The sequence below is a fragment of the Zootoca vivipara genome, chromosome 5, assembly GCF_963506605.1.
Source record: "Zootoca vivipara chromosome 5, rZooViv1.1, whole genome shotgun sequence".
Classification (NCBI taxonomy): domain Eukaryota; kingdom Metazoa; phylum Chordata; class Lepidosauria; order Squamata; family Lacertidae; genus Zootoca; species Zootoca vivipara.
This window is the reverse complement of record NC_083280.1, coordinates 32,313,921-32,458,099: the sequence shown is the minus strand read 5'-3', so window position 1 is coordinate 32,458,099 and position 144,179 is coordinate 32,313,921. Positions and strand designations below refer to the sequence as shown.

At 41.7% G+C, this 144,179-nt stretch overlaps 1 protein-coding gene across 2 annotated transcripts; it reads left to right on the top strand.

Annotated features, from left to right (window-relative positions):
* The first annotated feature begins 43,529 nt into the window (after positions 1 to 43,529).
* PXYLP1 (2-phosphoxylose phosphatase 1) lies at positions 43,530 to 106,934 on the top strand. Of its 2 annotated transcripts, none has more exons than XM_035133174.2 (6): positions 43,530 to 43,679; positions 71,163 to 71,294; positions 88,438 to 88,599; positions 90,092 to 90,218; positions 103,193 to 103,332; positions 104,522 to 106,934. In XM_035133174.2, the coding sequence occupies exons 2-6, from the start codon at positions 71,216 to 71,218 to the stop codon at positions 105,451 to 105,453; spliced, it is 1,440 nt and encodes a 479-aa protein (XP_034989065.2). In that variant the 5' UTR covers positions 43,530 to 43,679; positions 71,163 to 71,215; the 3' UTR covers positions 105,454 to 106,934. The 2 variants fall into 2 exon arrangements, with proteins under 2 accessions (XP_034989065.2, XP_060130543.1); XM_060274560.1 differs by lacking the exon at positions 43,530 to 43,679 and adding an exon at positions 86,258 to 86,610 and having other exon boundaries at positions 71,256 to 71,294.
* Positions 106,935 to 144,179: the final 37,245 nt, after the last annotated feature.

Genomic DNA, 144,179 nt, shown 5'->3' with positions numbered 1-144,179 from the left:
CTCTTCCACGCCCCATTCCACATTCCCGCCCAGGGAAAGGCAAGGGCCGGGTAACCTCTGCGCACACCCTGGGCAAAAACCATGTTGCGTGCGGGCTATAGCTGTGGAAAAGCCACGTGGAGCGCAGCTCTACATGCCAAGCTCCGCAGCCCATACCAGCCCAGCCCGGGGCCGCATGGCAGGGCTCCTAACGTTTCTCCTTCCTCTCTGGCTGCAGTGGGTCGAGGTTGGTCATGCTGGGGGCGGCGTGGGGCCTTCTCCGGCGTGCCCAGTGCACATAAGACAGTGGCGGCGGTGGAGCCCCAGTACCTGCTTGGCTGTGCCAGGCGGGCAGGGTGTTGCAAAGGTGGAGCGAGGCGAGGCGCCTCTGGGCCCCGCGGCTGAGCAGCCTGGGGAAGGCACCGGGGAAGGGAGAGGCCTTGCACTGCCTTCTCCGTGAGATCCGGCCAACGCAAATTTGGAATGGTGCCAGAGCTCCAGCAGGCAGGAGGCTCCAGTTACGGCACAGCATGGTGGAGGTGGAGGTGGGCGAGGGCTGCGCTGCTGGCGGGGCTAGAGGGTGGCTCCTCCAGCAGGAGACGCCGTGGAGGAGCCAGACTCGGTAGCCGTTGGAGCTCTTTCCGCAGCACACCCCGGCCTCGCCTCCACGTGGGCGGCGAGGGGCGCTTGCTCTGCGCAGCTCCCCCAGTCGCTGGGGCGCCCCTCAGAGGCCGGTCAGAGGCAAAGCGCCAGTCAGCCCAATAGGAAAGACGGCTCTGCAACTAAATATTTGTGCTAGTGGGAGCCACTGCAACAAATCCCGCTAGCGCAACAGGGCATTCTTTAGTAGTTGAGATTCCTGCATTGCAAGGGATTGGACTGGATGGCTCTTGATCCCTTCCAACTCTATAGTTCCATGGTTATATTTTTCCTTCCCTCACATCTACTCATTGCTGCCAGATGGATGTAACTCTGTGGTTTTGTGAGGGCTCCTCAAGCCAGTTTATTTATTGAATATTCATCCTCATTTGCTTGCACAAAGCTTACACAGAGGTGTGATGATATCTGATCTTTAACGAGCATTCAGTCTGAGTGGTTTGCAGGGAGGTTATCTGGCAATGAGCATCCACCCTGATTTGCTTGCAATATATCTATGTGTCTTCTTGTTGATCATTCAATAATTCCACACTTTTCAATGCATTTTCCTGTCACTTTCCAAACTGCAAAAAGTCTGAATCCAAACTCTCTTATCCCAGAGGATCTTGGGTTTGGATTACAGAAGTACAGTCATACCTCATGTTATGTCCGCTTCAGGATGCGTCTTTTCGGGATACGGACACGCCAAACCTGGAAGTCCCGGAACAGGTTACTTCCTGGTTCAGTGTATCTGTGACCTGCATGCATGCGCAGAAGTGCTAAATCGCACTTTGCGCATGTGCAGAAGTGACAAATTACATTATGTACCTGCGCATTTTCAGGTTGTGAACGGGCCTCCGGAATGGATCCTGTTAACAACAAGAGGTACCACTGTACAAAAAACGATAAACAAAAACCTTGAGGGAGATGGCTCAAAAAAGCAGTCTAATGGTGACTTTGGGGTGTCAATAGTGAAAGGGAAAATGGGTGGCGGTGGGGAACAGAATGGGCTGTTTTGAGGAAATGATTGGCTGGATCCCTGAATAGGAACAAGCCTATCAGGAGGGAGGATACAGTGAACATCTTCTTATAGTTCCCACGATAATTTGAAATACCAAGAGTTATTGAGAAAGGCAGAGGCTAGAAACATTTTGTTAAATATCCTATGCTTATCTCTGTTCCACCACTTGATTTTTTTAAAAAAAGTATATTTATGTGAACTATATTTGCATAAAGTATCACTGGGAGAGATCCCAAGTTAAGTTATTAGCATGAATCCCAAGATAAGGTAACTTCTCTAAGTTCCCATCTGCTTTCCCTCCATCAGGAGTGCCGGCTTGGCCCTGCGACCGTGAGTGCCCGGGGTTGCGGGTGCCATGCAGTGTGCATGGCCCTGGCACCAAAATTTGTAGGTGCCCTGGCCCCTTCATGGAGAATTTTGCTTGGGCACCCAGGGCCCCAGAGAGTTGGCACCTATGCCCTCCATATGGGCACCTAAAGCCCTCTTTAAAGCCTCTCCAGGGAGTTATGAGGTCCCGCTGAACAATGTACATTGCAGAGAGCTTGGGGGGGGGAGGCAATGAATGTGGAACTTTCATTCTGTAAGTTAACTTATCTTCAGATCCAGGCCCAATTTGTGGCACATTTTCCCTTCTCCAGCAGCTGTAGATGGGACTCCAGTGGCTCAGATGGGTAATGGTAGACTCTGGACTTATTGGTCTGATTGGGGCTGGATGGGGAAGAATAGACAGCAATCAATTCCTTAGATATTATTGACTTATTTCCAAATGTGTTGAGCCTACCCTGTTGAATCTGGGGATCCGCCTGCTCATTCTGAGCCAAGCCCTGACTTTCTGGTCCCAAAATCTTGTCCTAATGGCATCACTGATGGACTCAAGCACCAGCTGATAGCAAACATGCCAATGCCAGCAGCCACCTTTTTATTAGGAGTGCTTGTCCACAATACATTCCTATGTGGTTGCGGAAGCACGCTATGAGAATTAATAGTTTCTTCTGGAATACTGATACAGTCACTAGGTTGTTATTTTGGGTGAGATATTTCTGATGGATTCACTGCTATTTTTATTTTTATTTAACTGCTGAAATAGTAATGGTATTGAGTCATAGTTATTTGCAGTCTTGGTCTTACATAGCTATTTCAAGTCTAGACTGGATCAGAAGCCACACAAAAAAGTGCTTCTGTTTTAAGGCAAAATAGGCCTCTCTTAGCGTGCCACTCATATACCCGAGTTTATATTTATCAGTTAATCAAGACTTAAATTTGAAGGTGTTTCTCTGCAGTTGCCTTATTCATTAGTAGCAAGTAGTTTGAGTCAACGTTTTGGGAATTTGATTTCCTAGACCATTTTTAACGGGAAGTTTATTTACTCATCTTGCACAATTCAGCAAAGTTTTCATATCTGAAATTGAGATCCTTGTATCAGAGGTGCATATGGCTTGCAATGAATCAACTGTTTATTAGTTCACACCTCACAGAGACACCCACTGGAGTCATCCAAGAAAGCTGAAGGTTGTGAGATTCAGGACAGATAAAAGGGAGTCTTTATTTACAAATCACATTGTTAATCTATGGCATTTACTCCCACAAGGGGCAGTAATGGCCACCAACTTGGATGGCTATCAAAGCAGGTTAGGCATATTCATGGAGCATAAAGCTAAGTTCTACCTCTGCTATCAGAGGTAGAATGTCCATTGTGAATGTCCATTGCTGGGAATCACACTGCCATTCTTATGCTTTTGCTCCTTAGATAGAAATGAAGAGCAAAAGAGGGATAAATATCCCATTCGTAGATAAGCTTAGTGCCACCAGATCACCCCTTACCAGACAGAGTGCAAGGGGACCGACCACTGGTACTGCTGTGGCCCAGGCATGTTTCATATGTTGCCTTGGCAATGTAACAATTACAGGGGGGAGGGAGAGATTCTTCTTGGTTGAAGTTCATTTGCTAACATATCCCAGAAGTGCAAACATGTGCAAGCATCCATTTCATAAGGTTACAACCCCCACAGCATCAGGGCTAGTCCTAAAGCCACTGCCATAAGATGTAAACATGTGACCTGGACAGGCTATCACCCACCTATCACCTGGTGGTCATAATGATGTCAAGTGACAGACACCTGTCCCTTGCCCCAGTAACTCAGGAAGCTGACCATCCAAGCTGTCCATCCAACTCAGTATTGTCTATACTGGGGGCATCACTCCTGGGTTTTCAGAAAGGAACATCTTCCCTCCTACTTGGAGATGCCAGGGATAGAACCAAGTACCCTATGTATGCAAAGCTTGGTTTGCTTTCAGGGTATTGCTTTCAGGGAACCAGGCAGAGGGCCTTCTCGGTAGTGGCACCCGCCCTGTGGAACGCCCTCCCACCAGATGTCAAAAAGAAAACCAACTACCAGACTTTTAGAGGACATCTGAAGGCAGCCCTGTTTAGGGAAGGTTTTAATCTTTAAGAAATTAGTGTATTTTAATATTTCTGTTGGAAGCCACCCAGAGTGGCTGGGGAAACCCAGCCAGATGGGCAGGGTATAAATAATAAATTATTTTTATTCTTATTCTTATTCTTATTCTTATTCTTATTCTTATTCTTATCTTTTTATTCATCATTCATCCCTCCCATGCTTTTCAGTGCATTTCTCTGTTGCTCTCCTAATTGCAAAAAAGTCTTTTGCTTTTTAAAAAGTGGCTTTGTTAAAGCGGCTACAGAGCGCTTTAATCCTATTTAATTGTGTGAGCCTAAATTTCTGGCATCACTTGAATTCCTCCCCCAAAATAGTGACAGCCTGGAGGCCCCCAAATATTGCATGTAGCCTTAGTTGTCTCCACCCAAAGACAACTTTGCAGCATCCTGAACAGCCTCTTGAGATTTCAAGGTAGGAAAGGGGTCTCCGTCAGTACACTTCTTTGCTGCCAGAGGGAGCCTGTGTTCCTTCAGTAAATGTGTGACTTAATGAATACACATTCATATCTGCTCCTTTCTGTTTTGGAAACGAGAAAGAGAGAACGAAAAGTGCTGCTTGTGAATCCGTCAAAAACAAACCAGTCCTTTGCATTAGCATCTACATCAGTTAATGAAACTAGTTTCCCTAGGATTGCCTGAAACCGATCTTCAGCTTCTAAGTCTTGGTTACTCCTGCCCCAAAGTGGATCAGTCCAGTATCATGGACATCTGTGCCTTTTGGGTTTGTTTTGGTTTTTTTAAAAGGAGAGAGAGAGAAAAGAAGTCAGAAGAAATGGGCAGGAGGGGAGGCATCGCCATAGGGAGGGAGGGAATATTTAACATAAGGTTTGAGAGCAGAGATGGATAAATTTGCTTCCATTTGCATTTTAATGTAAACCTATCTAATTTGCATTTGCAGAGCTGAATGACAAGGGATTTGCCTTTTAGCCACCCCAAATCATTGCCACCCAAGTGGCAAAGGGTGAAGGTATAGGATCCTTGGACAGTTAAGTCCAGTCAAAGGCGACTATGGGGTTGCGGCGCTCATCTCGCTTTCAGGCCAAGGGAGCTGAAGTTTGTCCACAGACGTGGTCAGCATGACTAAACCGCTTTTGGTGCAACAGAACACCATGACAGAAACCAGAGCGCATGGAATTGCTGTTTACCTTCCCGCTGCAGCGGTACCTATTTATCTACTCGCACTGGTGTGCTTTCAAACTGCTAGGTTGGCAGAAGCTGGGAGAGAGCAACGGGAGCTCACCCTGTCACGGGGATTCAAACCGCCAACCTTCTGATCAGCAAGCCCAAGTGGCTCAGTGGTTTAGACCACAGAGCCACCTGTGTCCCTACCACCAAATGACCAGGATGTGAGAAGGTACACCTGGTCAAACGAGACTGGCAAGAGGCATTCCCACTGCATACCATGGCTACCCAGCTCTGAACCAATATGCAGCAACTGAGCCCCAGCTGGGTTATGTGAGCAGTAAGAAATGGCAAAAAATATCCATCTGAGCCTCTCAGCCGATCTAATGTACAGTCATACCTCGGTTTAAGTACGCCTCGGTTTGAGTATTTAAGTACTCCACGGACCCGTCTGGAGCGGATTAATCCACTTTCCATTACTTTCAATGGGAAAGTTTGCTTCAGGTTAAGTACGCTTCAGGTTAAGTACGGACGTCTGGAACCAATTGTGTTTGTAAACCGAGGTACCACTGTGTGTGTATATATATACCCCATGTTCAACACATTTCTTCCGTGAAAAAAGATGTCTTGCTTATCTTCAAATCTGGATTACCCCATAAAGCTAATTCAGCATGAGCATATGGATCAAAATGTAACTGAAGAGCCAATATACACTATTTCTGTGTAGTTGCTAAAACTGAAGTACCATGGGAGCCATCTATGCAGGGCAGTGGGGGGGACGCTGCCCCTCCAATGTTCTATGTTTCCCGTGGAAAGTATGGCTGCAAATTTTCCCTGATTTAATTGCTTTATCTTTCTGCAAGCCACTTTGAGGGGTGTTGTTTTTTTTTTAACAGCCAAGCGATATATAAATTTTATGAAATAAATAAAATAAAGTATTTCCTGAATTTTCTTGCCAATCAGTTTCATGCAAAAAACAACAAACAAACAAACAAAAACACCTAAGAGACATACCGGTATAATAATCTAAATACATTGTTATGCTTCCTCCCACATCCCCGAGTAGTGAAAAGTTTCTTTAAAAGACCCCTCCACACACACACACACTTTTAAGAGATGCTATTGCAATTTTCAGAAACGCAGATAGCATTAGAAGTATTTAAATACTCTGCTCTGCTCAGGAAGCCTTGTAAAACAAATATTCTCTTCCAGGAAACTATAAAAAGGATAAATCAGCCAGCTGTAGACCATTTAGTACACTAACAGCTATCTTCAGATGGAAATCACAGTTTATCAACAACATGGATGCTCATTACATTTTAGAATATCCAGGTTTTTTTTCCCTAGTAGTTCTCCTGTGCCTTTTAACAGCTGCATGAGAAGGAACAAATAAGCAGGTAAAGGTGATGGAATAAGCAGGAAAGTGTTATCACTGAGTGAATTTTTTTCCAGCTCTGCAGATGTTCAAAGCATAGGAGTGTTGCCAGGGAAAGAAGACTAATATTTTAATATGGCATAATAACATTTTCTGTCTATGCTACATCCACAAGGCTGCAGAAATCTTAAGACATGCTAAACCAGGCACCCCCAAACTTCGGCCCTCCAGATGTTTTGGACTTCAATTCCCATCTTCCCCGACCACTGGTCTTGTTAGCTAGGGATCATGGGAGTTGTAGGCCAAAACATCTGGAGGGCCGCAGTTTGGGGATGCCTGTGCTAAACTAAGGCTGCCATGTTGGAACAGGCCCACAGGCAAGAATCAAGGCAATCCAGAGCAATCCTAGGTTAATAACAGCAGCAAATAAAAATTAGTTAGCTGGTCATAGGCAGGTGGGATTCAGAATGCTGACAGCCTAGGTCTAATGCTGCAATGGTGTGGGAACTGCTGCAACAATGGGGCTCCTATATCACTCCACAATGCAGGACACTCTTAGCAGACTCTGTAAGGCTGGAGGAGCCAGGGCAAGAAGGCTTATGGTGTTGTGGGAGGGTAAAGCAACTAGACTGGATCCAAAAAGTGAGTTTCCCTGGTTTGGATCCAGCCTGCTCAGGTGTCCAAGATACCTGCCTGACATTTAGCAGTTCCTATCTCCATCTGAAGAGACCACATTCACACACAAACAAAAGGCATATGAGACAAAATTGTTGTTGTTGTTTGTTTAAAATGTAAATAAAGAAGGTCTTAGGATGTGCTGCACTATGAACCATATCCAAGAACCTAAAGTGAGCTCAGATTGGAAAGATGTTTGACCTCTGAGTGCACTGATTCAGCACATCCAGCCCCGAGGTGAGCTCTGGGCTGATCATCACCAATCTTCCTAACAGAATGGAGGCTAGTCAGCATCTGCACAGGTGGCAAGTTCAAAAACAAGGGACTGCTTACTGTTGGGCAAAGCTCTTGCAGCTTTATATTGTTTAGTTCCTCCCTTGAGTAAATAGGCTATCCCTGTTCATTTTCTGCTTTCAATGTGTTGAAGTCTCAGAAAGTAAGGCAGCTTTGGAGAAGCAATTAGAAAGCTGGCAAGCAGCCAAATTGGCTGGACTACGTGACTAAAGTTTGCCCAGCAACTGAGAGGCCTAGCAACAGGCTGTGATTGGATGAAAGTTTCCTGATAAGCAGCATGACACTGCAAGGCCCTTGTTGGGGAGTTTTGAGAGAGTCTGGAGATAGTTGGTGTGTGTTAGATGAGAGAGCTGTGTATGGTAACTTGTAAATGCTTTGCTTTTGGTTTTGCTCTGCTGTATATAATAAAAGCAACTGGAACGCAAGTTACTGTTCCCGAAGTTCTGTTCCTGAACCAGTGCACTGGGCTGCACAGTCTTGCAGGGTGTCCGCTGCGGGAGGATCGGCGTAAGATCCACCAATACAATGATCAATTTTTATTTTTTTTTAGCTCAGGAGATGCACTGAAAGTGCTGACAAGCAATTCTGCTTATTACATCAGACTTTGAACCTAGAATGTCTATCTCTGGACATTTGGAATGTTGATCATCATGTCACTGAGGATCTTTATACACAATGGCAGGAATGTGGGGTTAACTTACACTAAATAAGACCGCAGTGACATCTAGCTTAGTATTATGTAATATAGTTAATAGAATGGCAGTGGCTCTGTAGAATCTCAGGCAGGGTTCCCCCCCCCCACATGCACTCTGATATCCTTTAACTAGAATGCCAGACACTGAACTAGGGGCTTTCTGCATGTACTGAGCTATTAATTACCTTCTTTGACTAATATCTGGCTAGCAGATTTGATTTGATACTACTGTAGAAGTAGCATTCTTATTTTCCCATAACAACCTTTCTGGATCCCTTGAATACTGCAATCTTATGTACACTTGTTTGGGAGTAAGCTGGGACATGGGTGGCACTGTGGTCTAAACCACTGAGCCTAGGGCTTGCCAATCAGAAGGTCAGCGGTTCGAATCCCCGTGATGGGGTGAGCTCCCATTGCTCGGTCCCTGTTCCTGCCAATCTAGCAATTCGAAAGCATGTCAAATTGCAAGTAGATAAATAGGTACCGCTCCAAGCGGGAAGGTAAACGGCGTTTCCGTGTGCTGCTCTGGTTCGCCAGAAGTGGCTTAGTCTTGCTGGCCACATGACCTGGAAGCTGTACGCCGGCTCCCTCAGCCAGTAAAGCGAGATAGGCGCCGAAACTCCAGAGTTGTCCACGACTGGGCCTAACAGTCAGGGGTCCCTTTACCTTTACCTTTACCTTTTTAAGTTCCTTCAGGATTTACTTTGGAGTAAAGCTACATAGGATCAAGCAGTGCATCTTAGCAAATGGGTGACAGTGAACAGAATAGGTGGATCTTTGATTACTTTCATTTTTTTAATTAAAATAATCTTTATTAAGATGAAAACATAAAATACATGCAAATTATTACAACACTATATACACAAATTTGACAAAATCATAATAAACCATTACCATCTTATGATACAATAGTGTCTTTAAAAATAAAGGTTCTTATCTTTAAACTAAATCAAATCACTAATACATCTCTCCTTTTTGCTACTTCCACTTATCTACACCTTTGATTACTTTCAGAAACAATTAGCATCAGATGTCTCCAGTTCTACTCTGATCCTTTGAATGTTAGCATGTAATCACAGTGGAACAGAACATATTTTGCAACTGTTTGTCAGAAGAGGATAACCTTGTTTTCTGATCTCTGCAGAAGATGCAGTAGAACTTGCTTCATCCTGCTACCGGTTGCCAGATGGCAATTCTCCCTAAAGGAACAGGCTATGCAAATCATAGGTTTCTGCATATTTTCTCTGATATATACAGTATAAGAAGAATGTTTCTCACAGGCAGGCATGAATGTTGGAGCCAAGAATTTCCTGTAACAGTTTCCTCTTCAGAAAATGATTTCATTCTCCAGTTGAATGAAATCTGGAACTTGTTTAAATCCCTTTCTTTTAGATCTTGTTCAGGTAAAAATGGTGAAGTGTGAGGTATTTAGCGACTTATCTTTTCGCTGTTCCTCTGTGCCCCCACCCAAACCTACAAAAGGGATTATAGGGGTGCACATACATTTTACACCAGAAGGGTAGGTGTTGAATAAATTTGTGCTAATCCCTTCTCATTCTTTGAGCTGCTGATGGGGCAAGGGGAATGAGGCTGGGAGCCAAGCAGAGAACAGAATTTCGGCAATGGGTGCTGTTTCAGCAATAGAGAATCCCAGTTAGTTAGCAGACCAACTTCAAGGTTTTACTCTTTGTATATAAATAAAGCATTTTAACAGTTTGGGACCAATTTACTTAAGGATCACCTTGCCTGAAACAGGCCTATTCAACCACTTTGATCTGTGGAACTTGAAGTTTTATATCATGCTTGTTCTGCAACTGCGAGGAGTTGATCTTTTAGTGTGATAGCAACTTTGTTTGGGAACTCCCATCCTACTGGCATTAGGCAAGTGTTTGCATTGTTTTAGATGCCTGCCAAATTTATTTTACTTTATTTCACCAAGCATTTTAACGATAATTATTTCATGTTTTTGATTTGTTTGTGGGTTTTATTTGTGCTGTTGTTTATTTACTGCTTGGAGAGCTCTGTGATTAAGTGATATACACCTTTTTTCTTCTTTAAAAAATTGAAACAAATTGTTAAGGGGTCACTGTCATTGAGGCTGAAGTGTGTGGTAGGGGTGCCATTTTTCTACTATGAGGATCCCCACTGGAGATTAAGATTTCCATTGGATTCCTCTTAGAGGGACTGTGTCACACAGTATTATGAGTACATAGCTGCCAAGTTTTCCCTTTTCTCGCGAGGAAGCCTATTCAGCATAAGGGAAAATCCCTTTAAAAAAGGGATAACTTGGCAGCTATGTATGAGTAGGTTCTGCATTATGAGTAGGTTCTGCTTTTAATGTTTAATAGATTATTGTGTTTTATTCTTCTGTTGGAAGCCGCCCAGAGTGGCTGGGGAGACCCGGCCAGATGGGCGGGGTATAAATAATAAATTATTATTATTATTATTATTATTTTATTACTTACAGTTCCTAAATGCACCCGTTTATTTTGCTGCTTTAGGAGTCAATAGCGGCTTTGCACTAGCATGGGAGAAAGTAAAGGGATGTTCTAAGGAACAAAAAGCTGCTGGTGTGGAGAAATTTGGGGGATAAACTTGGTTTCATTGCATTTTAACGAGGAACTACCTAATTCACACCTTCCAAGCCAATATGTGAATTGAAAAACAGCTATTCTTTGAAATCCATGTCTCTCCAGATTTCACAGTGCACTTCTCCAACCAACTAGTGTACTGCATATTCAAATGCTTTCTTCTTCTTCTTGGGCAATCACTCATAGACGAGTAAGATTGTCTTCCATAAACACGGTTTTAACAATGAGTCCACAGTGGGGACACTGGTTTCCGGGCGGGAGTTGATCACAGTGTGAATTTGCCAAGTGTGCCTTCCTCTTAGCATGTTTCATCCTTTTGTCCTGAGTTCAAGTGTCTTCAAAGTCCATGACACCTTTGGTAAAGGCTGTTCTCCAACTGGAGCACTCGCAGGCAAGTGTTTCCCAGTTGTTGGTGTTTATATTACATTTTTAAAAATTTGTCTTGCGACAGTCTTTAAACCTCTTTTGTTTACCACCAGCATTACGCTTTCCATTTTTAATTTTGGAATAGAGTAGTTGCTTTGGAAAACAATCATCAGGCATCTGTACAACATGGCCAGTCCAACAAAGCTGATGTTGAAGAATCATTGCTTCGACACTGGTGATCTTTGCTTCTTCCAGTACACTGGTATTAGTTCACCTGTCTTCCCAAGTGATGTGTACATTTTTTCAGAGACACCATTGTGGAATCTTTTGAGGAGTTGGAGATGGTGTTTATAAGCGGTTCATGTTTCACAAGCATATAGTAGGGGAAAGGATACATAAAAATGCATGCTCTCGTGAAAACAGCATATACTGTTTTAGGGGAAATTGCTTGCAAAAAATGTGAAAGGTAGTCAAAACCTGCACATAAATATGTGCACCTTAGGAGAAATTTGCCTAATAATTCTGATGAATTTTCATGAGGTTTCCCCCCCCCCACTTTAATTGCAAATTGCTGCTGATATTATGATTGGAGAAAATGAGAAATGGAGAGAAACCTAAATTGCCAGATTCATCCATCCCATGCTATACCTCTAAGCTTTTATCTGCACCTCTTTTCTGTATTTTATGGCTTTGCAAGGCTGTACTTTTAATTGTTCCCACAGTGCTTGGAACTGGCCATATGCAAGCAGAGGCTGCTCTCTCTGGATCCTTCCTGCTTTCTGGATGCTTCAAGGGAGCTGTGTAGCCTCGCTATTCCACCAACCAGCTTCTCTACATCATCCAGTCTGATTTCTCACTGCCTTTTCCTTGCAAGACCTGATGACCAAGAAAACCGTCAGCTCTTCCTTGTAATTGCTGCTTATGTTTCTCATTTTCCCAAGTGTATCTTGACCTGCTAGCCTGAAGGGATCATTAAACTTTGCCCAGAACTCTTACTGTAAAACTGTTGAATAATGCCCTTGGGAAATGAGCATGGTTTTGCATTGTTTTGCTTGTGAAATGAATTCCAGTTAGCAGAGTCTCTCCTACCACCTTCTTCATTGATCTACATCCTGCCACCCTACATTTTCTTCTTCTTCCTTTTAGTAAATCTCACTTACTGTGCCCATCACATACAGTAGTAAATAGGGCAGTATTCCAGTGAAGTATTGTATTGTGTTTTGAGAAATATGCTTTTTTAAAACAGCCTTGCTCTTGTATTCCTCTTGAAGACTTGGAGAGCATTTAGGCTTCCATGCATGTCCATTAACTGGCAAAATGTGGGAGCAAATTAGGAGCCATTTTCTGGTGCGGATTCTGTGAGAAGTAGCTAGCCATCCCCAAGAATTATTTGCGCTGAAGCAGGTTAGCAATTTTTTTCTGAAAGAATTCATCACAATACCTATGAAAAATCCCTTGAAGGAGAGTGTTTGCAGATTGCTGCATTAGCCCCCATCTAAGGACTCAGGCTCAGGAGAATTTGCTCTCATGATGTCCTAGTTAAATACACTGCAAGTACAGTATTTCAGTTTTTTGCCATTTGCTGCAAGCAAGCATGAGAATCTGCAGTGCACTTCCCAGCCACCATTGGCAAGTGATGGTAGTGATGGAGAGAAAGCTGGTTCTCAGTCATCACACACTGGGCAATGGTGGGGACCAGGATTCAGGCTAAAGGTACTGTGCCTGTACAAAGAAGCCTATAGCAATGTAGGGTGATGACATGACATGCTGATTGGGTGTGCCCAATATACCTGAAGGAGTGTCTCCACCCCGATCGTTCAGCCTGGACACTGAGGTCCAGCTCCGAGGGCCTTCTGGCGGTTCCCTCCCTGTGGGAAATGAAGCTACAGGGAACCAGGCAGAGGGCCTTCTCGGTAGTGGCACCTGCCCTGTGGAATGCCCTCCCATCAGATGCCAAGGAAATAAACAACTATCTGACTTTTAGAAGACATCTGAAGGCAGCCCTGTTTAGGGAAGTTTTAATGTTTGATGTTTTGTCGCATTATTATTATTATTATTATTATTATTATTATTATTATTATGCTGGGAGCCTAATAATAATAATAATAATAATAATAATGATAATGATAATGATAATAATAATAATAATAATAGACCTTTGCAGAGGCATATAGCTTTGGAACAAATGGAGCCACCATTTGTCAGTAGTTGCTTAGCAGCCTCAGTTCTTATTAGATGGCTAATTTCTTCCAGAATGCTGGAAAACTATACATATGGAACCTGGAGGTTCAAGATGCCCCTTCATAATGATAAATGAAGATCTGCTCACTTCATGTGCTGTATGCCTACCAAAAATGTCCCATCTTTCTTTCCTAAATGCTTGAAGATAGCCAACATATTCTCAGACTTCACACTGGCCTAACTCAGTATTGCTAAGTGGCTGGCAATACTGAGTGGCTGGCAATATTTCTAGGGTCATGAATGTACAATCCAAAAAAACGTTCTGTAAGATCCCTTGCAATGTCACCCCTCTGTTACCGTAGTAATCTTTACATTGAGTTATCACATAGCAGGTGTTCACAGCATTGTAGTCGGTTGCACAGGAAGGACAAAAGAAAATACTCTTTTGCTTTACTGTAAAACCCTATTCTGTAATGCGCCTTGCCACAAAATAAAGGAGAAACAGTGAAGTTCCAATAATTAGTTGCTTGGGTAAGTCATGGTATGTATGTTCACCAAAAGTACTTCCTAATAAGGATAGCCCAGCTACATCAGACCAACTAGTTGTCTCTAGGAAGCCACAGTATGTGTGGCAATCACTGTATCTGGATTATTATGAGCTGAACTACATTGCCGCCGCTGTGAACATGTGCATTTGACCTTTAGATTCCTTCTCCCCTAAAGGTTTTGTCCCATTAAAAATCATTATTGTGCCTAGAATATATTCAGATTGTATGCATTCTAGTGGATAAGAAGTGAAGAATGGAGCAAAACGAGGAAAAGAAACCAGAGACTGACTTTCATTCTGTAGTTATTCTGCTATATTGCTGTACAGAGTCCTTCAGAATTGAAAGTGTATATTTTTTCAGATATGTGCACTTCCATAAATAACAAATTTCCCCTTAAGACCTATATTTGTTCTTGTGCCATTATAAAGCTTAGTAGATAGGTGGTTTTCTGCACTGGAATGTCCTTGAACAATCCTCTCCTATATACTTAGAAGCTCTCCTTTCCTACAAGAGTTTTCCTTGATTATACATTACCCAAACTTTGCTTGCCTGCTGCCATTGAACTATATTACTGAATAGCAGCTCCTTTTGAATTAGGCTCTTCTCCTGTATTTTTCTGACCCCCTTAGAGAAAACTGTGCTGGGCTGTGAATGGCTAGCATGAGTTATCTTTTATTCATTAGGATGCTAAATGTTATTGAAATATATGCTTAATTATTCCCTGCTGAAAACAGTGGTGTTCATGAACAAGTCTTTTGCATTTCACTATGTCCTGCTGCTAGCATAGTTAATAATGCATGTAATAAAAATCAGAAACTATTATTGCAGAAATAATAGAACTTATTAACATGATTCAATTTAGGAAATTGCTACTTCTGTCTTTCAGGAGCCATGAGCAGCCGTCTCTGAATAATGCAGGTGGCTAATCGTTGTATAGAACTTTAGAGCTGAAATGCCAACATTTCCTGTTTGCTTGGAAAGAAAATCACTGCATACTGTGCTACGAGTGTCTTCATCTTGGCATAGTAGTTCAAGAATTCCAGTGCCACCCCAATGATTCTATCCTGGGAAATAAGCTTGCCACCTCCCCACCCCCCTTATGGGCAGAAATTTAATGGGGGAAGCTTTCCTCACTACTGCATTTCCATGGTGGCAAGAGTTGAATTTTTGCCTATCGTTCAAGTTGTTGAATGCACAAAGCCTCTGCAGTTGAGGGTATATGAGATATATATTTTTCAATCTCATGGGGAACACATGCAAAAATGAGCAGAGCAGTGGATGAGGTAGTAGCCTGCATTCCACTCACACACAAGTCAAGGGTATCCCTAGTACACATAGCCCTCTGTCTGCATCCAGGCAAGCCAGAGACACCTTCAAAGGATGCATTCCAGCTGAGCAAAAGCCTTTGAGGAAGTTGTAGAACAGGGGCACTGAGGGGCAAGGGCAGTAAGGGAAAGAGTCCTGTGAATCAGGTGGAGAGGACTGTGGGCCATATGCAGCTTTGAGGTTCACCTGAGGCCTGTGTAAACCTTATAAATGTTCATGGGTCCTGGTCATAGAAAATACCTTATGCTGCAGACATAGGGAACTTGTGGCCTTCAAGATGCTGTTGAATTCTAGCTCCAAACATCACTGACCACCAGATCATGCTGGCTGGGTCTGAGGGGAGTTTGAAGATGCAGTCCAACCTCAACCCCTTTGTGCTGGGCTGTGAGGGGTTTGGATTCCTTTTGCTTACTTCTGCTGGCTGCTGAACATGCAAGTAGGTGGAAGGCCTGCTAGCAGCAAGCTCCCAAATGGGGTATTCCAAGAGTGGGGTGGGGATGATCTAGCTCGGATCTGCTAGATTCTGAGCCATTCTCACTGCCAGTCCTGGCTGGCATCTGGCTCAATCGGATTTAAATTGCTGCCCACCCAAATCAACCCACCCTGTAAAACAGAATGAATGAAGCAAGCAGGAACTTTTCACTATGATAGAAGAGAGCAGGAACATTCCTCAAGCAACCTAAACTTGTTTCCAATAACTAAGATTAAACATAAACCTGCACATTATGCTTTTTCACAAATGTGCCTAGATATGCTATTGCAATAATTCTCCATCTTTCTCCAGAAGCTGATTATCACCTGCCTGGCTTTGTACCTCCATAGCCCTCTTTCCAACAATTTTCAATCACCAGTGATTGCTAGGCTCCCACTGAGACCTTTCACAAGATATAGTTAATTTCTTCTTTCAGAGTCTTCTGTTGCAGTCTGGTCCAATAAGTTCCCCATCATTCAAACACACATCCATGGTTGTCCCTGACAACCAGTAGAGCCCAGGATCTGAATTCCTACCTAGATCCTGCTGTATTTTAAACACCTGGAGGCCAGGAAACCAATAACCATCTAGTGATTTCACAGCTACATCCAAAATGGTGAAGAGAAGCTTTAAGGAAGGTAAAGGAACAGCAATTGGCTGGGAGCCACACACTCAGATTATGCCTTTTGCCTCCTCCAGTTGCAAAATCTTTAGGGCAGTGATGGCGAGCCTGTGGCCCTCCAGATGTTGTTGACCATCAGGTCTCACCAGTCCCAGTCAGCATAGCCAATGGTCAGGGATGACAGGAGTTGTAGTCCAACTACATCTGGAAGCCCAATTTTTCCTGATCCTGCTTTAGAGCTGTGATTGGGTGATTGGTGGATTTCGAACTGCTAAGTTGGTAGATCTGAGCTGCTCTTCCTCCCAAAATTATGTCTGGCAGCACAGAAGATTAGTCCCAGAGAGTAAGGCTTAAAGGCTCACAGTCTAGCATCCTGTTCTCATAGTGACCAATGAGTTGCCTATGGGAAGCCTGTAAGCCGCAGGCTTACTCCTAATTGAAGTGCAGAGTGTTTGAGGACTGGGATGTTCACAGGGAAACCAAAAATGTTTGTTCACAAAGCTACTGTACTACCAACATGGACCACTTATAAACGCCATCTCCAACTCCTCAAAAGATTCCATCAATGGTTCCTCTGAAAATTTGTATACATCACTTGGGAAGACAGGCAAGCTAATGCCAATGTACTGGAAGAAGCAAAAAATCACCAGTGTCAAAGCAATGATTCTTCAACATCAACTTTGTTGGTCATGTTATTCAAATGCTTGATTATCGTCTTCCAAAGTACTCTACTCTATTCTGAACTTAAAAATGGAAAGCATAATGCTGGTGGTCAACAAAAGAGGTTTAAAGACTCTCTCAAGGCAAATCTTAAAAAATGTAGCATAAACACCGACAACTGGGAAACACTGGCCTGCGAACGCTCCAATTGGAGAACAGCCTTTACCAAAGGTGTCATGGACTTTGAAGACACTCAAACTCAGGACAAAGGGAAGAAATGTGCTAAGAGGAAGGAACTTTTGGCAAACCCTCTCCATGATCAACTCCCACCCGGAAACCAATGTCCCCACTGTGGAAGGACTTGTGGATCCAGAATTGGCCTCCACAGTCACTTACAGACTCACTGTTAAGATCGTGTTCATGGAAAGCAATCTTACTTGGCTACGAGTGATCACCAAAGAATAAGAATCCATGATTTTGTCTAATCTCCCTTTAAAACCACTTAGGTTGGTGGACATCACCACATCTTGAGGTAGCAAATTCCATAGTTTAACAGCAAATAAGTGCTTCCTTTTGTCTGTCTTGCATCTTCCAATAGTCAGGCACATTGGATGACCATAGGTTCCATCATTTATTTACGTATACCACATCCATCCAAGGAAGCCAATGTAGTATACATAGTTCTCTTCCTCCGTTTTATTCTCACAACAGATCTTTATTTATCACTGAGAGCTACAGTGACTGGCCCAAGGCCATCCAGGGATCTTCATGACTAAGTGGGGATTTGAACCCTGGGCTTGCACGCCCAAGTCTGACACTCTAACCACTACACCATCCAGGTAGGGGGGTGGGCGAGGAAGTCTCGCTAGCCACTATTTCCATACCATGCATCATTTTAATGCATCTCTCTTGTATACACCTCATCTTTTTTCTAAACTAAAAAAGCCCCATACATTGTAACCATTCTCCTCCCAAAGCAGCTTACAATCAGAAGGTTCTCAACAAAAGTTACAAGAACACAACATTACTTTGTAGTCTTTCTGTATCGTGTTAATTTTTGTTGCACTTCTGATTTAATGTCTCTTCTTTTTCTATTTCTATTTCCTACTGGGTTGTCATTTTAACTTCCTAACGAAGGCTTGGATTTTTGTTTTTTAAGCTGATCACTAAAAATCACACGTTACCTAGAAAGTTGGAAAGTGCTAAATCCTTAAAAATCTAAACACCTTAAAGTAAAAACAGAGTAGCATTATAACACTGCATAAAAAATGGTAAGAGGCAGCCAGTTTGCTGGAGTGTCATATACAACAAGAACATGGGAACCGGGGGAGGAAGAGGAAACACTAGCTTTTATTGAAAGTTGGGAAAGCCTCTGTAGACTTCAGAAATGTTGCCTTATGGAAAAAACAAGATAACAGAAAAATCATTATGCAAAAACATTGCCTTAGAGAGATTTATGCCCCCAAGGAAGAGCTTTTGACAGCATCTAAATATTTACTTTTTACCAGAGTTTGGGGACTTCGTGAGTACAATAGTCTTAATCTACAAAAGGTTTTTATTGTGCCAATTTTTTTAAAAAAAAACCTGAAGAATGATTTTAGGGGCTTGCAGCAAAAAGGAAGCATTTAAAACCCAGTTATTCTACAAAGCATCATTAAAGAGCTCATTATTTTGAAAGGAAGACAAAAAGACGTTGAAAGTGCCCCTTTGATTCCCCCTTTGAAGTGTCAAGAGGGATTTTGAGATTCACTTGGCATATTTGAAGCTTCTTGGTGTTTGTTTTTTCTTCTGTTTGCAACCAAACCTGAAATTTAAAAAACATCTCCCTGATATTCCCATCTTCTATCTACTTGTAAATATCCTACCTCAAGAAGTCTGAAAGAAACAATTGTTCCAAGGTTCTGCACACACACAAACATTATTTTTAGACAAACTGTTAACTATAATTACTTAATTGACACTGAAATGGGGAATGCCTGAATGTGTACTACTGAAGGCTTTAACATGAGGGATTTTCACTGGAGTAAACAGCCTCAGTCCTACCGGTATATACCTGAAGGAGCATCTCCACCCCCATTGTTCAGCCCGGACACTGAGATCCAGTGCCGAGGGCCTTCTGGCAGTTCCCTCACTGCGAGAAGCAAAGCTACAGGGAACCAGGCAGAGGGCCTTCTCGGTAGTGGCGCCCATAGCTGCCAAGTTTTCCCTTTTCTCATGAGGAAGCCTATTCAGCATAAGGGAAAATCCCTTTAAAAAAGGGATAACTTGGCAGCTATGGTGGCGCCCGCCCTGTGGAATGGCCTTCCATCGGAGGTCAAGGAGATAAACAACTACCTGACATTTAGAAAACACCTAAAGGCAGCCCTGTTTAGGGAAGTTTTTAATCTGTGATATTTTAATGTATTTTTGTATTTGTTGGAAGTTGCCCAGAGTGGCGGGGGAAACCCAGCCAGATGGGTGGGGTATAAATAAAATAATAATAATAATAATAAGTGGTCTCTAAGCTCCTAGATGGATTGATAATTAAGTATTGTTGTTTTCTGCTAGCTAACGTGAGTGTTTAACCTTAGATCAGGTGAAAAGGGCATTTAGTTGCAAATTCTCTATCTTGGAAGGTGAGTCTTTGTTACCAGGCCCTGTGGGAGTAAAATTTCTCTCCAGGAGCTGAACAACCATAGGGGCTAGAATGCAAACAAATGGAGCCTGACGAAGATGAACCTGTGCTGGACTTGTACAATATATTGTATGGAATTATTTGGATGTATCTTTGATGTTTCGGTCCTGCTTTAAAGAAAATTATGCAAGTAAAGCTTTGAATAATATCTAATTGGTCTGGACAATGCTTCATTCCAGAAGAAGTCAGTTTTTGTGCATCCTGTCACTTCAAGCTGCAGAATATTAATATCTGCAATATAAACACTGATTGATGCAAAATTATTATTATTATTATTAAAAAGAAGTGATTAAAAATATCAAGGAAACAGAGACTTTGAGGGTAGGCAGACGCTTTCTGAGTGGCTCCCTGTCAAAAGCTCGTGTCTGGACATACAGACCAATCTGCTTGACTAAATCACTTCCACCTCATTATGATGTTAAGTAATGAATGCCTTTTGTGTCTGCATAGTATTGACTAGGGGGTCTGATCACAGTGTTTAAGCTGGCATGCCATATGGACTGCTAGAATAACAAGAGCTGCGTTGTGTGCCCATGCTGAACAGTTTGGCTCTTTTGCAATCAGGGGAATAAACTTAATTGTGATTTTCTGTAGGATAGGTTTTGCAGAACGGTTCCAAGTGTGTAATGTAAATCTTCCTGTGACCCTTATCCTAATAGTTCTGCACTGCTAGCAGCTGAACAAATCTTGTGGGCGACGAGATTAAACAGACAGTGCTGTGAGGCTCCACTTCACTCTCTGGAAATTCTGTGGAGATCCTTGTTATGAAGTGGTTCTGTACCATTTGATCTTAGTTTCTTTTTCTTATTGGTATTAGAAAGAAAAAAATCCTCTTTTATGTATGTACAATAAAATGTCTGTGCAATGTTCAGTTACTGGTGTGTTTATTTTATCTACTTGCCATGCTTTTCAGCTTTTGATAAAAAAAACATCTATTCTTTCTATTATTTCTGTTCTTGAGATTGTTTATATCTGTTAAGAAAGTAAGGCTTAAATTATTGATTTTTTAATTTTTTAAAAATTGCATCATTTCCTTCACAGTTGGACAAACTTGTTGTAGAATTGAGTAACAGTAAACTATACCTAGCGACCTGCGAGTAAGCCCAGCTGAACTCAGTGAGACTTACTTCTAAGTAATAGCACTGTCAATTATGTCACTACGTACTGGAAAAGATGTATCTTCATTTTTAAATTTTGCTGATGTTCTGTTTGATCATAACACTTTAAATGCAATTTATGTTCTATACGTTTGCCAGTAGTGTATCCTGAGGCAAAATTCACAAAGAGAACGAGTCGACAGGATGTGGAACTGATTCAAACTCTACAGAATCTGATAGAAATATAAAAAAAGCTTTGATCTAGTCTTAAGAATCAATGAAAATACTGCAAAAAGAGGAAACATGAGCTAATAGAGAATGAAAAATAAAGGGAATAAAAGATACTCAGGCATAAATTTCTGTAAAGAACAAAATCACACACTCCATCTTATATTTGAACTATCTGTATGCATTTGACAACATGGGGAAATTCTACTGAAGTATTCTAAGTGGTATCTGAGCTCCTTGTTGGGTTGATAATTAACTATTGTTGTTTTCTGCTAGCTAACACATGAGTGTTTAACCTTAGATCAGGTGACAAAGGCATTTGGTTGCAAATCTCCATTTTGAAAGGGAGTTGCCTGAAGTCTTTGTTCCCAGGCTCCAGGGACTCAGCAGTCTAATGGAGCCTGTGTGAGAGAGAGCCATCTTTGTCAACGCTGATTATAAGGACTTTTACTTTTAAGAAGATGAACCTGTGCTGGACTTGCACAAGATATTGTATGGAATTATTTGGATGCATTTTTGATACTTTATTACTCTGCAAGTAAAGTTTTGAACAATCTAATAGGTCTGGTCAATGCTTTATTCCAAAATGAGTCAGTTTTTATGCATCCAGTCACTTCAAACTGCCCAATATTAACACCTGCAATATTAACTGTGCTGATAAGCATCTAAAAGAACGAGAGCTGCAGAGACGTGGGTCTCATCCACACTTTCTTTTATGCCATGTTTTTAGGCACAGGTTCGAGATTTGCAGGTCAGTGTCTGAGCACATTGGGTTTTTTGTCCCAGTGATTTCCCCAGGGAAAGTCTGTGTTTTATCTCTGAATCAGAGGAAATGACAATTGGGTTTTCCAGTGACACGCTTTGCTCTGTACTGTGACTAACAGAAAACCAATATCTTTGGGGGCTGATAATGCTGTGAGCCCCTCCATCCTATGCTCAGGGTTTTTTTAAAGTGTGTAAATAAATCCATATATCCTAAAGACACAGCAGTCTCTATTGACCTTTATTCTGAGGAAAACGAACCCTGGGTAAGCGCTCAGATATTGGGGTAGTATGTAACAATATGAATACATCCTCTGTCTTTATAGAAATGCCTTATTCCTTGGCCTTACTTTGGAATTGTAACCTTATTATCATATCATTTGATTCATTGCTGAAGCGCTGGGTTCCATGATGTGTTGTTAATACTCTCCCCCCCCTTTTAAAATGCTATTGTTATATTTTATTTGTGCATTTTATCTTCATAGCTGCCAAGTTTTCCCTTTTCTCACGAGGAAGCCTATTCAGCATAAGGGAAAATCCCTTAAAATAAGGGATAACTTGGCAGCTATGTTTATCTTGCTTTTATAAACTGCCCTGGGAGCTCTGCAGAAGACTGGACTGTTGATCTTTCAAACAAATAAGAGGATATGAAGACTGAGAAACAAGTTTTTTAAAAAATGCTGATTCGTAAAAAGTGGAAAGTTAATGCGTGACAAAAACAATCAAGGCGGTCACCCTGCTGTATGCTTTCAATTTTTGGGCGATAACATTGGGGCAGGGGGGGAGTTGAATTGTGATGGCAGAGTGAGAGCAGCTGAATAAAAGGCTTGATCTTTTTTCTCATTTTTTTAAAAGTTCTCTTTAAAATTGACAAAAATAGCTGGCTTCTTTCCTGGAGTTGTGTCTTCTCCCTTTAATGAATGTCAATGAAGCAGAGGCAAATAGCTCCATTTTCCTCACGCCGGGGCAGCTGCTCTCAACATGTAGTAATGTTTGGTGCTAGGATACAGATCTAAATTTAATCTTTCCTTGGGACAGAAGCGCAGGGGGAGATTGCAAATTAACTTGAATGTGTTTGACAGCCCTGTGAACTCGTGAATAACACATGTGGGATGGTGGGTAAACATCTCTTGACTCTTCCACCCATTTGTTATGCCAGGGGCTCTGTGCATTCTGGATGGTTCCCATGTGTGCAGAAGGAAGAAAGAGACCCTTCTGTGGATCCCTGCAAAGAGGCGAGTTTCTCTCTGGGCTAATGTGCACCCAAATCCCACACCAATTAAGGGGAACTCTGCAGCATCCCATTTAACACAGAGAGATAATTCCTCTTTTAATCATTGCGTTAGATGGAGCCGCAGCCTTCGTTTTGGAGCTGGGCTCTTCTACGCAGCTAGGAACTAGGGCTGAGCTTATGGAGAGGTGTGTTTCACAAACATTTCATTGCCTTCCAAATGGTATCTGCCCTTCTTAGCCATGTTGTGGGAGGCTGTTAAAGCAGGGGAAGTGGAAACTGAATCCCCACTGCTAAATGATCACCTGGTCTTCTGCCTATGACAAACTGAATCATGCAGACATCATGCTAGGGATGTGAAAATCCGTTTCAGTTTCACATTTTTCCAACCGTAAGCATGGTTCTCCACATTTCTACATCAGTTTGTGATTTTTTATTTTTTTTAAAGTCCTCATGGCATTTTAATTTTGTAGGCACTTTTGTCTCACAGAGACATTTTTGCAAAGCAATTTCCCCGAACACAATGCATTTGGGTATGTTATTTTCACCAAGCTATCCTATTATCTGCATTTTTTGTACATGTTACTGGGCTGGAGAACTGCATTGCAAACTTGAAAGGATGTCTTTCAATTCTCATATTGTAGGTTCATATTTAAATGCAAACCTAATAATAATAATAATAATAATAATAATAATAATAATAATAATAAATAATTTATTATTTATACCCCGCCCATCTGGCCAGGCTTCCCCAGCCACTCTGTGCGGCTTCCAACAGAAAAATGAAATAAAATAATCTATTAAACATTAAAAGCCTCCCTAAACAGGGCTGCCTTCAGATGTTTTCTAAAAATCTGGTAGCTGTTTTTCTCTTTGACATCTGATGGGAGGGCGTTCCACAGGGCGGGCGCCACTACTGAGAAGGCCCTCTGCCTGGTTCCCTGCAACTTGGCTTCTCGCAATGAGGGAACCGCCAGAAGGCCCTTGGTACTGGACCTCAGTGTCCGGGCAGAATGATGGGGGTGGAGACACTCCTTCAGGTATACTGGACCGAGGCCATTTAGGGCTTTAAAGGTCAGCACCAACACTCATTAGTACGCTGCCCATCTGACTGTGTTGCCCCAGCTGCTTGAATCCGCCACCCCGCCCCCCAATTTCTAGCTAAGTCCCAACACATTTCATTCTCAAATCTGGACATCGTCAAATATCTCAAGAGCTGTCTCATGGAAGGATGTTTTCTCCTGCTCTGGAGGGTAGGACTCAAACCAATTGCTTAAAGTTACAAGAAAGGGGATTCTGACTAAACATCAGGAAGACCCTCTGACCATAAGAGCTTTTCAACATTGGAACAGTCTCCCTTGGGAGGTTGTGGACTCACCTTCCTTGGAGGTTTATAAGCAGAGGTTTAATAGCCATCCACCATGGATGCTTTAGCTGAGATTCCTGCATTGCAGGGGGTTGGACTAGATGACCCTTGCCGTCCCTTCCAGCTCTACGATTCTATTAATGCAATTGGAATGCTTTGGCACCCAAAGCATGGCGGGAAAATGTTCAAAGTTTTTTTGTTTCAGATTGATGTTGTGCTGAAGGAAGCCTAGTAAAAAGCTGTGAAGTGACTGCTCTGTACTGTTAGATGAGTGTAAAAAAGGTTAGGGAATGTGGGGTTTTGGAAATCATCTCTTTTCCCACTGCCTTCAACATGTGTAGCTGTTAAAGCTGAAGAGCAAAGTGACAAGGTAATTCGAAGCTGTCATGGGAAGCAGCAAAAGTGAGTCACAGGGATACATATACCTTCATTATTCAGGTAAGAGACAGCCAGGGGACAGGGACACAGACTCTCTCTCTCTTCTCTCTTCTCTCTTCTCTCTCTCTCTCTCCCCCCCCCCTCTCTCTCTCTCTCAAATCAATTCACATATCTAGGTCAAGTAAAGTCAGCCTACCAAGGTTCAGGAGAAAACAGTCATGGTGTCAGCTTCTCCAAGTAAATAAGCCTTATTTATTTATTTATGAGTTAAAACACATTCATTCACACACACTACTGTATTTGGGATTAAAAGAGCAGGTTCCTGAGCAGCCTTCACCAGAAGCAAATTACAAGGTAGGCATGGCTAGTCCAGTATACCTGAAGGAGCGTCTCCACCTCCATTGCTCTGCCCGGACATTGAGGTCCAGTGCCGAGGGCCTTCTGGCGGTTCCCTCGCTGCGAGAAGCCAAATTACAGGGAACCAGGCAGAGGGCCTTCTCGGTGGTGGCGCCTGCCCTGTGGAACGTCCTCCCAACAGATGTCAAAGAGGAAAACAACTACCAGACTTTTAGAGGACATCTGAAGGCAGCCCTGTTTAGGGAAGCTTTTAATCTTTAAGAAATTAGTGTATTTTAATATTTCTGTTGGAAGCCGCCCAGAGTGGCTGGGGAAACCCAGCCAGATGGGCGGGGTATAAATAATATACTGTATTATTATTATTATTATTATTATTATTGAAAACACAGTGCCTACCAATGGATATAATGTACCGTATTTATTTCTTAAATTGTTAAGCAGCTTTAAGGTTGCATGCATAGTTCTTCAACTCCTCATTTTACCTTCACGATATTTTACCTTTCCTCAGCCTTTTTAGTTTTTTTTAAAAACTAGTATCCAGTATCTAGTTTTTTAAACTAGGGTTGTTGTTTTTTTATTTAAAAAATTGTATCTTGGATTTATCTGTTTAGCTTGTTTAGTGCTTCTGTGCCCTGGTGTTTTTTTTATAATTGGAGTGATAGCCAAATACTGCATACTCAGACCCATTCGAGGGACAGGCCACACAGCAACCATTCGAGGGACAGGCCACAGCCACACCTAGTCCCCTCCACCACACATTAACCAATGCCTAACCGCAAACCCTACAAAGTTGTGACGATTTGCTACATGGTAGGGAAAACCCAAATGACACCAGCCAATCGGCCAAGTGGGAAAAATTCCAGCCGGGCCCCCGCCCCAAGAGCAGATGACCTACAATGGTATAGCAAGGTCAATCAAACCCTAAATATAGGGAAGGGTGGGCAGGTGATCTGGTGCACGAAGTGAAAGAGAGGAAGCTCAACGTGATCGTGCAGCGGTATATAAAAGTCCCTCAGATGCAAATTTAAGCACCCATTGGTCAGAAGCAGTCCCATGCCTCTGAGGGACCAAACAGGTAGTTGTGGCTATCCAAACATACCCACCGCAACACGTGCTCTCTCTGAGAAGAACCCGATTTACAAGAAGAGCGAACCCTGGCCCAATGTAGGGATTCTGCATGTGAAGCCCTGGGTTTGAATGTCACCTCTGCTCCTCAACTCAAGAAAATGCCTTGGGTGAGTGGGAAACGTTTTTCCCTTCAGTTCCCCTCCTTCTTCACTGCCTCACATATTTTTAAATAACATTTGTTGTTTTTTAGTTTTCTCATACTTTTTATGTATTCCATATATTAAGTGGTATAAAAGGTAAAGGTAAAGGGACCCCTGACCATTAGGTCCAGTCGTGACCGACTCTGGGGTTGCGCGCTCATCTCGCATTATTGGCCAAGGGAGCCGGCGTATAGCTTCCAGGTCATGTGGCCAGCATGACAAAGCCGCTTCTGGCAAACCAGAGCAGCACATGGAAACGCCGTTTACCTTCCCGCTGTAGCGGTTCCTATTTATCTACTTGCATTTTGACGTGCTTTCGAACTGCTAGGTTGGCAGGAGCTGGGACCGAGCAACAGGAGCTCACCCCGTCACAGGGATTCGAACCGCTGACCTTCTGATCAGCAAGCCCTAGGCTCAGTGGTTTAACCCACAGCGCCACCTGGGTCCCATTAAGTGGTATAGGAATGGTCTAAATAAACAAACAGAATAATAAAAGGTATCAGCCAGAAATAATATACTGCTGGGAAAAGTTGAAGAATGAACTTTTCTCTGTATCCGACTGTCATTGATGCAAATGAGAGCCCGTGGCTGGTAGGGGTGTAGATGAATTCCAGATATGCAATTAATAGGCGTGCAACAGGTATGAGTGTCTCCCCTGCCCCGGGGCATTCTTACTTGTCTCCAAGCAAAGCCACAGCTCATGCATATTTTTGGAGAACAAGCACTTCTTAGGCACTTCATAGATCAAAGAATGAAACTGCCATTTCTGGGTCCCAACTGTGCTAAAAAAAGAAATATTATCTTGTTAAAAATGGGAAAACACAGAAACATCAATGCTGCCGTGGCTGGTTGGGAGAGTGAGTAAAAGCCATGAGGTGACAGCATTTCATCTCCATGCACTGAAATCCTTCCAGAGTACCCAGAAGCAACTCTGTAGTGCCAGCTAGTTTGTCTTTCATTTGCTCATATCATTTTCAAATCTTGGCCTGGATAAATATCTTATTGACTGAGGTACAGAATTGGGTTAATGATTCTTTGTGCCTTATTGCATCAATGACTTTGAACAAGGCAACATTCCTCCATGGCGAACGCACCAATCCATTGCTAGGTTCCGATGCTGGCATGAAACTATGCTTTGTGCTAACAGAACCAACACCATTGTTTGGGCTTTCAGGCACATAACAGACAACCCATGGTGTCTACTTTTTGTTTCCCATCTACTCACAGTACTTGGCCTCGTAAGCTCATAAATGTACTCCTGCTTCCATGGTGCAGTAGTCTTTTGAGGCTGAGCAATGGCACAAACTGTAGTTCTAGATCCTGGTTTTTCAGCCTCAACCAACCATAGTTTGTGTGAAGCTCAAGCTGTTTGAACCATAACTTATATCTGAACTTATCACACCTATCCAGAATGCGGCAGCTAGACTAGTGACTGGGAGTGGCCAATGAGACCATATAACACTAGCCTTGATAGACCTACATTGGCTCCCAGTACGTTGGTGCTGACCTTTAAAGCCCTAAATGTCCTTGGCCCATTATACCTGAAGGAGCGTCTCCCCCAGCATTCTGCCCAGACACTGAGGTCCATTTGCTGCTTTTACATTTAAGATGTTGGGTGTACACTTAAGGTCCTGCTTATGGGCTTTCCATAGTCATCTGGTTGGCCGCTGCAAGAGCAGGATACTAGATAGGACTTTGGCTTGAACCGGTAGGCTTCTTCTTAATATGTTAAGTTAGGCATACATCTATGTTGTATAATATATGATGTGTGTGAACAGCCCAAATAACCTAGTTAATGGTTGTGTATATTTCCTAGTGTTGTATTGGTTAGTAAATCTTGTGGTGGCAGCAATGTTGACATCTGACCTTCATGCTCAGTGTTTGCAAGGATGTACAACATGTACAGTACTATTGCATAATAAATCCCAGCTCACACGTGTTTGGAATCATGAAATCCTGGACACCTGGTCTCTTGATAAATGCCAGAAGGTGGGGCAGCGCTGTCCTTCTCACTTTTGCTTAGACTCCAGGAGATCCTGTGTTTCTCCTTAAGCACTTAATTGCTTACAATTAAGTAGTAAATCCTACTTACAATTAAGTACTGTTACAAAGGTACTGCCAGAATGGTTCTTGTCAGGGGGATACATACGATGTGCATACAGAATAAGTACCAAACTTAGGATCATAGAATTGTAGAGTTGGAAGGGGCCATGGGAATAATCTAGTCCAATGCAGAAATCATTTGCCCAGTGTGCAGCTGGAACCCATGACTCTGCGATTAAGAGTCTTGCGCTCTACTCACTAAGCCGTCACAGAAGGCAATTAAATGACAAGGCTGTTAAATGTGCCTTTTCTTTTAATGGCTATTTTTTTAAAGGCAAATTGCATCAGCTGGTGCGGTGGGGTGAAGACCACAACTAGAATCAAAGCCAGCATGGAGGGATATTTAACCCTTTCCTTCCTTGTTGTGGTCCTGAAGCAAAGCCCAGCTTTTAAAGGTGCTCTGCTTTGGAAGAAAATCGTCCACTGGTGCCAACAGGAGATTTCCCTCCACTCCCTGCGCCAAAGCAAATTCCATCATCTGCAAAGAAGATTGTTTAATTTTGTCTGGACTGGGTATCTGTCATCCGAGTCTTTGAATGAAAATGCATTTTCTTCTTTTAAGTATTTTTGGTTGCAGCCTGGGCTAGGCAGGCAAGCTGATGTAATTCCCATAAATATACTCCATATGTCACTTTCTCTGGTGCTTATTCCAGGTTATAAAACCTTGGAAAAATCTGAATAATAATATGTAGAGAGCGGTTGGGTTGGCGAGAAGCATGTTGGCAAAATGTTACCAAATTAAGACATTCACCCTCTCTTTCCCTACCTTATTTATTTAGTCATGAACAGAAGGGAGAATTGTAGTGTCACTTTTGCTGCAAATCCCTTGAAGTGAAATGGGCACAGGGGACTGTCAGGCCAGATAAAGATAATTTACTTGGATACAGACTTTCTTGAGTGACAGGGAAGCAATAGCAATGAAACTTACAATGGAATGCAATGGTCTGACGTGCTTAAATATTAAGGCACCTGCATTTGAATCAGTCATGTGTAATTATTAGTCTCTTGACTCATCACCAGCCTTCAAAACAAGATAAAGGCAGCTATGATAATTTCTTTATACTTTATTAAATGGGACACAGTCAGCGTAGCCACATAAATCATTCAATATTAAGCTGCGAATAGCAGTGCTTTATTAAGAACCCCTACTCAAGCCAGAGGAAACACAAGGAATAACGTTTCGCTACCTCCCAGTGAATGGTGAGCATGGCTTTGCAAGTACAAAGGACGATGGGAAATTCAATCAAGAAACAAATTCTCCTCTCTGTGAGGTCAGGCAATGGTATTATGCACAGATGTGGTTTAGAGACAGCCGAATTGGAAGGTTTTTTTTTATTTATTTCCCTGTTCCATAGCTGGCATTTCCCTCAGCAAGCAGGTGTGCAAGATGCTCGTTTTGCATGTTGTTGTTTAGTCGTTTAGTCGTGTCCGACTCTTCGTGACCCCATGGACCATAGCACGCCAGGCACTCCTGTCTTGCACTGCCTCCCGCAGTTTGGTCAAACTCATGTTGGTAGCTTCGAGAACACTGTCCAACCATCTCGTCCTCTGTCGTCCCCTTCTCCTAGTGCCCTCCATCTTTCCCAACATCAGGGTCTTTTCCAAGGATTCTTCTCTTCTCATGAGGTGGCCAAAGTATTGGAGCCTCAGCTTCACGATCTGTCCTTCCAGGGAGCACTCAGGGCTGATTTCCTTAAGAATGGATAGGTTTGATCTTCTTGCAGTCCATGGGACTCTCAAGAGTCTCCTCCAGCACCATAATTCAAAAGCATCAATTCTTCGGCGATCAGCCTTCTTTATGGTCCAGCTCTCACTTCCATACATCACTACTGGGAAAACCATAGCTTTAACTATACGGACCTTTGTCGGCAAGGTGATGTCTCTGCTTTTTAAGATGCTGTCTAGGTTTGTCATTGCTTTTCTCCCAAGAAGCAGGCGTCTTTTAATTTCGTGACTGCTGTCACCATCTGCAGTGATCAAGGAGCCCAAGAAGGTAAAATCTCTCACTGCCTCCATTTCTTCCCCTTCTATTTGCCAGGAGGTGATTGGACCAGTGGCCATGATCTTGGTTTTTTTGATGTTGAGCTTCAGACCATAATTTGCGCTCTCCTCTTTCACCCTCATTAAAAGGGTCTTTAATTCCTCCTCGCTTTCTGCCATCAAGGTTGTGTCATCTGCATATCTGAGGTTGTTGATATTTCTTCCGGCAATCTTAATTCCGGCTTGGGATTCATCTAGTCCAGGCTTTCGCATGATGAATTCTGCATATAAGTTAAATAAGCAGGGAGACAATATACAACCTTGTCGTACTCCTTTCCCAATTTTGAACCACTCAGTTGTTCCATATCCAGTTCTAACTGTAGCTTCTTGTCCCACATAGAGATTTCTCAGGAGACAGATGAGGTGATCAGGCACTCCCATTTCTTTAAGAACTTGCCATAGTTTGCTGTGGTCGACACAGTCAAAGGCTTTTGCATAGTCAATGAAGCAGAAGTAGACGTTTTTCTGGAACTCTCTAGCTTTCTCCATAATCCAGCACATGTTTGCTATTTGGTCTCTGGTTCCTCTGCCCTTTCGAAATCCAGCTTGCACTTCTGGGAGTTCTCGGTCCACATACTGCCTAAGCCTGCCTTGTAGAATTTTAAGCATAACCTTGCTAGCGTGTGAAATGAGCGCAATTGTGCGGTAGTTGGAGCATTCTTTGGCACTGCCCTTCTTTGGAATTGGGATGTAGACTGATCTTCTCCAATCCTCTGGCCATTGCTGAGTTTTCCAAACTTGCTGGCATATTGGGTGTAGCACCTTAACAGCATCATCTTTTAAAATTTTAAATAGTTCAGCTGGAATATCATCACTTCCACTGGCCTTGTTATTAGCAGTGCTTTCTAAGGCCCATTTGACTTCACTCTCCAAGATGTCTGGCTCAAGGTCAGCAACCACACTACCTGGGGTGTACGAAACCTCCATGTCTTTCTGGTATAATTCCTCTGTGTATTCTTGCCACCTCTTCTTGATGTCTTCTGCTTCTGTTAGGTCCTTACCACTTTTGTCCTTGATTATGGTAATCTTTGTACGAAATGTTCCTTTCATATCTCCAATTTTCTTGAACAGATCTCTGGTTTTCCCCATTCTATTGTTTTCCTCTATTTCTTTGCATTGCTCATTTAAGAAGACCCTCTTGTCTCTCCTTGCTGTTTTTTGGAAATCTGCATTCAGTTTCCTGTATCTTTCCCTATCTCCCTTGCATTTTGCTTGCCTCCTCTCCTCCGCTATTTGTAAGGCCTCGTTGGACAGCCATTTTGCTTTCTTGCATTTCCTTTTCCTTGGGATGGTTTTCGTTGCTGCCTCCTGTATAATGTTACGAGCCTCCATCCATAGTTCTTCAGGCACTCTGTCCACCAAATCTAAATCCTTAAACCTGTTCCTCACTTCCACTGTGTATTCATAAGGGATTTGATTCAGATTGTATCTTACTGGCCCAGTGGTTTTTCCTACTTTCTTCAGTTTAAGCTGGAATTTTGCTATAAGAAGCTGATGATCTGAGTTACAGTCAGCTCCAGGTCTTGTTTTTGCTGATTGTATAGAGCTTCTCCATCTTTGGCTGCAGAGAATATAATCAATCTGATTTCGATGCTGCCCATTTGGTGATATCCATGTGTAGAGTCGTCTCTTGTGTTGTTGGGAGAGAGTGTTTGTGATGACCAGCTTGTTCTCTTGACAGAACTCTATTAGCCTTTGCCCTGCTTCATTTTGAACTCCAAGGCCAAACTTGCCAGTTGTTCCTTTTATCTCTTGATTCCCTACTTTAGCATTCCAATCCCCTGTAATGAGAAGAACATCCTTCTTTGGTGTCATTTCTAGAAGGTGTTGTAGGTCTTCATAGAATTGGTCAATTTCACTTTCTTCAGCTCCGGTAGTTGGTGCATAAACTTGGATTACTGTGATGTTAAAAGGTCTGCCTTGGATTCGTATCGAGATCATTCTGTCATTTTTGAGATTGCATCCCATTACAGCTTTTGCCACTCTTTTGTTGACTATGAGGGCCACTCCATTTCTACTACAGGATTCTTGCCCACAGTAGTAGATACGATAGTCACCCGAACTGAATTCGCCCATTCCCTTCCATTTTAGTTCACTGATGCCCAGGATGTCTATATTTATTCTTGTCATCTCATTTTTGACCACATCCAGCTTACCTCCACTCATGGTTCTTACATTCCAGGTTCCTATGCAATATTTTTCTTTACAGCATCGGACTTTCCTTTCGCTTCCTTTTCCTTTCGTTTTGCATAGTATAAAGCATATTTAAGGTCCTCCCACCGTCATTTGAAGCACTGCGGGCCATTAATTATATTTTTGTGGCGGCATACAAAAACACCTTTTGTAGCCAGGCAGTACATAAGCACGTTTCGAAAAGCCCTGGGCACAAAGAGCTTGCAAGGTAAGCAACAGATAAGAGACAACAGGTGAATGTAAGCTAAGGATGAATCCACGTGAAAAGAGAGGGCTCAGCTCAGCAGCTGAAATATCCTTAGATGTATTTAATAAATGGGACCATTTCCTACAAAACAGCCTATTTGTATTCCTACACTTTTTATAAGGCTCTTTTGTGTTCTTATGAAGGCTTCCTGGGGAAGGTAAATGTGTTATTGGCTGCAAGATGTCAGGGATTAAAAGCAGGTATTCAAATGCCATAGGTTAGTGGAATGAGTTATAGGCATTATTTAAAGCTCCAATAAGCACATGGATACCTTGGGGGGGGGCAGGGCTCCTTTCTTCTGCATGTCAGAAACATTGTGCACTATATTTGCATACAGGGAGTAGGAATGGAGAAGAAATCTGATTCAGGTCACATTAAAAGCAAACATACATAATTCACTCTTTCCAAAATAATGGAGTACCAAAACACAGTCACCTTGGAAATCTGTATTGTACTCTGACTTTTGAAACGCAGTTCTCCAACCAAGTAAGGAGTACGTACAGAAATCCATGTAACATTAAAAAGGCATTATTTTAGGGGGAAATGCTTTGCAAAATTGTGTATGTTGAACAAAACAGTGTACAAACATGTGCATTTGCACTAAAATGCTAATGAATCTCCTAGAGGATAAAAATAAATAAATCACAGTCTCATGTGGGGAATTAAACTTAAGATTGGAAAAAATCGAAATGGAGAGAAAATGAAATGGACAGATTTGCTGATCCCTAACATGGAGCAATCCCTACTTTGCTTTATTGTTCTCTTGGTCCACTTACCTGTCGGAGCTGTTGGTTTGTGGTATAGGTTTTAATACATGGATCAGGAGTGCTCTCACTATACAATTGCATGTCTGTTGATGTTTGAATTATTGAACTCCACAGGCCATAGCTTGGAGGCAGCTCCCATCCTTTGTACACAGGTACAGTTCCCAGCATCTCCAAGTAGGGTTGGGAGGATGCCTGCCTGTGATGAAGTAAAGCTGCTGCCAGTCAGTGCCAACAATGCTGAGCTAGATAGGCCAATAGTCTGACTCAGTATAAGGCAGTTATCTATGTTCCTCATCCCACTGGCTCCTCTCCTCTCAATTTTAGCAAAATTGTGCTCTTCTGCAGCCTTCTCAGAAGAGTTGTTTAGGTGGGTCAACTCAAAATGGAATAGATCCCTTCTGGGCCCTTGTAATCCATAGAATCATAGCTTCTGAGTTGGAAAGGACCACAAGGGTCATCTAGTCCAACCCTTGCAATGCAGGAATCTTTTTGCCCAATGTGGGGCTCGAACCCATGGCCCTGAAATTAAGAGTCTCCCATGCCTTAAAGCCCTATACTGTACCACAAAGAACAGGCACATGAAACCATTTTCCAACAGCCTTATTGTGCACCTGAAGAAGTTAGATGCTTAATGAGAAATGACACTGTCAGGATTAAAATAAAGCAACGTCTAAAATAGCTTGTGAAACAAGTAATGGAACACATGATTATATTATGAGAGTAAATTACAGTAAATCTGGTTCCTTGATTATTGCTGAGCTTGATGAGGCTAATCTTATAAGAGCATTTTGAGAAAGTTAATGCTGGTGGACAAGGAAAGACAATGCAGCATTTGGGAGATATGCAGACTTTTTTTGGCTATGTACTTACTGGACTGTAACAACAGATAAACTGGTATGGAATCCAGCTTTAATATCTAGCAATAGGCTTGAGCAGGGCTCCTGCAAAATCTCTCTCTCTCTCTCTCTCTCTCTCTCTCTCTCTCTCTGTGTGTGTGTGTGTGTGTGTGTGTGTGTGTGAGAGAGAGAGAGAGAGAGAGAGAGAGAAACAGAGAAACAGAGAAACAGAGAAACAGAGAAACAGAGAAACAGAGCTTACACTTAATGGTGTGATGAATTGCTTGGGTGAGTCAGGATAACTGCCGAGTCCCATCCAAAGTGGAATAGCAACAGTCCAACAACATAAAACATTATATCTGCCCAACATCAATCTACAAATGGCTGTCATTGAATCTGCTCCCCCAAGGAATAGCCCCACTGATCCTCTGCAACCAGTTCCAGTCAGGCTGGCAGACAGCAGTCCTGAATACCCTTCAGAAACTAGGTTTTGCCCCTCAAGCCCCTGTAAGTCTGGGGTTGAGCCAAGCAAAAGCTATGGTTAGGCAAAGAATCATCCATACCGAGAGACAACAGGATCGCTCAAGGTGCCCTGACTATAAAATTGGAGAACTCAAGAGATATATAGCTGCACTGGCAGCATATCTCTACTTTCTAGTATCCAAAAATGCAAGAAGGGCCTTTACTCTCGCCCTCGCCGGTCCTGGAAGGATCCTTTTAAAAAGTCCCATATGTTCAGAGAATCAGTGCCTGTTCATTGGGGGAGATAGGAAACTCAGAGCACTTACTCTTTAGATGTCCCTTTTATGAAGAAGCATGTAGTGAGATCATTGATCCCCTGCTGGTGAGGCTCTCCGACCTCCCAGAAAAGCAAAAATTTGATCTTCTCCTGTTAGGCAAAGATCAAAAGACAACCCGGATGGTCGCCAGATTCTGCGTTCAGATCTGTAGGTGCAGACCGCCCCCACCCCCCACCCGATCCAAACTAGTTTGTCAAGAAAATCCCCAAACTCGGTCCCTCGGGTGACTCTGGGTCATTTCTCTGCAGTAGCTTATCTCAAAGTTTTTAGTATCTATACCAGGCATCCCCAAACTTCGGCCCTGCAGATGTTTTGGACTACAATTCCTATCATCCCTGACCACTGGTCCTGTTATCTAGGGATCATGGGAGGAGTTGTAGGCCAAAACATCTGGAGGGCCGCAGTTTGGGGGTGCCTGATCTATACGCTTATCGCATTTATAAATTTTAAATTTATTGTTCAATGTTTTAAATGTTTGTGTTCCTTCTGGGATTGTACCCCCAAGTGTGTTTTATATGCTGGTTTCCGACCGTAATAAACTATCTATGATGTGAAGTTTTAGTACAGGTGTTCCCTTGTTGCAATGATGTTGATGTGTGGCCAAGGTTGGATGGAGAAAAAGATGTGATGGAGGGCAGCAGCCAGACATGCTACCCATCATTCCACAACTAAATTAAACAATGTTTTATGCTCTGTAGGGACTTTAGAGCTTCTCAGGTTTGGGGAGAATGTGCAATGAATCCCTGGACCTGTTTCAAATGAAAGGTCCCCTTCATGTACACAGTGTTCAAGCACAACATCAAAGCGGAGGTGGATAGTCTTTATCAGGACTGAAGGGAAAAAGGTTTGAGTATTATTTTGTAAGCAGATGGTTTGCCTTCTTCCCACACCATATGGTATACACAACAGATGCATCACATTTCCTTCCGATTATAATGGATGGTTAACATTAGCTACATGCCTGTACTTGTATTAGATGTGCAAGAAAAAAGTACTGTATGCAAATATAGGAAAGTACAGGTAGGTTCAGTCTAGCAGCTAGAATGTGAGCATTTGAGTGGGTTTTCAGCATCTGATACCTCAGCTACTGTATGGACTCATTGTGAGAGGGCATGAATCTGTTCAAGTAAAAAGAAAAAAAGCCTAATAAAACTGAAATGAAGCATAAGCGACTGTCTTCACTTAAGGATTGCAAAAAGAGAACTGGAGGACCAGGCATGGTAGGCAATAAGTATTCTAGGAGGATGCCGGGGAAGGGGGGGGTGATGAAAAATGTGTGTTTCCATTTGTGAACGTTTTTAGCATGCACAAAACCTTTAACAACTTGGACCCATTAACCTGTCAAGCTGCCTATTATGGAGCATTTCCACGCCCCCCATTTGATATCTGAGGAATGCAGTTTTTTAATCACACACATACACACTTTCTTCATACATGGCCTCAGGGCTTTTTTTCAGCCAGAATTCGTCAGAACTCACTTCCGGCACCTTTCAGGTGGACGCCGTTGCCATTCTAAGAGAATGAGGGAGGTGTTCATGGTGAGTTCCAGCACATCTTTTCCTAGAAAAATAGCACTTCATGGCCCAGAACTGTGAATGGGCATCATTCTTGCAACTGCAAGATAGGCTCAATTAACATTACAGTACTTCCTGTTCTCTCTAATGCTCAGTCAATGAAGATTCAGGGATACAGGTGAAACTCAGAAAATTAGAGTATCATCAAAAAGTGCATTTATTTCAGTAATGCAACTGATTCTTTTTAATTTTTCCTTTAATTTTTACAAATTCTTTCTTTTGGAAATTCCACAGTAATAAAACAAATCATAGCTGCCAAGTTTTCCCCTTTCTTGCGAGGAAGCCTATTCAGCATAAGGGAATTTCCCTTAAAAAAAGGGATAACTTGGCAGCTATGAAACAAATAGTTACAATAATACAAAAATAAACAAAAATAAGCATTGCTATTACATTTCATTAATTACATTCCATTTATAATTGACCCGCCTAACGACAAATAATTACAATTAGAACAAATAAAGGCTTGACATATCTTGCTTTGCATGTCATGCATCTATCTCATATATTGGTTTCACCTTTTGAATTGTGTTACTGAAATAAATGCACTTTTCGGCGATATTCTAATTTTCCGATTTTCACCTGTATGGCTATATACTTCCTGGGCAATGGCAGTGCTTCCGTAATTCCACTGTAAAATGACACTCACTAGAAAGAAGGCTATGATACAGATTAATTAAACCAAAGGCAGACAGAACTAATTCAAGTAAAGCTTTGACCAGATGTCTTTCATGGCACTGGATATTCTGTAATAACATGCAGAACTTTTGTATCTGCAAACAAAGGAAGCAAGGCAGAATGTTCCCCATGCCTACATTACATTCCATGCACATTGGCATAAAATGACACAGACTGTTCTGATTATGAAGGGACATTATTCTTTTCAGATTGTAGATTGGTTCTTTAAGTACTCGGATGTGTTGAAAGAGAGAGAAAATGACAAGGCATTCAAGTCTGTAATTAGCAAACTTAAAGCAGCGTTTGCTAGAAATGAGATACTATCAGAAATGGTTAGTGACCTCTTGTTGGAGGAGGACTGAGGGTTTTACAAAGCATTTGGGGAAGCTGTTCAAAGCATTTGAGCACAAATGCAATTTGAACCTTAAAATTATGATGCAAAAGAAGAAGAAGAACAAAAACCACAGGCTCTTTCTCAGATTTCAGAGAGTTTTCCAAATGGCATGCTAAATTTCTCTTCTTAATATTGCACATAGCCATAACTTGCCATTCATTCTACACCCATTTCAGATTTAGCAAAAGAACAGTCCAGTTACTGCATTGGCAACTTGAGTCAGCAAGACAAACAGCCCCCAATCTGCATCATTGCATCACCACCAGGCTCTGAAAAGCCACACCAAACAAATAACAGAATGCCTATGCTATTGAGAAGGGAATTTCAGTAGCTCGCCATCCAGGAGTAAGAAATTCTGTCAAAATGACCTATTCGGCACAACCATTAGAGATACTGGGGACCCCCTTGGCCTTTGTGTGTAGGCATTCTAGCAATATTCCAGCATTTGACCCTAATCTTGCAAAGTTCAGCACAGGTTGTAAAATCACACCCAAAGAGGTTACAGTTCATGGCACATTGGGAGATTCAAGTGTCAGCACTGATAGGAGATAATAGATCTGAAGACAGCAATGAGGCAGGGAGCAAACAGGGATGTAAGGCAGTGCAAGAGAGGTTAAACAGCAGTTTTATGTGACAGTCTGGGAACAAGAGGCAAAAACAGAGCATAGAGAAGAAATATATTTTGGGGTTGGGAGCACATAGGATGGTATCAGAGAAGCATGAACTATTAAATATTTTTGCATGGGTGCATATATAGCATATATATTTTTCCACGGCCTATTTATCAGGCAGTTATAGAATACTACTTTTAGAAGGCAGCCTATATTGCTGCCGACATTTTAATGTTTTTTGGTTCAGCACACAGTGGTCCAGACCAAGTGACAGTCACATATACTAAGGCAGGGATGGGGATCCTGTAGCCCTCCAAATTTTGTTGGGCTAAAACTCTCAACACCCCTGAACATTGGGTTTGCTGGCTGAGGCAAAAGGAAGTTATAGTCCAACAACATCTGGAGTGACCCAGGTTCCCCATCACAGTACTAAGGCTTATTATTAGAAGTGTAGTGACCCTACATAACAGGTGGGCATGTATAGTTGTGAAGTGGATATGAAGGTGCATTCCCATCCACACTATCAATTCTTATGGAAATTAAATTTAATAGATTATATCTGTGAAAGCACATCTAAATCATTTGATGTTCACTTAGTTTTTCATGCAGGCCATGAGTCACTAAAAAGGCTCCCAAAAGGATCTAGTTCTTGGTCCTTGCTGCTTTTAGGCCTGAAATCAATCTATCTGTCATATCTATCTATCTATCTATCTATCTATCTATCTATCTATCTATCTATCTATCTATCTATCTATCTCTATCTACAGTACACACATACATATACGTATACATATATATATATATATATAAAGACTAATTGTTGCTGTGGTGGTGGCATGTATGTTTCTGATTTTCCTGAAGTTTACAGCCAGGAAGGGAAATTTAACTCTCCAAAAAGATCATGATCTTGCTGGTGATTTGCAAGGTGGGGAGAGCAAGTGCGCATGCACATGGCCCTGTGATACATGTGTAAGTTGTAGTGTGTGCAGGATGCTCACAGTTTCTCTGGTTGGAAACATGCCCAGAGAATCCCCAAAAGCTTATAATGCCTGCTCCAGGGGCATGAGTTACATAAGGATCTTTGATTATAGGATGAAGGCATCCAACCAGAAGAAGCTGGTGTATTGTTGAATTGACATGTCCTGACCCAGTCCATGTCTTGATACAGATTTTCTCTGCTATTGGAATGAGATGACTGTCAGGAACACATTTAGTATTCATACAGATTTTAGCAGGACTCCAAACAACTATCACTGCACTAGTACATTTGCCAATTTTAAAAATTGATTGATGTTTGCTGTCCATCAAATCATTTGGCAAATTTGCAAAAAAAACAAGGTCTGTAGTAATGCCACAGTATGTTTCCCTCTTTTTTCCTTTCGTGATACAAAAAGGGTTGTTCAGAATGCATGGGGTTTTCTTTGCATTATTACCTTCAAAAATTAGATTGTTCAATCGTTATGCAAATTATATGAAATGTACTGAAAGTATGGATTCAGACTCTGATATTTTACATTTTTATATGAAATTGATCTTACATTTCTCATTACATGACCATTGGTTATCCTCATGTCTTAAAGAGCAACCCAATACTGCTGGCTGAATGGGGCAGAGTATTTGATAAATGTCCTGATAACTTGAGATATGCTGCTAGTACATAAAATATGTGGAACTGCCATGCTCCAGGGATTGTAGAAAGAAATGAGCAAAGTCCCCTAGTAAGTGCTCAGCCACGATGGAATTACAGGCTCAATTCCAATTGGTCCACATCTGCCATGCCATGCCTCTCTGTCCACCTGGCTCTTGTCTGAATGCTGCCTGGGGTCTGAACACAGGTGAGCCACAGTTGGAATATCAGGCAGATAAATTAGCCCTACAGTCTTGGCAGAAGTCCACTTTTTCATGCTTCTCCCAGCATTGGAGCTAGGCCACAGTGAACTCAGGTTCCTTCATCCTGGCCTAGACCCTCTCCCAAGTCTCTGTGTTGTGGGCCGTGGAGCTACCTATTGGGAAGCTTGCTCAAAGAGAATGTGGCTCCTTGGAAAAAATGTTCCCCACCCTGGTACATAGGATGGTTCAGTTAATGGCTTGAATGTATGCTATATGTCACAGAGTGCCATGTAGGCAGCAATTCTGTTTCTCCTAGGTCACCCGAATGTCCTGGGTGTTTCACAGAAAATAGGAGATTGCACTGAGGAAAATCTTTTCATACACTTCTTATGCTGCAAATGGAGATCCTCAGTGAGCTCTAGTTATCCAAGAAAATTAATGTGGCTTGGGTAAGCTACAAATGCACTAGTATATTTCATCAGAACAAAGGAATTCTGTTAATGAAATTGAACTGACTTAATTGGGATGGAACAGATTGGGAATTTCACAGTGTCAGTTCCATAAACATAGTCTATTTTTTTAAAAAAAATTTAAATGATAACACAAACCTTAACCCAAGAGAAGCAAACAGATGTCATCTTGTATGGAATGCAACTTCAAGTAGTATTCTAGTAAAAATGTTTCAAATACATTGACAGTGAGCCTATGGCCCACCCACACTTCCATTTCTGCTGTGCCTAGAAGGCATGGGCATGATTCCCCCCCTTACCCTGCTCCTTTCCAAGGGAAAAAAAACTGCTCCTTAGCAATAGATCAGAACAAATGAAAATTTGGGGGGGGGAACCAAATTGCTGTTTGCTCTGATGGAGTGCCAAATAGTAGTTTTCCCCAGGGGAAAGCAGTGGGTAAAGTGGAAGCATGAGCCCTTAACCACTTCTTGGCAGGTGACTGGGCATCAACCAATGAAGCTGAATACTGAAGATTCAGGATTCAGGAAAGACAAAAACTTCATACAATGCACCATAGCTGCCAAGTTTTCCCTTTTCTCGCGAGGAAGCCTATTCAGCATAAGGGAAAATCCCTTTAAAAAAGGGATAACTTGGCAGCTATGCAATGCACAGTTAAACTGGAATTCTGGGAGCAGCTTGTCCACTGGGGTGGAAGGACCTGCAACAAGCAATGGCCTCCACTCTAGGCAGGAGTCTCGCTGGTTCTGCAACTCTAAAGCTGTCGCTTTTGCCGCCTCGCATGGAGCTCCTGGCTGCCGCGCTCAGCGCTGCCTGCGCCCTGGACCATGAAGGCTCCGCGGAGAGCGTGGCCAGAGCCCGCCCACCCGGCAGGTGAGCCAAAGAGGAGGAGAGCCGTTCGCCCTCCAGAGCAGGGGGCTCCCCCTTCGACGTCAACCTCGGCTTGCTGCTGGGCTCTAAAGACTCAGGAGCGGGAAGTTCGCTGGTCTTTGGGCCAAACCGCGTGACTGCCCGCCCCCTGTAGGGAATATGGGGCAAGCTCCTCTCTGGACTCCCCCTTCCTAAAAAAGGTCAACAACTCTGGGTCTGGGAAATGGAGGGGTGTGTGTGCCAGAGGGATCTTCGCACCACGGGGCCGGATATGCTTAAGACGGCCCTGGCTACTACAGCAGCGAGAATTCCGATAGCACAAAAGTGGAAGACCAGAGAAATGCCAACTAAAGAACAATGGCAAGAGAAATTGATGAACTATGCAGAACTGGCAAAATTGATGAACAGACTTCGAGAAAAAGACAACAGTGACTTTGAAAAAGAGTAGGAGCCATTTATAATATATTTGCAGATACGAAAGAAGACTATTGACTCGATGGCAGGATTTAAATGAACACTCACATCTTTATTAACAAAGAACATTTAAAACGATAAAGAAATGATATAGTGGAGTTTTAAGAAACAGCAGTATGAAATAAGGGGAAACAAATGAGAAGTGGAAGTTGGGGGAAGCCCAGGAGGGGAGGGAAGAGGTGTTGTAATATAAATATTATTGATATGAGATGTATGTAATGATAGAAAAAGAAAAGTGAATAAAAATTTAATAAGAATATTAATAATAGTAATAGTAATAATAAAAACCAATGGGAAAGATTGCTCTAAAGATGTAGTGATGTTCGCCAGCTTGGGTGGTTTAAGAGAGTTTCAGTTTAGACATTCTCATGGGCATAGCTGTCAAGTTCTCCCTTTTTAAAAAAATGGAAATTCCCTTATGCTGAATTGGCTTCCTCACCAGAAAAGGGAAAACTCGACAGCTATGCTCATGGGGGATGAGGATATCAGTGGCCACTAGCCATGGTGGCTATATTTTACCTCCAATGTTGGTATTCTGTAAGCCAACTTGAGTCCGGCCAGGGCAGATGGTGGAGTGTACCAACCAACCAATTTATAATTCACCTCTTCTTCACTGGAGGTTTGTTTTTAGCGGAGGTTGGCTAGCCACCAGTCAGGGTGGTACTGGATATTCCTGCACTGCAGGGGGTTGGACTAGATGACCCCCGGGGGTCCCTTCCACCTCTACGATTCTACCATAGCTGTCAAGTTCTCCCTTTTTTAAAAGGGAAATTCCCTTATGCTGAATAGGCTTCTTCGCGAGAAAAGAGGAAACTTGACAGCCATGGATTCTACCACGGCTCCGCTTCGTCAGCGCGAAGACTGCGGGGCAGCCAAGCAAGTCTTTGAGAAGAAAACCCGCCTCTCTTAGGGCGACGCGCCCTTACTCCAGGAACCTTAGCTTAGGGACCTGTGTGCCCGAGCGGAGCAGTCACCGCGTAACACCCGACCGCCAGCCAGAGGTTTTTTTCTTCTCTCGCTCCCAGGAGCGGGCCGGGATGAAAAGGAGGGAGAAAGAGAAAGCCGGACGGGAGAGCGGCAAGGGGGGGCGGGGGCGGGGGCGGGGGCGGGGGAGGAGGATGTGTTCTCACAGCGCAGGCGCGCGCGCCGTCCTCGCAGTTGCGCCGGGCGGGCGGCAGGTGGCGCTGCCGGGGAAGCCTTCCCGGGCGGCCAATGGATGAAAGGAGGGAGGCGGAGCTCCGGCGCGGAGGGAGAGCGAGCGAGAAAGCGAGAGAGAAAGCGAGCTAGTGAGCCGGAGCCACGGTCGGCTCAAGTTGGTTCGCGCGCCGCGACGGCGGCAGCAGAGAGCGAGGAAGGGGCGAAGGAGCGGCTGGGCTGAGAGAGAGAGACGGTTGCGCCGGCTGGGCTGGCTGGGCAGGTAGGAGCTGGAGCCGCTGCTGCTGCTGCATGTTCTCTCCATTCCCACCCCTTGGAGCCCTTTTCGCTCCTCGCAGAGAAAGAAAGGGGAGGGGGTCTTGTCAGTCACCTCCTCCCAATTTCTCCTCCCCAAGGTCTCTTCTGCGCCTCCCCCCCCAGCAGCCCAGAGGCGGAACGGCGCTTCTCCCAGCACCCCCCCCCCAAAACAACCCACCCCACCCGCGTCCACGCGCACCGTCGCTGCTCCTCTTCGGCTCCGGCGTGGCGGCAGCGCCTCCTCCTCTCGCTCATGAAGCTCGGAGTTCTCGCTGGCTGCTCAGGCTGCTTCCAAACTGATTTACAACCCCCTCCCCAATCCCTCCCCGTCGCTTTCTAGGCAGGGACTCCCGTCCCTGTCTCCCCCCCCGGCCACTTCTCAGGATCCTTTGCTCTCCAAATCTCTCCTGCTCCGTTCCCCTTTAGGATCCTTTCCTACAGGTTGTGGGGCGGGGAGAGAGAGAGAGAGATGGGGGCTACGGCGGCGTTTCTCCGTCGCCTAGCCCCACCAGTTGAAGCCCGTTGCCTGCCCCATGCTGCCCTAACCTTTCCTTAACGCTGCGTGGCGAGATTCCCATGCCTGTCCAAAGTCTCTGCTTCCCCCCCCCCCCTCTCGCCTCCTCCTCTCCAGTTTTAAACTCTCCCGCAGCCTCCCCGTTGATACTTTCGGTCCTCCTTTTAGCCAACGTGTCCTTTAAAGATGCTCGCTATGAATTGGCTCGGGAGGGTGCTTTCGTTTTCAGTTCATTGTTCGCTTTCCAGTAGTGGGACGATTGTGTTTGGTTTCTTGGCACGGCATCAGTTTGCAGAAGGTGGGCTTCAAACCCGGGGGACCAGTATTTGGCAAGCCTCCTTTGCATCCTTTTATCTTTCTCTCACACACCTTCCTTAGCTCAGCTGAGCTCTGCAGCGCTTTTGTCCCTTTAAAAAAAACCAAAAAACACCCCGGACGATTTGCTTCTTACACCTGGGTTTTGCAGCTCCCTGTTCTCCTGAGCCAGCAGTGTAGTTAGTGAGCAGTTTTTAGGACCATCTGCTGCACATCTTTTGCTGTGTATAGAAAGAAGGAAGCGACTTCATGTAGAGAGCTGGGTGAGGGTTGCTATTGCCCATACCCTTTTGTCAGTTTGATATATAATACGATAATTCAAACGAGTGTATTGTGGTAACTTGGTGATTTAATGCCTCTTTCCCTTCCCTGGGGAAACAGCAAATACAGAACTCAAGTTTCCCCTCTTCCTTTATAAACAACAAATACATCTGAGCCTAACATAATTTTCCTTTGCCAGGGGGTGCTGTACCTATCAATTAAAGCTCCCGCTATTTCATATTTTAATTGTCCCAAGAGCCACTTATGCCATGGCACGGCACTAAAACTGCTAGCACATTTGCAAAGCTAAGCAGGGTCTGGTAATGGTTTCAAATTGGATGGGAGGTTGGACTAGATGACCCTCAGGGTCTCAACTCCACAATTCTTTAATTCTATGAGTGCATCACGTTGACTTGCAAAAGCTTCTGTAAGTGTTAATTTAAGTTCTTCTATAGTTCATTTGAAATGAAGTTATGCAGTACAGCTGTCTTGATCTCTTTTAGGGAAAAAAACTACACAGAGACTGCATGTGCTTTTATCTAACCAGACACCTACTTTAGTTTAAAACTTTGCTTCACCTTTGAAAATACATATTTGTCTTCTGTGGAAGAAATCGATGGACTAAGTGGATGTAGTAATGAAGGACTTTTAAAAAATGAATTAGATATTCATAAAGAATATTGTGCTGGACCCAGGTGGCGCTGTGGTTAAACCACTGAGCCTAGGGCTTGCTGATCAGAAGGTCGGTGGTTCGAATCCCTGTGATGGGGTGAGCTCCCGTTGCTTGGTCCCAGCTCCTGCCAACCTAGCAGTTCGAAAGCACGTCAAAATGCAAGTAGATAAATAGGTACCGCTACAGCGGGAAGGTAAACGGCGTTTCCATGTGCTGCTCTGGTTTGCCAGAAGCGGCTTTGTCATGCTGGCCACATGACCTGGAAGCTATACGCCGGCTCCCTTGGCCAATAATGCGAGATGAGCGCGCAACCCCAGAGTCGGTCACGGGGTTGGTCAGGGGTCCCTTTACCTTTAATATGAGTAGAATACAGTACAGCCAAGAATACTGTACAGCCAAGTGGTGCTTCTGAGAGCCATTCTACACATAGACAGGGACTATGGAGGTAGAATTCTAGAATGTACCACTTCAGACTACATGGGTTTGTGTGTGCATGCTATTTTGAGTATGCGCCATATAAAAAGGTCTTTGAATATAGGGTGCTTGCACCAAGGATTAATGAGAAATTAGATTCAGTTTGCATTTAAAGGCAGAACTATCAAATTGCTCTTTCCAAAACAATATATTAACCAAAACACAGTAATCCCTTGAAATGCATGCTTCTACAAATTTTGCAATGCTGTTAATTCTCCAGCTAAGCAATTGTACAAAAGTGCACCTACTTGGATAAAGTGTGTATAAAAAGGCCTATAAAGGTGAAAATACAAACTGGCATTATATTGGGAGGTGGAATGCTTTGCCAAAATCTGTACACTTCATGACAATGAGTTTAGGAGAACGTTACACTAAAATGCTGATAAATTTTCATGAGGATTTTTTTAAATCTGCAAATTGCTGCAGAAATGTGTAGAACTGAATTTAAGATTGGAAAAATGAAATAACCAAGAAAGCTGAAATTGGGAGATCAGTCTCTAGCTATTACATTGGGGAGAGGGATAAAATTTTCCCATTATATGTTGGATTCCTATGTTCAAAGAGTTCTTAATTTGGGTTGCATTCAACTGTACAGCAGAATGAAGTACTAGAATGGCTGTCCTGCTTGAAAGTTCACTGTACAGTAATACCTCCGCAAATTTCTGCCTCATCTAATGTCCATTCCGGTGAACGTCCACGGCAAACCTGGAAGTACCGGAACGGGTTACTTCTGGGTTTGCAGCATGCGCAGAAGCACAAACTGCACCGCGCGCACAGACGCAACACTTTGCCCTGTGTATTTTTCAGCTAGCGGCTGGGGCTCCGGAACGGATCCCGGTCGCAAAACAAGGTATGACCGTAGATACAAATCTAAGAGGGTAGGAAATGGTCTAGGTTTGAACTTTTCTGCCTGATGGGCTAATTTAGTTTGTGTGGAACTTTAACCATCTTGATCAGCTTTTTATGCTCTTGTTTACCCAGGCATTTAGCTCTAAATTGATGCTGTACATTATGATGATACCCTAGCATGTTCGGAAGGTTATCTTTTAGCAGAGTGGGGTAGTATTTGTCCTTCTTAGGTTATTGCAGGTCAAACATCTTTAGTCAGTGCCTTTATATCTTTTTGATGTTGGCGGCATCTGTCTGTCTTGGGAGACAGTAGAGGAGTGCACCTTAAGGAGTATAGTCAAATTATTGGAGAGTTATAGTGCCTATTGTGGCTGTAGAGACCGATACGGGAGAGACATGTTTTATTTCAGCTGAGGCAGATGAAGGTGTCCAGTTTTGCTGCTACCATGGTGTTTCTTCCCTCTCTGATCTTCCTTTTTGATGTATACTCAGTATTTTATGTATCCTCTGATGTAAGGCACCTTGAGGTATTTCATGTAGTAAGTGACAAATAATTGCAATTAATACTACTACTGCTAAAAATAGCATCACCTAATTTCTCGTCATTCTGCTGCATGTGTTGACACAGACTCAAAAGCAGCTGTAAAACTGATGTCCTGTTTTGACATTTATGAAAGGAGGATTAGAGGAGACAGAATTTGTAGTGGGAGGATGCGAGTAGGATGTCAAGTAAAATCTTGTTAAATTAAATCTTTCAAGCAGGTGGCTGAAACGACTAGCACAGAGCATCAGATCACGTGTATCTTTTATCTAAATGGTCTTTTACAGTAATTATATTGGGTATATTGTGATACTAATTTTGATTCTTTAATGCAGATCTTTACTGGGATGATTCTTTGAGAATTACTAGGCTAACTGGGTTGTCTAAGCAGAATTTTTATTCTTCTGCTGTTCTGAAAAAATAATAGCTAATAGGGTGTCCCCTTGAACTCCATGTGTGTACCTCTGTGTAAACATAGGATGGGATTGCAGGGTGCTTGTTAGAATAGCTGTTTAACTTTAGTGTTTTTCTATTCTGCACAGTCTGAAGAAAATTGTCTCAGATATTTTTTGCCTCTCTTATTATATGTTCTAAATCTAAGTGTATGTCAATTCAAAATAAAAAAATTCCTTCAGTAGCACCTTAAAGACCAGCTAAGTTTTTTATTTTGGTATGAGCTTTTGTGTGCATGCACACTTCGTCAGATACACTGAAACAGAATCCACCAAACCCTTATGTATATTCAGAGGGTGGGGGTGGGGGTGATGGGAATGGGTGATGGGCTGATGGGAGTGGTAAACCTGTAGATGGCTGTTAACGACTGCTGATGACTGCAATTGGTCCTGGGGGGAAAAAGCAAGGGCTGAGGCGCTAAAGAAAGCTTGATCATGCGTAATGAGATAAGAATCCAATGTCTTTATTCATCCCAGGTGGCTCCATGGTTTTAAGCTTGGTAATGAGTTCCAATTCAGCGACTTCTCTTTCCAGTCTGTTCCTGAAAATTTTCTGTAATAAAACAGCTGCTTTGAGATCTTGTATAGAATGTCCTGGGAGACTGAAGTGTTCTCCTACTGGTTTCTCTGTCTTGTGGTTCCTGATGTCAGATTTATGTCCATTTATCCTTTGGCGTAGGGTTTGGCCTGTTTGTCCAATATAAAGAGCTGAAGGGCACTATTGGCATTTGATGGCATACACAATGTTAGAAGATGAGCAATTAAATAGTCCTGAGATGGTATGTTGGATGTTGTTGGGGCCAGTAATGATGTTGTCGGGGTGTATGTGGCAGCAAAGTTGGCATCTGGGTTTATTGCAGGCTCTGGTACCAGTTTCCATGTTAAGTCTGGTGGTTGTATTATTGTGGGTGAGGAGTTGTTTAAGATTGGGTGGCTGTCTGTAGGCAATGAAAGGTCTTCCTCCCAGAAGACCTTTCATTTTTTAAATTTTTTAAAAAAATTTAAAATTTTTAAATTTTGCTTCGACTCAGACCAACACGGCTACCTACCTGTAACTAGAACTATGTGTGTCAATTGTTACACCATAAAATCATTTTGTTCTAAAACAGATTTTTTTTTTACATATTTTATATCTAGTCTATGTGTGATTAAAATTCTTTTTAAAAATGATTTAGTTTAAAGTTGTTTAATACACTTAAGTGTAAATGTGGTACCACAATGTGGGAACTAACCTTGGGGAAACATTCCATCAGTTGGTGGCCACCACTGAAAAAGCCGCCTCTCATGATGTGATCTTACTATCCTTGCATGTCGCATATAGAGCCAAACAGAAACATCTCTTATATCTAAATTTACACTGTGTCAGAGCCTTCCAGTACCCAGAGTGGTTTAAACTGCCTATATTCTTTAATTACCACTCATTGTCCGCTCAGCTAAGAAAAAATGCCATTCCCATGAGATTTGATAGATCTATATATCCCTTTAGATCTCCACTCATTGTAGTTGGATTAACTGATTTCTCATACTCTTATTTCGCATGAGGTCCTCCTAATCTACCATAATTACTTGTAGCAGAAGTTGGGGGAAACTAGTAAGGCAAGCATGTGTGAAGAGTTTAGTTCTGCAATCCTGAGGGTAGGAAGATTTAATTTTATGCAAACCTACATTGTCTGTTGTAAAAGTTTTAGCCTGCAATGGCTGAAAAAGGAAAAAAAAAATCAGAGTTTATTTTTTATGATAGTTTTGTATGGTGCTGCGTTCTACACTTAAGTTTACATGGATGAGTGCCAAAGCACCAGCAAATGAGGACTAGGCAATAATTTCAGCTTCTGGACAGCTTTCAAACATATCTCTGTGTTACAGTTGTCTAGCAGGATCTGCAGTAGTCATGGTTGCTGGAACAAGTTTCAGCAAAAATGCACTGTGTGCTTTAATCATCTTAAAGTTAAAGTTTAGCCCAGGGTTTCCCAGATTCTGAGACATTGAGTCCCTGATGAGCTTATAAAGTGGCTGTTGGCACCAACTCCAGTTCTTAGGAATGTAAATGAAATAAAGTAAAGAAATAGCGCTATATAACCAACATTTATTAATCTGGATTGATGGAAAAAAGGAAGCAAAAAAGAGGAAGGATATTAATAAAGGGTTTTTAACAAACATATGAGTATTGGGCTGCAGGTTTGTGAGGTGCACTCAGTAAATGTTCATGCCTTTTATATTTGAGATCATAGGTATTATTATTATTTTTGCACTGTAGCTTGTGAACTTCTTTTCCTCCCCTAGGCTGTTTCTGACCCCTTTTTGCTCCCTGCAGAGTCTCAGTGACCTTAGGAGGTGAATATTACTGAAGTGTGTAGTCTGTTTAATCAGGAAGGGAAGGGAGCAATGTAACTACCACCACTAGTCCATTCATCACCTTGACTAGAAAGGTAAACTAGATGGTGGCAAGTATATGAGTCTAGCAGACTAAACAAAGCAGGGGTTTCATAATATGATCCTTTAGGAAGGCAGAAATTGCCAGTTCTTAAATGGAGGCTTTGACTAAATCACCTTCCTTACCATAGTAGCATCATCTAGAAAAAGCAAGAGCCAAACACAGATGGTCAGGGGTCCCTTTACCTTTACCTTTTACAGCGGGAAGGTAAATGGCATTTCCGTGTGCTGTTCTGGTTCGCCAGAAGTGGCTTTGTCATGCTGGCCACATGACCCGGAAGCTGTACGCCGGCTCCCTCAGCCAATAAAGCGAGATGAGCGCTGCAACCCCAGAGTCGTCCGCGACTGGACCTAACGGTCAGGGGTCCCTTTACCTTTTATCACAAAGTTAGCAGGCACCTGACTCTTTGTGTAGGATTCAGGAAGAGCTGATAGGTTTTAATGTTCTCTTCCCTCTTCCTCTCAGATGACACCCCTCACTTTTCAGTGTCACATGCCCTTATTGTTGAGAACTTAGTTTTCATGGGCCTCTCCATCCCGTTATGAGATGTTTATATGTAAAATTTACACTCTGCCCTTTCTCATCCCAAAGGTGCCCAGTGTGACTGACAATATAAAATGAAATGAAACCATATCCCATATGCAGTAATTAATGAATATGACAGTTATAAAAATACAGTGGCTAACTGTACCTGCCCCTTTCCAAGTTCATTTACAAATAAAAATGTATTCAATTTTTTATCTGAACAGAGCTAGGGTAGAAATTGTCTGGCCTCTCCTGGGAATTCCAGAGACACCAGAGAAAGCCTTTGTGTTCACATCCTCCTAGACATCCATGGTATTAATGTAAGGAGGGCCTTTGCTTTTGTTGGTGGACATATGGAGAAGCCATGTCTTCAAGCACTTGGGTTCCAGGGAATTTAGGAATTTGTGGTATCAGTGTCTTGAAGATACGGGCAATTTTCAGTCAAACTAAAAGGTAAACATGGAAGAGATTAAAAGGAAAGGAGTAATCATATGCTCAATTTCAATAACCACCTCTTTATTGCGCTAAAAACCTCCCCCCTTAACAGAGAAATGTCTATATTTACTGCCCAAACTCATTACTATAACAAGGTTCAAAACCATCTTAGCCCATTGTAGGGAACTTAACAAGGAATAGTAGATCAGTAACCAATGTTTTCCTCCCATAGGTTGATGCAATAAAACAGCATCTTTTGACACTATCTTTTGGGCTGCGACTCAGCAGTGAGCTGCCCTCCCCCTCCCAGTAAATAAATAATCATCCCCAATGAAGTACTTAGAAGTCATTGTGGGAGGATATCCACCCAGTAAGAAGACTGGTTCAGTATAGAGTTGCATGGTACTCAGCATGAGGTTCGGTTGTAAAACTGTTGCTGTTGAGTTAGTATACCTGCTTTATTTGGGAAATACACGAATTTCAAAGTGGAAAACAAGTTGACAATTCAAATCGACCCACACTGTTAATAATCCACTGAACTTGTATTTGATATAGTTGAGAGAGGAAAAGTCTGATCAGTTGATATGAAGGCCAATTTAAATGAATGTATCATAGTAGATATTGGTCTTGTTAATTTATGCTTGTCTAGAAAATTAAACAATGCAGGATTTTGTTATAGTCTTTTGATAACTTAGATCACTCACCCATAGTCCTGTGCTTTGTGTCTTTCTGCTTGACATTTTCCTCTGCCACCTATGGAAACTGTTGACCTCTAGTCTCTGTTAATGATTGTTTCATAATGACAAACTAGTCAAATACGGCATCACTTTCAAGTTTTTAGGGCTGACTCGCTTCTTCCTCTCCCCACCCCGCCCACATAATCAACCACTATTTTTGGTATGCAGCCAGGGACTTGGGGCAAACAGCGCCAAGAGCACGGCAAAACACACCTGCCTTGTGTGTAGTTCCCCCATCCTCTTCCCCAAGGCCAGGATGGGAGAGAGTGGGGAAGGGGAAAGGCTGCCGGCAATGCAGTGCGCCCCCCCATAAGTATGCAGCTAGGAGCAGTGCGGAATGGAGCGACTTATATTCAGACCCAGGTGGCGCTGTGGGTTAAACCACTGAGCCTCTTGGGCTTGCTGATCAGAAGGTCAGCGGTTCAAATCCCTGCAACAGGGTGAGCTCCCGTTGCTCGGTCCCAGATCCTGCCCACCTAGCAGTTCGAAAGCACATCAAAGTGCAAGTAGATAAAATAGGGACCGCTCTGGCGGGAAGATAAACGGCGTTTCCGTGTGCTGCTCTGGTTCGCCAGAAGCAGCTTTGTCATGCTGGCCACATGACCCAGTAGCTGTCTGCGGACAAACGCTGGCTCCCTCGGCCTATAGAGCGGCTTATAGAGTGCTGCAACCCCAGAGTCGGACACGACTGGACCTGATGGTCAGGGGCCCCTTTACCTTTATATTCAGATACTTTTGCTTTTTTTCTCCCCCCCCCTCCAATTTTAAAGGTGTGGCTTATATTTGGGCCAATACGGTATATGAAATTGTATTATGGAAATTTGTCCCTGCAGTAGTATCTTCACCATACATAGGTCCTAACATTGTCATCCTGACTTAAATATCAAAGCATGGAAAGTCTGACTTGCCAATTTAATTGAAGAGACCTCCTGCAATAGTTATACAAGTGCATTTCTTCTGCAATGATTTAGTTTCTTGGTCTTTGTTGCTATAACCTAAAAATGTACAGAATCATTTGAAGCTTTTAAAAGGATAGTTGTTTGGACAGGTTATTAATGGGCTTTGCATAAAAGTAGCAGTCCCAGTGCAGTACCTTGAAAGACAGCTACAATAAAAAATGAAGTTGTTAACTTGTGCCAGTGAACAGACACTGTTAGATGTTACACAGTATCCTCAGTGATACTTAATTCTTTCCCCCTCACAGATAAAAGTAAAAGAGAAGGTTTATTTTTTCAAATGCAATGGAGAATTGGCAAGCTGGATTATTATTTTTTAAAAAAGCATGTCTTCTACATGCAAATTTCCTAAGAACTATGCAGCTTAATCTTAACATAAGTATGATAAACATTAAAAAGGACATTTTAGCCGGACACATGGTGTGGACTCACTTTGACTGACCAAAGTGTTAGCCCCTAGTTCACTGCTATTTATAAGCATAATCTCTGATTATAACCTGTACTGTCTCGTTTTACAAGATTTCTGTTTGTCATGTATGGATTTTGCCTTGGACCTTCTCAAGAACCATAGAAGAGAGTAAGCAGTAGCGACTTAAGCTGCTTCTCTTCAGGCTTACGGGTATCATTTGAAACAGGAAATTGCACCTGTCCAATTTAGTGACAGAATATTCGCCACCCTTGGGCAAGATACGGACGGTTCGGAAGATAAAAACACATTATGTGCTCTCACTGGGACATGAAGTTGCTTATAAAAGGAATTTTAAAGTACAGTAAAGGGTTTTTGATAAGCAGCACGTACAATCCTGCATGGGTGATGCACTTCATACTACGTATCTCTAATTATACAAGACTGACAAATTAACACCCCAAAGTGACTAGCCATGTATGATACCTGCATGTAGCCAGTGAATAGTTTTACCACAGGGTTGCTGTATCTACTTCTTGGTAGGGTCTGGCCATGTTTCCCATTTTCTGTAATTTGTCAGACTACATGAATCAGTGCTGAAAAGATGACTAGCTTTCCATGGTTATTCCTCTGTGTATGTTGACAACACACACACACACACACACACACCCATTACATTCCATTGCTTTTAATTTGAATTCTAACCCACATATAGGGACCCAGGTGGCACTGTGGTTAAACCACTGAGCCTAGGGCTTGCTGATCAGAAGGTCGGCGGTTCGAATCCCCGTGATGGGGTGAGTTCCCGTTGCTCGGTCCCAGCTCCTGCCCATCTAGCAGTTCGAAAGCACGTCAAAGTGCAAGTAGATAAATAGGGACCGCTACAGCGGGAAGGTAAACGGCGTTTCCATGTGCTGCTCTGGTTCTCCATAAGCAGCTTTGTCATGCTGGCCACATGACCTGGAAGCTATACGCCGGCTCCCTCGGCCAATAATGCGAGATGAGCGTGCAACCCCAGAGTCGGTCACGACTGGACCTAATGGTCAGGGGTTCCTTTACCTTTAACCCACATATAAACATTCTAAACAAATAAGTTATCTATTTGTTCTGAGAAAAAGTTCATTTGTGTGTGAGTGAGCGCGCTAAAAGAAGCAGTTTTGAGTTTTTTGAACAGTGTCAGAGACATGCGAAGAGAAACACATTAAAGGGTTTGTATTCTTCCTATTGCAATGCATGTTGATACTGTGAATTTGTAAATGACAGTTTGTTATAGTGATATTGTAAATCCCTTTCAACAGACTCTGAATTTTCCATGATGTGGGCGAAGAGACCAAGAAACAAAACAATCACCCTTCTTTTTTTCTAGTTCTAGGTCACAACTTTCTTGGGGGATATGACTGATAGCCAGTCTATTGTTATTACTTATTTCATTATCCAGTTTAAAAGTATGGAGTTACAGTTGAGGACTGTGGTTTGGTTTTGGTTCTGTTTTTTGTTCGGTGCTTTCCGAGCCCCAAGTTGGGTGAAATTGCCGGGAGTTGGACTAGAGATGATCCTCATGGTTCCTCTATGATTCTATAAATTCGAATAAGAGATGCTAAGTGGGACATACTCTAGTACAGGCATCCCCAAACTGCGGCCCTCCAGATGTTTTGGCCTACAACTCCCATGATCCCTAGCTAAGAGGACCAGTGGTCGGGGAAGATGGGAATTGTAGTCCAAAACATCTGGAGGGCTGAAGTTTGGGGATGCCTGCTCTAGTACATTCTGATAATTATTTGCAGGATTTCAGCATTGATTCACACCAGCACTTTTCATTGACTACATAACTATCATAGAAGTAAACATGAATAATTTTTGTTCATGTATAGTCTTCCAGTAGGACTACAATAAGTAAATACGTTTAAAATTTATGTAGTAATAAATCACAACAAATAAACAACAACACTTTGATTTGAATCACTTACTTCGCCAAACCTTTATTAGGTATTGCAAATATAGGCCATCATAAAACATCAATATATAAAATTTTAAAATATGTACAAATAAACAGCCATGTAAGAACGAGGATTTTCATTGGAGTTTCTTCCCACTAAATAGTGCCCTTCACCACTCTGAGAGACTCAGCTGATAAAGCTCAGCCACCCTTGCAGTTACTTTGGCATTGAGTTTGCGTTGGCAGATGTTAAAGGAATATAAATTCTGTATTAAGCGTTGATCGATTCCTAACTCTACAAGCTTCTTCCACAATATCACACAATCAACTGAATCAAAGGCACCATGAAAATCTATGAAAGCTGCATATAAATCTTGGATGGGTTTTTAAGTCTATATATTTCAACCAAATTTGTAAGTATGAGACAATGGTCTAAGCTAGAGCAGCCTTTGGAAAAAAACTATTTGTTCTTTCCCTGGTAAGTTTAGATTTTTCATTCAGGTAAGTAATTTAAGTAAAAGGTGCTTAGCATAGATTTTCCCTATCACTGACAGTAGACTTATCGGTCTGTAGTTATTTGGTTCACCCGGATCACCTTTTTGGAAGATTGGAATAATTATTGATCTCAGCCATATTTTTGGAATGATTTCATATTTATCGATAAGAGTAAATAGCTGAGCTAGGGGTTCTGCCCACCAATCTATGAATGTCTTAAATAATTCTATTGGTAGACCACCCGGCCCTGGCATCTTGCCCAGTTTGAAACTATTAATTATCTGTGTAATTTGCTCCTCTTGGCCACTCCTTTAGTTTATCTAATTTGTTATTGTTGGTCTCCTTTCCAATCAATTTACTACGCAGATCGTTAAATATGGAAATGAAATACTGAGATCATTTTGATTCTGCAATTGATGGAATAGCTGATTGGTCACTAGCTTTCAGACCTCCATATACAGGGATACCTCGGTTCTTGAACGCCTCCGTTGTTGTACGTTTTTATTTTCGAACCCCCAAACCCCAGAAGTAAATGCTTCCGTTTTCGAACATTTTTCGGAACCCAAATGTATGACGCAACTTCTGCTGAGTGCAAGAAGCTATTGCAACCAATGGGAAGCTGCACCTCAGTTTCTGAACGTTTTGGAAGCTGAACAGGCTTGCAGAACTGATTCCATTTGAGAACTGAGGTACTACTGTACTATCGACCAAAACACTTTGTTATTTTTGTTTTGGATGGAGTCAAGTAATTGGGACCATTTTGGGGTGGCATATTTTTCTTTTTAGCCAGAACAAGGTGATATTTTCTTTTTTCATCAAAGTAGGAAGGTTCTAGTTTGGTATGGTTATCTTTGACAATTTGGTGTAATTTTCTTTTAAGTTGAAGACATTCATTGTTGAACCAGGGACTAGTTCTGTTTTTAAGTGCCCTGACTTTTGGTGGAGTATTAAGCTCATCAAACGTTTTGAAGATTTCACTATAGACTTCCAGAATGTCACTACGAGAATTGATGTTCTTTAGATTAAAGAGTACCAGGTTTCTAAAATCAACTGTAAGTTTTTGCCCCACTGCTACACTCATTTCCTGGGACCATTTTAGTTGGGTCATATGCTCATGTTGACAAAAAAAATGTATTATTACGATTAGTTATTTATAAATCAAAGTTTAAATTTATAGACATCAACAATGGTTGGTGATCGCTTTTCATACGCGCCCCAACTCTAAGCTCCACTGTCAGATTTACAGAATCGCAAGGGACCAGCATATAGTTGATGGCATTACATCTTTGGGGGACGGGGAATATGTAAATTCCCCATTTCTGTCCCCATCTATTGAACTATTCACAATTTGTAAGCTAAACTTATTACACAGCTCGAGCAAGCATATGCCTTCCCTATTCATAACCTTGTCTCTAGAGAGTCTTCCTATTTTCATTGAATGTGCAATACCGCCGATGGTATTCCAATTGAAAATGCTACTTAATTGTTCGTTGTCAATACCCACCCTAGCATTAAAATCACCCACTATTATTAATGAGGTGATTGGGTATCTATCAATCAGATTTTCAGTGTAAAAGTTAGTGTCTGTCAGTGGAGAGACTTTCCAGAGTCCTGTAGCTTCCACACTTATCTGCAGCCTCTATTTTGTTGGTCCTTTTTCTGTTCTAGATCTTTTGGAATTGGTGGAGAATGTCTACTGTTTTAAATCAAATTTACAGAGGTTTTTTGTTGCTAATTCCAGTACAAGGTTAGTTATTAGCAGCATTCTTTTCAGTTTGATGGATCATATTTTGGTCTTTGGATACCCCCTGTTTTCTTTCATGGAATGATGTATGTGCAGGCAGTAAGGTCTGATTGAAACTGAAAGGTCCTCTAGGCACGTTCCAGCTTGTCAGTATCCTTCTTGAACTGTGGTGCCCAGAACTGGACACAGTACTCCAGGTGAGGTCTGACCAGAGCAGAATACAGTGGTACTATTACTTCCCTTGATCTACATGCTATACTCCTATTGATGCAGCCCAGAATTGCATTGGCTTTTTTAGCTGCTGCATCACATTGTTGACTCATGTTCCTCTGAGGTGCTACAGATATTGAGGTATGCAATATTTAGAATCTTGGGATAAGGAAACAATGGTTTCTTTATCCATTTTTTAAACAAAATGAAGTCGGGCTTGTAATCCAGGTGTGACCAATACCTTAAACAAAACACACAGGCAGAGAGCAGAAGTAAGCAGAAACGGGGTAGTCTGTTATCACGGCAAAGCCAGGAGTTAAACCAGTTAAGTAGTAATTGCTGCTTTATCTCAGAATCCTAGGTGTGCAGCCAAATATGGAAGCACCTCCTTTCACTCTCCATTTGGGAAGTGAGTGTACAAGCTGACCTCATGGATGCAACACCCTACAGTACTTATTTCTTTGTTTTCCCTCATCCCAGTATTCCCTGCTTTGTGTAATATTTGGCCTGCTGAAGAATTCTGGAGAACGTAAAAGCTTACCACGTTTTTGTGTCTTTTTGGTTGGTCCTAATAAAGAGGAACCAGAGACCAAATTGCAAACATGTGCTGGATTATGGAGAAAGCTAGAGAGTTCCAGAAAAACATCTACTTCTGCTTCATTGACTACGCAAAAGCCTTTGACTGTGTCGACCACAGCAAACTATGGCAAGTTCTTAAAGAAATGGGAGTGCTTGATCACCTCATCTGTCTCCTGAGAAATCTCTCTGTGAGACAAGACGCTACAGTTAGAAGTGGATACTTTGACCACCTCATAAGAAGCGAAGACTCCCTGGAAAAGACCCTGATGTTGGGAAAGATTGAGGGCACAAGGAGAAGGGGACAACAGAGGACAATATGGTTGGATAGTGTTCTCAAAGCCACCAACATGAGTCTGACCAAACTGTGGGAGGCAGTGGAAGACAGGAGTGTCTGGTGTGCTCTGGTCCATGGGGTCACGAAGAGTTGGACACGACTAAACCACTAAACAACAACAACAAATAAAGATACTGCTTGGCTGTGGACATTTGGAGTTTTTTCTTATAGACCAGTGTAGCTAACTTGGCTTATACTTATACTAGCATAAAAAGTATACACACTTTCTCACACATTAAAGACCAAACTCAGAAACGCTGATAGCTGTTTGACTGATATTTCCCCTTCCAATTATGCAGTATTTTACTATTCACATTAAACTGTGGCAAAGCAATTGATTGGTAGCAAAATATCTCATGCAGTAGCTGGAGGAATGGATATAATGGGAATGTCATCCCTTGCTATACAGATTGGTCTAGGAAATGCTTTCAGGAGTTTCCTTGACAACTGATTTCTAGTGCAAGAACAATTTTGTATTATTACCTTGAATAAAAGCTGTAGCTTTTATCAACCTGTGCATGCCTTTTTTGTAGATACTGGTACAGTGTCCAAAGAATAGCACAATAGAAAGCAAAGACTGAAAATGGTAGCAGGAGGAAATAATGTAATGTCAGGACAGATTTCCCAGAAATGCAGATTATGTGATCAAGTCATCTAGGCTTGCCACACATCCCTTCTTCATTGTGCATAGAACATGTATTTTAAAGTGTTTGTGTGCGTGTTTTTTTTTTAAAAAAAGCCTGAATAAACTCCTTTACCTCATCATTTTCTCTGCCTCTATAATTTCCTATGCTCCTAAATAGTACCTTGCTATCTAATTGCATATGTTAAGTTATTCCCAAAGGCCATTAATTAGCTGATGGCCTACATTGGAGAGTGCTTTTTGGCCCCTTGGCATTTATGCTGTGAAGTGCCACATGACACTATTTAATCCCCAGTGCAGTTGAATATATGAAACTGTTGGGAGTGTGATATGGAAGTACGGTGCCATACATATGCTGACAACACTCAACAATATTTCTCTGGAACATGTAAAATAGCCGAGATTGCGTGGATCCTAGATCGGTTCCTGAATGTACCGGTAGTGGTGTGCTGGCTGAGGAAGAATAAACTGACCTTGAATCTTGACAAGACGGAGGTGCTGTGGATGAGAAATTGGCTAATTACTTGCAGTCTGGAGATGCTTCTGGATCTTGCTTTACCACCGGAGACCCATATGGCCTTGGTGGCTAGCAGCACCTCTTGTTAGCTTAAGGTGATATGATGGCTATTGCTGTTCTGCACAGAACCTGAAGAGTATCTCAGTCATATCTCCTTGCTGACGGTGTATCTCTGAGGAACTAACTTGCCCTGAGCGGAGGAGAGAGAAGTTTGCATTAAGTTGCCAAACATTCAGCTTGTAGTTGTTTCACGTTGGGTGGTCCAACCTTCCCACATATTGTCACCACAAGGATACTGAAGAACAATCTTGTCTAGAGGAAAGGAGAAACGATACTTGAAGAACTTGACCGAAGAGCAGTCATAAGGCAATGAACACAGAGACCTGAGTGCAGGCAACTGAGAGCAAATATCTAAGGGAGGCCTTCAGTTGCATGCCAATTTGGAGAAAAATGGTTCTTTTTGCTTTGTCCTACCTATTAATGCTCAAACTCAGGATGAAAGGGAGAAACATGCTAAGAGGAAGGCACATTTGGCAAACCCTCACTGTGATCAACTCCCACCCGGAAACCAATGTCCCCACTGTGGAAGGACGTGTGGATCCAGAATTGGCCTCCACACGCATGGACTCACTGTTAAGACTGTGTCCATGGAAGACAATCTTACTCAGCTATGAGTGATCATCAGAGAACTACTATTAATACCTACCTGTTGTGACATAACCAGGGATGAGAGAATTATTCCTTTATTGTAGTTGTTATTCTGTGTTATGACTCTGACCTGTCGTTTCCTTTCTGTTCTGCTATCCTGTGTTTATTGTATCACAACTCGTTATAGATTGTTAGGTTTTTTTTCATAAACATTATGTAAACCGTTTTGAGATGCCTGGTTTGAAAAGTGGCATATAAATACTACAGATAAGGTGTTCCTGATGGTATATAAAGCCCTCAGTAGCTCCAGGCCAGTTTACCTTTTCATATTCATGTCCATTTAACCAATTTGATCTGCATAACTTACACTTCTGCAAGTGCCAAATAGTGTTAATTCCACATCTGCCAGTAATTAATATTTTAGTCTGGCAGGACATATTCTCTGGAACACCCTTCCTATTACAATCAGGCTGGCATCCTCACTATACTTGTTTAATGTCTGCTAAAACTACCCAGACATAGGGTTTTATTAGGTATACTTGTTTTTTTAAAATTTGTTTTTAATTGGTACTTTCCCATAAATATTTTACAATATTTTATGTAAACCACTTGCATTTTGTTCCCTTATTGGCATGCCTGTTCAAAACAGTGTTCAACATGTGGTGTTTGTGTGTGTGTGTGTGTGTATGTGTGTAAAATTCTATCTACTGTAGGTTGTGCTTTTAAGATGTGTGTGATAAAACAGAAAATGCAAGGCATTAAGAATAACATGACACCACAAGTTTGTAATATTCTTTGAGCTACCCTGGAGTGGAACTGCAGGGAAGCCAAAGCATGTGAACACTATGAAATAAAGGATCTCAGTCCCTCTCTTTGCCTGAGAACATGCAAGGAATTTAACTCCAGTAGATATTGAACATAGCATGTAATCCTTTTTAGTTCAGAACAACATGATTGCATAAAAACTGTCCTGATTGGTCAGTCCAAAGGTCTAGCTAGTCCAGAGTCCTTCTTCCCACAGTGGCTGACTATATGCCTATGAGATTCCCACAAGTGGAACATATACACAATGACTTTAGCGTGTGATTCTCAGGGCAAAATAGTCCTCAAGTACTTTGCATCAGAATCATAACAAACACTATGTCCTAAGCCATTAGAATATTTGCAATCTCACCAAGAGCTTTAAGGTGGTACTTAGAAGTTTGTGAAATATTTTTGATTTAATAAAAATGTTTTCCCCATAACAGGAGATAGTGGGAATTTTTTAAAAAGTGGTCTTTTACAAGGAGTGCAGAGAAAGGATATTTTCTTTAAAATAAAGTTCCATGTTTTGTAATGATGCAGCTGTTATTCTTATCTTTGGGCTTTGTGCAGGTCAAGAACTTCTTGTTTTTCAAAGAAATGCTCAGCACTTTGCTTTTAAGCAGAGGAAAGCAAGGCATAATCTCTGTTCTAAATCTCTCCAACACTTCCCCTGAACACTTTGCTGCTCACTTCCAGCACTGCAATTTGTAATTGAAAAACAAGTGAATGACATGATTAAAGAGTTAATACAAATGATCAATTGTCTTTTTCTTTCGTATGTTTGCATTCTATCTTTTCCCAATACTTGGGACTCCATAAACAAACGATTTTGCCAGAGGTGAAATCTTAATAAATAAATAAAAGTCTTTGCACTAACTTTGTATGACAAGAGTGGTTAACCTCCTTTGGACTGAGAGTCACATTCACCCTTGGCCAACTTTCTGGGACCATATACCAGTGGTGAGTGTGACCACCTCACAATTTCACATTACTGCCCTACCTTTTTTCTTGTTTTGTCTCAGTTACTTGGTCTCGCCATTAAATCATACAAGTAGCATGAAAGTTACAGCTGTAATCTAGGAGGGTCTAAATTAAACACAGCTACGCCTGTGTTTAAATGCAACCTAGACTCAAGCTGGAAGCATTACAGTCAAAGAACAGTGCTACTCTTGGCTCTCTCCTTTTTTTCATAGGGGCAGGATGATTCTTAGTTGTACAATGAAACAATAGTATAATGGCCAAGTGATTTATCTAGTGATGTTGAAGGGAGATAGCAGGAGAATTGAAAGCTTTAGAACAGGCACATCCAGCTCCCAAGACACTGTGATCTACTCACATTATAAAAATACTGGCTGTGATCTACCCATTGTTATTGACAGGCAACGTTGTTGAGCTTTATTTAGGAGAGCCAAAGCTTTTTTCGGGGGGGAGAGGGAGATCTACCGCGATCTATCACAGACATCCAGGGATCTACCAGAAGATCACTATTTACCTGTTTTAGAATAACAATGAAACTTGACGGCCTTGGGTTCAACCATCCATCTTTTGCATTTGCACAGCATGTATGTCAGTAGTTTCTACCCATTCCATTCCTCCTCCTCCGCCATGTACGCACAGTGATTCCCCCCAGAGTTCAGAAACAGCTTTTCAGGCAATATGAGAGGCTGCCTCAGGAAGAGTCAATGGTAATTGTACTGATGTAGAGTGAATGCTGATCTTGAAGCTGGTGTGCAAGAACATTGAAGATTCAGAATATTACGGTAGATGTGGGGATGTAGGGTAAAAGGCCACGTTGACCATAATTCCATGATCATAGGCATGACTAACAAGTATATTCGGTGGCTGACAAAAGAAATAGGGAGGGCTTGGAGAGGGGAAGATTAGAAGCTCTGTATTTGCAAGAATCCAATTACTAAATAATCCTTTCAAGCTATTACATAATCCTCACTGCCTTTTCATTTTAAAAATGGCTGCTAAAGAAAAATTGCAATTTTTATGTTCTACCTCTCTTTATGGATTTGTTTTGGTTTGAATAATTAGGAATATTTCTTTCCATTAGTGTAAAATATTGTGTAATAGTGAGAGGCGCATAACTGATGGCATTTCTGAGAATTATTTCCCAAACTAAATAGCTACAATTATGTCATGCTCCAATCTGTGAAGTTATTCTATGTAAACTTCAGTAGCGATCTATAGATTTGCTTTTTTAATGTTGAAGGTAAAATATTCAGATGTGATTATTGATTAAGACTCATCCTCTTGAAGAATATAATAGCTGTTTCGCACATAATGCTGAACCAGATTATTTCTTAGCAAGAATGAGTATGCATGTAGCCACTCAGTTGGAAAATCATGGCTTCTGTGTTCTTTTTGCTGCTCCTGGTGCTGCCATGCTACCTAGAACTAATGACATGGTTTGGTTTAATGTTAGGTGTTTGTCTTGTGTTTGTCTTACTCCTTGTGTTTGTCTTACGTTTGTCTTACTCCTAACAAGCCACAAGCTGTAACCAAAGTTTGTTGTTTGTTTACTGCATGCAATTTGTTTGGGGAAGAAAAGCATTGAGCCTGGTTTAGCAAATGCTGAAGTTGCCTTAATAAAACTTGGTGTAGGTGTGAAGCAGTACCCACTGTAGTCCTTAATCAGGTGAATGTGTAGAGATGGGGTTTGGAATTTCTTTTTCTGGTAATCCATTACTTGAAACACTTTGCTTAGACGTCTGTAAAACTGGAAGAGGTTGATTCTTAATAAAAAATTCCAGTTGTCTGGAATTCAAGCAGGGGCAGCCAACTGGCAGCCCACAGTCTACATCCGGCTCCCGTGGCAATTTGTCAGCCCCTGGCAATGCTTACAAAGTTGAATCAAAGCAGTTTAAAAATTGCCCATAGTTTCAGTCGTGAGGATCATAACAAAGTTTTCAAGATGTAAGAGAAAAAGAATCCATGGTTCCATTTTGCATCTTGCTGATGCATAAATGTGAAGAGTATTTTAGGATCCAGGCTACTATCTGGTGAATGGCTGCAGTGATACGGGGTTAGCCATTCTGGTGTAATCCTTTCGAATTTAATTCTCCCCCCCTTTGGCCCCTTCTCTTAGTTCGGTGCTGGAGCACTCCTTAAAATGTTTTGCCAAAGCTCAAATTAGCTATCTGTCACACTGACAAGGTGTTGAGTTCAAAGGACTTGCTGCAGCTTGGTTCTTGTAACTGAGCAGAAGCCTTTGGAAGCAATAGAAATTCATTGCACAGTCTAAATAATGAGCTTTACTCAGGGTGGGAAGCAACTCATTTGTGCGGACGTGTGGACCCAGAATTGGCCTCCACAGTCACTTACAGACCCATTGTTAAAATCGTGTTTAGCCTATGGAAGACAATCTTACTTGGCTACGAGTGATCGCCAAAGAAGAAGAAGAAGAAAAAGAAGAAGGATCATTAATATACAGAGACGGGGGCTGCTTTTAGTTGCCATGGCAGACTATGAAGTACAGTCCTGCGATTGTCAGAGATTTCATTTACTGAAGTCCATGACTGGGCTAGTGATATCGTAACTTACAAAACAAAACAGTAAATAGAGCATAAATGTATTGCGGTATGTGTGTGTGTGTGAGGAGTATGCTCTCAGAATAACACAACAGAAATTAGTGGAGTGGTGAGTCTAGGGTATGGGGTCTTTCCTGCTATCTTTCCATACAATAAAAAAAAACTATTCCTTCCAGCAGCACCTTAGAGACCAACTAAGCTTATCTGGTATGAGCTTTTGGGTGCATGCACACTTCTTCAAATACACACAATGTTATACACACGAATATCTGAATAAGGCTACAGATTGCACCCCTTGATGCATTTGGATTGCAAACACTTGGCTCTTCTGAACAATATCTTAATATTTTGTGCTGGAAATGGAGATGTTAGCAAGATTTTCTACAGTAATTAGGGAAAATCATAAGAAAACTTGATCCTAATACTCTGTGTGCTTGTTAACTCCAGCTTTGTGTCACAGAGAAACCTAGACTTTCTGGGTTGCACATCAGAATGTTACCTGAACCCCTCAAAAATTGATCCTGAGACTTGGGGGACCTTCATAACAGATTTTGGGGCTATGACAGCAGAGGAATGGGAAGTCCCATTGCACAAGTGGAGCTCTGTTCATGCAGCATTGGATGCAACAAAATTTTTTAAATAAAATAATAACTAAAGCCATAAGATTATTGGAAGAAGCAGCGTTTGGATTTGATATCCCGCTTCATCACTACCCGAAGGAGTCTCAAAGGGGCTAACATTCTCCCTTTCCTTCCTCCCCCACAACAAACACACTGTGAGGTGAGTGGGGCTGAGAGACTTCAATGAAGTGTGACTAGCCCAAGGTCACCCAGCAGCTGCATGTGGAGGAGTGGGGAAGCGAACCCGGTTCACCAGATTACGAGTCTACCGCTCTTAACCACCACACCACGAAACATTAAAGATGTGCAGTCAGTTGATTTTTCTTGAGTTCATTCATCAACACTCTTCAGTGACTAGTTCAAAGATGCAAAGTGAATCAAAGTCCCAATAGGATATTAGTTTCTTAATCAGGAATATTGATTTAGAAAAGATCTGCTAAATCACTTAATTAGTTAATCAAAAATTGCAGAGTGCATGAATTCACTTTGCCGATTGAATAGGAAGGAAAATCAGTGACTGGTGGTAACTCTGTTAAAGTTCGGGTTAGCAGCATTCAGGAAAGGGATCAGCAGATAAGCAGGAGACATGAGAATAGTCAAAGGTAGAGTGAAGATAATGCAGATTAGCCGCCCAGTAGAACTTGGAAAGACTAACAATATTATTTATTTTGAGTACAAAGAACAGGAACAATGTTTTCTTGTGGATGCTCGGTGTCACTCTCTTTCCATTGCGGAGGCACACACAGAAGTGTTCACCACAGCAGCAAACAGATCTTTGCCAGGAGGATTTGTTCAGCCACCCACGGGACTCTTTTCTCCCCCCCCCCCATCTGCTCCTGCTAGAGCTACAGGGCAGACAGAACTTTCAGGTAGAATGGGAAAGGCAATCTGCCAAGCAGAACTGAGCTGAGCTGATGGCACATTCTCACACTTTCACCTGTATTATTCTGTTTTATGTCTGAGCAAGGAGTTAAGGGTCAGCCGTTTTTCATAGCTATTCATAATAGGTGAACAGAAGCCTAGAGGCCATTAAGAAACAGTCAAATTGTGCTTCAGTGAAAAATTTGCATGCTATTTACAGCAAGTTGCTGAGATTTACACCAGTGGAAAAAGGTAACTCAGTTAAAGAAGTGTGATAACATTCCCCCAAAGATATAGTGCATGTCTTTCCTGATTTTTATGAGAAACTTAAAAAAGTGGAGAATAAGATCCTAGGCCCCCCCCCCCAGCTATATTTTAAATTTAACTTCTGGACTTGCTGATAATTTGTGAGGCCCAATAACTTTTGAAGAACTCACTCTGTCAAATAATGATTCCTTATGCTCTAACTAAATCACAGAGAACCTCTGATGCAGGGGTCAGTAAACTTTTTCAGCAGGGGGCCGATCCACTGTCCCTCAGACCTTGTGGGGGGCCGGACTATATTTTTTTTGGGGGGGAGGGGAATGAACAAATTCCTATGCCCCACAAATAACCCAGAGATGCATTTTAAATAAAAGGACACATTCTATTCATGTAAAAACATGCTGGTTTTTGGACCGTACGTGGGCCGGATTTAGAAGGTGATTGGGCCACATCCGGCCCCCGGGCCTTAGGTTCGGGACCCCTGCTCTGATGGGACACTTCTTGAGGTTCTTCACACCCCTGAGGTTTGGTTGGCAATGGAGACTTGTTTTCCCCAATGCTGCTGTAACCTTCTTGGGGCATGTCTATGTGAGAAGGAACAACTGCTATCTCAGTAGATTGGTCTGTTGTAAAGCTGGAGGAAAGATGTTCTTTTGCCTTTCCTGTAACTTTACTACATTGAGTTACTGTATATTGTATACAGTGGTACCTCGACTTACGAACGACTCGACAACCGAATTTTTCGACTTACGAATGGGGGTAATGGCCACGCACTTACGAATGTCTCGACTTCAGGGAAAAAACCGCAGCGGTTTTAGATAGGGATTTTTCGACTTACGAATTTTTAGATAGGGTTGCTTCGACTTACAAATTTTTCCGTTTTCAATGCATTCCTATGCATTTCCTATGGGAAATCACGTTTCCAATGGCGTTTTTCGACTTACGAATTTTTCGAATTACGAAGGTGCCTTCAGAACGGATTAAATTCGTAAGTTGAGGCACCACTGTATGTTGTTAAATGTTTGTATTGTTTACTTTCTTCCTTACAGTGGTGAGTTTTTTCATTTACTGTTTCTCTTTCTCTCTCTGTGGCAGCTTGCATCGTTTTGATCTCTCACACCAGATAAGTACAGTAATTTCATGGAGGCAGACTTTGAAGAGTGCTATTGATTATTATGGAGACAAGCCATTTTAATCAATTCATTTAAGCTGTCACAGTGATTCAGTGTAATAATGTGTTTACTCTGGGCGAGACAGGAGGCTGCTGCTCTAAAGCAGCAGAACGCTGCGCTGCTTCTGTCTCCCCCATGGAAGTGACCAAATACTGTTTTGTATGGTGGCTGAAGCAAAAACTGCTAAACCTGCAGCTTGACCAAATTCTCTACACAAGTCTACGTTCCACAGTCTAAAAGGGCACCATTATGTCACTTGATATGACTAAGTCAAATCACAGGGTCATACTGCATTACTGAGAATAATTTTTTGGTAGCCTCTATTATAGGAGATCCAGGTTGTAAACTCAAGACTGCTTCATGTTTGTTATTGTATGTGTCTATTAATTTAAACAATCTGGTAGCTTTCTGTAGAAAGGACTCACAAGTGATGGTGATGTGGTTTCTTTTGCTAGGCAGCTTCTGGCTGACAGCAGTATTCGTAGAAAGAAAAGGGAGTGCCAGAAAGATTAGAATTCATAACGGCAGTGTTCATTGTCTCACAGGGGCTTCACATGCAACATTTCTCCTCCTGCTCCATAAAGGGAACCCTTAAGCATCTAGTGTAGTGCTTAGAGAGCCCTGTGTGGTACTGTAATTTTGTAGAACAGCTCAGGTTGGGTAGACAAAGTCTCCTCAAATTAATCGATGGTCATGAACTCCCTGGAAAAATGCAGCCCGTGCATAGTTCTGAGGCAATGTGCTGCTTTTATTTAATAAATAAATAAATAAATAAATAAATAAAAAAAGAGAGTGTATGGCACAGTTATTATTTCTTAAATTTCTATACTGCCTTTCATCTGAAGATCACAGGGTAGTGTACAGTGGAACCTCGGTTTATGAACACCTCGGTTTATGGATTTTCGGTTTACGAACGCTGCGGACCCATCTGGAACGGATTAATTCACTTTCCATTACTTTCAATGGGAAAGTTCGCTTCAGTTTATGAACGCTTCGGTTTAAGAGCAGACTTCTGGAACCAATTACACCCATGCTTCGGGTTAAGTATGCTTCAGGTTGAGTACTCCGCGGACCCGTCTGGAACGGATTAATCCACTTTCCATTACTTTCAATGGGAAAGTTCGCTTCAGTTTATGAATGCTTCAGTTTATGAACAGACTTCCGGTACCAATTGTGTTCATAAACCGAGGTACCACTGTACAGTATGAATACACCAAAATACGTAACATAGTAACAAACAAAACAGTAATCCCCCCCCCAAGTTTAAAAGGCCATAGATTGTTTCATTAGCCCAAGGCCTGGGAGAAAGATTTTTTTCTTTTTGCCTGGCACCTAAAAATATGTAACAAAGTTGCTAGGCAAACCTCCCTGGGGAGAACATTCTGCAAGTGGGGAGCCTAGTTACAGCCTAGCTCCCCACTCTTCCCTTGTTGTCTAAGTGTTTATCTGTAATTTCAACTTTGTTGATATAGCCTCATGCCGTACACATCTTAATATATTAGCTGTATTTCCCTGCTAGCAGTTATATACTTCTGGTGACCTTCAAATATGAATGATAATAATAATAATAATAATAATAATAATAATAATAATAATAATAATAATAATTTATACCCTGTCCTCCCTGGCTAAAACCGGGCTCAGAGCAGCTAACATTAATTGTATAACACATTACCATAAAATCAGGCAATCAATTAAAATACATCCTAAAACCCGACCATAGATGAGGAAAATAAGAAAAAAATGTTTTGCTTTCTTGAATTGTCCTAGGCATAGCAGCCAACTCCTAGAGGCCTAGGTGCCTTTGCCCCCCCCCAATTAAATATTTGAGGAAGCTTCTTTTGCAAAGGGGGAAAGCTCCATTTTTTTGAGGATCAGCTCAAAGTTGTGCAGCTTTTTTTGCAAATGGGAAAAGCCCCATTGGGGGGGGGGTCAGCTCAGAGTTGTGCATCTTTTTTGCAAAGGGGGAAAGCTCCATTTTTGAGTTGTTGAGCTTACCTTGCAAAGGGGGGAAATCCTGTTTTTATGGGGTTCAACTCACAGTTCTGCAGCTTCTCTAGGAAAGGAAAGGGACCCATTTCTACAGTTTCCAGACAGATAATCTAATCAGCCAGTCACATGTCGCTGGGGAAACAAGCAGCCTCCCTCTGCAGACAACAATTGGGGCCTGGGTGGGGCTGGAAGGGAGCTAGCTCCCTTATCTCCCTCCTCAATCTCTTGCAGTCAGCTGCTGAGCGGGTCCTTTCAACACTCTCTTTCCCTCTTGTTAGTCTTTAGCTCTTTCTTTAAAAAAAAAAAGGCACGATCTGCCTTTGGCCCCTGGGCAATTCGGCTACAGGGACCAGGCATTCGCTCCATAAGACGCACAGAATCTCCTCTCACTTTTTAGGAGGAAAAAGGTGTGTCTTATGGAGTGAAAAATATGGTATTACATGTCCCCAGAACATCTCCTTTTTACCCTCAGCAGTGGTGAGGGAGTATCAGTAACTGTCCTTACATTTTCTGTGATGGCTGGGATGGAGGTTCTCAGGGTGGACCACCTTCTCTGCCCACAGAGAGGGAGATCCAGACATTTCCTCTGGCCCCTTGGATGACCTCACAGGAATCATAGGATTTAGCCTTTAAACAGTTACTTACGTTACTTAAACCCACTTACTTCAATGGGTCTATTCTGAGTGTAACTACTCTGAATAGTTGGATACCACCCACTGTTTTCCTAACTGCATAGTACAAAGCAAGATTTGGAATTATTTGTATTATTTTTGAAATGCTCAAAATATCCATCCTCAGTTGCATTTTGAAACAAGCTTAGTGAATTTTGCTGAATAGTTATGTATTAAAACCTTTATTTCCCAGTAAAGGGCTACAGGTGAAGAACAAGTTTGGGAATTTGCTTTCAGGGAAAAATAAACTTAAAATGGAAAAGAAAGGCTTAAAGGAGGAGGCAACAGGATGACTTTTTTTTGGTATGCTGGAAACCATTTATTGAATATTGCAAAGGGAACTCATTGCTTCCTCAAGCAAGGCAAAGCCTCTTTATTATTTGAAGGTAGGGATGACAAAGGTGATATCCTCCTGCTGTTCCTGGATGGCATCTCTCATAGGCCATGCCAGCTGAGGCCAATGGGAGATGGAGCCAACAACTGGAGGGGGCACCACATTATTAGCTACCTCTGTTCTAAAGTATCAATTGAAAATGGAATTTAATTTATTAGTTTAATTCAGTAATCAGTAATAAAGTCATAGTAGTAATAAAGTGATTATTAATAGTATAGGGTAGCAAGGTAGGTTCTGGTGAATATTCTTTTGACTTCTGCATAGAATAAATGTTTATATTTTCTGTCTGGTTTTTTTTGTTTTACGGAAATTGTTATTTTAATAATACTTTACTAAAAAGAATTTTTTAAAAAGAAAGAAACCATGTCTTTTTTTCTTAATCTTGGAGCTTCAGTTTTTCTCAAAAGGGTGAGGGTTATCTCTAATGCATAATTTTTTTTTTTGTATTTCTGTTGACAGGAAGTATCTGACTATGGAGGTGAAATCATGAAGAAGTAGCAGAAAGAATAATAATGCTTTTCCGAAATCGTTTTTTGCTCTTGTTGGCCTTGGCAGCCTTGTTAGCCTTTCTGAGCCTTAGCCTACAATTCTGTAAGTATACCTCGTTCACATTATGTGAGAAGTGCAAAGCCTCACAGCATTCACCATGGCGTCTATTAAATTTGGCCTTCTTTCTGTTTGCCCCCAACCTTTCTTCATAAGCCACGTATTTGAGTGTAGCTCAAAGGAAGTTGATGCCAAGCTGTATATGTGAATGGGAAATGAATGCCACCACTTTTTCAATTCTAGAAACATGAGTTCTGCACAGCTTCTGACCAAAGTCATGCTGATTGTGGCGATTTCCTGGTTTGCATGTAACATCAAGTCATTTTAACTTTATGTGCACACAGTAGTGCATACTTCTACAAAGTTCCTGATGTGATCCAGAGGAGAAATAAGTCGGTGGCTGTCTTTCTGTACAGTGGTGCCTCGCTAGACGAATTTAATTCGTTCCACGGGTCTTTTCTTATAACGAAAAATTCGTCTAGCGAATACCATAGGAATGCATTGAATTTTTTTTTAATTTTTTTTTGCCCATAGGAAGGCATTAATTGAATTTCAATGCATTCCTATGGGAAACCGTGATTGGCTAGACGAATTTTTCATAAAATGAATTCGTCTAGTGAGGCAACCTCCACTCGAAAAATCCTTTCGTTAAGCGGAAATTTCGTTAAGCAGGGCATTCGTTAAGCGAGGCACCACTGTATTATGCAAACCAGTGCTTGTGGGTTGTTTATCTCCAACAAACCATGAGCAATTCCCAAAGGTTTCTTGGAGAAACATACCACAGACACTTATTTTCACAGAACACAAAGTTGCTCAGTTGGTTAGAGCATGGTGCTGATGACATGAAGGTTGCAGGTTCAATCCCTGTATGAGACAGCTGCATGTTCCTGCATTGCAGGTGGTTGGACTAGATGATCCTTGGGGTCCCTTCCAACTCTATTATTCTGTTATTCTTTCTGCATGGCAGGGGCACGAAAAGGGCTCATCAGGAACTTTTGAGATGCATGTACCTGTATGCTGCTCATTTGTGTTATGCCATGGTTAGTTTTTAAATGCATTTTAATGCCACATGTGAATTGGACTGATTGAAGGAAAAGCCCTCCCCACCACCCTGTCTTATGGGCTTTCAGATAATTGCTTGATGATTTAAAAAAATACTGTATTAAGAACTCTTGTTTTCTTTAAATAGAAATGCATTAACTGTGACTCTTTCTACAATTTGAGTAATTAAGTAAAGCATAAAATGTCAGGGTGATTCTCAAACAAAAGCTTGGTTACAGACTGGGGGAAAAGGAGAAAATGTTATTTATCTTGGAAGCTAGATGTGGAATTAGCAGTAATACGATCAACTCAAACTCTTTTTCCGGGTTGTCATGCTGTAAATACTTATATAGTTTCAAACAGTTAGTTGCTTCGGTGCTGGTCTTGGCTGACTAGATATCTGCTTATGTGATTGTGGAAAAACTTATCTCAAGAAGATTTTCCATTGATTAATTCAAACTGTGGTGACTGTTGCTAGTTTTACAGGTCTCGGCTTTTTTAGACTTCTTTAAATAACTGTAGAAGGAAAGTTCTAGTTACAGGTAGGTAGCCGTGTTGGTCTGAGTCAAAGCAAAATAAAGTACAGTATTTGAAGAAGTGTGCATGCACACGAAAGCTCATACCAAAATAAAAACTTAGTTGGTCTTTAAGGTGCTACCTTAAAGGATTTTTTTTATTTTGTAGAAGGAAAGGATTATAATCTCTTTTCCATGTAATATGTGAACCAGCCCTTGTGTATTGAGACAGCATGCCTTTTTGTGATGGACTCTTACTGATTCTGATTTGGCATGTTTTGCTAAACAAATAGATATTCCTACTGATTGACTGTGATCCATTTATATAGAGACTCTACCTTTTGTACTTTAAACTCTGGTAGTGCAGCAAATTTGCTTTTAGGAATTTAGGCATCTGCTTTTTACTGAGTTTGCCCACTGGCCTATATATCTCAATATTTCTTACACGGATTAGCAATGCCTTCCTAGGGTTTCCGATAGTGGTATTTTACTACCATTCATGGAGATGTCATGAAACTTTAAAACGTTTTTATTCAAATCATGTACCTTTTCACTAAACTTTCCCCTCCGTCCCCCACCTTACGTAACATGTTTTATATGGATTTGTCAACATGAAGCAAAGATTTACATTTCTGTGCTCTGTGGAATGGGGGGTGGGGTGGGATTGCTGTTGAGATTGTTTTATAGATGGCATAGATAAATGCAGTGCTGAAGTGTTTCAACAGAAGGAGCAAGTACAGTGGTACCTCTACTTACGAATTTAATGCGTTCCGAATGCACATTTGTAAGTAAAAAAAAATGTAAGTCGAATCCCATAGGAATGCATTGGGAGAAAAAATTCGTAAGTAGAAGCAACCCTATCTAAAAATTTGTAAGTAGAAAAAATCCTATCTAAACCGCATCCAAGATGGCGGACGGAGCTCCATTCGTAAATAGAAACATTCGTAAGTAGAGTTATTCATAAGTAGAGGTACCACTGTATTAAATCTCTAGTTTAAAATACATTTTCTATGCTCACTTAAGCAATTTGAGTTATGTACCTCATTAAAGAACATATTTCTCATAATAGGAGTTGGTATCTTTGAACCATGATATGAGGCTTCCCTTGTGCGTCATCTGGCACCTGGAGTTAGTGCAGAATGCTGCAACATGATTGCTAACAGGAGTGAGGCCTTGTTAGCATACGACATCAGTATAGCAGAGATCTGCGCTGGTTGCTGATTTGCTACCAGGCTAAATCCAAAGAATTATTACTATTAGTATATACAGTGGTACCTTGGTTCTCGAACTTAATCCATTTCGGGAGTCCGTTCAATTCCCGAAACTATTTGAAAACCAGGGTGTGGTTTCCGATTGGCTGCAGGTGTTTCTTGCACTCAAGCGGAAGCCGCGTCGGACATTAGGCTTCCAAATAAACACTTACTTCTGAGTTTGCGGCATTTGGGAGCCGATTTGTTCGGCAACTAAGCCTTTCGGGAACCAAGGTAGCACTGTAAAGCCCTTAACAACAACTTGGGACCAGTTTACCTATGAGATCACCTTACACCCCCCCCCCCAGTGCTTTTTGACTGCTTTGATGTTTGCATTGGCAGAATGTCTCTTAATTCATGTTTAGCATGTGCCTTGATACTGTATGTTGAGTGACTTCAGCACCACACCTCTGCTGATGGCTTGTTCTGAATTACAGTAATTACAGTGGTACCTTCAGGTTACAGACGCTTCAGGTTACAGACTCCGCTAACCCAGAAATAGTACCTCGGGTTAAGAACTTTGCTTCAGGATGAGAACAGAAATCGCACGGCGGTGGCGTGGCGGCAGCAGGAGGTCCCATTAGCTTAAATGGTACCTCAGATTAAGAACAGTTTCAGGTTAAGAACGGACCTCTGGAACGAACTAAGTTCTTAACCCGAGGTACCACTGTATTCTCTTGTCTATTTGTATTCATATTCCATATTTTTCTTGGGAGTAGAGTTGCTGAAGATCTTGCTTCCTTTAAACTCCACTTTTGGGATCTCTTGGCAGAACTGTTCACTGGCTAAGTGTACATTATTGGTATGATAAGCTTGTGTTTGTTTTCTCTTGTGCAAGTTCCACAGTATGGGAAAACAAAGCGTCTGTAGCAGATTATTAGGATGAGGTTCGGGGGACTTGACACAGACAACTCAAACAATGTGTTGCTTTCTTGCTTCGTAGCAAGTGCTACAAATTACCGTACAATTCCACCCTAACAATTTGTGACCATGGTTGGGTTCTTGCAAAGATTTCCAGTAAGTAGACATGGGAAAGCAATTCAAAATGAATCATTCACAGACCGTACTCAAAGATGACCTCTGAGCTGCAGCTGTCTATGAATTCAGCTTATGAGATAGTCTGCAAGCAAATTGTATTGATTAACATTTTAGTTCAATATTTTCAGCTGAATGCATCTTGGATGACCATTTATAATTGAAACATATGTGCTCAGGAGTCATACTTACGATGCACATATTATATCAGAACTGCTGCAAGGGAATGTGGAGCGGGGTGGGTGGGTGGTGTAGTGGTTAAGAGCGGTAGGGAACCGGGTTCGTGTCTCCGCTCCTCCACATTCAGCTGCTGGGTGACCATGGGCTAGTCACACTTCTTTGAAGTCTCTCAGCCCCACCCACCTCACAGGGTGTCTGTTGTGGGGGAGGCGGGGAAAGGAGATTGTTAGCCGCTTTGAGACTCCTTCCGGTAGTGATAAAGCGGGATATCAAATCCAAACTCTTCTTCTTCTCTCTTCTCTTATTTATTTAAAACCTATTTCTTTTTCGCAGTACATATCAACAGACAATATATAAGGGTTTTGTTGATGGCTGAAGATCCTGTTGCTGTACTATTTCTGTGAGTGCAGAAATACACATTTCCTCACCAAATACTTCCTATAGGTTAGCCTGGTGTTTGCCAGCCTCCAGTTGTTACGGACTACAATTCCATAAGTCCGAACCAGGTCTGCTGCCTAGGACTCATGGGGGTTGTAGTTCAAAACATCTGGACCAGGTTGGAAGTAGGTGAAGGCTATGTTAATCACTACACTTGTGCCTTCTAATGTTCTCCTGCCGTTGTTTGACCTACATTAATATTAGGATGGGTACTCCATGACTCAGCTGTTATTTATTCATAAAACTATCATGCTGCTACGTCATAAAAATATGCCACAACAGCTTGCAGGAATAAAACAAACAAACAAAGTTAAAAAGTTAAATACAGGCATCGGTTAACCATTGTTAATGGTCATAGTGGCACAGTGGCAATTATGACTGGTTGTTTGTTTGTTTTTGTTCTTTGTGGACGCCACAGCATGTTGGCTATCATTCCACTCTGAGGTTATCTTGTTCTTTCATAAACCTTTATCAAATCATTCCATGCTTTTCCTCCAGCCCCTTTGGTAAAGCAATGAACCTATATTAGTATAGCTGCTTTTATTTATTCATTTGGCTCCTTTGCTAATCTGCTTGATGGAAAGGAGGAAAACCCTTGTTGCAGTGTTACATATACAATTTTTCCTTATTAATGTTTGTTAACTTTCCCCACTCCTCTATTTCTTCACAAATATCTCATGCCTTCCTACTTTCTGTCTTCCTTTTGCTTGACTTTTTCAGTTTCTGTCCTCCTTCCATTATAATATAATAATAATTTATTATTTTTATCCCACCCATCTGACTGGGTTGCCCCAGCCACTGTGGGCAGCTTCCAGCGTACCGTATTGCCCCAAATATAAGTTGCACCCTCAAATAAGCCTTGCCTTTAAAATTCAGCGGCTTGGGAGCCACGGATATGACGGGCGCCGTTGCCCCATGGTCCTGGCCTGCTCTCTGGGAGGAGTGGGAGCCGCACCGCTTTGCCTGCAGCATAAGGTCGTGAATATAAGCCAAACTTTACATTTTCATGATTGGAATTTGAAAAAAAAAATGCTGCTTATATTCAGGCCAATATGGTATATAAAAACATAGTAAAACATTCTGTCTGCATTAGCAAATGTTTTGCTACAGACTAGAATTAGCAAGATGTCATCTTATAAAGCCATTTCAGTTGTAAATGGTGACACATGTACATTAAAAATAATTGTTGTTGTTGTTGTTTAGTCGTTTAGTCGTGTCCGACTCTTCGTGACCCCCTGGACCATAGCACGCCAGGCACTCCTGTCTTTAGAATCGCTTTTATTTCTCAAATCCGAAAGATTTGAAAGAAGTATTTTTTAAAAAATAATTCTGAATTTGGCACTATGACAGATTCATCTCCGTCAACATGTTGCTTATATATGGAGGAAATACAGTGTGAAAAAAGGATAATTCCAGGGAGAGGCAAGATGGGACGGGGGGGAGGGGAGACTTACTCCCATTCCAAACTTTGTCCAGCTCAATCAAGTGACCTAGCAACCCAATGGCAGTTACGCTGGCAAACAGGGTGCTGTAAGTCAAACTGTCTTTTAATGTTTTGTTTTCTCTCTGCCAGGCTTGGGTAGTCGCAACTGTTCAATTGAGTTTGGATTGGGGGTAAATTCTACTAGCATAATTTGCTCTGGTGGTGATAAAGCATAGTTTGGAATGCTCTCCTGGAAAGCTAGGAATCCTGTGCTCTATTTATGCCTCAGAAAATTCACAGATATTTGGAATTTTGGAAGTCAGTTGTAACAATTGAAGTACCCATAGTTTCCACTCTCAGTTTAGATATGCAAGTAGGCTATGTGAATTTTTCAGAAAGAAAACACAGGAAAAAGAAAATAACCTAGGCTGTACACCTTTTAACGAAAAATTAAGTCTTTTTCATGTAACGGCAGCTGCTTTTTAGCATAGGCTGAAATGGTGTATTTGACAATGTGTGAGCTTAGACTAAAATAAGAGCATTCCTGCCAGAAAAGCATATATGCTTCATTTGAATGCTATTTCAGGAACCATTTTAACATATTCAAAGATTACTCATGGAGAGAGAGATTCATACGGGGGGGGGGGGGGGTTGAGAAAAGATCTACACCACAGTTGCTGGTTAAAGACACATTGTTTCTGTTTGAACTCTGAAAATAAATACAGGCTCAGTCTAGTCATTACATGAGCAATTACCAGAACCATGATTTGGAGGACTAGGAATGTTCAATGCACAGGATTACATGCTCCTTCCACCTTTCCTCATCTGCCCCTGGTCTGCTTAACAGTTTGTTGTGTTGTGTGAATTTAACAAACTATGATTAGTGCTAACCAAATACTTGGTCACTGCATCCCTTCATAGGGTGAACAGGCTCTTTTGTCTCTCTCTCTGTGTGTATGTGTTCATGCTTGTGTGATGAAAATATATAGACTATGCAGGATTCCTGAGTATTTTCCTGCAGACATTTCCCCAATTAAATGTTGAACGGTTGAAGAGGACAGCCAAAAAAATGAGAACCCTTTGATGCAAATTATTCCATCCTCTGCCTCCTTTCATTTGTTTGTGTCACTTCAGATGCACTTAGAATTTTGATGTTATACATATATAGTTTTTTAATATTAAGGACTGCCAAGTTTTATAGGGGTCATAATTTAATGTAATTAATTTTACTTCTGGTTATTTATAGCCTTTATTTACAGCTCCCCCATGATATACTTAAAAAGGGACCCAGGTGGCGCTGTGGTTAAACCACTGAGCCTAGGGCTTGCTGATCAGAAGGTTGGCGGTTCGAATCCCTGTGACGGGGTGAGCTCCCGTTGCTTGGTCCCAGCTCCTGCCAACCTAGCAGTTCGAAAGCACGTCAAAATGCAAGTAGATAAATAGGAACCGCTACAGCGGGAAGGTAAATGGCGTTTCCATGTGCTGCTCTGGTTTGCCAGAAGCGGCTTTGTCATGCTGGCCACATGACCTGAAAGCTATACGCCGGCTCCCTCGGCCAATAATGCGAGATGAGCGCGCAACCCCAGAGTCGGTCACGACTGGACCTAATGGTCAGGGGTCCCTTTACCTTTACCTTTACCATGATATACTTGTACAGACACACTTCTTGGCACGTAGTTATGCACATGCATGCACACATGTTTGCAGAGGCACAATTATTTTTCTATAGTTTGTAAGATTGTATATCTTTAGGTTTCCTGAACTATTACAGAGCTAGGTTTTTGTTTTTGCTGTTGCTCCTCTGTCTGGACAGTTTCTGGTTTTCTTTTCTGAAAGAACTATCACAATTTCATCCACGTGGATTTTTATAAATTGGTTAGTCTTGGAGACTAGATACAGTGTGCACATTAAATGGAAGACTGGGCTGCTAACAGGGTACATTTAATTCCAGTATGGATTTTAGGTGATTTCATTGCAAACCTGCTTGATGGTGACTTAATAATTGTGTGTGGCTTAATAATTGTATTTCTGCAACATAGAAAATGGGTGTATTTTAGAGCTTTCATTAGCTAGAATGAATAGTTGATTTACTGTATGTATGTGGGAGATGCAAACGGCAGTTGTATTATTGTTTAGTTAAATGGCTTCAGGCTAATAATGTGGAAAGTAGCTAACAAGACAATGAAATCTCCCTTAGTTTACAATATATTCCTTTGAAGACTCTGAGCTCCCAGGACAGATCCATTATCATGTTGAAATAGTAGAAAGACAAGGATTTTGGTAGTCTAAATCGCTGCAAGTATTTTTTTAAATTTCGGGAATAGTTTTTAATTGACTGTATTTCACCTGGTTTGAGAACAGGAAAGCTGTAACACCTCATTATGTCACTTAGCTGCTGCTTCCTAGAGAAAACAAGTCAACCCAATAAGTTCTGCCACAGTGTGATGTAGAGCTCAAGTGCATTAGATCCTAGACTAAAGAAAGATGTAGTAGTGAATAGAACATCCTACTAAGTGGATAATGTGTGCACTGACCTATTTTGCATGAACACTACAAATCTGTATACATTTGAGTCTTGGGGGGAGTGGGTGATGATGGGGTGATGATATATTTGTGTAGTACATATTAAGTATGTAAGCATTCTCTATATAGGCAATGGGGAGGTTAGGTGAAAAAGAGATGTGGTTTTGAAGAATATAATGGGATCCCATTCAAGACTGATATGAGGTGATAACTGGTAATTCCTTTGCACTAACTACTCTTAAGTGCATTGCATGATTATATGCTGTCCGATATAGGCTTGCTTAAAGCAATGTCAATTTCCTTTTATAACTTGCCATAATACTGTGCCAGCCTAGCTAACTGTTGCTGGGTGGTGAAATCCCAATAAGTATAACTATCATATAAAGTTCACTGATTGGTTGCTATTACTGTATTTGTTGGGCTGTCCAAAGTTTGTCAATAATTCACATTTCCACAGGTAGAATTTAATTTGGAATTCAGGTTTTGCTAGTTTAGTAATAATCTTCACATTTTTTTCTGCTGCACTTTTAGCAAATGCAGGGCATGTTCCTAGCAAGACTGTAAATCCTGCAAAAATGTAAATATAAAAAGCAGAATTACATTTAAGTTACATTGTTTTACTTTATCTATTGGCTTCACATGTCAGTTGCTTTTCAGGCTTCTACCAAGGGGTTATAATTATTGAGCTAAAGTTATATTTTATGTATGATAATTAGGTGGGATTGTCGGTGCTTTGCATTAATTTCAAACAGGAGAAGTGAGTAGGTGTAGGACTACTGTCTGAATTACTTTCTGTAAGAGAATGCAAAGGAAAAAAAATCCTGATAAACTTTTCACATATTTAATTTTCCTCCTGCCGTGTGGAATAATCTCTGCAGAAACTAATGGGAACATGCTTTTAAACTTAATGCTAGTTTAGTGATGCTTGCACAGCAGTCTGGATGTCTGCTGTACATGCAGTCTGAACAGATATGCGTCTCCTGATGGGTACCATCCTCAAGTATATACCTGTAGGGGCCTCCCCAATGATTGAGTGAATGGGAATATGGGAAATGGGAATTTGGCTACTTCTAGCCTGGGTAGTTTCACTGCCATCACCACATTTCCTTGTCAGAACCAGCGGCACATTTTAAATTCTTAAGAATTCTTACTTGGTAAGCAGTTTTGAAAGGGAAGGAGAGCTGTTTCAGAGAGCAATCCCAGCAACTCTGTTGAAGACAGCACAAAATGGGGTTATCTAAGCACTCAATGGGTTTTCTTTATAGACTCAAAGGGAATGGGTTACAGAAGGAAAACAGAAGTTAACCTTATGGAGCAGTTTCACAAAAAAGCAAACCTACTTACTAAACTTTAAATATGCTCAAAACAAAATAAAGAAATCCTCCCAGTAGCACCTTAAAGGTAAAGGGGCCCCTGACCATCAGGTCCAGTCGTGTCCGACTCTGGGGTTGCGGCGCTCATCTTGCTCTATAGGCCAAGGGAGCCGGCGTTTGTCCACAGACAGCTTCCAGGTCATGTGGCCAGCATGACAAAGCTGCTTCTGGCGAACCAGAGCAGCGCATGGAAACGCCGTTTGCCTTCCCGCCGGAGCGGTCCCTATTTATCTACTTGCACTTTGATGTGCTTTCGAACTGCTAGGTGGGCAGGAGCTGGGACCCCGTCGCAGGGATTCGAACTGCCGACCTTCTGATCAGCAAGCCCTAGACTCTGTGGTTTAACCCACAGCGCCACCTGGGTCCCAGTAGCACCTTAGAGACCAACTAAGTAGCACCTTAGAGACCAACTAAGTTTGTCATACTTAAGTGTTTCTACTTCCCTAATGGCCGTTGAAAGAGCAAAACAGCTGTAGAGTACTGTACAGAACGTATACCAGATCAGTTGTCTCATCACTGAATGCTTCTTCTCCTGAGATCTAATGGCCTGAGAGTCAGCCACCAAGGAGTTAATCACCAGAGATGGTTGTGCTATGTTTGCCTTCTACTCCTGGAATCTGTTAAGAAGGAAGGAGCTTCCCCCTTAGACAGACTAGGCAGCTGCTATGGCCAATCTCCCAAGTTGGTAAATTCACTTCGTCACAGTGTCTATTTGTATTGTCTCATTACCTTGAATTCAATGTGTAATAAAAGACCACTCAACTGAAAGGTAAATCTGTTCAGGACATTGTAAAATCCATGTATCCTTGCACTCCAGGTGGCATTGTAGGTTCCCAAACATAGTTGGAATGCTCCATTGGGAACAGTGGAAATTTTAAGATGGGGTCTCAGCTGGTATGTGTGGGAAAGAAAGCAATGAGAAATGTTGGGAAAGTTTGGCAGAGATATGACACATGTCTGGTCTTTCTGAGATTTTAAATAATTCATGGGAAGAGTTTGTTATTTAGCCAATGTGTTTTCTTCTGTACTTCTGTTTGAACTTCCATTGCTTGGTAAGCAAAAGCGATCTGCTGCAATTTCAGTGTAGCCATACTTTGAAATTCATCTTAGCTGGACTAATACTGGGGATAATTACTGCCATTTGTGTTAGAGCTTTCCAGACACCCCAGTTCCCAGTAAATTTATCTTGTTTGGAGTTGTATGCCGCATGACAGTACGATTATTCACCCTTAAGGATCATTTTACTGCACTTTCTTTTCTTTCTAAAAATGTAACTACAAATCTGTTTTCTGTTACTGTATTTTAGATACACAGCAAATAATTTCAGAAGCCATAATTTATGGGTGTTTACTGCGGTGTGTTTGTCTGTCTTGTGTCCTCCAAATGTTTAATGATAGCCCAGAGTTTCTTAGCAAAGTATTGCACGTTGAAAAGCAATCATACTGTTCTGTCTTATCACTGTGTAATCTGCCTCATTGGTACATGTGGATATTGCTAATGTCTTTCAGAAGGAGGATTAAAATGATGGAATCTTGCTATGGCTGGTGATAAATTTTATCTTTAGACCCCTGGGCAAATGTTTATAGAGGTAATTAAAAGAAAATGGTTGGAAAGTGGCTCAGTACTTCCTGTGTTGTGCCTTGAGCATAAGACATGTTTGCGGGATGAAGATTGCTGTTTATATCCATGAACACATATTAGCATGTGAGATAAGAATGCAATTTCTAGTTCATTTTCAGGGCGGGGGGGGGGATGCATTGTAAAATGCTGGTGTATGTTTAGTAAAAATTATCAATATTGTCTGGTTTCTCTTAACCGGTAGGAGGCATGTGAAAATGCATAGGGTGTGTTAAGATGTAAGTAACAGTTATTATGCTTTTTTAAAAACCAAAAATATTAGGTGCGGGAGGTAGTTTTAATTGGGACCATAGTACACAAGGAAGGTTCATTCCAATCTATGATTGAAATGAAAACCAGGAACATTTTCCTGCTGTGCACCTTGGGGAGGGGGGACTCCCGTTGACACCAATGAATTGTGGAGCAGAGGCTGTTTCTCTGAGGCTGGCTATTCCACAAGGAACTCTGTAGTGCAGCGAAGTCCATCAGGCTTGAAGTCAGTGCCTCTCAGGTAGTGACTGCAAGCCTCTGTTGCCAGGGAACAATAGGGAGAACATTTTAATAGTTCCTCCTTTTTTATACTACTTGATATATTCAAAATATCTCTTAAGTGGTGTACAGAAAACTGAAGAAGCAACAAACAGCTTAAGCAAAGCATTACACAAATACAGTTACATATAAAAAGGTTACACTAAGACCAAGTTACAAATATATATAAATGAATATAGGTTCATTTTCCTTCTGACGCACCCTCCTTCTCAGCCTCTGGGTTCTCTCTCAGGGTCCAACAAAAACAGCGAGAAGAGTTCCTGGAAACAGCAGGCATTCCCCTGGCTTCTCACTCTAAACTTGCTTTTTTATGGGCAGGCCCAAGGTGAATGGTACTTCCTCAGGCTGCCCAAAGCTGTGACCCATTCAGCTGCACTTTTTACAGTCAGTTTCAGGTGCAGCAGGTTTGCTGGGTTTCCCAGGGAGTTCAAGGATGGGAAGAGGGGGCCCCATCAACTCAAAGCCTTTTCTTCCCGCTTTGTCTTCCCCTCCTACTCCAGCTGCCTGGCCAGCACACGATTTCTGTTCTCATCCTGGGTCAAAGTTCTCAACTTGAGGTAAATCTTCCAGGTTAGGGGAGTTTGTAACCTGAAGCGTTTGTAACTCGAGGCACCACTGTAATGGAATTTGTTGACTTAACTACTACACAAAAGTCTCTTGTTATAGTGTCACAATATTGTGATATTTGTAACTCTCTTACTGTAAACCGAGAGGCTTCTAAAGCTGCTGGAGCACATTTATTGCCTGATTGACTTGGCAAAAAAATATTTGCTCAGTCTCCTGTCAGGTGTGCAAATGTAGGTATTTCTTTTGCAATTTGTTTACTTTGAAATCTCCTGTATTTCAAAATGTAAACACAGTAAACAGTTTCATTCTCTGTTTGCATTTCTGTTTAAATAAAGTGTATACTTGAACAATGTTACTTTATTTCTGGTTTCATCTGCTTCTCTAGATCCTTTTATTTCCCTGTTCTGCAAGGAGAGTTGAAAGATCTATCTAGTAATCTTTTTTTTTTTGGAGGGTGTCTTCTATTTGTATGAATTATGCAAGGTCATATTAAGCACAAAATATACTAAAGATCATTCATTTTGAACATACAACACATTTTGAATTGACGTACTTTTCAAAGAAGTTTTGTTTGTGATTTCTCCCTGTTTTCTCTCACTTTGATAGGAAATAGACCTGCAGCTAGATAATGCAGCACAATAAAAATGGGGGCTAGAGGGGGTTTAACTCTTTGCTCCCTGCCGTGGTTCTGATCTGGACTGAGGTCCCTGCACCTTCAGTTCGTATTGCCAAAGGAGGATTCATTAAACTGAATAGATTCTCCTTTTGACAATGCTGGCAATAAGCCTTGGATCTCTATTGTAATGGAGTAGTAAATGTAAAGGGAACCCTGACCATTAGGTCCAGTCGTGACCGACTGGGGTTGCGGCACTCATCTTGCATTATTTGCTGAGTGAGCTGGCGTACAGCTTCCAGGTCATGTGGCTAGCATGACTAAGCCGCTTCTGGCGAACCAGAGCAGCGCACGGAAATGCCATTTACCTTCCTGCTTGGAGCAGTACCTATTTATCTACTTGCACTTTGATGTGCTTTCAAACTGCTACTTGGGCAGGAGCTGGGACCGAGCAACGGGAAATAATCCTTTGCCCTCCACTGTCGCCCCAGTCTGGAGTGAGACCTAAGTTTAGGCCTGCATTTGCATTGCCAAAAATAGATCCAGATTGGTTCCCGGGGGGGCTAGTAGAAAACAACAAATTGGGCTATCCTTCTTGATGATGATGATGATGATTACCAGTCAGCAGTGTTTCTGCTTGTTTCTTTTCATTCATTGTGAATATTTTCATACATTCATGGCAGAGAGCAAGAGACCAAACATAATGCTTAGGAAACCGTTCCAGTGGATTTGTTTGATTTGGGCACTACTGGTCTAACTTATAAGTTTTTGTGCTACATTGGGTTCCACAGTGCTAATTTAAATAAATTCCTCATTGGGAGCAACAGTTCTTTGATGTGTGAATGTGCATGCACTTTGTACCCACAGAAATATACAGGGTGAGAGAAATAAAAATGGGGGGAGGCATCCTATTTCAGTGCTTGTGAGTCAGTAAAACCACACAAAAACAGAACTTTTGATGCAGGCGAAGTATTTACCTTATTCTCCCTCTCCTGTTTCTCAGATCTGACAGAGTCCAGTTAGTTTCACTTTCCCACTCATTTCAGTAAGGGTAAACTGTGATAGTTTGGTAAACTAAATATCGATTGATTTTTATTTTAAGGCAGGCAAAACGAAATGCCACAGAACAACAGACAGTGTATCCAATGGCTAACTTGTTTGGCAATATGAAAGCTGAATTATTTCAAAAAGATAGCAACTAGAAAACATCCCCCAGTGGTCTGTATGTACTGGCATGCTAACAGGCTGTAATCCTGGCCCCACTTACCTAGAAGTTAGCCCCAATAAATTTGCTTCCAAGCAGACAAATGGATGGAATTGTGGTGTAAGAAAGCTCATACTGCTTCAGAGCTCACCACATCATATGACTAGAATTATGCTACAATCCTAATCATGTTACTCAGAAGTAAGTCCTGTTGAATTAAGTGGGGCTTACTCCCCATTAGTACTAGGTGGAGTGCAGCGTTAGTTGTAAGACTTGAAGTTCTATGAGTCCTTCATTTTTCTCAAGCAATTGACATAAAAGATGTTAAGTAGTCGTAAATATACAACTTTATAATTGAGTCTGGCATGATAGTAGTCCTTAAATTGGCATAGCAGATGGTAAGATTTTCTGCAGTGCATTCTCAGGTTTGCTTTGTGTCTGAATTGGCAACATTGGCATTGTACCCATTCAGCTGTCTAATCCATATGCACCTTATCTGTCTCCTCCAGGCTGGTCTTTTTTTTTGGGGGGGGGGGCATAATATCTGCCAGTGGGTTTTCTTAATTAACCATTTATTTTCCCCTCTATTTTAGCATATATCCACCCTTTAATGTGCTTCTGTGCTAATTGCAGTAGTCTCTTCCTTGTGTTTCACTTTTTTCTGTATTTGTGTATTTTAGTGAAAACTACTTTGCAAAATTTGGAAACCACAAGACCCTTCTTTAGGGGAGAGGGATAATGAACTTTGAATAGTTCTTATTATGCATATTTTCTCTTCCATGCTGATGAAAAATTGCCACGTAACTTGAAAAAAAATATTTGCTGTGTGACCTACTTCCTACGTCAGTGAAAAAGTTTTAAACAGTTTGGTTGCATGGAACTGAAAGAACAGTCTGTATTTAAGGCTACCACTAAGGAAAAAAATTCCAGACTGAAATGGCTGCTTTCTTTGCATACTCTTTTTGGACCGTTCGTGCTTGCAAGGGAAAAAGAAAATGGGAAACAGATTTCCTTTCTTTAATTCTAATTTTAGGTAAATGGTTTAAAATTGATGATTTTGCTGCAGCTGCTTTCTTCCTTATATGCTTTTTTTTGGTAATGGTTACATTGCTTCCTATTCTGATAACTATGCTTCAAACAAAAAGTAAATATATCTTAATGTCTTAACAGTAAGACATGCAAGTTTGTAATACTAATTTGGCTTATTGCATGGGTCTTTCCTTCTTCAGAAGTAGCTTTTATCGTAACCACTGTAATGCATATAATAAATAGGACCATTTATTATTAATAGTATTTGTATTTTTGTGTAACTATAGAACATATTATGAATTTGTAGCACCTTTTAAAGGTGCTATTGTAGGACTGTGGAGTAGGGTTGGGGAGGATAGCAGATGGGCAGAGATTCCAGGTATACTTTGAAATATATGGTAGATTGTACTTGCACCAGAAATCAGCTACCGTATATACTGGCGTATAAGACGACTTCCTGACCCATGAAAATCGTCTCAAAAGTTGGGGGGCCGTGTTAAACGCCGGGTACTAGAATCAGCAGTCTCCGCATATGGTGGGGGGAGCTCAAAAACGGCCGTGGGGCATGGCACAGTTTCCCTAAAGGAGTCCCTGAAGAAGCGCGCGCTCGGGAGAGGGCTGCTCTCCGCAGGGGCGAAGGCACGGGCAAACGGCTCCCTCATGGCTTTGCCTGGATTAGCTCCTCTTCCGCAGGGGCGAACGGCTCCCTCATGGCTTTGACTGGATTAGCGCCTCTTCATCGGCACACGGGGGTGCCTGAAGTGAGGAGGATAGCCCGCTCAGCCCAGCCGTCAGACAAACAAAAGGGAACGAAAGGGGGGGAGGGAGCAAAAGGGAAAGCTTTCTTGCACTGTCGGCTCCTGCTTTAGAGAGGGAGAGGGAGCTGAGCTGGGTGTGCTCGACTTGCTAGGGGTTAAAAGGAACTGAGCAGGAGTCCTAGAGAAGATAGCTCGCTCAGCCCAGCCACCCGAAGCCGTGTGCAGGAACAAAAGGGAAGGCTTTCCTGCAAGGAAAATGCTGTTGCCTCTCTCCTCTGCAAGTGCTGTCTTCTGGGTGGGTGGAAGGTGCTCTTGCTTTAGAGAGGAAGAGGGGGCTGAGCTGGGTGCGTTCGGCTTGCCCAGCCACCCGGGAAGGCTTTCCTGCAAGGAGAAGGCTGTTGCCTCTCTGCTCTGCTGCCTTCTGGGTGGGTGGAAGGAGCCCTGAAACGGGGCGGGGAGAGAAGCGGTGGTGAAAGGGCAGCTCTCCCAGGAAAGGATGTGGAGAAAAGGCCATCAAGTTTCAATGAAACCCAGTTCTCCCCACAGGAGCATAGGAAGTTGCCTTATAGACCACAATATGTCATTGATATACTTATGACATAAGATGATGAACAGGAGGATTTTGAAGGCTTTTAAAGGGAAACTGTCGAATTAAAATTACCATATTGAAATCAAATCTGATGTTTCTTTAATTTTTATTTGGTGTGCGGTGCGGTGGAAGAGGGGTAGTCTTACACGGCGAATATATACCAAACTCTATATTTTAACTGGAAAAGTTGGGGGGTCGTCTTATACGCCCAGTCGTCTTATACGCCGGAATATACGGTAGGTTAATCTAGTGGGGTGGAAAACATTTCAGTGGCAGGGCATCAGTAGCGATGGTTGCACATTTCTTTTCTTTTCTTCCTGTTTCCAATCCCCCACCCCTTGTTGTGTGTCACACTTATGGTATGCCTAATGTAATAGGGATATCCTGGAAAACATTTGCATTTATATTTTGAGTCAAATGATAGAGCACTAATGTAATTCAACAATAGCAAAATGACGTGAATGTTGCTTATTTGTATTTTTAGTACACTTGATCCCTGTTAACCCTGTTAAAGAAGATGATCTTGGCTCCAAGAATCGAAAGAGAATAATGCCTGATACTCTGACGGAGACACCTGCCATAGATCCCATTTTCGAAGCCCAGTTTTATTGTAACATTCCCAACATACCTGAACGCAGTATGGAAGGTAAACCTGTTATAGCATTGGTGTCTGCTGTTCTATTTCTGTGTAATTACTGGTGTTTTAATGTCAAATGCATGTTTTCTTGATAAGAGTGCTCTTAAAAAAATTTCTGGCAGAAGCGAGCTACTATAGTAAATAAAGTAAAAAACAAAGCTTTGAAAGCCTCACCACCTAATTATGCTTGGTTCAGTTGCAGTCAGTCCTACTGGATCAGACCAAGGGTTCTTCTAATACGCCATTGTGTTTCCTTTTTTTAAAAAAAAAACATTTAATTGATTTTCCAAAAATAACAATAACAAAACAAAACAGCAATGCCAAAACAAAACAAAACAAAACAAATTGAATTCCCTCTAATCACTTCCTTGGTTCTATTATTTATAAAGATAATGCATGTCCATTGTTAAATTTGTAACATATTTAAATCATGCATTATCCATTCATAATAAAATTACAAGTGATCTTAAAACCCTGCTAATGTATTAACCTGTGTACATTGCTTCTGTATATATGCAAGAAACATCTTCCATTCTTCCTGAAATTTCTTATCTTCTTCCTCTTTAATTTCATCTTCAGTTTTGCCATTTCAGCATATTCCATAAGTTTAACTTGCTAATCTTCTTTAGATGGGACACCTTCTTCTTTCGAATATTGTGCTACTAAAGTCCGTGCGGCCATTGTTGCATACATAAACAAATTCTTTTGTAATTTTGGTAGGTCCACTCCTATAATACCTAATAAGAAAGCTTCTGGGTTTCTTTTTTTAACAAAGGTTTCCAACACTTGGCTGGTTGGATGGTCTTGGAAACATGAATGCAACACACTCCATTGCAAACGGACATTAAAATATATACCACCTTTTAAGATAGGCTCTAGAGCAATCAGTAATCTGAGGAGGCCCTCTTAGTTGTGCTGAGTCAGATAGGAAGCACCATTAAATTCAATGGCATTTACTTCTGAGTATGCATGTATAGGACTACACTGTAACTTGCAGAAAAGGTCGAGGAAGAGAAGAAACTCCTCATTTACGTAAATGACACATTAAATTCTGGCATCTTGCAAAGCTGAACAAAATTACGTTTGTGTGTATATTTAAGACAAAGAAGATGGATTGATAAATAAATTGAAAGAATTGGAACATTTAAATAATCTTTTGGAATGTTTAAATAATCTTTTGGAATTCTAGATGGACAATTATAACTGATAAATCTTTTCCCATTTTAGTATCTCCCCCCCCCCACTGTTCTTGTCTTTTAACAGTTTATAGCATATTAGAATAAGGCATCTTTGTTGTTGTTGTTGTTGTTGTTGTTGTTGTATGTTTGCTTTTGTGTGTCTTTATGTTCTGTTTATTTTTTGACTTGTAAAGATCAGCTTACGGTATATGTTTTTTCCTTTACTGTATTGCGTATGTAGCTGAATATATGAACTTGATGAATTCTAGACTTCTAAAACTGATGGTTGTTGTTTTGGATCAATTTTGATGTTTCTTTTATAGGTCATGCACCTCACTATTTTAAACTGAATTCTGTTCATGTGCTGATTCGCCATGGGGACCGATATCCTCTTTATGCCATTCCCAAAACGAAAAGGCCAGACATTGATTGTACATTAGTGCCCAACAGGTAAAAGTTTTGGATTCATCATTTCTCTCTAAGCTTTATTAGTTCAGTGGGATGCAAGTATCCATAAAAAGTCCATGGGCATTCTGCATTGTATTTCCACATGCTCAAGTAGAGACGTACGTACTTTAAAAGAGTCATTTGCATCCGTAGCCACAAGTCTATATGTTCACACAAAATACTAGATTTCATTCTGCTCTCCTCGGTTTCCATCTCTTGCATAAAGATTTCTAAAGGTTCAAGGCATGATGAAAGTACAGATAAATAATGGAGCCTTATTTTATTTACTGAATTTGTTTGTGTGCCCATCAATTTAAACTCTCTGGTCGACTCAGACAACAAAGAATACTAAACTACATTAAAATACAATAATTTAAAGGCAATAAAGACAATGAAATGCAACCTTAAAAGGTCTCCTTTAGAGCAAAGGAAAAATAAAATCAGTTAGCAGCTCAGATTACAGTGGTATCTTGGTTTAAGTACACATTTGGTTCTGGGAAGCCGTTCGCTCCCCGAAATGTACTTAAATGGAGCGGTGCTTCCGCGTGTGCACGAAGCACCAATAGAGCACTTCTGCGCATGCGCGTGCCACAGAACCTGGAAGTAAACACTTCTGGGGCCGCGGAGTACTCAAACCGAGAGTACTCAAACCGCAGCGGACGTAAACTGGGTTATGACTGTATAAAATAAGTGCACCTTAATTACTAAGAGCCCACACAACTTGCTTTGTTCTACTTCTGTTTTATAATACAAGCTGTTTAAAAAGTCTGAGTAAATAAAAGATTTTCAAAAGGAAGACATCTAGTGAGCATCTTTGGAAGCTATTCCACTACTGGGAAGGCCCTCTCCATCTTCTCACTTTGTTTGCTAGGGACATGTGGAACTTTGCCTCTGACGATGATCTTACAGAATAAACTAGGCGTATTCAGAATAAGGTGGTCTCTTAGCTAACCTAGGTGAAGGTAAAGGGATCCCTGACAATTAAATCCAGTCGCGAACGACTCTGGGGTTGTGGCTCTCATCTTGTTTTACTGGTCGAGGGAGCCGGCATTTGTCCTTTTCCACAAATAGTTTTGTCTGGGTTGAATCTCAGTTTATTAACCCTTGTCTAGTCCATTAAGCTGCTCGGGCAGAGTCCTTCATCCACAGTCCTTCTGAGCTGGACATATTTTCCCTGCTAGTCAGTGGTCAGCTGGAATTGACCAAGTGCCAACCACATCTGTATTCTCAGGTTCCAATATCTGAAAGACATCTAGAAAGATGGGACCCAGTGATGCTGTACGTTAACCACAAAGGCCAAACAATTTCACCCTCAGTGTGTCCTGCGAAAGTCTACCTTGGTCAGATGGTAATTGGCCCTACAGCACTCAGATATGCTCCTCTGGACAATGATTGAGGAGGAAAAAATGCTTTTTCCACCTCTATCATTGCCACATCTTAGGCTAGATAATGGGCTGTAATGCAATCAAACTCATTATAAGTTTTTTTTCTCCTATGTCAGGGTGTTTTGAGGCAAGGAGAACCACAGATTCTCCCTGTCTCTTAATTCATCCTCTCACATTCTTAAAACAGTTTGATATATTTTCTGTTTGTCAGTTATCTTTCTGTAACATTAGCTGTAGTGCCAGCTCAGTTTGAGAATAGTGCCCCCCCATTTTTTAACACGTTGTGTGCTCCTTCAACAATAGTGAGATCCTTCTGAAATGCAAGTATGTTGACTATGGATTCAGTGTTAATAATTGCATTCAGAGGTGTTAAAAGAAATGACACATTCATGTTATAAATTGCTTATTATGGAGCCTAGTTTTCTTATCCGATGGTTTTGTCAAGATAGCCAGCTAGAAAACAGAAGTTCATTTTTGATGCTACAAAAAGGAACAGAGCTAAATGATTCAGAACACGTGCTTAAAGATTAACTAGAATTGGTAAAGGAGGACAAGTAATATGTCGAATGAAGTTGTATCATAATTATAAATATGATAGTTAAGACCAATCCTGGTTTGTGTTAAATGTATACCAGGCACGTCCAACAGGTAGATCGTGATCTACTGGTAGATCACTGGACGCCTGTGGTAGATCACTGGTAGATCACTGGCTCCCCCCCCAAAGAAGCTCAAGAACTTTGGTTCCCCTAAAAAATGCTCAACATTTTAGCCCTTCACCTCCCAAAAAGAGGGCTTTCCTCCCACCTCAGAAAAGCTCAACAACTCTGACATGAACCCCTAAAAATGGGCCTTCCTCCTTCCTAAAAAATCTCAACAACTTTGATCTGAACCCCTAAAAAATGGGGCTTTCCTCCTCCCTAAAAAAGGGGGGTAGATCACTGCCAGTTTTTAACTCTGTGAGTAGATCGCAGTCTCTTCGGAGTTGGCCACCCCTGATGTATACCATTATGCAAAGATCAGGAATGTGACATGATCTTTTAATGTAAGTGTTCAATATCTGTGGAATTGCATATAATTGAATTTGGAGGAAGGGAGAAACAACCAACAGCGTTATTGCGGTAAACACATTTCCACAGACAAAACTGTAGAATCCTGAAACAAGGAATGTATATTAAATGCTTTTAGGGTTGAACCTACTTGGTGTTACCAAAGTGCAATTAAATTCTATAATAGGATAAGCAGTCAGTAATGTGCTAATTGCAATGATAGGAGATTTTAATGAACTTACTCTAGGGAATGAAACATTAATTGAAGAGAGATAATTCAAAGCCATTTGGAAAGCCTACAGGGTTTACCAGTCTCGGCTCCAAAATGTCTTGCTGTATAGCATTAAAGAAAATATTTTGCAGAGTTGTCAAGTGCATGTGACAGGGGTAGAAACCTTTTTTTTTAAAAAAAAAAACATTAGAAACTGTATAAAACTTTGTTGTAATTAAAATAAGCAGATTACACTGTAGAGAGGCCCACCATACATTGAATTTGGAAGGTCAGGTTTTTTTTATTATATCCAGTGAGTTACTTCATCAAAATTTATTCAGATCTCCTGATTTATGGGTAGTTGTTCTCCTCAATCAATTGAGAACAAACCATAACATTTTCTGAGAAGAGAATAGTATGATATGTGTGACTTTTGGTAAGGTAAAGGTGAAGGAAGCCTGACAGTTAAAGTCACGAACGACTCTGGGGTTGCGGCACTCATCTCGCTTTACTGGCCGAGGGAGCCGTTTTCCCAGGTCATGTGGCCAGCATGACTAAGCCGCTTCCGTGCAGAACACAGAAAGGCCGTTTGCCTTCCTGCCAGAGCAGTACCTATTTATCTACTTGCACCTTGACGTGCTTTCGAACTGCTAGGTTGGCAGGAGCTGGAACTGAACAACGGCAGCTCACCCCATCGCGGGGATTCGAACCGCCAACCTTTTGATCGGCAAGCCCAAGAGGCTCAGTGGTTTAGACCACAGCGCCTCCCGTGTCCTGTGACTTTTGGTATGTTAAACTAATTCATTCCTGGCATTCCTTGAACATGGATGCAAAGCACTGTGTTGACCTCTTTCCACTGAGCAGAGAAACTTGGTGGACTCTCAAATGCTCATCCATATGGAATTGTTATAATTGTTTAATGTGGCTTCTGAAACATGATTGGATAGAACCCCCATAGAGGCCCTCTATGCCTGCCCCCTCGCTGAAGTAAGGTTCTTTTGAATTGTCTTTCCACTGAGGCATAGTCTTTTTATTTTCTATAAATGCGTAAAACAGTGATATACCTTGCAACCTTAGGATAACATGCATCAGATGAATTGGACTCTGGTTCATCAAACCAATAATAATTGGTTAGTCTTTAAGATGCACCAAATGTTTTTATTGTTTTTTGCTGCAACAGTCTTAACACAACTATTTCTCTGGAAGTTGTTACTGGGCAAGCATTCAGGTTGCAGATTGTACCTGCCGTGAACAGAACATGCTTTTTGGAGAGCCATTCATATTAGCTCCATATTTCTGCAATATGCTGGCTGCACACATGGTTCTCTTGCTTTTTTCTAGAAAAAGAGGTACAGGAACTTCCATTTTGACCCAGAACCCTAAGTGGAGGAGCTTTTTTTAGGGGGAGCAAAAGCTTTTTTTAGGGTGGGGAGAAATGTGCTGCCCCACAACCTCCGACACATGCATACAGCTGCTGGTATGCTACAAAAGGCTGCCAAAACGCACCAAAGAGGTGGCGGAACTCAGTTCTGGTGAGTTACGGCTAAAAAGAGCCCTGTTAAAGGGCTTATCTAAAGCTAGAAGAGAGGGAGATGAACTTCATTGTGCGTGGAGAGGAGATGAAGGGATCAGCAGCTGTAGAGGCAAATTGAGCAAGAGCTATCCCTAAATAATTGCAGGACTATTTTAGGAACTTTCTAGTTAGGCTTGTAGTGTAGCAAAGAAAGTTCTTAATAATGGCATAGTGGCTTTTGTGAAAGTACAGTTGTTTGTAGTGAGAATTAAAGCATGGTAGAACTGCCACACATACATTGATACTGACAGCTGTGTAAGATCAGTTATTTTTTCATTAGAATTTGTATTTGTTTAAGCTCTTTGGACTTTGTCTTGCGTTAAGTATCCCATTTGTATTCCGCCCCATTCTCCATTTCATTTAGTATTCCACAGATGGAGTTCATTAATTACGCAGATTATGCTGCAGCCCTATGGACTTCTAATGGATATGCAGGATAGCTTAAGGGGTCCTGCTTGGGCTTTGTGAATTAAGAAGTGTGGCATATAAACAGTGAAGAATGAATGTAAGAAAATAGACCAAGTCCCTGGGGATTTTTCCTGTCAAATTTCAATTAACATTTTCAAATCAAGGTAGATTTCCACAGAGAAAACTTGTTTTTGTAGCTGTTCACCAGAATAATTAACTTTCTATTTGTGTGTGTGTGTGTGTGTGTGTGAGAGAGAGAGAGAGAGAGAGAGAGAGAGAGAGGATTTAGATATATCACACTTTGGCTTTGTATTAATTTCAGATGTGAAAGATATGCTGCTTTATTAAAATCTGTTCAGAATGCCACCATCTAGTTTTATAAAAAAAGGTAAAGGTAAAGGACCCCTGACAGTTAAGTCCAGTCACATATGACTCTGGGGTTGCGGCACCAAGGGAGCCGGCGTTTGTCCGCAGACAGTTTTTCCAGGTCAGGTGGCCAGCATGACTAAGCCGCTTCTTGCGAAAACAGAGCAGCCACAGAACGCCGTCTACCTTCCTGCCAGAGCGGTACCTATTTATCTACTTGCACTTTGACGTGCTTTCGAACTGCTAGACTGGCAGGAGTTGGGACTGAGCAATGGGCGCTCACCCCGTCACAGGGATTTGAACCACTGAGCTTTCGATCGGCAAGCCGAAGAGGCTCAGTGGTTTAGACCACAGCGCCACCCACATCCCTGTCTAGTTTTATAGTCGATAGTAATGAAATGGCAAAAAGAAAAGAAATGTATATACCAGTTAAAAGAGGCAAATACAAGCTCTGTTATCTGATACTTCAGTGGCTATAACAACAACAATGGCAAAACTAACATTATTTTTTTGAAACCTAGTCAGGTAAGTTTTCATTCTGTGGATGTCATTCAGAGGTGCTCATGTATATAGTGTACATATTATTCCAGCAGGATCTTTTTTGTTTGATGTCCTCCCAGCAACTCCTGTAAGCAAAGTTCTTGAGCCGTTAGAGATCGGCAAAAGCTAATGCCATGTGTTTCTTCCCCCTTTAATCTCTTGATCGGCAGCTGTTGTGTCAAGGGAGGTTAAAAAGGGAGGTCTGCTTGTCGATGTCTAAGTTTTGTACTGAATATGCATTTCAGAATATCCTCTGATTGGCAGAACATTCTGTTGGAGGGTTTTCTTCAATACATTGGAAGTGCTCTAAACGAAAAAAGAAAATTAGTTCAACTACCGGTAGTAAAAATATGGGATGGATTTCAGTTCGTACCTTTGCACTCATTGAATAACCTTTGAGCTATGGGTGGGGTCTGCAAACAAAAGGGGAGCAGGTGCTATTTTTGCCAGCTGTCTTCCCCCTGTAGCCCCATCAGCCCTGATAAATTAGTCCCAGAGACTTAGGATATCCTCAGAGCAGGTTGTAAGGTGTCAGCGGAAGGGGAATCAGCAAACATTGCCTCCCTTCCTCTTACAGCATTTTTATGGCATTTGTGCTGTATCAAATCTATTCTGTGTGTACAAAGGCATAAATTCGATTCTAGCCAATCTAGAGTTACAGGCTTTTCAATAATTCACTTCAACATGCTAGGAATTTGTTGATAAAATTTTTAAATTTTATTTTTGGACATATGAAAGCATCAAGTTAAACATTGTTACATCCCAAAGGGCCAAGTTGTGTAATTAATCTCCTGCATTTTTATTATTTCCATGTTTTTATGGAAATTAATTTTTAAGAATCTCTCTGGAGGCTTAAGCTTTCAGACTACACAGACTAATTTCTTTCTGTTCTGCTCAGCCCCAGCAACCTTCACATTGTTGCCTGGATACTCCCTCTCCTGTATTATCTGTAAATTGGCCAATTCAACAGCAAGATTGCTAATCTGATTTTTTTTTTAAGCATAGGGAAGGGTAATTGGCCTAGCAGCATCTGAAATACTTTTTCAAAATCTCTTTGCCACCTCTTCCTTCCCTCCCTTCTCTTGCGAATTATCACAGTGGGAGACTTGTATGTAGGATCCTTCCTCTATGGCTCCTAGAGGCTAGCTTGCAGTGTTTGATGGTGCACTATTAGACTGGCATGTGACGAGGAAGTTTTCTATTGCTAAAAACGTTGAGATTTCAAAATACACATTCCCACAGTTTCTCGTAAATGCCACCATCTGCAGAGTATCTGCTACATTAATTTGTGGCATGGCTTACAAATATAGATACAGAAGCCCAATTTGAGACAAGTTGTGAAGTGACTACATGCACAACTATTGTGTGCCAAGACTCCTGAGTAAACTTAGCAGTAATGGAGTAAAATGAGAAGTCCTCTTGTGGATCAGTAATTGGTTAAGAAGCAGAGAGCAGGGGGAAATGGGCAGTTCTTACAGTGGAAGGATGTAAAAAATGAAGTCTGTGAAGGGGTCTGTACTTTTTAAGTTGTTCGTAATCAATTTAGTGTTGGGGTGACCAGTGAGGTGCTCAAAATGAAAAGAGATCGTGAAGAGCTTCAGAAGGATCTCTACAGACTGAGTGAATGGGCAGTAAATTAGCAAATGCAACTTGCACTAAAGTGTAAATTGATGCACATTAGGGCAAACAAGTCTTAATTTCATATATATGCACATGGAGTCTGAACGGCCGTTGACTGATCAGGAATGAGACCATGGGATTGTTGTGCATACCGTAGCTTCATAATTATGTCCACCCAGCAGCGGCAGCTGTGAAAAAGGTCAATCCTTTTAGGGAAGTTTTTAATGTTTTATGTTTTCTTGTGTTTTTAATATTCTGTTGGAAGCTGCCCAGAGTGGCAGGGCAGGCCCGGCCAGATGGGCGGGGCATAAGTAATAAAATTATCATCCTGGTTAGAGGTAATTCACAAAGGAATTGAAAATAAACCCATCAATATCATAATGCCATTATACAAATCTTCATTGTAACCACAATTGGAATACTGTGTGCAGTTTTGGTTGCCTCACCTCAAAAAAGATATTGTAGAGCTAGAAAGGTTTAGAAAAGGGCATCCAAAATGATCAAGAGGATGAAGCAACTCCCCCTGTGAGGAAAGGCTACACTTTTGGGGCTTTCAAATTTAGAGAAAAGGGGTAAATGGAGACATGATAGAGTTGCATAAAATTGCATGTGGAGTTGCATAAAATTGCTTCTTCCTCATAACACCAGAGCTTGTGGACATCTAGTGAATGTCCACAAAGTTGAAAATTTCAGGACAGCATCACCACTGTTCAAAATTACTTCTCCATTCAAAATTGCAGCCTTGATTCTGCTTTCATAGCCTCGCGTTAGCTTGAATACTATTGTCATTCATTCAAACACTATTAACCATGTGCTATATTCTTATTTCCCATATCTCTGGCATTTGACACTTTTCTCCTAGAAGAGATATAACTGTCATGATGTCCTACTCTCGAGTAGGACCCTGGTAGAGACACATGCCCGGGTGGCATGTACTCTCCCTCCTGGTAGATCGTTCAGGAGCTTCACAAGCTTCCTCCAGCCCAAACATCACAGCGACTGATGCTAACTGACACCAGCACATTAGGGATCTGCAGAGTTTGCGCAATTGCCTAACAGAACTCAGTAGCACAGCATTTGGCTAATCTACATTTATTTACATATAAACACACAGAGAGCACTGCAACATGGCTCCCCCCCTCTAGCATCAGACAGCAAAGAGAGAGAACAAAGGACGATAGTCCCACTTCAGGAAACACAGTAACACAAACATCATGTCTTCGTAACTTCCCACTCTGTGGAATGAAAACATACACCATCATGTGATAGACAACAATCCCATGAATGCAAACATGGGGAATGAATCATCAACAGTAACTTGTTTTTCTCCCTCCTTGTAAATGTTTGCGAGTAATATTAGAGTGTCTCTACAATCCAGGGGATTTTTTTTTTGAAACAAAGGAAAGTACTGTGGAGTCCAAACAATCACATCACATCATGCCTAGGATTATTATTCTCATTTAAAATGAAAGATAAAATGGAAACTGAAAGGCAAAGATTTTTCTAAAGCGTGAGAAACCAAAGTGACTTAAGTCAGTTGATGCCTATATTCTAATATTATTGATGGATGAAGTGTTAGTTCTTCCTTCAATTCACTGGCAGCACTGTTTATTATTATTATTTATTAAGGATGTTTACATTCCGCCTTTCCGACGGACTATCGCTCAAGGTGACTAATGGTAAAAGGAAAATGCATCAAACTACAAGTCTCATGCTCAAAAATACATTCCCTATTCATCATAATGGATGATATTTTGTCCAGTTGAAAGCCTTCACACAATATCTGCCTGCTATTTTTCTACACGTGTTCAAAGAAATCTATGAAATGACATATAGATGTAACTACCCAGTTGAAATATTAACCTTATTCTTGGTTTATTCTCCAGATGGTTTTGTTTATTCTTCTGAACGGACAGGTCAGGCCCTAGGTAAACTTGTGTTTGTACTAACTCTAGAAAACCTTCATATATTTGTGGGGTTCTTTTTAACTTCACAAACAAACATCTACTGTATTTCACTGCATAATGGTCACATTTTTTGGTGCTGAATTTCCCTTTCCAAATAGGTTGTATGTGCGACCATTATGTGGTGAATGATGGGACAGAGGTGGAGGAAGGCATAGTGGACGGGTGGTGGAGGTGGTCGCTTGCCCGCTGCTTCCCTTTCTGGGTTGGCTGGGGTGTCCCCAAGGGAATTTAAGGTGAGCGGCAGCGGCAGCCACCTGGGTCTGACTTCGTCTCACCTTGAGGCTGGAGCATGTGGCGAGAGTCAACAGCACCACTGCCAAGCTGCCGCCTTGCCTCCTGCCTCTGCACGACCCAAGGTGGCGGCAGCGATAGCAGCAGCCGGGGCTTAGTTTCACCTTGCCTTGCCTACAGCTACTTCCACTTGGGGCTAAACCAATGAGGGCCCGAACTCTGGCCCTAGTCACCAGAAGCCCCCCCCCCCGTGTGGACCCCCAACTCGTCTCAGAATTACCACTGCAACTATTATGCAGGCAATGCTCTGGGACCAATTTCGGGGTCTAAAAAAGGGGTGTGCAACTATTATGCAGTGGCGATCAGTATATGGTGAAATATGTTACAGTATGTCACATTTGTCTGGAAACCATGGAGAGGGAAGTGGTTATCATGCAAGTAAGAATACTGGTTAGTTATGGAAATATTATTGTTATAGAGGCTGTTTCTAAGTAATAAATTAGTTTACCTTGCTTAGCGTATGATTCAATTATGCATTGATTTTCCTTAATCTTCTGCCTCTTAGTTTGATGGAGAGACAATTAGGACAGAGAAAACACATGGAAACACATGGAAAACACCTTGTTTTCACTAGCTTTGGTTGGAGTTTTTGAACCATTTCATTAAGACTGCACCATAGCGTTTCCCTTGTAGCTGGGACCTGGTTGATTGTTACAGAACTTCTGTTGGTAAATATGTTTGTTTTGCGGTTAGTTAGCAAGAAGCCTGACAGAATTAGGTTATTCATTACTATATATGCATTTGTCAGTTGTGGGCACATGTAGAAAACACCCTTCATTTTACGCAATCCCTATCTTCTTTCCAACACAATAGCTGAAGTGATTCTGGGGAACATCTGCAGGTATACTTAGTTTTCTTTGTGTGTGTCATCACATGTGTTTCTTGACAGTTACTACATTATTAAATCATTAGCTCAGTCAAAACAAAGCTATATTGCTGCTGTACAAAAATAGAGGCTATACCCACCTTTTTGTTGATTGAACTGTGATGATGAAGCTGTCTGTAAGTCCCCCAACATTGCAATTCTATGCACGTCCATTTGGGAATTAAGTTCCATTTAACATGGTGGTACTTATTTCCAAGTAAGCATGCATAATTTTCCATTGTAAATGCACATTCAGACTTCTGGTATACCAAATAGGTATTGATATGGCTGCATATGAAGGCTGGGAGTGAACTCTTTGTAGAATTTGCCCATGTCACATTGGTTCTCAGGCACAAAAGGTCTCAAGGTCTTCTATTTCACTTTTCCCTTCCTAAAACAGTATTATATCTACAAATCCAACCATATTTAGAAGTTTTCTCATTTGTATATTCTGTACTTTTCACTAGGGAAAGGCGTCATACAATGTGCTTATATTGAAGTGATAGTATGGCACCCCCTTGTGGTTTAAGTTAGTTTTAAAAGTCTGGTATAATGTAGCAATGAGTTGCCATTTAATTGTCCAGTTTCTTTTTTTTGCACTTCTTCAGACACAGAATGCAACTTATGTTAACATTCTTTTTTTCTTTTTTTAAAAACCCCACCTGTATTGCCTAGTGCACACATAAAAACTCACATTTTATATTAAAATACGATAAAGTTTTTTTTATAAAACTAATCAAGACTTTTTTTAAAAAAAGAAACCTACAATAGCGCAAATGTCAATACAGTGAATGGAGTAAAATCTTTGTAGACAGTGCAATGTATTGAGCTTCAGGAACTTTGTATTGTATCGTCTTACATTAGGACATTAACCAAAAGTAATAGGTCACTATTGTAATTCCAAAAATTATTAGTAGGAAAGACTGATGAAAGGTATGTCTGAACTATAGGGGAGATTATTTCATTTTGGGTTCAAGAAACTGTACATCTCTCAGCTTGACTCTTTCTATAATTGGTATCCTCCTCTAAGAAAAGGTTTCGTGCTGGGAATGAGCAGCAGGAGAGGCAACATGGCTTTGACCAAGAAAGTAAATGCCAATAGATGGTTTGGCCATACGACCACACTTAACTCCCCGCTGCATAATTTAAGAGCTCTTCAGAGTTGTCTGGACGCAAGAGATTCCTATGGTGGTTTGGAAAGTTGTGAAGGCTTAGTAGTTCCTTCAGAAAAAGAAGGGAGAAAAATACTTTTGAAAGAAGCAGTTAAAGAGTAAAAACAACTGATTTGCACTGTGGTTTCATGGGATCTTTTTAGCAAGGGGTAGCTGGCTCTTTCAGTTTTGCAAAATGCCACGTGCATTTATGATATTAATCAAGGTGTCTAGACTGTGCAGTGGTAAAAGCAAACCTGTCTGTCAGTGATGGGAAAGAAGCATATAAGAGCAGATCTGTTAATGAAAACTGCTTGATAGCTTTGGTCTAATTTTCACACCACTGAGTTGCTGTCCTCTGGTTTGTGCAAAAGCACACTATTACCATGTCACTCCTGGATTAAAATGTAGTTTACAGTTTAGTGGGCAGCTGTTTGAAGTGAAAATGAAAAGAAGCACCCAGCTGTGTTTCATTCTTTTTTTTTTTTTGGTAGATTTCTGGTAGCTGGTTTCTTTAAATTGATTTCCTGTGCTAGGTTTTTAAATAGGCATGTACTGATATTTGGAAATTGAATTGAATTTAACTAGATTTAAATACATCCAGATTTATGAATATTATTATTTTTATCTATCTAGAGACACAAAGCACCATGTAAAATATAATACTCTTTGAAAAGGACTTTACAGCATCAAATAGCCTGTGGGTACCTGTATTGTATTTGAATTGATTTTATGTATGTGCTGCTGCTGTTTTAAATTGTATATATGTAATTGTTTTTTTAATGTTCTTGTAGTTTTTATATATGCAGTTGCTTTAACTGTATTCAGATATGTAACTGCTTATATTTGCTTTTGGTTTTATTATTTTGTATATCGTTTTGGGGTGGCTCATGAGAAGTGATTTGTAACGAAATAAATAATAATACGATATAAGAAGGTGAAAATGCAGCCTAACTTGCATACAGCAATATTAATAGTGATTTAGAGGAAGCATGGATCTCCTGTTCTTCTTGTTCCAAGCTAGACTTTTTCTGCTTATTTCTTATTTGACATTTTCATGGGATGAAACCATGTACTGTACAGACGTGTTCATCACAGTAATTTCCCACCTCTCTTTTAACAAAATAAATCCCCAGAAACCATCCATTGCCTACCACTCCACACACCCGATATGATGTTTTTCTCTTTTATGAGGATAGTAGGTCATTTCACGGAGATCATATAGAAAGCGAACATTGTCCTGACAGCAAAATAGTAGCTCTGAAACAGTGCATCCTGGGTTACAGCAGCACAACTTCTTTGGAGGTTTTCTTGTGTATTTTTAGCTGTCGCGTTTCCTCCCTCTTCCTCCCATCACATGCTGGGTTTTTTCCAGGCATCTGCATGGCTGCATATTGCTTTTCTTTTAAGAGCAGAGTTTTGTTGTCCCTGTCCCCCTCAGCAGTAGGTATGCCTTCATAATGAAATGGTGTGACGTGACATAATTAGAGCACTTTAATCTTTACCGCTTTTCTTCATGCGTTTAAGAGTTTTTGTTTGGTTTTTCTCCTTTAGGAAACCTTCCCATCCTCAGCTTGAAGCTTTTATTAGCCATATGTCTAAAGGATCAGAGACCCAAATGGATGGCACTCTGAGCAGCATGCCTCGTTACCCTAGCCATTCACTGTGTGAAATGGGAGAGCTTACACAGACAGGTGATTTTCTACAGCTGTTTTATTTCCATGTCCAAAAGAAACCAGCATGTCAAGAGGTTCTTTGGTTCTTAATTGGAACTTCCTAGGCGCTTGTTAAGGATTCAAAAATGATTTTTCCGGGGCACGTTGCTGGTACTTTCTAAAGCAGGCACCCCCAAACTTCGGCCCTCCAGATGTTTTGGACTACAATTCCCATCTTCCCCGACCACTGGTCCTGTTAGCTAGGGATCATGGGAGTTGTAGGCCAAAACATCTGAAGGGCCGCAGTTTGGGGATGCCTGTTCTAAAGGATACCATGGTTGTAATAGCAATATCCCAATTGTTTATGGGTTGTTTGAGAAAATTCTCATCTTTCCTTCTTGCCTGTACAACCATTTAAGACTTGTGCAACTACCATTTTTGAAAAATTAATATGTTTTTATATTCTTAGTATGATCTGCCCACCCCACCCATTACCCTTTCACATGGATTGCATGAATGGCTGCATGAGCAGAAGGCAGCTCAGGCACTCAGTATTTTTATACTCCTTCCTGTGCAGCCACATGTACCCCCAAAACCTTCTTGGGGGTGGGGGGTCGGCCAGAGTTTGGTGAACGTTTGGAGCTATGTCACATGGAAGGGAAGATTCTCCTGAAATTGGACAGAGAGATTTTGTGCCATGGTAGCTGCCACTGAAGCAAGATCGTTCTGCTCCATTTCAGACGATTTCCCCCTTGCATCACAGCCCATGTGACACAGCTCCCAAAAGGGTCAACCTTTGACCCTCTTGAGAGGATTTTTGACTGGGTGCTTCAGAGGGGAAGGAGAGAAAGAAAAAGGTAGGTTGCATGCCTTATACCCGGGCAATCGCTGGATACAACACAATTTATCTAACAGTACAGTGGTACCTCTAGTTATGAACTTAATTCATTCCGGAGGTCCGTTCTTAACCTGAAACTGTTCTTAACTAGAGGCGTGCTTTCACTAATGGAGCCTCTTGCTGCTGCTGCGCCGCCGGCACACGATTTCCATTCTCATCCTGGGGCAAAGTTCTCAACTCTAGGTAATTCTTCCAGGTTAGCGGAGTTTGTAACCTGAAGCGTTTGTAACCTGAGGCATTTGTAGCTCGAGGTACCACTGTACAGTCTTCCCAAGATCACTCTCAAATTATTTCGTAGAAGAATGCTTACCTTCTTTTTCTTTTTTGAAGGTATTGTACAGCACTTGCGAAATGGACAACTACTTCGGAATATTTATATAAAGAAGCATAACTTGATACCAAGTGACTGGACAAGTAAACATTTGTATTTGGAGACAACTGGAAAGAGTCGAACCCTACAGAGTGGGCTGGCGCTACTATATTCCTTCTTGCCGGAATTTGATTGGAAGAAGATTAACTTTAGGCACCAGTGGAGCACAATTTTTTGTTCTGGAAGCTGTGATTGTCCGATAAGAAACCATTACCTAGAGGAGGAACAACGGCGTCAGTACAGCCTACGGGTGAAAAACATAGACTTGGAGAAAACGTATGCAGATATGGCAAAGATTGTCGGCATACCCACAAGGCAGTTAAGGGCTTCTAACCCTGTAGATTCTATGCTGTGTCATTTTTGCCATAATGTCAGCTTCCCATGTACCAAGAATGGCTGCATTAACCTTGAGCACTTTAAAACAATCAAGACACATCAACTTGAAGATGAAAAAGAGAGGCAGGAGAAGAAATATTACTACTTGTATGCGCTACTGGCCACTCATCCTCTCCTTAACCAGACAGCCAGTCGTATGCAGCGCATTGCAGAAGGCAAGAGAGAAGAACTATTTGTCCTTTATTCGGCTCATGATGTCACCTTGTCCCCTGTTCTGAGTGCCTTAGGCATCACTGAGGCCAGGTTCCCAAGATTTGCAGCTAGACTAGTCTTTGAGCTGTGGAAAGATGGAAAGAAACATAAAGAACATTTTATCCGCATCCTTTATAACGGTGTTGATGTCACATTCCAGACTTCATTCTGCCGGGATTATAACAAACATTACACCAAACTGATGTGCCCCTTAGAGAAGTTTGTTCGTTTTGTTAAACAAGACATGTTCTCACCTTTTAATAGCACCAATTACTATGATGCATGTCACAGGAGGCCATTCTAAACAAGGGAGGAATAAAATGTTACATTTTGTATTGTCAGAAAAAATGGTCTCCAAGGAAGCTTGACACTGTCAAATCCTAGTGTGCCTAAGTGCAAATGAATATAACTTGAAGAAGTGGTTTCATTGTCCCCTGCATTCTAGATTGTTTTAAAATGTCATCAATTCATAATTCAGCCTTAGCAGCACAGAGCCTATGTTCTTTTGTGCTCCAACTTGATTTGTCTCTTAGCTGCTGTAAAATGGATATTGCTTGAAGAACTGAATGAGTGCATTCTGGTTCCTTGTTGTTCCACTGTAAAAGTTGCCACAGTAAACACAAACCATACTTGTCATAATTGAAAGTATCCTTCATTCCACGAATCCATTCATATGATCTAGCTAAAGTAGGAATCATTTTTCCCTTAGGGCAAAAGTGTATTATAGGCAGGCTTTGGTTTTGTTTGGGTTTTTTTAAAAGGTGGGTGGATTCAAATGCTTCTGCAAATGCTTCTGATGTGCTCTCATGAACACATCACTTCTAGCTACCATACAGGGATTAGTTCATACAGTACATGATGTAGATGCTGTAAAGACTTGTTACTTAATGGTAGAGGCTGCCACATTTGACATGGCTTCTTGTTGTGATTGGTTGGAATACATGGGTATCTACATCAGCACAGATGACTTCCTAGGAGGCATTAACATTGTCAGAAATACTTTTTTGAAATTACCTGTACAGGCAATCCAACACAGGAAGCCGAACCCCCAGCATGTAGAAGTGTTTGGGTTTTCTTTAGGTAAGGAGCTATCATATTATATACAAAGCAGCCCCTGGGGTAGATGGAAAGAAAAGTTCCGTTCTTTGCACTTTTAGCACTTTATGTGTACTTCAAAGTACAAGTTGCGTCAGATGCTAGAAAGGATTCATACACAGGAAGTGAAACCTTAAAATTGGGCTTCGGATACATTCTTTAGGAACTGTTTATGTTGTTCAGATCATTTGTGCTGTGATAAGAAGCAAAGTGTTATAGCCGTATGTTGTAATGGCTGCATGTAGCCCAACAAGAACTTGACTTAATGCTTAATTTTGTAGTCCATTTGGTACTTTTATAGACTAGGAAGACATTTTATAAGCTCAGTCTTGTTTTTTACTGTATGGTGATTGTACTATAGTGTACGTACTAGATTTTTTCTTCTTCTAACCTTCTTTGTAAAGGGATGCCAAAAGCTGTTTTTCAACGCTTTACTTTGGGAATAGTACACAGATTCAGAAATCTATTATCAATAATTTTACTGGATAAACTAATAATGCATATTAACTCAAATTTTAGATTCTTTACATCGGATTTTTAGACAGCTTGGAAAAGCATTCTGTTACTATTGCAATGCTGGGTTTTGTAATGTCAAGAGTTTTTAACACACCCTGAAACCAGACTTTAGTGTAATTTGTATTGAAATGGTGGTAGCAATTAAAAGGAGCTGTAATTTGTGTTCCGACTTTATTGGCATTTCAACCCCCTTTTGAAAACAATGCATTTGAATGTTCTATAAATAAAGTTTTGGGGAAAAAAAATGTGATGTGGTTCCTAAAAGCCGATATTTCTGTTTGTGCTCTTCAAACCAGAGTTTGTAAAATTGATCTTTGCCTAATTGGTTATGTCAAAGGTTTGTTGCCACATTGGTTGTTGAAATTTAATAGATTCTTAATTAGTGGTGCTTGATACATTGCAAGGATACTAAAAGCTTCATAGAAAATATGTAACTGCAAAGAAAGTATGTAATTGCACAAAAGCTTCAAGCTCAAATAAGAAGCTAGGTTACTGCAGTATTTGTGATAGTTGTTCCTATGAAAAAAATCTGCCATTTTATTCTATTCAGTACACGTTCAGGTGGTTTTGCTCAGAATAAATCTGTCAGACTATCTACAGTATTCCTCAAGAGCAAAATCAGTCATAGACAAATGAGAAAAGCAGGCACAGAAAGGAGAATTCTGTGCCTTGCCTCTAAGTTTTGTACCTTGAGTCAAACGAAAGAGGAATTATTCCCTGACCAGTCAAGACCAAAAGAGAGTATAAAAAATGAAGATGAAACCTGCAGTGTTCTAAAAAAATATCCTCATTTACAAAATGTGGCAACATAATAATGAACAAGAGTAAATGCAACCTTAAAAGCCTTATGGACCGAAGGAAAGGTTTTTTTTTATAAATGATCTTTGCATAGGTACAATGCTACATTACTACCACTCAAGCAGATAGTGTTGGCTGTTATAAACAGCAGTATGCAGGAAAAAAAATCATATTCAGAAAGACATTAGACTATACATAGAATATCGTCCTTGTTCTTGCATGCTTTGCATGTAAAAAGTCCCAAGTAAAATCTAGTCTTTAGAGGTAGCGATTGGAAACACTGGAAACGGAGCAGCGCTGACTTGGTATAAACTGCTTCCTATGTATCTGCAGACATAGAATCCTAGAGTTGGAAAAAGTTCAAGCATTATCTCTTCCAACTAGCTGTCTTGATGCAGGAAATTCTTTACTGCTTCACCCCTGTAAACCAGTCTCTTGCCTTATACAAGCTTCAATGAAAGAGAGTCCTCCAAGACTATCTGTTACACATTTGAACACCTCAAGGCGTCAGAGTGTTTCCTAAAGTTTTATCTTATCAGAATTTCCATTCTGGGGATTGCAACAAAAGCTGGCAAAAAGATGTTATTTGTTCTACGCTCTTATTCTTAGAGCCACTTTTTTTGAAGACGTGTCAATCCTCTGCAAGATTTTAAACCTCAACGCCACCCTGTGGCAACGTTGATTTGATTTTTCATATTTTTTTTGAAACTGTGTAGGAAAGGCTTAGGCTTCCCTCTCGTGGCCAAATGTAATAGTACCTTGGAAAGTAATTGTAATTAAAAGCTTTGCTCCTAAGAGAAAAAAACAAGAAAAGTTCTTTCTACAGATTTTTTCTAAACAAGCGGATTGTCAGCATTCTGACTAGAGAGATCAGTTTAGGGCAATATTTGCATCCCCAAACCATAAACCTTATACATTTACAGAATCATTATTATGAATGATTAAACACACATTATATTGCATTGTATTTATGTGAGCATAATGCAAGAGACGTCAGAATAATTGTGGAAAGTCTGGCCCAGTATATAATGGCAGAAGTTTTCCATTGTTCCACTCCTCAGCTGCCGCATGTGAGAGAAATAAAGGACACAATCCCTGAAATATCTGATAGCAATTTATTCAAACCTCTGCCATTGTTTAAAACTGCTACTTTCCTCTTGGTTAAGCTTCACTTAAACTTATGCCATTGTTTAAAACCACCAGTCTCCTCTTTCAATCCCATGCCATAGCCCATGACTTCCAGGCTTGTGATGAGGCACTACAAATCTTCCAATGAGGGCTGCGCCATGACATTCTTACATTCTTACATTTTTATTATAGAGAGAGATATGTTTTCCCCTAATTCCTTAAGAGCCAATTCGCCTGAGACAAAAGTAACTGTCCCCCAAACATTCTTTTGGAGCAACTTGCCTTCACAATAGTTGTGCAATTGAGAAGTGCAACCCTTTACATCACAGCAGTCTGCACACAACTCATGCAACGGTGCAAGTGTTCAAGTAGTTCGTCCTGAACTATGCCTCGGCAGAAGTGCAAGTAAATGGCAACCGGGCAAATGGCTTGGCTCAAGTGAAGCCACTCTTTGCAGCAATATAGCATTTGTTGTTGTTGTTTGTTGTTTAGTCGTTTAGTCGTGTCCGACTCTTCGTGACCCCATGGACCATAGCACGCCAGGCACTCCTGTCTTGCACTGCCTCCCGCAGTTTGGTCAAACTCATGTTCGTAGCTTTGAGAACACTGTCCAACCATCTCGTCCTCTGTCGTCCCCTTCTCCTAGTGCCCTCCATCTTTCCCAACATCAGGGTCTTTTCCAGGGAGTCTTCTCTTCTCATGAGGTGGCCAGAGCATTGGAGCCTCAGCTTCAGGATCTGTCCTTCCAGTGAGCACTCAGGGCTGATTTCCTTCAGAATGGATAGATTTGATCTTCTTGCAGTCCATGGGACTCTCAAGAGTCTCCTCCAGCACCATAATTCAAAAGCATCAATTATTCGGTGATCAGCCTTCTTTATGGTCCAGCTCTCACTTCCATACATCACTACTGGGAAAACCATAGCTTTAACTATATGGACCTTTGTCGGCAAGGTGATGTCTCTGCTTTTTAAGATGCTGTCTAGGTTTGTCATTGCTTTTCTCCCAAGAAGCAGGCGTCTTTTAATTTCGTGACTGCTGTCACCATCTGCAGTGATCAAGGAGCCCAAGAAAGTAAAATCTCTCACTGCCTCCATTTCTTCCCCTTCTATTTGCCAGGAGGTGATGGGACCAGTGGCCATGATCTTGGTTTTTTTGATGTTGAGCTTCAGACCATATTTTGCGCTCTCCTCTTTCACCCTCATTAAAAGGTTCTTTAATTCCTCCTCGCTTTCTGCCATCAAGGTTGTGTCATCTGCATATCTGAGGTTTACAGAATCATGATTACAGAATCATTATTATGAATGATTAAACACACATTATATTGCATTGTATTTATGTGAGCAAAATGCAAGAGACGTCAGAATAATTGTGGAAAGTCTGGCCCCAGTATATAATGGCAGAAGTTTTCCATTGTTCCACTCCTCAGCTGCCGCATGTGAGAGAAATAAAGGACACAATCCCTGAAATATCAGATAGCAATTTATTCAAACCTCTGCCATTGTTTAAAACTGCTACTTTCCTCTCAGTTTCCTCCATCCCTGCTTCACTTAAACTTCTGCCATTGTTTCAAACCACCAGTCTCCTCTTTCAATCCCATGCCATAGCCCGTGACTTCCAGGCTTGTGATGAGGCACTACAAATCTTCCAATGGGGGCTGCGCCATGACATTCTTACATTTTTATTATAGAGAGAGAGAGATGTTTTCCCCTAATTTCTTAAGAGCCAATTCACCTGAGACAAAAGTAACTGTCCACCAAACATTCTTTTGGAGCAACTTGCCTTCTTGTGCAATTGAGAAGTGCAACCTTTTAGATCACAGCGGTCTGCACACAACTCATGCAACGGTGCAAGTGTTCAAGTAGTTCGTTCTGAACTATGCTTTGGCAGAAGTATAAGTAAATGGCAACCAGGCAAATGGCTTGGCTCAAGTGAAGCCACTCTTTGCAGCTATATGGCAGTGTCCTGGTTCCCAGGATGGCGATAACAGTTTTTAATCTGACCCCTACAACAGGAATCCGTATGAGTACAAAAAGAAGAACCTAACAGCCCCTAGTATCCGCACGTGGAGAACAGATTTCCAAGACAGTTCGCATGGTTGTCAACAATGTTCCTTGGGGATCAAGTCTCATGGCATGCAAAACTAGCGCTGCCATATGATTTAGTTGACAAAAAGTGGCAATTAGAAATGATGTCAACTCGAAGCAAGAAGAACAATGCGCTGGGTGCATTGGCGCCTTGGGCTAACATCTGTCACACTAAATATTTGCAAATAAACAAACCTATTAAAGTCAAAGTCTCCTTATGGATAATTTGCAAACATGAAAAGCGGATAAACTAATTTGATAAACAGACTGCCTTGAATAGTTGTCCTTGACATAAAAATGTGTTAATCACTTGTTTTTCCATGGAACAGTGGTGCAGGTTTTTTTTTAAATAATAATAATAATAATAATTGAAGCTGTAAAGCAAACAAGGCTTGAAGTGTCCTTGCTGTTTTCTGTGAAGACTAGTTAAGACACAGAAACGCAAGCAATCTACCCACTACAGCCTCACAAGACTAACATAAATAGGAAAAGATAATAGGCCAGTTCTAAAAGGCCACTCACTATCTCAGCACAGGCTTCCAGGTGTACATCCAAATGTGTACATGAAATACCTTTCAATATGGAAAACAAACCTTCTGTATACAGTGGCCCTATATGCAAATCTATCCCCTCTGTTGAAGTGAATATGGCCTTGAGTATGATTGAGTATGGCCAAGAGAAATATGCTGTCTATACGATCATGTCCACATTAAACATGAGAGTAAATTCTTCACAATTGTAAACCCTACATGAGAAACACATAAGACAATTCCAATACATTTCCACGTGTTTCTTTGGATAAATCATGTCAAAGACGCATCAAACACAACAAATTGGGACCATTTGTAGGAATGGTCCAACCCAAAGCCTGCATTTTTGAGGAAAAGGTAATACTTTTGGAGGAGTTAGATAAATCCTTTGATCCAAAAGGATAGCACAGGCACATATTTAAGAAACCTACGAAATGCCTGTCTGTAGAGCATTACTTTAAAACATGGGGGGGGGTTGCTCACCAGTCTACCTTGGTTTACAACCAGGGAGGGGAGCCAGTGGCCCTCCAGTTGCTGTTGGACTACAGTTCCCATGATCCCTGATCACTGGCCTGCTGGATGGAGTTCAACAACATCAGGAGGGCCATAGACTCTCTAGCCCTCATCTACAACCTGACATTGATGGTTGGCCTGCTAGGTATTGAGCGACATTAAATATTCCTCATTTCAGGAGCCAATTCTCAATGGCTAGGTTAAGTATTTTGCCACCAGCAGTTATGATTTACATGTCCTCTCTTTTCCACCATGTGAACCTGGCCAGTGAGGATGTCAAAGCTGGATGCTCCAAGCCCAGACTGTATGGCTTTAGCAAGCCATCTTTGTGTTTCCATCCAAATAACTGAGAAACGCTTATCATTTTTGAAACTAAGTTGTCTTTTCTTGCTGTCTATAAGGAGGGAGGGTTATGGTGGTGGGGAGCTCAATGAGGTACAGATGTACCAATGGAGCCAATCCTATGCTCCTAATTGTGTTTGTTCACACAGGGCTGACATCCCTACAGCCTGCCCACCCATCCCAGTATATGGCAGCGGTGCTACTGCTGCTCCATCCAAAAGGGCAAGCGACTTTGGGTTGTTTTGATGACTAGGGTTGCCATATTTCAAAAAGTGAAAATCTGGGCACAAAAGATGTTGACCTTTGTTTCAAAACTGCAAAAAAAAAACCCCCAGAAAATGTTTTAGAGCTCTATTGTGCTCTTTTTTGCCGGGGGAAATCAGCAAAAACAACACTGCCGACGTGGCGTGCCCTACACCTGGATTTTCGCAGACATTTTGCCGATTTTCACCCAGACGCTGCTTCTGACTGCAGTATTCTGCGTATGCCCAGGAAATTCTGGACATAGGGAAACCCTATGACTCTCTTTGGCATTTTAACTATCATTGTTAGCTATTTTAGCAAATGTATATTTTATTCGACTTACGAATTTAATCTGTTCCGAATGCACATTCGTAGGTCAAAAAGTTTGTAAGTCGAAAAAAAGCGGTTTCCCATAGGAATGCATTGGAAATGGAATAATTCGTAAGTTGAGTAAACCACATCTAAAATTCGTAAGTCGAGAAAACCCCATCTAAATCGCAACCATTTTCCTTTCGGATGTCGAAAAAAACGTAAGTGTGCGGCCATTTTTTTCATGCGTAACTCGAAATTTTGTAAGTTGAGTACTTCGTAAGTCGAGGTACCACTGTAGTTTCCCTTTGTTGCAACAGATCTTCCTGTAAACGTCTTTGATTGATATATTAATAGACAAACACAATATACAATATCAAATAAGCTCAATTATAAGCTGAACTGTTTATTTTAACAGAAAAATCTGTAAGTATCCTAACAACAAGATTTCTTAATGTTTTGTCGGTTCAGTAAAAAATAAACAATGCAGCTTAAAACAGCTATGATGCCTCTGACAGCCTACCGGCCTTTGTTTGTTTTTCACAAGGGTGTAAACTCTTCAGCCTTTCGAAAATGGAGCCTAGCTCTGTGTGAATATTTCATCTGTCAAACCCAAGGCCCAGAATGTGGCAGCCTTGAGGTTTCTCTCCAGATCTAGTATCCTCAGGAGGGTGCAAGTCTGTATTTCTTCCATGGGCTCCTGCCAGAAATCTCCATTGGGGGGTGAATAGAGGCTGGCTGAAACCTACTATGTTTCATTATTTCCTCTCTCTTTCCCAAAGAGGTTGAGAGAGATTTCCTGTTAAGTTGGTGACAGGCTGCGGTGTGTTAGTAAAATGCTATGCTAGAAGTGCCATTCAGACATGAAAATTAGTTGTCCTTGATACATTTTTCCATGATTGAAACCACGTATTTTTGAAGTGATCTACAGAGAAGCTTAAGGGTCGGGTTTGTTTGTTTTTTTAACAAAGAAAAGAAAACGAATGAAAGGAAAGGGGAGGGGGATTTGTATTTATGAGCCCAGCTTCAAAGCTGCAGTTAGATACATCCACTGACACTTGCCACATATTCACATTCTGAAACAAGCTTAAACTGAAGTCTTCATTCAGTTATTGTTAGCACCTCACTAAGAGAACTTCTTGGACACAGTCCTATTTCAGGAGCTATGGCTTCACAATATTGAAAAAGTCTAAGGTCAAAAGGCATGCGTGCACCTTGCTTATTGGGAGAACAGTATTATAAGCTGAGAAATGACAATGTAGCCCTAGTACCAGACCTCTGTTTTCTAGACTGACTCAGAGAAAGAACCCCTAATTGTGTAGATAGCATCTATCCAGTGGGCTTTGACTGACCCACTTCAGGGGCAAACTAGATGTGATGTGGGGATTCTGTGATTAGGGACCCTCTTGCCCTTTTAAATAAATAAATAAATAAAATTTATTAAAGATTTTAATGAAATACAAAAGAACGTGCAATCTCTCTTTTCTGTTGTTCAGATTATAAAGTTTTGGTTACATTCAGTGTAAGGCACTATGGTATCCAGAGGAAGGGGGAGAGAAGAGAGGGGAGAAGGTGGTTGATAAACATATAACAGCTGCAGCCAGTGCTTCCCCTAAAAATGTTTAGGGGGTACTCTCATTTTCCTACTCACTGCCCCTCAGTGAGGCCTGAGGAATTCTCTCCCTCCCCTCCCAGTGCTTTCAAGGAGCTGGGAAGAAACAATAAAGCTTTTAATTAGGCTTCATTCAGTCACTGTGGTAACAGACAAAGAATTCCAGTCTTCCCTCCATAATGGATTTGCTCACTCTGGCTCCTCCTCCTTCCCCCTTCCCCAACAGCATCGGCCTCTATGGAAGCCTCCCGTTGCCAAACGTCAGAGCATATGTTGCTCTTGTACCCTCAACGACTGCCGTGTCCTAGGGGACGGAGGATCCTCTATGCTGTCTATTAAAATGTTCACTGGCTGCTCTCGCCCTTCCCTTAATTCTCCTAACTCGGCATAGCTTGGCTGCTCGCCCGTCTCTGTCTCATTATCTCCCTCATAGCTTGGCTGCAATTCAATACTGTGTTTCTCTTCCCTGTCAGCTATAGGGGGGGGGGAGGTCCCCACCATGCCTCTGCCTCTTCATTCCAGTCCCTGACATAAGCTTCCTCTTCCTCAGTTTTGTATTTGTAAAATTCAGAAAGGAGAAGGAAGAGGACTTTGCCTGTTATTGGCTCTAGCGCCACCTACTGTTGGCTTCCTTGTCTTCTGCCCTTGTTGTTGTTGTTTAGTCGTTTAGTCGTGTCCGACTTCGTGACCCCATGGACCATAGCACGCCAGGCATTCCTGTCTAGCACTGCCTCCCGCAGTTTGGTCAAGCTCATGTTCGTAGCTTCGAGAACACTGTCCAACCATCTTGTCCTCTGTCGTCCCCTTCTCCTAGTGCCCTCAATCTTTCCCAACATCAGGGTCTTTTCCAAGGATTCTTCTCTTCTCATGAGGTGGCCAAAGTATTGGAGCCTCAGCTTCACGATCTGTCGTTCCAGTGAGCACTCAGGGCTGATTTCCTTCAGAATGGATAGGTTTGATCTTCTTGCAGTCCATGGGACTCTCAAGAGTCTCCTCCAACACCATAATTCAAAAGCATCAATTCTTCGGCGAACAGCCTTCTTTATGGTCCAGCTCTCACTTCCATACATCACTACTGGGAAAACCATAGCTTTAACTATACGGACCTTTGTCGGCAAGGTGATGTCTCTGCTTTTTAAGATGCTGTCTAGGTTTGTCATTGCTTTTCTCCCAAGAAGCAGGCGTCTTTTAATTTTGTGACTGCTGTCACCATCTGCAGTGATCACGGAGCCCAAGAAAGTAAAATCTCTCACTGCCTCCATTTCTTCCCCTTCTATTTGCCAGGAGGTGATGGGACCAGTGGCCATGATCTTAGTTTTTTTGATGTTGAGCTTCAGACCATATTTTGCGCTCTCCTCTTTCACCCTCATTAAAAGGTTCTTCTTCTGCCCTACCGATGACCATGTGGAGAACTCTCTTTTCCCATGTGTAAGACCACGGACAAGGGGCCATTTCAGAAGAGGTCATCCACCTTTGTGCTCATACGGCCGTCACCTTAAAACAAACTTTCCCCTTCCTAAGTGTTGTTTTATTAATGCTCAGATTTATGGAGATTTAAGCAATCAATCTCTTAATTGATTAAAATTCATACTGTTTCATCAACTATAGTTTCTTTAATTGTGTGAAAGCCCTGCTTTCTTGCAAATATGAAGAAATGCAGGAATTACAATCCATTAAACCTCCCTCCCCTTCTCCCAGCTACAGCTTGATGAATTTGCACAGATGGCACAACATTGCAAATGTAGTTCATTATTAAAAATTGCCACAGGAGGATGCCCTTAAAAACGCACACACATACACAGACAGACAGACAGAACAAGGACTTCATTTCCTGAAAAGTCTGGGGAAGAAAACTGGGAACAGAAAGTCTTACATGAACATAGCTGTCATTGTTTACAGTCCTGGCAACATCTCTATACCAAACTGGCACCAATAGCAGCTTTCTTCAGATGTTATTAAATTGAAAGCATGCAGAAGGTGTGGGGCTGTGCCCCCGGCGCCTGTTCTCACAGTGTTTAGCCACAAGGTTTAAAGTAGTCTTGTAAGTATGTGCGTAAACACACAAGGTTTCCCACAATCAGGAACCCTCTTGTGACAGGTTCCCAACTGCAGGGAGACATAAACATTTTCAGGTGGCACACCCTTTGCTAGGTCGGGGTCGGTGGGGGGAACTGGTGAGCAGGACCCTGAACTTCCTAAGAATATGAGAAGAGCCTGCTGGATTGGGCCAGTGCCCTAGCTAGTCCAGCATGCTGTTCTCACAGCCAGGAGGGATGCTTCTCCTTGCTTCAGAAGTTGTTGTGTGTTTTTTTTTAAGTTGTTAAGAAAGGAAGGAAAAGAAAGAAAAACAGAGAGGAGATGCCTCTGCTGTCCTGAATTTCAGAACACACTGGTCCCACATTGATATAAGTTCTTTGTTAGCTGCCAAGAAGGATTGCACAATTATCTCCTCCCCTTTCAAATTGACAAAAACATTCTCAAAAGGTACTTTGGCCCAGGACTAGTTTAAACTGACCATACTTCCCAGATTCATCAGGGAACTCTGGTTAGTTTAACAGCGGAAGCAGATCTATCTGATCTTATAGCCACACTAGAGGAGGAAGGGGAAGAGAAAGCACATAAGTGTGAGATTCATACACTCTTGTTTTTATTTTGATCCTGATCTGATTTTAGGATGTATTTTAATTGATTGCCTGATTTTATGTTAATGTGCTATACATTTGATGTTAGCCGCTCTGAATCCAGTTTTGGCCGGGGAGTGCAGGGTGGAGTGGACTGCTGATTTCCAAATTATGGAGCAAGCATCCCTTTGATGGAGTCAAAGACTGTGAGCATTGTGACATCTCAGCATATGCCTTATCACATTCTATACATTTATTTCTTGTAAATTGCTAATACTTAAACATCTTTTCTTACTTATAGGATTTTTATTTTATGCCCTTCTGTTGTCTTGATCTTCTTAAATTCCATTTCAATTCACTTTGGGATGAAGAAAGACCCTCCTCCCTTTCTTCCAGGGACAGATCCACCTTCTAAAATACATTACAGCGTTATCAGAAATTTGCATGGAATCACGATGAGCTGCATCATAAAAAGAACAACTGGGACGAACACCATGCCAAATGTAATGTATTCAATGATTCAGATTCTCTGTTAACGTTTCTTGTACTTCTTTCAAAATTCCTGGGGGGAATGGAAAACAAAAAGAGCAGAGGCAGAGGAAGAATCAATAGCACGAAAATTCACTTCTAATCTAAAATGACAGGTTGACAGCAATTGCATTCAACATGAATTGCAAATTCATTGCAGAAGGAGGATCTTAATCTGATCATTTATATCATAGATCATCCTATAATGCAGTGTCTTATGTGCGCTAATAGCTTTTGTATTGTCTTAAATGCCCTGGTAGACTATTTGGGTTATATGCAACAACCTACATATATTTATTTACGTGGTGGACTAAAGAAGTCATAGGGTGAGGTAGAGAAATATTTCTTGGGCAGATGTCTCCCCGCCCCTTCTTACTTTCTTAGAAAGAGTAGTGAATTAATGCCTATGCTGAAAAAAATCTGGATGTCATTTGGATATGGATATAAATTGGGCATTTCGTGACAGTAAAACCCAGGCATCCCCAAACTGCGGCCCTCCAGATGGTTTGGCCTACAACTCCCATGATCCCTAGCTAACAGGACCAGTGGTCAGGGATGATGGGAATTGTAGTCCAAAACATCTGGAGGGCCGAAGTTTGGGGATGCCTGGTAAAACCTCTTACACAAAAACTGATCATTCCGGGTTCCTGATCACATGCATGGTCCCAGGCTTTGGGTAAGGGCCATTGCTCAGTAGTAAAGCATCAGCTTGGCATGCAGATGCTTCCAGGTTCAATCCCCAGCATCTCCAAATACGGCTTGGAGAGGCTCCTGCCCGGAACCCTAGAGAACTAGGAAAGGTAAGGTAAAGGACCCTTGGATGGTTGGTGCTGTGGTCTGAACCACTGAGCCTCTTGGGCTTGCTGATCAGAAGGCCGGCGGTTCGAATCCCCGCAATGGGGTGAGTTCCCATTGCTCTGTCCCAGCTCCTGCCAACCTAGCAGTTCAAAAGCATGCCTAGAGAACTACTGCCAAGCAGTGTAGACAAGATGGACAAATGGTCTGAATCACATAAGGCAACTTTCTAGACTGTTGTACCTTGGTTTTCAAACAGCTTAGTTGTTGAACGTTTTGGCTCCCGAATGCTGCAAACCCGGAAGTGACTGTTCCGGTTTTTCAAACTATTTTTGGAAGCTGAACATCCAACAGGGCTTCCAATTGGCTGTAGGAGGTTCTTGAAGCCAATCAGAAGCTACATTTTGGTTTCCAAATGTTTTGGAAGTTGAACAGACTTCTGTAAAGGAATCCGTTCAACTTCCAAGGCACGGCTATATTCCTGTAAAAGGTAAAGGGACTCCTGACCATTAGGTCCAGTTGTGACTGACTCTGGGGTTGCGGCACTCATGTCGCATTATTGGCCGAGGGAGCCGGTGTACAGCTTCCAGGTCATGTGGCCAGCATGACAAAGCCGCTTCTGGCAAACCAGAGCAGCACACGGAAATGCCGTTTACCTTCCCGCTGTAGCGGTACCTATTTATCTACTTGCACTTTGATGTGCTTTCGAACTGCTAAGTTGGCAGGAGCAGGGACCGAGCAATGGGAGCTCACCCCGTTGCAGGGATTCGAACCGCCGACCTTCTGATCAGCAAGCCCTAGGCTCTGTGGTTTAACCCACAGCGCCACCTGCGTCCCATACTTTATTAAAGCACACAATTTTCAGCCCAGTTCAGTTAATTCATCTGTGTGTGTCTCCCTCTTTTTGCCCCTCACTCTCTCTCACCACACTCATGCCTTGTTTTCTGGTACACCACTCTAACTTACCTCAGCACACCGTAGCATTAAAAAAAGACTGGGGAGCAGCAAAGTGACTTATCATGTTGTCCAAATCAAGCCATCTACTATTTCTTTCTGTATGTTTATGGGTTTGGATGCCTCTTGAAATATTGTCACTAAACCCAGCATGAGGGTTTGTCAACATGTGAGTGCTGGGCACCATTTTGAATCAAGGTGCCAAAACATGAGTTCACCCAATTTATGATGGATCAAATCCACACCAATCCACACCAATTTGGATGGATCTGAAGATACTGTCACCTTTTGAGGTGGTGTTGCTCAACTCAGCATGAGGATCCCCAAGGCTGAGGTCATGGTCCTCCTCTATGTTTGGCCATCAGGTGCTATTTAAATCCAAGATGGTGGACAAAAACATGGCCTTGGAAGCCAATTTTGCATGATGAGCCACCTGCGTCCCTGTAGTTTGAGGGAAATTTACTCTTTCAGTGCCATAAACGGAGCATAAGAATTGGGTACAAGTTTGTGCAAGATCATGAAGTATAAAAAGATGTTTGGCTAAGGAGACGGTTTGTTGTCCAGCCTCAGCTCTTTTCTAAACCCATCTAAATCTAACATCAAGGAAACCCACTTCTGGCTTCAGCTCAGTGGGTTGCAGTAATGGGGCTTAGCACTGATTTTTCCCCCTGCATGGCTATGAAATCTTGCCTATTACAGTGATTCAGAACTTTATTCCCAGTTAAAATAGGACCATAAATTATAATGTTAGTGCCTTGTAAAAAAAAGAAAAGAAATCCTGCCTATTCTGGCTGCCCCTGACTGAATCCTTGGATACGGATCACAAGCTCTGGTACTTGGAATAATTTTTGCTTCTGTGGCTGGCAGGTCAGAAGAAAATTCATCAGTCAATTCATTACGGTAGCGGTAATGCTGTCTCTTCCGTAGAAGCGCAAGCACTCACTCTGTGCAGTCTCCTGTCCCTGGAAGCAGCTGTTGTATTATATGGAGGTGTATAGTAATGTTTCTGTCAGAGGCATCAATTGACCTTCAACAATAGTGATTCTTCCATATAAAATTTCCCTGGGATTGCTTTGCTGTTTTCTTTCACACACACTTTATGACACTAATAACACTTGCTCTACGGGAAAGGGTGTACTTTGATTCCCCTCTTTGTTTAAAACGTCGAAAACAAGATGGTGTTGGGAGGCTCGCTGACTTTCAAAATTATGCTGATGACTGTGCCAAGTTAGAGGCACAAGCTTCCAGCCGTTCCACCAACCTTGAAAGGGTAATAAAAGCATTTATGAATGCTGGTGATTTTTAATGGCAACATTTTTCTGACGACCTCCAGTGCCTGGGACAATATAAGGCTGTTTAGCTCATTATGAACTCTCAAAACACATTACATACAAAAGAAATTAAGAAAGCCATAAGCCCATGGATTCAAAGAAGGTTTTCAATATCTAAAAATAAAAGCAGTATAGCTATAAAATTTAATACCCCACCGAGCATGAGAGAGGGGTGCGATCATCTGTGCTGCTCTTTCCTGCACCACAGTTTGTCTTGTAGTTGTAGTTGTGGCTGTTGTTTTCCTTTTAAAGGTGTGTGTGTGTGTGTGTGTGTGTGTGTGTGTGTTTTAATATCCTTATTTGTATTTTTCTTTTCTGTATAAAACATTTATTGGAGCTACTTCTATATACAGGCTCAGCTGGGGTTCCAGATCCAATGAATACGATGGTGTGTCTTGAACTCATGGAATGGCAATGGAACTGCTCCCAAATTTGAAAAAGTAAAACATTTCTATAAAAATAAATAGCATGCAGAGAACCCATATAAATTGTGATACTGTAAATAAGTAACCTGGCACACATACCCTCCTTGCATATGCAAAGTATGACGACGTCCTGGCATTCACATGCCCACTTCCTTTGTTTTGTGATCTCCCTTTCATAGCCTTTTGTTGAGTATGTTTTCTTTGGAACATGCATGTGTCCCAGTTTAAAAAGAAAATACTAGAGAAGACCAAGGATTGTCCCATTGCCTTCTTCATGGATGTGCTATTATGGTTCCAGTGCTGGTGGATTCCTATTGGTTAGGCTGGAAGGCAGGAAGACCAGCAATAGGTGGAGCCAGATCCAATGATAGCCAGATCCAACTAATTCTGGTTTCATCCCAATTTCTGCTCTCTGCTGGATTCTACAAGGGCAACACTGGCACTTAGAAGAAGGAAGCAGACAGACAGACAGTGCCACCTTCTAGACTGGTCGTAAGTAAGAAAGAAAGCAGGTGGGAGGTGTTTCAGGGCAGGCTGAGGTTGGTGGGGTAGTGCCTTTTTTGCCTTAATAGACTAGCCACCATTAAGGGCTGTTATGTAGCTTTCAGAGCTCACACCCAATGATACTCAGCAATAAGTTCTGACAGGCAATGCCAGGAACTGGCTGAACACTGAGGAGCGGTGGCTGGATGCTGATGAGTGGACTCCGGGAGAAGGGAGGTTAGAGACTGACTTGGAAGAAGGAATCGGTGATCTGGGAGAGCCTGGAACAGGCAGGAGACAATAGCCAGAGGCAGGTGAAGCTTCAGGATTGGAGAGTGAGGCTGGTGCAGGCTGGTGCCGAGTCAAGGGCTTCCACACCTCCTCCTCCTGCCCTCACCTCTCCTGCTCTACTGTCTCCCAGGACCAGGCAAGAATTGAAGAGGGAGGAGCAGAAGCAGCTTACATGCAGATATAGTCTTCACTTGCTTGCACAGGTGTGCGGAAGATACGTAAGCTGAAGTCAGGGGTGGGGCTTCTCTGGTGCCACAACTGCCCCATCAGCTGCACACCTAGGAATGGCAGAGAGATATACGCCTGATAGACATGCCTTTTCCTAACTTGTAAGTGTACTTTTGAAAAAAAGAAGAAGTGTCAATTCCTCACTCTGGACATTCCTTGCCTGACAGCCGTGACAGGCAATGGACTATGTATGCAAAGTATCAAGCCCTTGCTCTCCTGGCGAAGTTTTTTTTCCAGCCAGTGTGTGGCTGGGAGGGTTGGCAGGCTTGCCTGAATCATGGAGCAGGGGTGGAGAACCTGTGGCCCTACCAATGTTATTGAACTAGAACTCTGATCTTTCAACTGTGTAGTGGATGCAAGTTGGAGTCCTTCTCCATCTACAGGGCCACAGGTTCACCACTGCTATTGCTCAGCTGCTCTGCCATACTCCTGCTTTGTGCTATCACCACCACCACCATCATCATCATCACCACCACTCCTGCTTTTTCCCTGATGGGACTCGGTGTGGCTTCATAACATATGCTAGGGACAAACAAGGGTGACAGGCCTCAATGCCTTTCTTATGATCTTCCCGGATGCATCTGGCTGGCCACTGTGTAAAGAAGGATTGCCTATGTTCCACAGTAATAGGTGAATCTACACAAGCATGATTGGCATTAAATTTTCCTCCGTTAAGATTGGCTGTGGACCCATACATTCAAGTAGTTGTCATACCATTCCTGTTGCATATGACTTGATTCACTTGTTTGAATCAGCAAGAGATTATTATATTGTCCCGGATATTATAAAGTCCTGAATTAGATCCCTCTTGATTGGCCTGATATCAGCTACTCCTGTTATTCTTGTACTTCAATAAATAATTGCCTTTCTGAAATGTAAACTTGATTTACAAGGAATTCATTTGAAAGGGCCTATATCATGATAAATAAAGATGTCTCCCTAGCCCACCCAGTCACCCTGCTAGTACAAAAGATATGTGCGGCAAAGACATTTTGAGCTATCCCGGTGATGTGTTCAAATGAAAGCACTGGTCTGTCAACACATAATAGCTCTCTCTTCCTACTTCCTTCCCTCGTAATGACAGGGTCACCTAGCTTAATTGTGTACCCCTATTTCTTTCTAATAAGTAGCCTCTGAAAGGAATTAATGTTCAGACATACTCTCAAGCTAATGGAAATGAAACATTGGATCAAGAGCATGTGGGTGCTTAGATAACTTTTGAAGCAGGCTAGAAAAAGCAAACCACCACATGTAGCTCATTTTGTAAGCCAATTTGCCCACAGATTGTCTTTGTAATGCGTTTCTTGCTTCAGTTGACAAAAATGGTAATTTTGACCCCTTCATGCATCATTACACTTGCTGCAGGTTTCATCCAAAATGGGGATGCAGGGGCAATGCTCTCTTGCCAAGAACAGAATGGCAGTGTTGTTTCTGCATATGCTTTACATGTGGTCAAGTATTATGGTTACACTGGCCAATGGGTTAATTAATATCTTCCTACAGATCCAAAAGACGAGGCTTCCTTCTTTACAATGTGTCTTAAATGCAACTAGAAGTTATTTTCGACAAGCCACAATTTAACACGGGGAAAACAGAAGAAGAACAGAATAGTCCTCTTATTTTTTTTTTTTGCAATGGAGCTTTCTTAGAAGGACTTCTAAGGAAGCTCCATTGCAAAAATAATCAGGACTTCCTGAGGTTCTTAGGATTGTATTCCACAACCTTACATGCACCTCCAAACCACACTTATAAAACACATTGAGAAGATAGCAGGATTCTGCCCACTCAAGGTCTGTGCATTCAGCAGATGATGTGCCTGGGACTCTTCAAACCCACAACAGTGTATGGTCACAGGCTCTTTCATATGTTCCTTGACTCTGCAGACATAGCCATGTGTTTACATAGAGCTCTGTTCATACCTTCTATAGCATATGCATCTGTGGTGATGGTATTCCTTCCTCCATGCTTTCAGCGAACATGGTTTGAAGGCAGAAATAGGCTTATGCCTTTATCCCTTTGCCACGGCATCTAATTCCAATTCTGATTCTCCAGCAGGATAGCAGTGAACAAATAGGAGACAGAAGATTAGCTCCCCAATGGAATCAAGCAGCAATTCCTTCTTCATGTCACTCTGACTAGGCTGAAGAAGCCTTGCTAAGTTTCAGGAGTTGGACATGCAGCTTGTTTTGAAGTCTTTCTGATCCCTGCACTCCAGACATATTGAGGGCTTTAGCCCTTGAATTATTTTGTTGATGGTCCGTCTCTGTTTTTGTTGGTGGTAGTAATCTCTGTCTTTGGCCTAGTACAGGAGCACTTGGGGAAAATGTACCTGCCTGTCCCCAGAGTATATCCTGTGCTCCATTTGCACAACAACCAGGAGAACAGACAAATCTGTCATTCAAAATAAGTTGCATGTGTTTACACTTAGAGCGATTTTAACATGGCAAAGGCCATAGAAGGATGGATTGATAGCTGCTGGTGACTGACTGCTCTTCCAGCCTCTGTGCCATTTGCTAAATGATAGGCATGAATTATTACTCATCCTCATTATTCATGCCAAAAGGACCCACTATTATAACTCATCATGAAGTGAACTCAGCATGGGCAACATCATAAATCTGCAGGAGAATAAGATTGATGATCAGTGCACGTTTATTTTGCTCCGTAATTTATGTGTGATGCATTTTGTCAGGGCAAATGATCATTTTCTAATCCCAAAGCCATCCTGTTTGCTTGCTATAAGCCTATAACCAATCAATATTATTAAAAATGAGAGCACTGGAGCCTTTGAGTGATAACTCATAATGCTGCAAGTGACAGACTTTCACTAAAGAAGCTCTCCAGTTGGTACTGCAGCCGTAATGACTGCTTTAATGGTGGCTGTCAAGGTGCCACTAAATTTCTTCCCAGCTATCACCACTGCCTTCTAGTTACAGGAAAATCCTGGAACTGTTGACTTGAGAGACAGTCATTATAAAAGAAATATTACATGCTCTGCTGCTAACCTCATGCTGTGTGTTATAAAGAAGGGTTAATAAATGCCAAGGAATCACCACTTTTTTCCATACTGAAAAGATATGAAGACTCCTTGCATGCTCTAATTATACAGAGCTTTGAAAGAAACAACTGAAAGAGACTATTACCCATCTTTTAGAGGATGCAATGACAAATAGAAACTCAACAAACTTACTCAAGTATCCATAGAAGAAGCGGGTGGGTTGTGGGAGGGGTATCTTTTGCTGCAGGGAATAATCAGCTTTAAGTTGCATGATTGTGTTGCGCTAAGTTTTTAAAGGGCCACAAGTTCTCTCCTCCTAATTGACAGTGAGGATATGAAGGACAATACCCATCTAACATCTCTTTATTCCCAACATTTAGGTTTTTAATTAGCTACCCTCTAGATCTTAAAACATATCCAGTACTTCCCATGAACATAATAAGAAATGTAGACTTGTATCTGTTATGGAAAAACAAGCTCATTGGTTCCTTTCCCCCAGTAGAACCATGTGACACCACACTTTCTGAGAACAGGACTTAAGGTTTCAGCAATTTTGTTGTTGTTTAGTCATTTAGTCATGTCTGACTCTTCGTGACCCCATGGACCATAGCACCCAGGGCACCCCTGTCTTCCACTGCCTCCCGTAGTTTTGGTCAAACTCATGTTCGTAGCTTCGAGAACACTGTCCAACCATCTCGTCCTCTGTCGTCCCCTTCTCCTAGTGCCCTCAATCTTTCCCAACATCAGGGTCTTTTCCAGGGAGTCTTCTCTTCTCATGAGGTGGCCAAAGTATTGGAGCCTCAGCTTCAGCATCTGTCCTTCCAGTGAGCACTCAGAGCTGATTTCCTTCAGAATGGATAGGTTTGAGCTGTTTGACAGTGGAATTTGCTGCCAAGGAGTGTGGTGGAGTCTCCTTCTTTGGAGGTCTTTAAGCGGAGGCTTGAAGCATCTGTCAGGAATGCTTTGATGGTGTTTCCTGCTTGGCAGGGGGTTGGACTGGATGGCCCTTGTGGTCTCTTCCAGCTCTATGATCTTCTTGCAGTCCATGGGACTCTCAAGAATCTCCACCAGCACCATAATTCAAAAGCATCAATTCTTCGGCGATCAGCCTTCTTTATGGTCCAGCTCTCACTTCCATACATCACTACTGGGAAAACCATAGCTTTAACCAAATGGACCTTTGTCGGCAAGGTGATGTCTCTGCTTTTTTAGATGCTGTCTAGGTTTGTCATTGCTTTTCTCCCAAGAAGCAGACGTCTTCTAATTTTGTGACTGCTGTCACCATCTGCAGTGATCAAGGAGCCGAAGAAAGTAAAATCTCTCACTCCCTCCATTTCTTCCCCTTCTATTTGCCAGGAGGTGATGGGACCAGTGGCCATGATCTTAGTTTTTTTTTTTTTTTATGTTGAGCTTCAGATCGTATTTTGCGCTCTCCTCTTTCACCCTCATTAAAAGGTTCTTTAATTCATCCTCGCTTTCTGCCATCAAGGTTGTGTCATCTGCATATCTGAGGTGGTTGATATATCTTCCGGCAATCTTAATTCCAGTTTGGGATTCATCCAGCCCAGCCTTTCACATGATGAATTCTGCATATAAGTTAAATAAGCAGGGAGACAATATACAGCCTTGGCGTACTCCTTTCCCAATTTTGAACCAATCAGTTGTTCCATATCCAGTTCTAACTGTAGCTTCTTGTCCCACACAGAGATTTCTCAGGAGACAGATGACGTGATTAGGCACTCCCATTTCTTTAAGAACTTTCCATAGTTTGTTGTGGTCAACACAATCAAAGGCTTTTGCATAGTCAATGAAGCAGAAGTAGATGTTTTTCTGGAACTCTCTAGCTTTCTCCATAATCCAGCACATGTTTGCAATTTGGTCTCTGGTTCCTCTGCCCCTTCGAAATCCAGCTTGTACTTCTGGGAGTTCTCGGTCCGCATACTGCCTAAGCCTGCTTTGTAGAATTTTAAGCATAAGCTGGCTAGCGTGTGAAATGAGCGCAATTGTGCGGTAGTTGGAGCATTCTTTGGCACTGCCCTTCTTTGGGATTGGGATGTAGACTGATCTTCTCCAATCCTCTGGCCACTGCTGAGTTTTCCAAACTTGCTGGCATATTGAGTGTAGCACCTTAACAGCATCATCTTTTAAAATTTTAAATAGTTCAGCTGGAATATCATCACTTCCATTGGCCTTGTTATTAGCAGTGCTTTCTAAGGCCCATTTGACTTCACTCTCCAAGATGTCTGGCTCAAGGTCAGCAACCACACTACCTGGGGTGTACGAGACCTCCAAATCTTTCTGGTATAATTCCTCTGTGTATTCTTGCCACCTCTTCTTGATGTCTTCTGCTTCTGTTAAGTCCTTACCACTTTTGTCCTTGATTATGGTAATCTTTGTACGAAATGTTCCTTTCATATCTCCAATTTTCTTGAACAGATCTCTGGTTTTCCCCATTCTATTGTTTTCCTCTATTTCTTTGCATTGCTTTTTAAAGAAGGCCCTCTTGTCTCTCCTTGCTATTTTTCGTAAATCTGCATTCAATTTCCTGTATCTTTCAGCAATTTATATATTCATTTATTATATTTCTACCCTACTTTTTATTATGAATGATCCCAGGGCATGTTACAGTATCATATAATCAACTGGATAATACAGTAATAATAATTGAATACAATTCACAAAACAACCAGAGCAGATAAAATACAGACAGTATTAAAAAGAGACCATAAAACTGCAGGACAACTCTTCCCAGAACCCCCAGATACCTAAGTAAATAAATATATTTAAGTTGCACTGAAACTAAAAAGAGTTGGCACCAACTGACCCTCAGAGGGGAGGGCATTCTATTGTTAGCCTAATGGATAGTCTTCTCATCTGAAAGAAATTGCAAGTCTTTTTTTTGCAAAGGTCTGTAAAACAGTTAGAAGGCTATCAATATCAATCAGTCATTATTGCTAATGGATGAAGAAGCAAGCTGTGAACTGCCTTCCCTTAGAGAAGCAGAAATCTATAAGTTGCTGATAATTACAAGAGAGGCCAGTGGAAATGAAGACATTAATATATTTGGCAAGGCTCCCAGTTCCCAAGTTCACTTTTTAATCCAAAACGTTGACTGACTCACACACCTTAAGTATAAGTTTGTTTCAACTTTTGAGTTCAACTTGAGTGTGAAATGGTAAAAATGACCCAAAATGCAAAGTTCACTGTCTTGCTAAGAATTTTTTAAGGTCCTGTGTGGTATATCGTCAAAAGAAAAGTTAACGGAGTGAACCACTGAATGCATATTGTACAGCAATCTGCATATTGTACACTGTAATAATAATAATAATAATAATAATAATAATAATAATAATAATGTGTTATTGTCATATAGTCGCCATGAGAACAACAGTGTAATGCAAATTTGGCTCAGTGACTAGCTTGATCAGGGACTTAACAGCCTAGGCCCAGGCTATGTCATGGAGCATCTTCTCAAGAACCTCCTTCTTGAGGTTTTACAAGTTTTGCAGGAGGCCTTGCTCAGCTCAAAACAGCATGCACATATTTTTCTTTTTTTAATGGTGGCATGAGAGCTGTCTTAAGCCATCGAAAAGGGTGGTCTAACTCCAACACTATTTTAAAGGCTTGTTTTTCCTCTGCCAGACTTGCTGCCAAACAGAGTTTGGATCTGGTGTAACTTGACACCAGGTTAACTTAGACCAGCTTGCCTTGCACCCGCCATCTTCCCACATGAGTTGTTGTTGTTTAATTGTTTAGTTGTGTCTGACTCTTCATGACCCCATGGACCAGAGCATGCCCGGCACATGAGTACAGGGTGGCAATCTGTATATTACTAAGACAGGCTTACAACAACATACAAAATGCTACATGGCAATGAATAACAGGGTCAATGAAAAGCCCTCCCAATTAACCTCCCAATGGATAGGTGCTCCAAGTCGTTGGGGAAATTGCTCCATGCAGCAGTCATCACAGCCCTGCTGGAACCAGCTTGCCAGAGCCCATTCAAACCTGGCTTTGGCCATTGACTCTACTAGCTTCAGGCACACTCAAACACTGTCTTAAGCGAATGCATGTGTTAGAAAGGAGAGTCAGTGTCACTCGTTGTACACAATGCTGAGCTACTAGATGGAGCAATGGCCTGACTTGGGATGGAACAGCTTTCTATGTTGGTATGGGATGAGTGTCAGCAAGCACAAACCCTTTTCTGCGCTTTCTCTGAATGTGTCAAGAAGCGATTTGAAGAAGCAAACATAGAATCCTTGCAAGACACAGTGAAAGTCTGCTGGGAAATGTCACCAGCATCTCAGCTGAAGCCCAGTACAAAGTGCACTGTCAGAAAGCTGGCAAACCTAATCTGTAATAATATAACAATAAATATTAAAGTTCCCCAGTCCTTGCTGGTGTTGCTTCAGGATGCAAAACTCTCTTGCGGCTGCTAGATTTACATATAATGACAAGCTGGAGCTCATGCTGATGACTGAGTTGCACAGCAAGCTGGGCCCGGTATTTATCTACACACCTGCAAAACTCTTTGGTTAAAAAAAACCACATGCACACAAAAAAAACTCAAGGGCAACAGTCAGTAGCTTAAAAAAATTATGATGGATAGCAGTAATTATAAACCAATAATATACGGGAAGCAGAAAAGACTGCAAAGAATTTCCTGCCATGTGCATTTGAGGAGGCATCTGGACTACATCTGGTTAAGCACGGATTTAAAGGACTGCAGGCATTCAAAGAGACATGATTGTGCTATCACAGATAATGATATAAAGCCATAATTTATAATAACGAAAGAAATTTGTGTGGGGTGGGGAAGAAGCATCGCTTAGGTTTATTTTTGCAGAGCCAGGATCCAGTGTATAAATTGACAGAACAATGCTGGATATATCACCTCGTGACCTCACATTCACTTAAAAAAAGAGTTATGTTCAAGAAGATTGATAACAGTCCTGAAAGAATGTGATGCTGGGACTACTATTAGCATTACATGGTGACATGGAAATAGGACTGGCCTGAGCTTTCACATTTTTGGTTGGGGAAATGAAAATGATGTTATTGCAACTGAGTCTTTTAAATAATTCTGTTGATCTTCCCCAGCGAATGATGGCTATGAACGTGGCAGACTATTCGAAAAACCAAAACAACAACAACACACCAAAGCACATAAAAGATATTGCTGCTTAAATTTTGTCATAAAATAAGCATTATCTATTGCATCTTGCTCTATCTAACATGATTTAAGTATGCTTTGCCACTTGTGAAAAAGTTGAATAAACCAACTCTGTTAGTTAAAGGAATGAGTGCCAAGTTACTGTACCAAACTTTTTCACTTGGGTTAAACTTTTAAACTAGATAGCAAACTACAGTATGTGGGGGGGGGAAGTATCTTTGGGGTGGGGTTGTTTTTAAATATTATGCATTAAATAAAAATGATAAGGACTTTGGGCTTGGTTTAGGAAATATGCTAAAATCCCATAGGATATTAAGGTAGAGGATGATGCAATGGGAATTGTGCCCTGTTAAGAACAAACAGTGTAAAGTGTTATATGAGTTATAAATAATGTCTAGGTCCTACCACACACATAGTATGAATAGCCATATTCTAAAATGGTCTATATAAAAGCAGGAGTTGGGGGCATAGTTTCCCCAGAGGGCTGGATCCTAAAGTGGCCAACCCTCCAGGGAGCACATCCACCTCATTGCCACCAAATTCTCACTGCAGCTTGAATTCAACTCCCCTCCCCCCCGAACTCAAGTTCAGGGACAGTTCAGAGGCTCCAGCTTCTGAATAAGATTGAGGGGGCCTGATGTGATCTCCTGACATCAGGTAAGCGACATCATGAGGAGCCTGGGGATGGAGCTGAATGTGGTGGTGGCATGGTCCCAGCAGCTGGTGGCCCCTGTCCTCCCTTTCCCCCAGCAGCAGCAGCAGGAGGAGAAGGAGCCACCGACCACTGAACTGTACCACCTTTGGCTCTGCATTCACCCTCCTATGCCCTCTGAACATTGGGGGCCCCTATACAAACAATGGGGGAGGCAAAGATGCTTGGTTCCTAGGAGTTGGTGCCTATGGAACGTTCCTTGGCAGCCATGACTTCAATTCAGTGCTCTTTGCAGTGGCAGATTTACCTGCCCTGTGGCCTCATGGGCCAAATTAGGAGCCCTGCTGGGCCAAAGCAGGCCCACAGGTGAGAGGTTCTTCACTGCTGCAACAGATCAAAAGAAGAAGAACCTACAAAAACAAAGGCACTGGGCAGTGCTAAGCTTGGAGGAGAAGTGAAGCAACAATTCACTTCTTCCTTTCTGACTCACTCATTTTTTGAAGTAATGGATTTTGAACATTTTGACATATCCCTTATGAAAGCTGCACTGAAGCCCTTCAAATCCTTGAGCAAAATGCTGCCTGATAAAAGAAGACAATTCTGATGTGCCACAAAGCTGAACGTAGCCAAAATGCACTACAGAGGGTTGGGATGGGCCAATCTGTCAATTTCGGTTTCTCCCAGCTTCTTCTTCTTCAAGCCTTAAGTTTACTTCTCCATATTTCTGTATCAGTTTATTAAAGAAAATCCTCAAATAAGTATTTCAGTGCACAACTTTTCTAATATGTACATTTTGCATGTGATTTTATCAATACTTTTGTATGATTTCCCCCCCATTAGTATACATTTTTATACATGCCTCCCCTAATATACACATTACTTGGTTCGGAAACTCCTTAGCAAAATTCTGAGAAGTGTGAAAGTTGATAGATAGCTGGACTTCAGTTTGCATATTGTTTCAGAAACTGCAAATTAGGTAGTTTCACATTAGAATGCATCCTAAACCAAAACCTCCTCATGTCTAATACAAAGTTAGAAATAAATGTCATACTTTCCAAAGAACATGTGGCTATTTCTGTTCAGTATTCCTTTTATAAACTAGCAGTTAGTTTCATCTCGTGGGTAACCAGTTATTTTTCATTCATAGATTTACAGCACAATCCTATGCATGTCTACTCAGATATAAGTCAATGGGGTTTACTCTCAGGTAAGAGCTTGACTGAACAATCTTATGCACAAGAAACGGTTGTAAAGCACACCAGTGTCAAGTTACACCAGATCATATTCTGTTCAGGCACCAGATCATATCCTGGTCAGGGCTGCTGTTGCCACTGCTCTGCCAAAGCCTGGCAGAGGGGAAACAAGCCTATAAAATAGTATTGTATGCCAGGGTGCCAGGTCAAATTACCAAGTTGAATGGCCTTAGGAGCCAGTCAACACTTTCTGGTCACCCCACCCCGGAACAGCCTTTTGGGTGGACTTGGTTCAAACCTTGGTTCAGTAGGCTAAGTCACGGCCGAGGTGGGATAAGCAAGCTACGCTAGTGTATCTTTCACTAGGATCTGCTGTATCCTAAATTGCTCACCCAGGCAGATCTTGCCATAGATTGTCTTATAATTTTGTGCTGCCATTTTGAAAAGGCACCATTTTCAAGTGCCTAGCTACCATGCTTGATAAGATGAATCTGAAACATCGGACCATGTCACAATGGAACCTTCTTTGGTGTTAAATATGGAACAGGTCAAATGGCATCCCCACATTCCGACCATTCATTGAAATATGATGGCAAACAGCAGCAAGGAGAGAAAAAAGAACCAACACCATCAAGAATAGATAGAAGGCAAGGCAAACCCCCTAAATTTGTTCCAGCAGTATGTAGCAAAGGAAGTAAAAAAATTGCAAATCTCATTTTTATTCCAGAGCATTTTTCCCCTCAGAATAAACACAAGCAATTTATGGGAGATTGCAGCTTGTAAAACATTTTGCAATTCTTGGCAAAGCGTAGGAGGACTACATCATCCTTGTAGTCTTCTTCCTCTTCCTCTTTCTCCTTCTGCTGAAAGTGTGCTTTAGTTCAGAGGTTCTGCTTTTTCCTTAAGTAAAATGGAAGCAGATCAAGGTCATCTACGATTCTACTGACTCTCGATATTCCCTTAGCATCTGTAAGTATGCCAAGGATTAAACTGAGTTATGCGGGTGTTTTCAAAACAATTTAAAATCAATTTGGGTGAATTATTACCAGATCACTGGAACCGTGGGAAGCAAGGTCAAAAGATCTATAAACCACGGGTGTCTATTTTGAACCTCCACAGCTGGAAGATGCACTTCCCAGGTAACAGGAGCCATCCGATGTAGATGGACTTTACCATCACCATGTCCAGTTTGAGGACTATTCTTAAGGCATCGCTTCAGCCACTATTAGAAGAAAGAATGTTCAGTAAGCACTGGCTCGAAAGAATAGGTGAATACATACAGTATATTTTAATACTGGCATTTCTATACTCCTTTCTGGGCTAATAAACAGCAAACACTGAATGATCCCACTTAAATAAGGCTAGATATAACAAGTGAAGCAAACTTCTTTTCTTTTCTTGATCCTGAAGTGCCCTGCTAGTTAGAGTAGAGTAGAAAAAAAAGTCTGACAACTTCATATGTTCTTTTTGCTTTGGGAAAACAAAATGAATGGTCTTTGCCTGTTTTAGGTAGCAATCCTGTACGCATGGTATAAACCAATGCCACTTTGTTCTGAGTAGAGAAGAATAGGATCAGTCCTGTTTAAATTAATTTGCTTTCATTACCATTTTAGCCCAATTGCTGAAATAGTTGCTGTTATGATGCAACAGTACTCTGGGGTATAGTGTGGTGTGCAATTAATTTTCATGTAAACTAGATACCCAAATTGTGCTATTGAGCAGAGTTTGGTCCATATAAGTCTCCATGACCTGAACTGTTGCTGTTACAACTTGATACACCATTATAACCCCTTTCCCTCCTCCCTGCTATGAAACAATTTGAAGACACCTAATTTCAAATTATATCTCACATGTTCACAGGCTTTAATCCACAGATGACAAGTTGAAGCAACATTTGCATTCAAATTTCACCATTGGATTAATCACATTGTATTTGCTGCAAATAATTAATTTGGCTCTGGTCTGAAAGTAAAATTAATTGAGTACTAGAAGCACAAAGAGATTTCCTTATTACTTAACATGTGCAGGGGAGGGAAAAGTACCACACAATATTAGAGTCTTATTTTCTTAAAATATGCTTTTCTTTCATCAGATGGTACTTCTATTTTTTTCTATTTTAAAGTTCCAAATGTGAACACTGAGGAAATTTAGATCCCTGCATGTTTCTTGTCATTAGAAATTGCTGCGAGAGTATGAAAAAGCTTGGCTTCCTGTTTCCTGTGCGCCAGGGGATGGGTGCCTCTCCCAACACTGCGGAGAGAGATAGATGGAGATAACTTGATGTGAAGGAGGGGTAGCAATGTTGCACCCTCAAGATATTGTTGCAATCTATCTCCCATCAGCCCCAAGCCAGCATGGCCAATGGTCAAGGACAACAGGAGTTATTGGCCAACACACCACTTTGGCTACCCCTGAAATGAACTTATCTTTCTCCAGAAATGATGCAATAAACAGGAGGGTTGGGCATGTCGGGGGAACATTGATCTGCTTTCCCTTTCCCTGTGACTACTGCCACATTGTTTTCCAGAAGCCTCTTCATTTAGTGGAGAAATTGCCCATCTGATATGCTGACCGAGCTGGGTGAAACCCTGTCAGTTTCTTCACCATCAAAAGGAATTACACTGCAGGGCTCTCCATGTTTATAGAATCGTAGTCCTTGGGAAATTGCTGACTGAATTGCTCCTTCAGCTGGTTTATACTTGTGAATGTCACTTTGGGACATACTGCCTGAATTAGAAGTTTCAGGTTCAAAATGGTTTTTTTTTGTTTTTTTATATATATATATATATAAATCAATTTAAAATACAAACATAGTTTCAGGAAATCATCCATCGGATTGCTCTCTAACTCAGTCGGCACCTGATAGATTATACCTCTCTGGAGAAGCCTACACGTTGCATTGGTCAATTCCAGCATATGCCAAAGTCTATATCCTGCCATTTCATTTCTGTTTCCATTTTCTTGTCGTTTGGAAGATAGCACTTTGTGAGTGCTTAAAGGTCAGCACTGCAGACATGAAAATATTCCATCTGCCTGCCTGGATATGCCACCCAAATGGATATGGAGAAGCTTCCCAAACCTCTCTCATAATAGGTTTTAAAAGCAAGTTTGCTAGGTGGCTGAAGGAAGGAGAGAAAGAAACCTTTAACATATATATGTGCATTTGCTTTCGTATCATTTGCTTAGAAGAGAAGGCAGAACTCAAAGGTGAGTGAATAAGTGTACAGGTAGCAACTTAGTGATAAATTCTGCACTGTGCAGTTAGCTAGTATCGTTCTCCCATTCCCAGTGCTTTTTTTTCTTAACAAATGTTTAGGGGTACTCTCATTTTCCTACTCATATTGAAATACTGCCCCTCAATGAGACCAAAGATAGATTCACAAAATGGTTAGGGTTATGTGTACCCCTGTGTCCCCCCCCAGAAAAAAGCACTACCCATTACTATGATTTATGGGACTAGCCAGGACGAGGATGGCGCTGTGGTTTAAACCACTGTGCCACTTGGACTTGCTGATCAGAAGGTCAGCAGTTCAAATCCCTGCGACAGGGTGAGCTCCCATTGTTCGGTCCCAGCTCCTGCCAACCTAGCAGTTCGAAAGCACGTCAAAAAGTGCAAGTAGATAAATAGGTACCGCTCCAGCGGGAAGGTAAACGGCGTTTCCGTGTGCTGCTCTGGTTCGTCAGAAGCAGCTTAGTCATGTTGGCCACATGACCCGGAAGCTGTCTGTGGACAAACGTCGGCTCCCTCGGCCTATAGAGCGAGATGAGCGCTGCAACCCCAGAGTCGGTCGTGACTGGACTTAACTGTCAGGGGTACCTTTACCTTTACCTTTTTATGGGACTAGCTAATGCAATTTTGAATGAACCTCTCTCAAATTAGACTAATTTGGGCCCACTTAGTTGATGTTGCCTATGGCCTCCTGTACATGTTGTCCGCTGCCACTGTTGCTGCACCTCAGTCATGTGAAAGGTGTCTACGCTTTAGGGTCTGAACAGCATCCATAATGATATGCACAAGCACACATACAAACATCAGGTTTGTGACGTCCTGGCATGGTGAGGTGACAAAGGAACAAAATGCTGATAGATGGTCATATAATGGATGTATACTTCACCTTTTAGTAAACGTTCTCAGAAGGCTGGCAATGATTTCTAGATGTCAGGAATGGTATGGGGTGTCTTTTATAAGCTTTGGCAAGTTCACCAACTGCAGTTTTTTCTGTAGAAAGTGGAGCTAACCTCCATTATCAATTCCTTAGTTATTCCCAGACTGGATAATTGCAATGTTACTTTTTTAGACATTTCAACCAGCTCAAGATGCTGGTCCAAAGGTTGCAGTATATTAGTCCATTCTACAGCAGGAAAGAAGAATTGATGCTTTTGAATTATGGTGCTGGAGGAGACTCTTGAGAGCCCCATGGACTGCAAGAAGATCAAACCTACCCATTCTGAAGGAAATCAGCCCTGAGTGCTCACTGGAAGGACAGAACCTGAAGCTGAGGCTCCAATACTTTGGCCACCTCATGAGAAGAGAAGACTCCCTGGAAAAGACCCTGATGTTGGGAAAGACTGATGGCACAAGGAGAAGGGGACGACAGAGGACAAGATGGTTGGACAGTGTTCTCAAAGCCACCAACATGAGTCTGACCAAACTGCAGGAGGCAGTGGAAGACAGGAGTGCCTGCCATGCTCTGGTCCATGGGGTCACGAAGAGCCGGACACGACTAAATGACTAAACAACAAGAGAGCCAGTGTGGTGTAGTGGTTAAGAGCGGTAGACTCCTAATCTGGGCGTCTCTGCTCCTCCACATGCAGCTGCTGGGTGACCTTGGGCTGGTCACACTTCTCTGAAGTCTCTCAGCCCCACCCACCTCACAGTGTGTCTGTTGTGAGGGAGGAGGGGAAGGGAGATTGTTAGCCGCTTTGAGACTCCTTTGGGTAGTGATAAAGCGGGATATCAAATCCAAACTCCTCCTCTTCTTCTTCTTCTTCTTCTTCTTCTTCTTCTTCTTCTTCTTCTTCTTCTTCTTCTTCTTCTTCTTCTTCTTCTTCTTCTTCTTCTTCTTCTTCTCTACAGCAGGAAAAACACACACAATTTTCCTCCTATTCCTTTCTCCTCCTTTGGTAATTAAAACATTTACACTTCTGTCATCCAATAGTTCAGTCAGCCTCTTTGATTGTCTCCAGCCAAGAAAACAATGCACAGATGCCTCTGTAGTCATGTGGGCCACATTTTCAAAGCACTGTGACAACACATGACTAGTCAGTTGTGTCTCTAATTAGTTGACTTCCTCTTGGGGATTACTCATACTTGTCTACACAGGCAAGGGAGTTGAGGTGGAGGGTTGATGCATCACTCCCCTTCGTGCATCAACCCCCAAACACTACAGTGCGCAATTCATAGATCATACTGTTTAGTATGCCTGCACCCTTGTTTATGTAAAACACAGAGAGGAGAAAAAAAAAGAACAGTCTGCAGAAACAAATTTGACACAGCCCACTTCCCCTCTGTTTTGCAGCTTCCAGTTTTCAGTGTCTTGGGGTGGTGGGGGTGGTTTTGATATTTTATTTCACTGGCAGTTCTATAGAAGCTGACAGATCCTTTGCAGAATGCCATGTTTTAAGGTGTGTCTATGTTAGAAGTCTGCTTGCACTTTCCCCTCCTTCCTCTGTTCTCTGTCCTGTGTTGAATTTAAGGACCTACGGTACTTATATGAGTAGCACCATTAATGTTAATGGGAGGTTTTTTCCTCAATGTTAATTGCCATGATGTTTTGGGGTTGTTGTTGTGGTTTGTTTGTTTTTTTTTGCAATTTTGCAAGATCATATTTATGTAGGGAAAGCTTAAACCTCCTTGCAAGCTTTAATGACAATAATGAACTCTCCACAATACAGTGGTACCTCTGGTTACAAACTTAATTCATTCTGGAGGGCCATTCTTAACCTGAAACTGTTCTTAACCTGAGGTACCACTTTAGCTAATGGGGCCTCCCACTGCTGCCGTGCCACCAGCGCACAATTTCTGTTCTCATCCTGAGGTAAAGTTCTTAACCCAAGGTACTACTTTCAGGTTAGCGGAGTCTGTAAGCCGAAGCGTTTGTAACCTGAGGTGTTTGTATCCCAAGGTACCACTGTAATTCAAATAAAGTTATGCTAGTGCAAGGACTTTTAGTTGAGCAATGTGGCTTTCTCTTCCCATGTGCCTTCCCTAAATCTACTCCAGAGGGTTGGCTGTAAAGCACCATATAAACCAGGCATCCCCAAACTGCGGCCCTCCAGATGTTTTGGCCTACAACTCCCATGATCTCTAGCTAAGAGGACCAGTGGTCTGGGATGATGGGAATTGTAGTCCAAAACATCTTGAGGGCCGAAGTTTGGGGATGCATGATATAAACAGATGATTTAAATAATAAATAACCAAGTAAGATTGTCTTCTATGAATATGGTCTCAACGGTGTGTTTAATATAGATGTGGCTTCCCTTCTCTTTAGTAGCCAGCTTCCTCAGAAAACACCCTGATCTTGAGTTCTCAGGTGTTTTTCCCTCAATATATTTTTTCTGTTATAAAACTGTGTTTGATTCATTAAGAGGCTTAAAAGGATCTCAAGGGTTGCATGTGGGTCACAATATAATGCAGAGTTAGAGACACTAAAATCCATAGATTTCAGGGAGTTTGATATGCCTAACATTGTCCTGGGTTATGACTTGGAGGGTCTTGCCCTATACCGCAGCAGACTGCAAGCTGCAGAAATAGGAACATCAGTAGGAAGAATGATATATCCTGAAGAAGCCACCCCAAATCAACATTACAACCAATGCTACATTTGTGCTGGGGGAATGAAGACAGTTTTGGAGACTGCCTGTATGAAGAGAGAAACATAGGTTGGAAACTTAACCCTGAACAGGAACCACATTATGGGTTAATGAGCAGGAATGTCTGGCGTAGACATGTGTCTTGGGAAAGGAGAAAGCAGGGAAATTCTTCCTGCTGAAGCTGAGCAAGTATTCATAAATTCATTCATGAGCTTTCCTCTATGGAAGGTTTAAACCTGGTGGATGTAGAGAGGCATTGCCAGCTGCAACAGGTCATGCTCCCCATCACACATATCAAAACCATCCATAATTTAACAGGATGCCCCTTAGTGTGTGGCCAAACATGTACCGTCATCCTGGGACTTCGTAACCAGATGTGCTTTGTAGCAGCTAAAAGATACAGCTTTGTTAGCTCAGGGCTGGTGTCATTTCCATAAATCTTTGCGGAACTATCCCCTAGTTTCTGGCTGGGGGGCAATTGACAAAATATTTATAATATAGACAGCAAGCGAAAATATATATTTTTGAACTTCATTGCCAACTACAGTTTCAGTTCTCTTTTGGTTTCCTCATTAACAAGCTATTCATTCTGATGGATAAAAGGTTTCAGCTGGCTCAGTTCATTGGGAAGTGAAAAGGACAATTAGATCTTGCCTTTACAGGGACTTTTGCAGCAAAACCAAGGTGAATAATTAAGTCCTATAGCGGTAGTCTGGTGTTTTGCTATCCCGTAACTAGGTTCTATCTGGCTGACGTAAATTTGGGTTATGAAACGCTTCCTCAAGCAACAGGATTTGTGTGTTCAGACCTTTAAACCTCCCCCGTAAATAAATTCACACAAGACTCAAAGTTTTGGTTTGGTTTTTGGCAGAATTGAGGCCACAACTTTATTGATTACAGCAAGTGAGTGGTTGCATAGGTTCTGGTTCGACTAGCTCCCTGCACCGTTGCAGGTAGCGCTGACCCAGAGCTCCATCATAGGTCAGCCAAGGGTGAACACCTGGAATGATGGAAAGCTGGGGACATGCTATGTCCACCACCCAAATGTCCCCCTGGACTCAGGCAGGGGCACAACCCCTTGCAGGGTTGACCAAACCATTGAGTCCCTGGATTCCTTTAATGGAATACCCTTCACATAGGGATGGCAAGAGCGTTCCCCCATCCCTATCACTAGAACCAGAGCCTATCCGCAACCTTACAAGTTGTGACGATTTGCTACGTGGCAGGCGAAACCCAAGTGGCACCAGTCAATCAGCCAAGTGGGGAAAATTCCTGTCATGCCCCTGTCCCAACGACAGACTACACACAACAGCATAGAAAGGTCAAGCGTGCAAGCCCTAAAAGTAGGGAGCAGTGGATGGGTGTTCCAATGCACTGACCAAAAGAGGAAGCTCTGAGTCACGTGCATGGGCATATATAGGTCCCTTGATCAGTTTGGCTAGTGTCCCATTGGGGACCTACCAATAGGGTGTTGTGGTTATCCAATTGTACCCACCCACAACACAGTGATGGTTGCCAGGTCTCACTGCAACACATGCCCTCTTTGAGGGAGGACACGATTTGCATTCAGCATTGAAATTAATCAGCCAGCCCTGCTGCTTAAGGAACAATCAGGAATGCCTGAACTGATTGTTGAGGCCGTAGTTGTTGAAGAACATCTTGTTTCCAGAGAAGTGTTGTGTACCTCTTAGCTTTGTGGCCTAGCAACAGATGTGGTAGAGTAGTGTTCAGCAGAGATAGGACCACAGTGAGGCCAGGCCCTTTGACAGAAAACTAACTAGATGGGAGATATCACTTCATCAAGTTGCAAAAGTTAAACACAATAGGGATGAAGTAATGACAGCCATGACTGTGGGTCTGCTCATGAGCAGTGGCGTAGCATGGGTTTGTGAGCGCCCAGGGCCATGCTGAGGGGGGTGGGAGGGATGGAAATGGACAGAGTACGCATGCACATTCATCTGCCTAATGGCCTCTGTGCCACCCAGGAGATCACAGCCTCAGAGAAAAGAAGAGTTGCTGTGTTGTCTGGAGAGGTCACTTCTCGGTTTGCACGGAGAAGACATTTTCAACAGAGCCCAGTGACCCAAGCATGCAGCTGTATTGAGGCAGCACTGGGTGTTGAAATTTTGCACCCCTAACAATTTTGTGCCCGGGGCAACTGCCCCACCCATGCCACAGCTCCCCCTGTGTGCCCCCCCCATGCCACAGCTCATGAGAACTTGTTTTTTCAGTTTTATGTTGATAAAGCTCAGCACCATGTGCACAAAGGCCATAACCATTAAATGTTCCAAGAATGTTGGCTTCCCTTGAACCTGATTTCGTTCTCCTTTCCAAATTTAGCTCGGGCTCATGTGTTCTTTTCTTTTCTTTTCTTTTCTTTTCTTGCCTCTGCATAAGAACAATTGAATCAACACCTGCTATTGCAAGATGAAAGTCTGTTTCCTTTCTGGATGAGCATGATTTGATATGACTAGGAAAAACACATTTACAATGACATGTGTATATAGGGGCAAAAGAGCATACTAAGCATGGACATTTTATTTGTAGACTTAATAATAAAGTTTATGTGTATGTATATATCCAGGGCTTTTTTTTTAAAAAAAAAATATGTTTAGGGGTACTCTCATTTTGACTCTAGAAAATCACCATTTTATAGTTCAAATCAGAAAAAAATAAATACAGTAAAAGGACAAAAGTACAAAGATTCACAAAATGTTTAGGGGTATGCGCCCCCCTGCATCCCCCACCCCCAGAAAAAAAATCACTGGATATATCTTTAAAAAGAAATAAACACCATCTGATCCAAGCATATTTATTCAGAAGTGTAACCAACGTCAGTGAAACTCTAGCTTGGCAAAAGTACTTAGCCCTGCCTTATCACTGGTTTTTCTTTACAGAATTTTGTTGTTCTTTTGTACAACAGTAGATGGCAGAATGAGATCATCCTCTGAACAAGGAATAGTTCTTAGAAACACACATTCCTGTGAATCTTCTCTGGAATTAACCTTATTAGTTTGAAAAAAAAAGTGTGGAAGGAGAAAAACCTGTACGCCAAGGTGTTGCTAACCCCCAGCCCTTCCAATGCTTTTAGATGCATTTACAAATCTTGAGCCTGAAGCTACCGTATCATTAACAATATGGATAGAGTAAAAAGCAATTTATAGAGACTAGAATGAAGTAAAATGGGTGTTTTCTCGGAGCAGAACTCAGACAGCTCATATCTCCCCACCCCCAAGGTCACATGCCATTTTCTTGGGTTGTCGACAAAGTTTCCCCTTTGGTCCCTGAAATTCTAATAATTCAATACATTGGTAGCATTAAGGTAAGACAAAGGGTGGGGTGGGGGCTGCAGAGAACCCTGACATTACTACAATATCTCAGCTCACTCAAAGAAGCATTACTGGATCTACCTCATTGCTTGCGAATATGATATGTATCTGCAGGCACTGGAACATTGCAGAATTGTTTCCTGTAGGACATCTTTATTTTGGTATAGGCTAAAGTCCAAGGCGCCCCCCCCCCCAGTATTCTTAGAAAATGTTTCTGTTCAATTTGCCCTGAGGGAAAATATCGAAACAGCCTCACTATAAAGGTTCACTTCAGGCTCACTTAAGGGGAACAGAAGAGCTGTATGATTCACTTTATAAAAATCTCTGTGGCAGAATATCAGAACTCAGGATATAATCTGGCTCGTTAGCCAGTTTTTCTCTTCCCTTTGTCTCATCATCTGCTGATATTTGAGCTTCAGCTGGTCATTGCTGGATGTTTGCAGGATAGGACCACTGGATGAGGGGCCAGGAGGTTATAGGCTAGCGGGAGGAACTTTGGGGGAATGAGAGTTGACAGGAATTTGTGGTTGGGTTACTACAGTTACATGGTAAGTGACTGGAAAGCTAAGGCAAAGCATTCAGAAGAGGAAAAACTCCAGACTTAAAACTACTTAAGTGTTCACCCTCCAATTCACAAAGTATAAGAATACTAATTTATTTTTAGTACCCTGCCTATCCCACTGGGCTGCCCCAGCCACTCTAGGCTGCTTCCAACAGAAGATAAAGGAACACAACAGAACATCAAATATTATACCCTTCCTCATACAAGGCTGCCTTAAGGTATCTACAGAAGTGAAATGTACTCGGAGTCGAGAGTGAATTTCATGCTCTTTATTCAGCTCATAGTCATCAAGGAGAAGAGGAGAAGAAGAATGGCTCTTTTCCCAAAACCATCTGCTTATATACATTATTTACACAATGGGCCTTGCGTGATTGGCTACTTCAGGGCTACACCTGTGGGCCAATTATATTGTGGATTGACTTCTGCCTGCAGCCTGATTGGCTGCTCCTACAGGCCAATCAGGTAGCAGATTCACTTCTTCCAGCCGCCTGATTGGCTGCTCCAGCAGGCCAATCAGGTTGCGGATTCACTTCCACCTGGAGTTGGATTGGGTAGCTCCCGCTGATTCTGAATCCTATTGTTCTAGGATTCAGCTCAGTACATAACAAGAAGGTTGTTTATCTCTCTGACATCTGACAGGAGGGCATTCTGCTGGGGAGAGCACTACCCTGAAGGCTCTCTGCCTGGTTCCCTGTAACTTCACTTCACACAATGAGGGAATCGCCAGAAGGCCCTCAGAGGTGACTATGCAGAATTGGATAAGATGACGGGAAGAATTCGAAACCGATGGAACCAGAGCTTCTTAGAAGATTGGGGGGGGGGAATTGCGAATTATTTGAAAGATAGCTGTAAAAAGCAGATTATGCTAGCAGGACTACAAGAAATTCCGTAAGGAGGAGTATATAAAATATTGCAGGAGAAAGAAAGGAAAGATATCGAGTTATGGTGTATTTATAAGTAATAGTGAGATAATGAAATATAAGATTAAGTGATGAAGAAGGGAGATCATCATGCGCGGCTGAGGGAAGTAAAAAAAAACTGTATAAGATATGAATGAATGTAATAAGATGTTTGGAAACTATATGTAATATATATATAGGTAAAGGTAAAGGGACCCCTGTCCATTAGGTCCAGTCGTGACTTTGAGGTTCTATTGTGACATCTTTTATTCCAAAACTAAACCTCTGTCAACAGCGGGGGGGGGGGGAGGCCCTCCTTTTAACAACCTGGGGTCAAATGGAAGCCGTAAAAAATAAATACTTGGGGGATGGTATTAATCATTATACCACTTTCATTAAAAAAAACCTCCCAACTTTAATGAGAACTCTCCTTTCCCCAGTAAAACAATATACTTGCAAAGAAGTCATTGGAGGGGTCAAAAATACCCCAGAAGATAAATTATACCCAAACCTATGAAAGTGTTGTCTGGTGTGTAGTTGAGCCCACATTTAATTGAATATAAAATGAAACACTGTGCTATGAAT

Bases quoted from the DNA above. Each gene is read 5' to 3' on its own strand.
- PXYLP1 (XM_060274560.1), top strand. From the start codon at position 86,514: ATGGCTGCTTTCTTTGCATACTCTTTTTGGACCGTTCGTGCTTGCAAG. The intron at 86,611-88,437 runs GTAAATGGTTTA...TTGTATTTTTAG, and splicing joins TTCTTTAATTCTAATTTTAG to TACACTTGATCCCTGTTAAC. The intron at 103,333-104,521 runs GTGATTTTCTAC...TCTTTTTTGAAG, and splicing joins GGGAGAGCTTACACAGACAG to GTATTGTACAGCACTTGCGA.